Here is a 144179-nt window from a genome sequence, read left to right as displayed (position 1 = left end):
AAGACGTAGGCAGGTATTTTAGCATTTTAATTTTCATCCGTTTCATGATTGTATGAAAGAATATGGTGGTAAAATACACTACTTGAGACAATATCACTAATAATAATAATTGGCCGGCGCTGTGCCCAAGCGTGAAGCGTGGCAAGCCGTCGGCTTTTGATCTCGCTGCCGAAATTCCCGGGTTCGAGTCCCGGCCTGGATATGATTGTTTATGAGTATCCCTTCATGAATTTTATCATACACTAATCCTTATCGTTGCGATTAGCCAAAAGTATCATAACTGCGAAGTAAAATAAAGAAAGATAATAATAATAATATGAATCTAGCCCCCATTGTTCCTTTATGACTGTCCATTTATCAATTTCATCGAGTCAACATTCATCCTCATTGTTGCGATTAGCTAATAAATGGTAGCAGTAGCGTACGCAGGATTTCATCAAGGGGGGTGTTATTTCGAAAACTTTCTACAAATTCACATTACCATTGTTTTATTATACTTTCATTAATTAGTTATAATCATAATTAGTTGATTAATAATGCTTATAATTAATTAATTAGTTTAATTACTACTAATAATTACTACTAATGCAGCTGCTATTTATGAATGCAATAGAACAAAATTACATTTTTTTTGTTTCTTTGTTACGAAATAATTGTCTAGTCAACGGTTATTTGTATATGATAAGTGAGACATTTTAAGTGTGAAGAAAATCCATAAAAACAATCAAATATATTAAATTTATTGAAGTAATCAAAATATGAAACTCATTCACGGAGCCGCGGTGGTGTAGTCTGACAACTTCGTGGGAGATCCGGGCGAATCGATTCCCGGAATTGGTTGGAATTTATCCAGCTTTGTCTCCGCACCCAGCTTCATATCAACGGGTACCTGAGAGCAAGCGGGGGGGATAAAGGCTGCCGGAGCATGGTGCTGATCAAATCACCTGCAAAATTGCCGAGATCGAGAATGTGTGGGGCACACCACTACGTGTGCCTTCATGGCACGGTGCTATATGCACGGGGAAATTTAAATTACCCATGGAACTCACCCAGGATGATGATGAAGCGCGAGAATACAAGTTGCTAAATTCCACTGATTCTATGTTTTCGTTGAAAAGTAAGTTTATAGACATTCCAACACATTTATCATTTCTAGGTACGAGTAGTTCACAATTGGATGTGAAATCAGTACCGGGAAGAACGTTTGCAATAAGGTCGGCACACTGCGAAGAAAGCAAGGAATTTTCACAATTCTCGCAAGAGTCACTGGGCGACTTTTTGCAAAAAAATTGCAAACTTGAACTTTGCGGCCGCTTAGATTGTGTTTGGAATGTTGTGTTTTTCTTCATGCTGCATGGGAATAATAATTCAAATTATTATTATTATTATTATTATTATTATTATTACTGTCGCAGTAATACTCTTTGACTGTGATAAATTAGCCATTTTTATTCTTTTTCTACAGCATTTTCCATAATATTTCAAAATCTCAAGGGGGGTTTAAACCCGGTAACACCCCCCCCCTTGCGTACGCCACTGAATGGTAGAGAAGCTGCGAAAGATAAGATGTAAAATAATAACAGAATTTTCTTCGCAGAAGGAAAAATAAATGCTCCAGAAAACGTGCAATACAGGAAAAGAGTGTCCCGTAATGTGAGTCTGTAAAGAAAATATAACTCACGAATGAAGAAGTTTACGTGAAGGTTTCGTCTTCTTGTAATCAAATAGATCCCGGTGGAGGCACAAAGTGGTTCGGATCCCACTTTAAACTGTGGGTCCAGTCCCGATTAGTCATACTGTGCATTGTGGACTTAAAACACCAAATCAACAACCAACCAACCAATACAGGGTTGGAAACACTGCTACTCTCGGGAACTACTGTACCAGGCGAAACTAGATGATATAAAATTCCGGGTTGCATAAGCGTAAGGCAGGACGATCTTTAGATTTCCTGTGTACCTTTTGACAGGCGTCTCTTGTTATAGATGACATATATTTTGATGTATTTGTTTTTAACATTTATGAACATTTTGTGTGTGTGTAATTTCTATGCAATTTGATTTTTTCTACTAAATATATTCAGAAAATTTCAACACTGTCATTTAGTGAATTTATATTCCTTTACAAACATCAGTGCAGTTAAAGAACCAAGTGATCGTGTTGCAGAAATATGGTATTAAAAAGGTACAAGACCTCATTTTTTTCTTTGTGCACATCCAAATATAAAGTTCTAGCTACGCCTATGACTATAACTCAAACTTATACTTACTACAATTCATAAACATGACGCCACAGAGACTACACAATATTCCAATTCAGAACCTATTCTCGATTTTGACACTTTTAGATTTCTTCCACTAGATGGCAGAAGCACAGACCAGTGTTATCCAGGGCAAGAGTAAACATGGCATTTCAGTAGATTTGGCAACACCGCAAAATAAATTAAAAGCGTAAACCGGGAAGTCAACATGGCTACCGAGTGTTAACAGCTGCAGAACGTTCGGCCTGAACTGTGATGCCGAGGAAAGTGGCATAGTGTTGAAAACTCCCACCCGAGCGAAGTTTTTGCAGGTATGTGTTACATTTGATAGTGTAGTATATACGACAAGTGGAAGATTGTAAATGTTCGTGCGAAAGGCATCATTCCTAAGTATTATTTGAACATGGTGTAGAAAGAAAACACGTGCCCAGCCAAGAGCTGGCATCCACGATTGTAAAGGACGACAATTCCGGGGCAAGAGTGAATGGGGTAAGAAGCAACGTTCACTCTTGCCCCTCCTCGAGAGATGTAATCTTGACATGCTTACATAGTAAATACTTGAAACAGCGTATAGAACAGCGATATTTTTATTGTCGTAGAAAATTTCCTATCGTGAATCGAAATTCTATAATGTCAATGACTTTTCAGCAGTTGAACCACTTTCACAATGTTCTGGTTACGCCGATGCATAAAACAATACTGATTCTCATTTCTTTCACATTCTTTCAGGAATTGTCAAATATGGTGCGAAACTAGAAGAGAAAGACAACCAAAGGTGCCTACGGAGAAGACAATATGGAGGCAGCGATTGCAGCAGTGAAATCGAAGGAGATGACTTACAGGAAAGCAGCAGATAAGTATCATGTACCGATATCAACAATAGCGAAAAGGATTCGACTGAATCAAGATAGTGTGCAAAGTTTAGGTCGGTTCAGACCTGCGTTTACACAAGACCAGGAGATAGAGCTGGTTGAGCATGCCAGTGAGTGATTTTTTGCAGAGTTTGGAAATATTCCCTGTGGCACATTTGTAGTTTGCCTAAGTTCATAAATGTGACATTCCTATGATACTAGAAACTTTTACTTTTCATGTGATACCATTGCCGTATCTTTACTATATGTGTTTCACTTCAAATATGTCTTCCGAAAAAAAAAAGTTCGCTCTTGCCCTGGTTACCCATATAAGCAAGACTTATTTAGAATTGTTGTTAATTACAAAGAGGGAAAAGTCAAATTTTAAGCCAAAAGTATAGTAAATGCAAAGTCCAAAGGATGAAGGATTTTCCATAGACAAGAGTTATACGCATCAAAGAAATTTCATTAATTGCTTGTTACCAAAAGGAACAGAAAAATACACCTATCAAAGCATGTACTGATAAAAAATAAGAAATTTTAGTGCAATACGGCTAACGTAAATATCGTATCAGAAATTTAAACAAAGAAAAATATATCATGTATTGTAAAATTAGAATTATAAAAAATACATGTGACACAAAATTTAGTTTTCAAAAAATTATTCAGAACCATATCGTCCAGCCAAACACAATATAGGGTATCTTCGCCACTTTCAGCTGACTGCAATACGTCCAAAGGAGATATCGGGCCTCATGGACACTTCCTGTTGGTTGCAATACGTCCAAAGGAGATATCGAGCCTCCTGACCACTTCCGGTCGGTTGCAATACGTCCAAGGGAGATATCGGGCCTCCTGGCCGCTTTCGTTTGATTATTGCAATACGTCCAAAGGAAATATCGAGCCTCGTGACCACTTCCGGTCGGTTGCAATACGTCCAAGGGAGATATCGGGCCTCCTGGCCGCTTTCGTTCAATTATTGCAATACGTCCAAAGGAAATATCGAGCCTCGTAACCACTTCCGGTCGGTTGCAATACGTCCAAGGGAGATATCGGGCCTCCTGGCCGCTTTCGTTCAATTATTGCAATACGTCCAAAGGAAATATCGAGCCTCGTGACCACTTCCGGTCGGTTGCAATACGTCCAAGGGACATATCGGGCCTCCTGGCCGCTTTCGTTCGATTATTGCAATACGTCCAAAGGAAATATCGAGCCTCATGGCCACTTCCGGTCGGTCGCAATATGTCCAAAGAAGATATCGGACCTCCTGGCCGCTTTTATTCGATTGTGATACGTTCAAACTACATATTGACGTGTTCCAGACTCATTTTATCAACTTACATTGTTTAATGAGTGTTGCTATAGTGCTTCTCATTGTTTAGGGTTTTTTCATTGTTTATAACATTATTTTGGAACAGGTTTCCTATATATGAGAAGCTTGACAGGCTTCTATTATCCGCGTCAAAAATATTGAGCCCTCGATTTAAGTGCTTGTAAAATTGTACTCCATGGGTGGAAAGAAGTCAAATATACGCACCTCATTGTAAAGCTATAAGTATTTTCTTTGAGACTGTTTAAAGAAAGATAAAATTATTCTAACGCTGTCTGTTCTATATACAAACAAAACTGTTCGTGAATGTGTATTTTTCTTGTGTTTTTTTATATAAGTCGAATTCAATTGCGTGTAACTTGTAAGCCTGTCGTAAAAATATGATTTTTTTTATGACTCAAGCTTATTTATGTGAAAACATTTCAGCCACATACACTGATATACAATGTTGCTATCATTTGTAGAACAGTCACAATTAGGGTTACCAGATCGCTATAAGGGAAATGTAGGACATGCTGTCCCAAAATGTAGGACATTAAGTCAAAATGTAGGACACAAAACATTCTTAATAAATAATACATATTTCTATAGAGCACGTTAGAAAGTAGTTGAAAAATTACACTTTTCAGTTTTAAAAAAATAATTCTTAATGAATTTTTAAATGCAAAATTTCAAGACTTGCAATCATACTAATCAATGCACCTCTTACTACATGATTTAAGTGGTACTTCTCTGAGGAGAATTTTTATCAAAATTTCACGTTTAGTCAAACTATATTTATGTTAGAGTGGACAGTCAAACTCTTTGAAATTATAGGGACCAGTAACAGACATTTTACAGACTTTATGAAAAAATAATTTCTCTCGTTAGTCTCTTGGACTGATGGTAATAAAAGTACTCTCCGAACATTTGAATTATGACCTGTAATGTTAAGCCCCTATCACACGGAACTGGAATTCTAGTAGGAATGCCCTAGTTGGAGCTGAACTAACTTTCTAGGTAGCAATCATGGCCGCCTGGCTGACTGCTTGACTTGTTTGGAGGAATAGGACATGTTCTAATTGCTACTTGCTCTCCTCGACTGGATTCTGTGGAACAGCCAATCAGAGCAAAGTTTCGCCATGTGAAGATAATCTGTGAGTGTGCAAAGGAGCGCTTTTGTCTGTGGTTTCCGAGTGTTACTCCAGCAATGTATAACGTATACAGCATGAAAGGCGCGTTGAGTCACATCATACATGCTGAGTGCACGGTGTTTACATTTGAAAGAACTAAAATATTCTTCCATACGTGTACTGTAAACGTTGAAGTATGTATTTAAGTAGCGCCATTGTTTTGTACCTAATAACGTTTTATACGAAACGTTATTCCTCTCGGTTGAATAGTTATCGGCTTTTAAAAATGTGAAGTGATACATTGTTTACATCTCACGCGGCCGCCATTACAACTTCCCTCGTATGGGAACAAAAGTCTATCTACAAGTACGCTGATAAGTATCGTGTAAGGCGAAAACTAGCAAATTGGTAGCCAGTCCAGCGCCAACTAGGGCATACCTACTGGAAATCCAGTTCCGTGTGATGCGGGCTTAAAACAAATATTCAGCAATTACCGTAATTTAAAATTCGAGAAGTTTCATCTTGGGTAGTCTTTAGTTCAATAACAGGGTGTCTACCAAAATAACACATCCAGAATTCTTGACTTTTTCTGGACTTTTCTAGACCTTTTTCCCCGTCTTTCTTAACGTTTATTTATCCGACCTCTACTTAGGTAAAATTGGAAACTAGTGATTAAGAAAATAAATATTTATTTACTGAAAACCCCTACCAAAGGGCCAGTTAAGATGAAAACTGAAGCTGAATTTAAGAAGAGAATTAGATCTGCTTTCTCGTATTAATGCATCCTGCACTGTGTTTGGCAGACGAGCAAGGCTTTGGCATCTGGACTCACAGCCAGTATAATCTTATGTGGAGCTTGTGTCGGTTGTCCCTTCATCCATCTTACCTTACCGCCATTCATTATCATTTTCGGGATTAACCAAAGGGACAGAAAAAAGTTAAGTAAAATAAACTAAATCAACCAATCAGTCATTATGATAGCAAAAAATCTTGACCACAAGAATAATTCATTGGCTTTGTATTGATTTCATGACCTATTTCTTGATTTCTTTACTTTTTCTTGACTACCATGACTTTCTTGACTGGTAGACATCCTGAATAACTTTGTTCTCTATACCCCTGCTTTACAATCAAATTATATTGAATAAGAATGTCAACACCTTGTTCCATCAGTATAATCGCTAAGGCAAGAGATTCTGCTCAGGCATTGAACAGTGACCTTATCAGAAAGTGGTCCCAAAACTTTGTTCATTAAGTGCTTCCGTTTTTCCGTATTTTTAATAGCAGGACAAACTTTTCTTTTTGGGAATGACTGAATCAAAATAAATTTTACCATTGAGTTTGGAAGCGCAGTCCATAGACTTACTTGTAACTTGCATGATTTTTTTCTGTTACCTACTTTCCTAATTAATATTATGTGACGCTCAAAATGTAGGACATTTATGATATTTTTCAAATTCCTCCCGGACGCCGGACATAAGGCTAAAATGTAGGACATGTCCGGGAAAATCCGGACGTCTGATAACCCTAGCCACAATCAATGCTTGATTGCAATGTTGCAATCTCTGTAATGGTCAGCCCAATGATCATGGAATGCAAATCAAAATGATGGCCGTGGGATAACAATAAAATGTATATATCTCACTCAGCCTTGTACACTGTGCGAATAGAAAACCACAGAATTGTTTCTCCTGGCAACTGGTTCCCTCGTTATTTCCTGCCGAGTGTCGCCACTTGTTCTTTAAAGTCTGCATCCAAGCAGCTTTGACACGGGAAGTGAGCCGAAAGTTTTCGTTACTAAGCAAAGTGTTGTGCCCAGAAATTTTGTGAGGGGAGGGGCCAGATCCGAACATATGGAACAAAGAGAAGATCCGTAATGCTGTAGGACTGATTTAATTAGGTTATTTTACATAGATTTTCTTCCCGTTTTGGTTAATCGCAATGATGAGAATGAGTGACATGATGGAATTGATGAAGGGAAACTTACAAAAAACACCCATGTCGATGCTGGGATTCAAACCAGGACCCCCATAGAGTCGTAGTGTGCTGTGCTAACCACTCCGTAACGGTGGTCGCCAAAATACTATTGGTGTATTAGATGTGACCACCAATGCTATGGTAGTATTGCAGGTAAGGCTAATACTTCCATTCTCAGAAGTATTTGAAGACACTTGCGTACGCAGGATTTTTTCTGGAGGGGCTGGAATTATAACTTTCCATTCAGCCTGGGTATGGACCTGGTAACCAGGAAAGTATTCTAGAGTTACCGTCATTTTCTTTTGTCACTCACGTGTTAACGTTCCTGCTATGAATTATTGCCTGAACTCCCACACATCCATAACAACCTTTACCTGAGTTTTATCCAGGCAGTTGGTCTCTCACAAATTCACGTGTTTGTTTGTATGCACAGTATTGAGTGATAGCGGTTCCGTGAAGTGATTATTTTGCTGCATGAAAATGGCACCATAGTGGTGCGAAATAAATGAAAGTTAGTGCCAAGAGATTCCTCGATCAGAAAAAATGAATGGGCGTATCTCATGACACTGTGTTTGGAAGTGCCGTCAACACAGTGAAAACGGTATGTAAAGAAAAAAGGGAACAGAAAGAAGATGCATCACCAAGAAAGAAAGGAAAAGAACAACCCAATATTTTATTGAACGAGTTTTTGCAAGATGTGGTGAGAAGAAAGATACACAAATTTTATTTTGAATATCCAGTTCAACAGTTCATTATGAACAGCATTTTATATTTTTACCTTTCACTCAGCATATTTATTGAAAATTTATTAATGTTTTTTGTCCTCCCCCCTCTCTCTTGATGTGATCAGCATCATGCTCTGGCTGCCTTTACCCCTCAGGGTTGTCCCGAGGTACCCATTGATTTGAGACTGGCTGAGCTTCAGAGCCGCTTTATGTGAAGAAAAATTCCAACCTTAGGTAGCTCACCCTCGGGTCCGTCAAGTATCTGAGCGACGCTCCTTGAACAGACAGATCATTTACTTGACACTGTTTGCTCATTGATCAAAATATCAGTGCCTTTGAATAATGTGTGATCAATGTGGCTGCGTCGAGTGGACAAGATTTCGGTGTTTGTGCTCAATTTCACCACACGCCTCAGGATGAACACCTTGCGACAACACGCGTAACTGACAGGCAGATCGCTAGTCGCATACACTGATGCGTTGTTTGTACGTATGTGTATAGATCGACCACAAGGAAAAAACCTTGGGACGAAAAGTCTTCCCTCCACCTCGGGCCATAAGGAAGCATGGCCCACTCTCCCCCTCCCCTACAGTGCACAGAAGTCGCGGGTCTGCGCAGGTTGTTTTGCTCGTGGTTCCACTATACCAGCGATAGCGGGCCGTGACAGGTAGCATCCCACTGAGCACCTCTAGCGGAGCTTTATGTACTACGACATCTTCCGTCGTAGTATTTGGAGCCGATATCAGTACGTGCTGATCGTTCTCTCACATGTACGTACGTATTTAATTTCTACGTACAGCCTTGGATACTACTTGTGTATGTGTGTGTCATCATAGTACACCTCTTGCACATGTTGTCTGTGTCCCCTCTTCTCTGGGGAATCCCCTTCTGCAGCCTGCTTTTCGGACACTTCCTGGTGAAATGTTCTTCATGTGCTGTGTCCTCCGTCATTTCCCTTTGTACCCCCATTCGATACCTGCGTTCCATGTCGGACATACATATTCCCGGGAATCCCTCACTTCTTGTGGGGAATCCCTGCCACATTCATTTTCGACATGCGATTTGTGCATCATTCGCTAGACCAGGTGTGTTTTCTTTGGGGATATCGTGCCGCATCTTCTTTATGAGTACTATTTGTCAGCATATGGAGGTGTGAAGTCCATTTTCACACGATTTCGGCATCCTCTATACCGCGTTTGGTAGAACCTGTCCCTCTTCCCGCGCTTCCTGGTCGCTCCCTTTTCTAGCAGAAACCACGCGGTGTTGCCGCTGGAGACCGCGTGAACTCCGTGCTGGGGAAAAACGAAGCCAGGCAGCGAGTAATATACACGGAAATGTACAAATGTACACGGTTGTGAATAAAATACGCGAAAATACACAAATATACACGGCTGCGAATTAAATACGCGGAAATGCACGGCTGCGAATAACATACGAGGAAATGCACAAATATACACAACATGCAAATAAGAATAATTAGAACGAAGAATGGAAAAAGAAACAAAATTAATGAATTTTCTTACCTTAATTTAGCAGAGAGGTTGCACTCCGAGATCTTCGTTCTCACTATGGGATCTTCGTTCTTCATCATCTTCATCGTTGCTATCGTCATCGTCTTCGTCCGTGTTTAGATCGATAACAAATCTATCAATAATATCATCCATTAGTTGGTCTCTATTGAAATAAAATTCTTCTGTTTCCTGAACATGTGTGCAAGCTTTGCTCCAATTCTCCTTTGATATTTTATTTACTGATGTTTCTAACAACGATTCGATGGCCGAAAGTTTAAATTGGGTGTTATGTTTGGCAATGTATCCTTTGACTTGTGACCATATAAGTTCTATTGCATTAAAATCACAATGGTATGGCGGCAATCGCACTATTGTATGGCCATTCACTTGTGCCAACGTGTCGATTTCGTATTGCTTGAAATTGGGTTTGTTTTCACACACGAGTTTATAAAGTTGTGGTTTCGTCATATCAGAGTCATAAAAAATGTTGTGTTCCTGTAGCCATAACTGAAGTTCGCCCTTTCTCGATTTTGATGTGGGTGCTTTATTAATTTCTCTTGAATGATATGGGGCATTATCAATTACTATTACGGAGTTTGGAGGAATGTTGGGAAGTAGCTGATCCGTGAACCACTTTTTATACCTGTCGCTGTCCATTTCCTCGTGGTAATCTTTGGTGGATCTGGACCTAAACACGAGTAAGGCATTTGTGACGAAGCCTAACGAAGACCCTGCGTGAACGACGATGACCCTTTGACCCTTCCCTAAAGGCATGTTTACAGGGAGTGGTTTGTCGCCCTCGAGCCATATCTTTGATTTGGTATGGCCGGAATTCACCCACGTTTCGTCCGTGTAAACAATGTGTCGACCGGCTGCTCGCAAACGTCTCATTGTCCGTAGAAAATGATTTCTTCGAACCACAATGTCGTTACTTTCCATTAAGAAAGTTCTGCCGCCTTCATTTTTTTATATACAAAACCCATATTTCGAAGAACATTTCTAAATGACCACAAAGCACCTTCAAAATTTATTTCCCTCCTCACTTGTTTGTAAATATCACTTACACTGGGAATACAATCAGTTTTGTACATATTGTATATTGTGCGTCGTATGTAATCACAATCAAAATCATCCACATCACATTTCCTTTTCTTTGAATATTTTCTCTTCTTTCCAGGCGTCTTGAGTGGAGAATTTCTACCATCAGCCGCTTCCTTCTCTCTCAGAATTCGTCGGATAGTTTTTTTGTTAAGACCCGTTGCTTTGGCTGCCCTATCCACAACAAGACTTACCGACAGAAAGCTCTTATTGTTTCGGCACGCCTCGAATTCCTCCTTCATGAAAGCATAAACACGTGCAACCAACTCTCTAGCGTCCGACTGCAGCGGTTTCCCCTTCCTGATTGTTCCAGCTAAAATGACACCAAAGACACGTGGGAGTTAGACCGCAAGGTGGCAACATCGTTTGCGTAAGCGCCTCCCTTCTGCATTCCATTCGCTCCTCGCTGCCCAGCAGACGAATTTTTCCTCGTTTCTCATTGGCACCGAAACTGTCGAGCGCTCCCTAGCGCGGGAAAGGGGACAGGTTCTACCAAACGCGGTATAGCTCTGACACGGTGTGTCATTCGACAAAATTCCATTTACATTTTAGTCTTCATTTCACTTGGCGACATGGGCGTCTGGAAGGGGGGGCCGTGCCCCCCTCCTGGAAAATGAAAGTCAACCAAAAATTATGTATTTTACACATATAATTTCATTTTAGCCACAATAATATATGTCTTAATTATTGCATGAACATCATAAATTCAAATTTAAGCAATGTTTTATTAGGGAACAACAATATTTTTGGAGAAAATGTGCTTTGTTTGCCCCCCTGGAAAAAAATACCTTCCTTGCCCCTCCCTGGAAAAAATCCTGCGGACGTCCAAGCTTGGCGATTCACCTCATCCGCTTTGTAAACTGAATTTTGCACCACCCTGTATATGTAGTTATCAGAAAAATACATTTTATAAGTAGCTTCGGTACAACTACAGCTACTTTTGCCAAAGACAGGAGTCACTAGTTACTCCTGTACAATACTCGTTACGTTTGCATTAAAAAATCAGACAACCATCTGGACATTCTAAAGAAAGCTTTAGCAATTTAATCTACTAGAAAATAGGTCCCATTATTTATCATCATGATACCCATCCTATATTTTGATAGCAGCATTACCATCTGACACTTGTTTTCAGTGTTTTTTGGAGAATATTAAGTAACCTATCAATTCCAATTTGATATCTGAGTATTGCAATTAGGATGCTACCCAAATAACTTTCTGAATATTCAGTTGTGATAACTGATATCCAAATTATGCTTTGACAATTCGAATGGTGGACATCTACAGGGTAGGTATTTAGATACCTTGGTATATATTTGTATTGAAGTATCCGACATTTGGATTTTCCACATACTCTCGCTTGGGATATATTTGGATATCCATCCTCTGCATATTTAGTTATGTGCCAAACAGTTTATCCAGATATCTGTTATACCTGGTGGAGGCAGATAGTGGTTTGGATCCCACTTTAAACTGTATGCTTAGTCCCAATAACCTATCTGTGCATAAGGTAAACTGTATGCTTAGTCCCAATAACCTATCTGTGCATAAGGTGAACTTAAAACAACAATTCAATCAATCAGATATCTGTTAACCTGATTATATGGATATATGTCAGTTTATTATCTGGATATCAGAATATCTATCATCTGGATTATCCACGTTGGCCTTATCTTGTAATAGCCTCGATCCTGTACCGTTATTGTTGACATTGTTGCCACAAAATTTAACTTAAAATGCCAAGAAGAACTATGGCACTGCTACACCTACAATAGGGCTGCTATAAATAGCATGCTACTTCGGACTACTGATTTTGACAACAATGACTGATGAAAATTTAAAGCTGAAGTTTTAACACATTTTAGAAACCTTACAGAATTGTTCAGATACTACAACTGAATATAATCAGTACATACATTGCAAGATGTAAATAAAAACTCTATTTTCTCTACCTTGCCAGGGATATTTTTATTTTTGGTGGGAGTCTTCCTTTTCCGTTGATATTTTCATATCTGTCCACACTAGTATTCAGAGATTGAGATTAAGAAACAACACCAAGGGCCAGTTTTTCAATGTACAGCTAAGGTTCGTTAGCACGTAACTGGAAGTTTGTGAAAATTTCGGTGGCGATTATCTTTACTGCTACTTCTTCCTGCAGTTACCAGCCTAACTGGAAGTTACGAAGCAACATGGCTGCCTCATGCAGCTTTCGAAATTCCTCACTCGCAACTTTACTATCAGATTACACGAGATATGATTCATAAAACTGTTAAATTGGTACAGAAGACGACTTGTTTTGTTTGTCAGAGCTTACCAATGTCAACGCAAATATGGAAATTAAGCAACGTAGTTGCTAGAATTCACTTGGCGAGGTTGTGTTGGAGAATTTGTGACCAGGATATCCAGTCTATCAGGTGGACAATCTCCAAACGGTAATTTGGTGCAGTGGTAAGGGGCACCACCTTGTGGAGCGTGTTGCATTTTGTGATACAATTCCTAGTCCTGGTCACTGATCTTTTAGTTTTTCTTGTCAATTATTTATTACATGTGTTGCCTTCAATTCATGTTACATTGTTGAATGATCTTCTCGGAGAAATATTACAGTAAATTTTAAAATTATTTTTACTCGTACCTTCATATTTTTAGAACTTGACCTAACATGTTCTCTTTCGCTCAACAAACATTCATCGAGAGATATAAAGCATGCAGTCAAATGTACAATATCTACATATTAATAGTGTTTATATCAACAAACAGGTATTATTAATGTTTCGACTTTCGAGTTCTTCTACAAGAAAGTATCTGAGCTTGTGCCAAATAACAGCATTTCCCCAACATGGAATTGAATTGACTTTCATTAGAAGAAAGCCAAATCTGTAGTGCTTGCTTTCGTTAAGCATACAGAATGGATACGCAGCCATTGTTCCAATCGTTTCGTATGCGATAACGTGCTTTTGAGCGGGGCATGCTTGTAGTTCTATATTTAAATGCCAGGCTGTGTGCCAATTGACGTGGTTTGAAACTATACTAATAGATGGCATGCAGATCGATTCCCTATTTTTCCAAGCTTCAGCATTACCAACATTCCATTTTGGAGTACAAAGCTACGATTTGTTAACTGCTAGTTACTTTCACATTGAAAAACCCGGTGCTGGTTAAGAGTGGCGATAATCTGCAACTGGCAGATAGTTAACAGAAAGAATAACTGGACATTGAAAAACTGGCCCTAAGTAACTTTCAGGTCATCTGCTTTGGTTACAGGTTGGCAAGAAAGACTTTTGAGATGTAGTGTGTAGTTGGAGATAGCCAGAGTATCATTTGGAGCAAGTCAACAATGTTTTGACTACAGCAACAATCTAGATATTTTGATCAGTAATTTTTACAACAGCTAGATACTTGGCATAGCATCAGGGACATCAGAACTGGGGAAGATTTGCCCTCCCACTCACCATAGAGGGGGAAAGTGTCTTTTAGCAACCCCCCCTTTTTTTTCGGGTATTAATGCTGGAAACTTGAAGTGAATTTCTTCATTCTAACATATAGAAATGATTGTCACTCAGTTTCTTCACATCAGGTAACACTGCAGGACTTGTGGGTGGTGGTAGAAGAACCACCTTCTCTCATGGCAAGATTTATTGTTTTATTTGGAGGAGTAATTGTTTAGTTTTAGGTGTCAAGGTATGATCACTATTTTAGACCTCTTGGGGGAGGGGGACAATCGCTCCTTCACTTTATCATAGATTTATCTCTCAAATCTGAAGAGACATGAATTTAGACTGATTTCATACAATGCAATACCAGGTAACTAGCTGCTAAAGATCAAAATATCCGATTTTAAAGCAATTGGTGTGGTGTGACATATTAGACACTTGGGTACTCTCCAACCACATATTATATTTGGAAGTCTTCATTGCAAAACTTTAGCCTAGCAAATGCTCTAAAATAAAATAAAAGAACATACCCTGCTTACCTGTTTCCCCCCCTCCCCCTTGACCCTTCAATTTCCTTAGTGGAAAGACTGTTTTATAAAAAGTACAGTCAGTTATGTAGTCACGGACAATTCTGGGTTGTAACAGCAGCATTGCATTTTCATTAAATCATTACAAGCCAGAAGTGTCCATGACTGTACACACTAGAGTACTGCATTGGACCACTTTCGCTCGCTCAAACTTGATCGAATCTCCCACTCTCGAGAATTATTCGCTTGAATATATAGAATATCATTTCAATGTGACAATAACACAGGCCTGCATGGGTTTGGATGACTCACAGATGACTGTTGTCCCTGAATAATTTCAGTATGCTGATTCCAAAACTGAAATCCATTTTTACCCATCACCTGTAGTTTTTCTTTTTTTCAGAAAATAGCAATATATTAAGTGCCTTTATTTCACAATAAAATTTGTAGTTCCATGACTTCTTCAATAGATGGCTCTGTTTAGATGATAAAATATTGGTTTCCTCCAATTTTGAACTATAAATGCAGATAGAGTAGTAAGCATTTAATCCACCTTCTATCTTCTCAAGACACATTGACTTGAAAATTGTAAACTTTAATTACGTAAATTCAATTTTCGAAATCCCTCATAAAAAGTCCAAAACTCCATGTTATAATGTAGTGGGTTGATTGAACTTAACGACGTGGTGAAAAATCCTGACGTGATGGGAAGAAATTTATGTCATATCCCTCATCAGCATTCAAAATACTTCTAGAATCGCCTATTGGTTTGTAAACATCCGAAATCTCCTTTGTTTATTAATTTGGAAAAAAACAATTTACCTTGCATAAATTCTTTTGATGCATTAGGTAATGGATGTAATGGCAAATATGAGAATTTTGAAAGTGAAATTGTGAAAAATCCTGACGTGATGGGAAGAAATGGATGTCATTTCTGTGATCAGCATTCAAAATATTCCAGAAACAGAAATCAGATTTTTTCTTCAAAAATGCAGGGTGGTGTAATCGTACAAATATATGTGTAAAATTCACGTTGGTAGTTTCAGCCCATAATAGTCTATTCATTTTCATATGGTGTCATGTATTGGTAAGATAGACTAAATCACATTTTTACATGGAGATGATTACTATGTTCACTTGAGTTTCAATTTCCCTGCATCTTTCACTTCACGGAGCATATTTGAAGGCCCACTGCCACAGACAATTTACAATTGTCCGTGAACTACTGGGCTTCCGAGTGTAGAAACAGATTCCGTAAGCCATCTAACGTCATCAGTGGGAACTATTAGACGATCGAGCAAAAAAGCCTTGATGCAGCACACTAGTACACACAAACAAGACAAGTAATTATATAATGAAAGCAGGGGGAGGGGAGGTTTGCTGTTAAGTATCAGAATAATTTTATTCACAAATAAAAACTTTCTTCATTAAATTATTTCTTTATTGTGAGCAATTTCAAAATCAAACAATGTTTCCTGTGTACCAACTTTACATATTTTTCTCTTAATATTAAACATTTACACTACAACACACACATAATGATAATTGACATTGTAAGAAGAAATTAAACATTACTTGAAATACCTAGCTTAATAACAGAATTATCTTGATAAGTACAAATCCATAGTTTGTTAATTTCCACAATTTTAGTAAGAAATTTTAGCTGTGGTTAGTAAAACTTCTCCAGTTTACTACAATGGACAGCAACATGTTGACGTACGCACTGATTGCACTTCAGCTGAAAAATCTTCCACATGCTTTGTGGATCTCAATTCACAAAACACCTGAAATGTAAACAAAACGTAACATATACCAACCGTGATCATCACAACTTCAAAAATAATACTCATTACATGGCTACAAAACTGCACAACCAGAATAAGCACTTTCCGTGAAAGCGACAGTGCAACTTTAGTGCGAAGGTTTGGTGACTAGAGTGCGCGTCAAATCTCCTGCATATGACCTTGAACGACTGAACAGCACCAGCGAATCACGGACGTGCAGCGTTGCCTAGTTCAGAAGCTGTTTCACCTCGCTACTAAATCGTGTACCTGGCGCTCGGATATAAATAGATTATTTCAAGTGTCAGTAGTTCAACAGATGGAAAGATAATGAATTTGCGAGTATGTACGAAAAACAAGCGTGATTGTAGCTTATACCGTTCCCTCTGTAGAAGCAATGTTATTATAAACGTATTTGCATTGTATCCTTTTTGCTCTCCCTTCGTTCCTGTTGCATTCTGAAACTTTCCGATTAGCTAAGGGAACAGGGCACGTTCGTTCCCAGTGATGGCAGAAGAAGTTGACGAAGAGGATACCGTCATTGTTCGTTTTTTTTTTTTTCATGTGTTTAGTGGGTGTGTGCAGCATGTCGTTGAGTAAACCAAGTGGTAGTGATGGCGAGAGAAGAGGGAAAAATACAGTGTTGTACGAAGCCAGGCACGACAGGTGATTTTTCAGGTGTACATTTTTTTAAAAAAAAAAAAGTGTTCGAGTGACGAACAAAGAAGTAAAATTGACTTTAAGAAGTGCCAGGATCTAACAGCTCAAGCGTGTGGTGTGAATAAAGCTACCGTTTCTCGGATATGTTCGGGGGCAAAACAATGTGGATCGGGGCCTGCTCCAATGTTTCAATAACCTAGACTAGAAAGCACATTAACATACCGAAAAGAACGACAAATTTAGATGACTTTGAAAAAAGATGTAGTTCGTAGAACAGTCTTTGAAATTTACGATCGTGGCGAATTTTCTACTACCAAAAAGATAACGTACTCTTTACGGGACAAAATATCTTACAAAGGCTCTACAACTTCCACCTTGAGAATATTGAAAGAATTATGCAGTCCCTAATCAGGTATGTTCTTTTCTCCCATTATGTTTATTATATGTTATATTATCTAATGTCCCGTGCTCTCCGTGACAAGGCGTTTCGCTCGACCACGCTGTCTCTTTCCGTGTGAGATTTCGACATGGCACCGCTGCAGTGCGCTGCTATTGGCTATCGCCATATGCAGGAGATTTGACGCGCACTATAGTGTCACTTTTGGCTTGTCACTATGCGATTTCTGCCATGGAATTAAGAAATGTCTGTTATTTAGAAATACCCATTAAGAGAAGTGTTACAACAGTGTTCAAAAAATTGTTCAAAATGGGATATTTACAAAAGGGAATGGGCTTTCCAGGAAATTTAGCAGAAAGCAAAAAAAAATTTTGACAGTAAAGTTGACGTGTTTTATATTAAACAAGAGAAAAAAGGATACAAGTAGCAAGCACTGTTACAAAATAAACCAAGATGACTGAGGTGTATGTGTCAGCAGTCCCAAAGGCATCGCAATTGCACTGGTTCCTGGTCTTCAGGAACCAACGGACCTCGCCGAGCACGTATACACCTCACAACACGACGTGGCATGCTATGCACCAAGGTATCCTGATGAATACCATTCCTGTATGGTGGCTTCTTGTGAGCTATCGGAGGGTCTGTGATGGGTTGGGACGATTGACGATAGCTCTCTTCAGGCGTGTCCATGCATTTTTGATGCAGTTGAAGTTGAGAAAGAAGCTCACCATGGCTGAGATGGATTCTGTATTTCTGCAGGAATGGGTGATAAGGACACGGTGGTGCCACACAATGTTTTCACAATATGCAACAATTTTTTTGAGTAAAGTAACATGTTGTTTGAGTAAATAAAATAGCGATACTTCCATAAGCACCCATAAAAAATTGTTTCTGTGCAACACAATGCCCAGTACCCGGCCTTAGCATTGGTTATACTGGATTGTGGGCAATTCTCATGGAGTCTGTAACTTGAGCCTGAGGTGGCTACCACTTGGAAAAATGGCCTCTGATCTGGGTTTTGACCGCAATACTAGGAAATGCTTTCGTTACAGTGTCAGTGATGGATCAAATGGTCTAACCGTGTCATGTTGCTTCTCGCCTCCAAATTTGGAGGTTGACGGACTGGCCATTCTAGAGTCAGAGCTGCAAGGGCGAAACAACTTGCATCCCAAGACAGCTAACACCTGGAAAGATGCTCCTTTTCAGGTTACATATTAATAAACGTGTAGTTTAAAAAAAATGTAAAGATATTTATGAGTACAATTGTTGAGATCCGGGCATCGACTATTAAAAAACAAATTTACCAGACCGTAAGATCACAAAGATTATGACCAGTGCTCTAGACATCTTTGCTGTCATGAGTAAACTGAGAGTTGCGAGCATTCAAATGGGGCATGATCATTGAAGTCCACAAATTTGAGCATTCCATGAGATATATTTCTCAGTAATTAAATTTAAATGTCCCTAGGTACAGTGGTGGAAATAAGTTCTTCCCCATAAGACTTTAATGGCAGGAAATAATGCAGAAGAGTAGGCAACACACATTGCACTTTTAGGTGATGGGTGATTCTGTCTGTCTCAAGAGCAACTCGTCTTTCACGCAAAAGTCAACAGGCACAGGAAATGTGGGAAAAGTCACATGGCTTGTCAGGTGGAATGTTGTTCGTCAGAAAATCGCCTGTTCTCAAGCCAAGTCGCAGAACCGACAAGAGCTACACTTTATATGTCCGAAAATGATTTGCCTAAAAATGTTGAACGAAACGCTAAAATAATTCTTGCCTTAATTACAAAGGCTACTACACTCTGTAAAGAAAAAATAGCGACACTTGCTCGGATATGGTTTTCACAAGATTCATTAACCTTTGTACATGAATTCCTGATAACATTACAAGGCATATTCACAATGAGCAGTCCAACCTTAACTACATATGGCACAGTTTCAGTTTATTGACATGACTATAATGAATTTATATGCATATAGAACTAGCTCTGTGTGTGTTTCTATAAAAAAGCCTTTGTAGAGAGTAATACATAAAAGTCAAAGAAACAATAATAATAATAGCACAAAACATAAAAAATAGAATACCTTAATGGTAAGATATATTGTGTACGAACATCGAGAGTACAACACAGCAAACTCATATTTTGTATGACCACCATGGCCCTTCTGCAGTGCAGCCAATCATCGAGGCATGCTGGTTACAAGGTTATGGCACAGTGTAACCTCGATTTCATGGAACTAAACCCAGATCATCTGTTCCATGAGTTCCCTCCTATTCAAGAATGCCTTTGTTATGCAGTCTTCTGCTCATAATGGCCCACAAATCTTCAATGGGATTCATGTCAGGCAAGTTTGGAGGCCACCAGTCTCGAAATACTCATGTCTTTGAACAACGTATTGACGATTTTCGATCGGTGACATGAAGCATTATTGTCCTGGAAAACAAAGTACTCGCTAGCTGTTGTAAGAACTTTACGTTCCAGAATTTGAAGATATTTTCGTGCATCAACTGACCCTTCACATATCTCCATCCTTCCGACGCCAACACAATAGTTGTATGACTAACTGCAATTTCAAGGTCATTTCTAATTACAGAAGCGAGTTGGCAGGAACTCATTCCTAGACTAGATTCTGCACTGCTGTTGTTTTCCTTTTTCTACCACACTGTTGCCAAGTGACGATTTGTTATTCTGGTTTTGCTTGTGAATTACTCTTCCTGCTGTTGAATGGTGGATTTTGAGTATACCACCGATCTCCTTGAGAGATCAAGAGAATTTTGCCTTGCTTACGTGGCAACAAGTCATATTTCTTACCCATTTTACTTGTTTAGAGTCCACACAGCAACAATATCACAAAAAAACAACACTACACAACAACAATACTGCCACTTGACACTGTACAAACAATGAGAAAGTACAGAACAGTCACTAAGTGCTGTTTACCTTGGCCTACACATCACAACTGCAATGCAGAATTCTCACGACTATAACTGACGAGGCACTTTCAGCACCATCTGGCAGGAATATTTCTGATACACAAACATTTGACTAGCGCCATTCGTGACCACAGGTCTCGCAGATAATGCAACGAAACTATCCTACTCTTAGTTTCCTTTTATTTCTTTTCTAGCGGGCCGAAACTATGGTTTTCTGTGTAAGTTACTGTGACAATTGAGGTGTCGCTATTTTTTCTTTACAGAGTGTATACTATATGTGCCACGGTAGCTCAGTCATTAGGGTGTTTGATTACCATGCACGAGATCCAGGTACGATCCCGACGGGGGAGAATCTGGATATTCTCCACCTGTTCAAGCCACGGAGCTGCATCCACTCAGCGTCGTACAAAGTGGTTACCTGAAGGAAACTCAGGGAGGGAAAGGTGACCAGTGGCATGGTGCTGATCACATCATCCCCTATTCACCTTCATGGCTTGGTGCAAAGCACAAGGCAGCACTTTGCTTTTTAATTTACTATACGATTTTGTCGGAACAGAACTTTCTAATCTCTACGTAGACTTTCTTCCAAGTTCCATAGGGATGTGAATAGGCTCCCATGTTTCTTCACACAATTCATGCATGTTATATTTCGTTATAACAACCACGGCCGATATCCTGTGTGTGTGTATGGGGGGTGGGGGGGGAGGTGTAATTCAAGCATGCTGAAATAAATTTGCAGTTTTTTAATAAACAAATCGGAGCCTTATATTTATTATATATATTTATATTATGTGTGTTACCCCCACACCCCCCATACACTTTCATGGCATGGTGCTATGCACAGGGGAGCACTTATTTTTTTTCTTTTTATATTTATTTCATTGCTTACAATGCCTCAGAAATGAGCGAAAAACTTTCCATTCTATAAATATGAAAAGTTTTCGCGGCATATAAAATTAATCACAGTGGGAAGAACAGATATAATTCAGAGCTTCATTGTTTCACAATTAGGCGATGGTTAACAGAGGCAGCTGCAGTGAAGGACAAGTCTATCTCTCTCATATCTGATAAATACGACTTCTGTGATGGTTGTGTTTCGAAGAGAGTGGACGTGTTTTCTTGAGGTCCTAACTGCAGGGTGCGCTACCTGACATTTGCAGAAATGGGTGTGCCATTGGCTGTGTACTGAGCACGGATCGGACTCTTCTGTGTATCGAGGGCTTTCCTCAAGACTCTACAAGCATCCTCCGTCGAAATGTTATCAAGCTTATGGCTTGGCTATACTGACGATATTAATCGTTGGCGGAGTCTAGGTAAACCATGGTCCCCCAAAAGTAGACAGAAGCGAGTTAAGTGAAATCGGTGATATACTCAAGTCTCTCCAAAGTTTGAACGAGGCTATTAGGAATGAAATCAGGGGAATGAAAGATACGATCACCAAACTGGTGGACAGTCTCTCAGGCATGGAACAGGATATGGATAAGTTGGCGGACGAAGTGAATGACCTACAGGAATACTGTAAGTTTTTAGAGTGGCATCTCGAGGACCAAGAGAATAGGTCGAGAAAGCAAAATCTTGTGTTCCATGGCATCAAGGAAGAATGCGAAACGTATGCCATGACCAAGGCAAAAATCCGGGAACTGATCAAAGGAAAGCTCAAAGTGTCCCTCAACAAGCTCGAGCTCGACCGTGTGCATCGTCTTAGGAAGAAATAAGGAAACAAGAACAGACCTGTGATATGCAAATTTCTGTCGGACAAAAAGAAAGAAGAAGTGTTACACAACGGCAAAGAACTGAAAGGAAAACACGTGTATTTGGAGTTGGAGCAGGACTACTCTGCAAAGGTCGAGATGAGAGGAAGAAGCTGCAGTACCACATGATCGAGGCCAGGAAACAAGAAAGTTACGTGTACATGCAGTTCCGGTATCTATTCATCGACAGGAAGCGTTACACACTCTGCGACCTGGAGATTATGCAACCGGACGAAGGACCAGTCTCTCTGGAAAGTAGCAATGGAATTCCACATACCGCTTCCGTGCCCCCGTCCGAGGTCGCGACTGCAGCCGGAACAGGAGGAGGGCAGGCACACAGGCAGCATACACCATCCACCTCCAACCTCCCCTCTCGTTGGGACCAGAGGGTAAGGAACAACATTAGGGAGAGAGGGCATTCCAGCCAACGATCGACAGGCAGGCAACGGTCATCACCAGAAAAAGAAAAGAGACTGAGTACAGCAGCTTAATGCTCCTTATAAAGAGAATTCTGTGTTATTTTCAACGCAGCTTTTTTTTTCCTTCTTCGATAAAAATAAAAGCTAAACTGTGAGAAACTTTCTTCAGGGCATTTCTAAATATGTATAAATTCAATGGAATTTGGATTAATAAACGTTGCAATTTTCACATCTACGGATACAAAATCACTTAGAATTCACGCATAATTCCTGGAATTAAAGGAATTCCCGGTGAGTGGCCACCCTAGATTATGCAGTGAAATACGGTATTTGATTCCATTTTAAACAAAAAAAAATTAATTTTGGCACAAACAGAGAAACCTATTCAGAATTGCCACATTAAGTTATTATTCTCATACCTTAAGGTTCAGTGCTGTACTGGAGCATTTACTCTCTTCTCCCTTGTAGTTGTGTGAAATCACCAGTAGCAACCCATTATAACAGCTCTCTGCCAGATATGCTGAAAGTGATGCAGACATTAATATTACATCAAAAAAAAATAAAACATGATAAAAATGAAATCCTAAGCAGGTTTCTTACATGGGCACTCACAGGCAAGGCCAAAAGGAGTTCCTTACCCCTTCACATTCTGTCTGGAATTTTGGAGCAATTACTTGTGTATTCTTTTCTTTAATTGTATTTCTTTCTCCTTCACTGTTTAATGTCTCTATTCTTGTCTTCATGCATAACTAGCTAGATTTTATTCTTGCTTACTCAGTCTCTTATTACTTATAATCACTAGACACATGCATATTTAGTTTTTGATGAACACACGGAAAGTGAAATAAGACACAGTTATGTTTATTTTTCATGTTTTTGAAAGATGCGAGGTGCTTTGTCCTATCATGTTTTGCACAAAATGGTGTGAAATGCACTGCAAAATGTGAAATAAAACACAAAATGTAGTGTTTATTTACAGACACAACACTTTTTGAGGTCTAAATTATCCTGAGTTATGCAAATCACGGAAAATTGATTAATTCTGCTGTAAATATTTTAAGAAGCAAAAAATGGACTCCTTTACACAGGAATAAACTAAATATTCTGGTAACTGTGCTATTAGAAGGAAAATGTTTATTTTGTATAATAAGTATAGTTTATAAATCAAAATGTAGGGTTTTATTCCCTATTTTATCACCAAATTCCCTTCTTTTTTTTTAACCACTTTGGATCCCCACATATACCCAGTTATTGTATCAATATCTTGATCTTTTATTTTGAACTGAAACCAATACCAGCACAGGTTCTCCTAGATTTCCACTGATACCAATCCCAATACCTGAAGAATGTAACAATTTAAAGCAATTCAGAGTACTTTTAATGCTTAATATGAAATTTTTCAATTGGAACTACACCCCATCACTCTAACAAGGGTTTTCTTTTAAATGAATTTCACATGAGATTTTCATTTATAATCACAAAATACATTTTTCCCCACAATGTTGCAAAAAAAAATAATAATAATAATAATAATAAAAAAAAATAGAGAAAGTGTCGTGAGGTATTTTTAGGGAATCCACAAGACACCTGGACTCTTGAAATAGCTGGTATCAGTGATTAACTCCAACCAATGTATTGGTGTTTAGTATCAGGTCAGCCTTACTCTCTTGGACTTCTTTTCATTGTCTCCCCCTTTTCCTTTCCTCTTTACTCTCTTATTTGTTTTCCTTTCTTTCTCTGCTTTATCTCACCCTATCTCTTGAAGCATTTATGTCAATATCGCACTTCAGAACATACTTTTTTTGATTTTAGCCCCTTCTCCCTTTTTAGAAAATCAAGGTAAAGTCATCTAAAAAATGCATCTGATTGACACACAAAAATCGCATTAAAAGTTTCTTTGAATTAGAAATGTGGCAGATATGAAATTATAACTGATGTTCATGAAGGGACATTCCAGTGTTATGTGTGTCATATTATATGCAAAATTTAAGGTTCTAGACATGAGATTGGATCAAAATATTCATAGTGAACTGATTTCATGGAATTATGAAGAACTTAATTGTGTCTGCTAACAAATTAAAAAAAACCTTGAGTATGTCGTCAGAGGCTGAATGCATGAAAAGCATTAACAAATTTTGACTTCATTTGTCTGTGAAGCATATAGGCTGCAGATGTTAGTACAGTAACTTTTATTGGTGAAATGTGCTACTTACAATGCATTCACAAACATCTAAACCTTAATGCAATTAAAAACCATAACAATTTCCATATTAATTCATTTTGTTATGTACATTCAGTAGGACCACTATTTATGGAATGCCCTTGAAGTAGTTACACAAAATTTACAGACACAAATTACCAATATTCTAGGAGATAAATATTTACTGCATAATGCTCAGTGATTAATACAATCTTAATTTATGTATTGTTACAAACAGTATTTTTTTTCTGTGCATATTTCTATGTATGTTGGTAATGTCAATTTGTGTTTGAATGAGAGTGTAAATGATTGATCTGGTCAGGTCTTTTAATTAAACTAAACTGTGTGGCACAACAGTTCATGGCCAAGGCCACTGGTTCCCAAAGTGTGTGCTGCGACTGGCTTACAGGGGCACCATGAAATGTTCCAATATTTTTACTGAAATAGCACTTACTTGTTAGTCCCACATGGTATTAGTATCTTTTACTCATAAAATGTTCCTGAATTTGAAATATTTATTTTTAACTTGAGACAAGCAACCTAATCACACTAATTGTGTTAGCTAGGACTACATTTTGACATCAGTGCAGTGAAACACTAAGGGTGTAGTGAAACAAAAAAATTTGGGAACCACTGCCTTAGACACTTTTATATTGTAATGAGACGCATGACATGTATGTTACTGCTGTTACCTGCAGAATTTAAGAAATTGTTTTAAAAAAATAACCTTATAATTAATTACAGTAACTATTAGTATTGTCATGAGGACTGATATTTTTTAGCAGCTGTCAGCAGTGAAGATGGAAGCGGCTTAAAGAAAAATAATTCAGGCAAAATGGATTTTTGGCCACCTTCCTCCAATAACAACATGATCATGTTATGTATTTACAGATTTAATGATGAAAAATAATAGTCTAATTTTTTAAAGTACTTTAAGTGTTACTGTTATAGAACAAGTTTATCGTAGGGTTTATTAAATACCTATGTAATGACATCAAAATAACAGTAATCTCTTATTTAAATTGCTACATGATATTGCAATATACTTTTGTTATACAGCAGTAACTTCAATTAATTTTTGTCTATACAAATCCAGCTCTCTCTAAAACAAATTACTACAGTTATGCAATCATATACGTATACAATCATACATGTTCTATAACAGTAACTTGGGGGAGAGGGGATAGGATATCCCAGTTTGGCACACCCTTGAGGGGATGCATGTTCACTCATCCTCACCTGCGTGATAGCCAATAGTGGCAGAAAAGCAAAGTAAAAAAAACCAAATCAATCAACCTTCACGAAACTGCTGGCACAAGCATCACACCATGTGGTACATCACATCTCAATCAAACTTTCATGAGACAGTTATGGATTTCAATACCACACTTGGCAATGTGCCCATTTTTGGTGGACAACAACCTACATACTTGAACTTTGTATTTTTAGTTATTTTACAACCCTTTCCTGCCATTTTTAGCTATCGTAACAATGAGAATAAATTATGATTAGATTAAATTGATGAAGGGTTACTCACAAATACTGATAGCCAAGTGAGGACATGTAACTGAAACCTTTTGTAGTGAGATTGTTGAGTCAACTGCTGAACATGTCGTGCAACAGAGGTAGCTTAGAATGTAATGACCAGGGAAGGGATTTGTATGTACAGTTTGTAACATTCTTATTCATACACACAGATTTTCAAAGAAAATGCTTTAATATCTGAAAGGAAATATACTCTTTTGAAATTGTTTCTTCCCTCGGCCCCCACTGCAATGGTTGAAAGCCCGTACTTTCAGGTTCCCCCTGACTATCAGCTATAGGACAGATGGGGGATTGGTTTCCTTTCGATTCCTTTGTAAATACTCTAAAGAATTCAGGGTAAAATTTTCGGCAGTACTTATGTTTTCTGTATTTGCACAACCTTTTACACGTTGTACAATATGTTGTATAATATGGGATGTAGTTTTATTACTTATGAAATGGGAACTTGTTATGTGCAGACAATAAAGTTATGCTTTCTTCTTTCTTTTTTCAAATATGGAATATATAATGATTAAATTACAAATATGTTCTCAGCCTCTCTCAAAATCTCGTTTTAGTAGTGTTATATTTAAATATACTAATCTCTTGGCCTCTAACAGTAAAAAATATGGATGTATTTATTTGGGCAAGAGAACGCACATTCATATTGTTGTTGGTTTATTTTACTTCGCTTTTCTGCCACATTTAGTTATCACGAAAATGAGGATGAGTTATGATATGATGAAATTGATGAAGGGACCTCATATGAACAATCCATGCCAGGATTTGAACCCTTGATGAGTGCACATTCTTGTCCTATGTCTTGTACTCTGCGGCGAATAATGAAATAATTTGGAATAAAAAATGTAACTCAGAACTCAAAAAGCCAAATGAATATTATTGAAGGAAGTGTGTTTTGTTTCTGTGCATAAAGTGTACTTAAAACACCAAATCAACCAAAAGTGGGGGAGTGGTTATCACAGCACGTTACGACACCAGGAGTTCCGGGTTCGAATCCAGACCTGGGCATGGGTGTTCTTTGTGTTTGTCCCTTCATTAATTTTATCCTATCATCTTCGCAATTAACCAAATGTGACAAAAAAGCTACGCTAAGTAACAAAAATGAAATCAAATCATTGATTGATTGCTTGATTTGGTTTATTTTGCTTCGCTTTTTGGCTAATCGCGAAGATACGATAAAATTAATGAAGGGACACATACAAAGAATACCCATGGCCAAGCAGAGATTCAAACCCAGGATCTCCGACTTAGTAGTCAAATCAAATCTTTTTTTATTTTTGAATGGGGGTGGGGGTTACGTGTACTTTTTTAAGGAATACTGGGCTCTAAAGGGGGGAGGGGTATGGCCCACACCAATCCCCCCTTGAACATGCCACTGATTGCTACCCCAAGTTTTGACGTCACCGTACACACATGGGATTCGCTTCTCATCTGGTTTCTCTTCAGTAATAGTTACAATGCTGAGACTGTATTTTATGTAGATTGTGTAGTGTGTCATGTTATTAAATAGGTAAATTTTTACAATTTTACATCCACATCTTTACTACATATAGATCTGTTCCCTGGTAATAACTAATAAATTATGAACTATTGATATTGCATCTATTCACAACTTACTTGCTGGCTTTCTATGCAGGTGCACAGTTCATAAGATTTGTGTGACTGAGCTTTGCAGATCTTCAATTAGGAAATTCCTCCCTCTCAATGAAGATATTTCCCAAAATCACCAAGTAAAGCCTATAAAAGTAAGGATTAAATCAGTAACATGTGGCTGTATCTAAATATTACACAACAGTACAACACAACAAATTCCTACATTTAAATTTTACACTACCAGTTCTTTATCATGGAAACAATCAAGGTTTTTCTTGTACTCAAAATTTTATATTTCTTGTTACATTCAGTATCATCCATTGATATTTCTTAACTTGAAATAACTCCGATCGCCATTTATTCTGTACAGAATTTTTGTTAAATTGTTTCTAACACCTGTTGACAAATATTTTCTGTGGTAAATTTTTAGGAATATTGTTTTGGTTCTGCCCACCTTTTATTTTATTCACTTTGATCTTTTTTACAACCTTTGTTCGAATTTAAACACACAAAAGGAAATACTTACTTGTAATTTCCTTATAGGCGACTACAATTTAGAAAATGTATTTCATATTAAAATCAACTTTTTCAACCAAGCTCATTATATAGAACGCTTTTATCAAATTTCAACCTGAACACTCAATTTATAATCATATATTTTGCTTGCCACCTCATTCCCTGTTATTCCACACTTCTTTTGTGAAAAATTAATATATTCCTAGCTAACGGCATGCATTGCTGGTGCCTCTACACGATCAACATCTAACAGGCACTCACCTTACATCAAAAGATTATAAAACCAATACCGTTAGTGCTGAGAGGATTAATGTTGTATCCATTATGTTTTCTTGGTTTGGAACGTAACTTCAAGATCTTTTTACACATTGAACTCTTGCTGTGGTCTATCAGTCGACTTATTTAAAAGGTGGTAGTAGTAATAATAGTTTTGCTATTAGATTTGGTGTGGTACAATATCATCATCTTGCTGTTTGTCTGCAAAATAGAACTCAGAATCCAACATATTTGTTAAGCGGAAACATTCTACAGCTAAATTAAGTTAGTTCTTTTTGTTCTTGACCCTTATTCCCCATTTTTTAAATTTACACTACTACTACAGATAGCTGTACTATAAATAAAATCTTGTTACATGTACAGCTTTTTCAAAATTTGAAATGTTTTTTTTTTTTTTTTTTTTTATGCAACCTTTAACTTGTTTTATATTTTAAACCCAACACTGCTTTCTTTTTGGTATTAAAACAGAGAAAAGTAGTTTTGTAAGAAATAGCTAGTTAGAGAGATTTGGAAGCACACCGAATGAAAACAATCATTTGGACTTACCTACATTGTATTTTTGTCATCCCATACCTTGTAACGTAATATTCTTCTGCCTGAAGGATCTGTGTTTAGGGGACCATCTTTTTTTTTTTATTCTAAACTTCAGGACTGATGCTTTTTATCAAGACTGATGCTTATTATGTATGTTGTTTTTCTGCATACACATACTTTTTCTTCTTTTCATTTCCAGTACTCATCATCATTTAAGTTACACCTTCTTTGATGAAAGAACTACTAAAATACACACTTGTAAGTTTTTGACCACTTTTCTTGATAATGGAAGATGGAGTTTCAGTTCCAACAATACCACCTTTATTCTCCCACACCCAAGTGTGCTGTTCCATTCATACACTTTGGTTGCAACAATTATATAAATGCATCTTGGCACTCTGTTTGAAACTTATAGAAACAATTATTAAAAAATAAAGCACTTCTTCAATATCTTGGATGTTTCTTGCTTTTGAATAGCGAAAGAGTGTCAAGACCTAAACTTTTGCATAGTAAATACACATTAACTTTCCCCACATTTGCTAGCGTTCCCTTTGTCAAGATTATTTCAATTTATACCTCATATATTTACTGTAATTGTAATATAGCTTTTGGGGATCTACATTATCATTATTGCCAGTTCGTCTCCCTCCCTTCCCCACGTGAAGTCATTATGGATACTTCACTGTCCAGTTGTCAGTCTTCAATGACAGCCAGAGTAATGATAGATGGTGAGGTACCTACAAACATGGCTACAAACTTTCATTGCATTCCTGTCTCCCTGTTTTCTTTCGCTTTTTGAATGCTTGTATATTTTCAAGGGAAAACATTTCCTGCAACTGATTATTTACTTTCAATAACCACTATTTCAGCGCAGAATTTTGCTTTTCTGTGTTAATATTAAAAGGTCAGGGTTATAATAAATACCCATGGTAGTAATTATGCTGACGACACATTGCAATATGATTTTCTCGTACCCACATAAAATTCAAATATAACTTTGATAAAGAGTAAACAGGTATATCTTGTCACTAACTTCTTTTAATACTTATTATTGACATTTCAATACAGATAAAACTTGTAGTTAATACATTGCTATACAACTCTCAAAGGGGGAAAACACAAATATAAATCAAAAAGGAACTCCACAAAACAAACTTTCTTTTTTAAATTTACTACATGATTTTCGCCCTACTTATTTTGCGGGGGTTAAAAAAAAATAGTTTTACTTCCTTTGGAATGTTCCATCACTACAATTTTTTTCTTTTTTCTGAATCTTGATAATTATATTATCAATCGTTTATCCCAAATATGTATAGTTTTTGTACTTCTTTCTTTTTCATTTGTTTCCTCATTTTAGTTTTTGTTCTTCGAATTATGTGCACCGTCTTAAAAGATTTGCATTCCTCAGAAACAACTTGATTAATTTTCACATTTATTACCACACCAGTATTTTAAGCACTTCTAACATCAATAGGATTCTGAGTTCACGTAACAGTTAAGACCTAATTACGAAACACAAAAGGATGCTAAAAAATCTTATAGATGAATGATGACACACACTTGATGAAGATTGTTGGGGCATCGTGATTAGTACCGACCTGCACCGTAGTCACGTGATACATTGTAGCCGGAAGTTCCACCTGTAACAAGGGTATAAAGGAAGACAGAACTTATGTTCAATCCCAGATATATATATATATATATGTAATATTATATATATTTAATGATAATGATTTCTACATATCACCTTGTCCTTTTGCCATGAATTGTAATAGTGTGCAAAATGTCCCCTTCTATAAATACCTTAACCTTGTAAAATAATCACTCAGATAATATTTCTATTATTTTCCTTCTTCGTCTAATAGAAAAATTCAGTATGAAATTTCCAACACACGTCACCTAATCATGTAAACATGTGTGTTTCGTACAAAGCCTCATCTATTTGATGAAATCTTGAATGGGTATAAAGAGTTGTGCAAGCTATACACTCAATATATTTCTGGTGATTTACTTTTGTGTCTGAAGTTTAATCAAATGTTGCACACCCTAATCTAAAAGTGTAATACATTGAAATTTAAAAATTAATGTTTCCCCAATTCTAAGTGGCCAGGCAAATATTAAAACTGCTATAATCTGCCTTTTCTTACACTTGTTACAGGTTTTCTAATTTTATATTATAAAAACTAGTGATGATCACGGATAAAATTATGTAAAACACCAAAAAATCACTTGTAATTTGTTATTCACAAGATTTTCCAGAAAGCAATTGCACTCATTTACCCATCTTGAAACTCATAGCACAGACTACGCCATGCTGTTTAGGCAACTTTTAATATTTGCCATTTTGGGGGAACATTAGATTAACTATTGCTAAAGCATTATACACATTATTTTTTTGTTATATTGAATTCCGGAAAAAAATATAGCTTGCGGTATATATTTTCTTTACCAATTATCATTAACATGAAATTTGCTTCGTACGTTACTACGTAAATACCCTACTTGCAAAATATCAATTTATTCACTTTCTGTTCAGATATATTCTTTCCTCTCAGCACTTTTGCATCAGATTGCAAGATATTATGATATATGTAAATTTGTTCACATCCAAAAAATCACAAACGTGTAAGAAAAACAGTACACAATTTGGATATGCCCTGCATATTTGTTTAGAGGATCACGATGGGTTTACATGGGAATAACTCTGTTTTAAAACAGAAACCTTCTCACATATATATACAAAATTTTAAATGTAAACATTGTTTTTTCCCTCGAAGCATGATCAATCAATAAAATATTATATTCTTCTATGGAAATAAAAACATCCTTGTCCAAAAACCACTTTGATGACGTGCACTTGAAAGTTAGGTAATACTGCAGAGGTATTACTCTGTGTGATACGGTTCATCCAAAATGTGTGATAATATTAAGATGCAAGCTATCAAAAATCTTCGTGTATTGAGTATTTATCAAATGCAATTCACTGTGGTGCCCAGTATCCTGATCCTGCAATGTAGGCAAGCTTCATTATTTATTTAAACGCTTCTTGAAAATTTCAAAAGATCTATGTGCATACCCTAATCCTTGTGTGAGAAATGAAGTGAAGAGCAGAAAATTTAACATATACACCAGTTTTGCCAAACTTTTTTTCACATGATATTCAAACCAACTTTTAAGAGTATCTTTACACTCGTTGTTCCAATTTATTTTGATAAGTCCCAATTAATTTCAAAACTCAAACCTTTCAATTCAGGCCTTGGCCTTATATCGGCAATGAACATATAAAATTCCACTCCATTCAAAGGACCAAATTGATATTCTAAATTCTAAAAAGGCAGATCTTAGAATTCCTTCTAGAGCATTCATGAAAATGTGTACGTATTTGTAATAGAAAGTAGCCGTACAGAATCTCAAAAGTACAAGGATATTCAAAAAGTATGTATCAACAGGCTGTAACAAAATATATATTTGTTAGAAATTTATTATATTCAGAATCTTTACACCATAACCTACTTATATCATGTTTGGGGAATAAAAGATGTGGTTGTATAATAAATACATGTAAGCGAATTTCTTTATCTGCAAGACTTACTTTTGATGGGGTTACTAAAATTAATAGAACCACCAAGAGTTAAGTCTCGTGGATAGAGTACACTTAACATGTATTTATAACCTACTTCTCGATATAGTCACCAGCATTGTTGCAGTGCATGCCAGACTCTGAAACAGACCCTTGGCTTACAAATTGGCTGCCTGGCCCTTTGTCATGAATGCGAGTATCTATTAATGCTGCACAACACCATCTCAACCTAGTTTAAAGTGGGAACTGAACCATGGTGCACCACGCTCCACCAGGTATTGAGCCTGGGACCTCTTGCTTACAATGTGACAGCATTAGTATTACACACTTCAGTATCCTATACACCTTGGTGTATCAGCACATTGCCTATATATACATTAAAAGATTTCTACAAAATAAGTCTACTAAAGACTGTGTCTCAATCTGTCATCCCTTAATAATAATGGTGCTGAATATGTATATCAAAGTAGTTTATACTGTAAGTTTCTGATCATAATACATTTGCGATGAATACATGTAAATAAGTGTTCTTTTTACCATCCTACCCAAAACGTGCTTTTTGAACATTCCTTGTCTTACCACTGTCCAGACAACAGCAAATGCAATCCACAATAAGAGTTTCAAAAGTGTTTTTGGAAGAATTCAAAATACATCACTTTGTGTAGAATTTTGAACTGAATATTGATATTAAATATTAGAGAAATTTTTGAAACATTCATTGCTGAGATAAGCCCAAGTGGAACTAAACTTCAAATCAGCACATTTTACAATTTCTTAATTATTTACTTGCATCCTTCAAGCAAATGAATAGCAAAAACAGTTTCCACAATTTAAAAAATACACACACGCACAGCTGTAAACTTCTGAAAAAAATAATTGAAAATTACGTCTTACCGTAAATCATACTGTTCTAGTGTGACTGGAAACCAAATTCTTTTTTAGAACTTGACACCCAGGAAAGGGAGGGGGGGATAATTTACAATTCTGGGCAAATAGCAGTTTGAAAACATGTGCAATTCTTGTACACCCCGTGCCTTATTAGTTTCCTTCTGATTGTATAAAATACAGTGCGTCCATTTCTTACGAGGTCGAGAGATCGGGAGAAGTGTGGCAGGTGCTGCTAATGGAGATGCCAATATTTTTGACCAGTAATGGCCCGCTTATTTATATGGACATATCTTTAGCATGCAGATATTTATCAGGGAATTTCTGTGCAAATTGCCTACACACGTCTCAAAAAGGGTCTGTTTTGATGTGTCATACATAAAAATTCTTTGTTCTAACATGAACTTTGTGGCTGGCATTTCAATCGCCTCACTTACACACACAACACACACACTGCAATTACACAAAGTAGCAGCACAGCAAGTAACCAAAAACCACACTCTTTCACACAGTACGAAATTAACATGCTCATTCAAGGTCTGTTCCTCACTCCATTCACAGCTCTGTCCAGGGCACCTGTCGCAAAGGAAAGAATAACTCAAGCTCTGAGCTTTCAGATTGCAAACAATGCTCACGAAAACCATTGACTCTTAACAGTTTAGTCTGCAACGTAATCTTGATACAGTGTTGCACATTCAAAACCTCCAAACGATTCCGAAAGAAGCAAAATGCTTTCGAGGGTAAACTTAAGCCGGACATCTCCACTAGCACTGCCTGCCACACTTCTCCCAACCTCTCGGCCTCGCAAGGAAATGTACGCACGGTATATTCCTTATAACCATCCATTTTCCCCTTCTTTACTCCAGGAAAAAAATATGAAAGAACAGATCATATAGTATTGATATATATCAGCACAACTGTGACAAGGAAAATGTGCCCATTAAATAATATTGAATTAAGTCGCAATTTATTGTTATGTCCCAGAATGGCTACTTGTATGTATTAATTTGGTTTCTTTATAGACAATAATTTGTAGTTTCCTGCAGCTGTGATTCTTTTTTTGTGAAGAGTGTAAATAATAAAAATATTCATTAGTTCAGAGTTGATACCACTTTTTAAGCCACAACAATACCAGTAGATATTTTATATTGATCAGAATTATGGTAAGTATTACAACAAAAGAATTTCTCTGGAACTATGCATTTTATACACATAAAGACTAGAAAAGTACTGGGCATCAGCCCAGCGACAATGCTGATGACTTATATGATTCATGAAAGGACGCTCATGAACACCCATAAGCAGGACTACAACACAACATTCAGTTGCAAGATTATTTGTATTTTTGTTATTTCACGTGGATTTTCTGTCATTTTTTGGGTAGTTGTGACAATAAGGATCATAAACAAATGTTCATTTACAGACTTGAAGCCAGAACCTTTGGAGACAAAATAGTGGATTTGTGACTTGATGCACTTGGCCACTGAGGTAGATCAATCATTTGTGCCAAAATAAAATGGATTTTATGAAGGTTTTCGGGAACCCTTGCCCACTCCTCTACACAAAGAGACACACAAGCACTCACACACGATCCATGAACATCCTAAAGACAGTCAGTACAGTACCCTAACAAATGGAGACAGGGAAAGCATAGTGGTCAAAATGAGTCACAAATCCCCTGCTGCACAAGAAAAACACATACACTACATTATCCAAACATTGTGCAAACAAAATTGAGAGCAAAAGGAATTCCCAACACCACAATTATAAGCAACACAGAACCATATGAAAAGGTAATTTTCATCAAGAAAACTCAAATCGAGGATTTTATTCACAAAATAAAAGCTTTCTTCTTTTTAGCACATTGAATAGAACCTGCAAGTCAAAAGAGAATCAAAAGCTCTGAAGCAAGAATGGGATTCAAACCAGGTAATCTCATTCAGAGAAATATCAATTAAAAATGCAGGCTTAACCAGGTCTCGAACCAGGGTCTCTGGCATACTGTGTCATTGCTCTACTAACTGAGCTACCTTGGGTTTACACAGTTTCTAGGCTCAGTAGCTCAGTTGGGTAGAGCAATGGTATAGTATGCCAGAGACCCACGTTCAAGTCTTTGGCAGGCAACCTCCGCCGAGGGTGGGTGTAGAGGGATTTTGGTAATAAGCAGTAGTCAATGGTTCATTAAAAACCAGAAATGCATGGGACTGTACATCTGTTGACATTTCATACAAAGTAGTGAAATAATGTTAACACACCCTTTACTTGACACTTTTGGCTAATCACAACGATGAGCACGAGTGATAAAATTGATGAAGACACACTTACAAAGAACACCCATGCACAGGCCAGGATTTGAACTGACCCCTTCCAAAGGATATTAAAGTGATCACTAACAGACACATGTTTATGCTTAACACCCCACACTTGCTTACTGCAGTAGCAATAACTGGTTGAAACCAGTTCAGTCTCCTGCCATCTGGGGTTCCAATACACAACCCAGAAGCAATACAGAACAAATTTATGGTATATAACAAAATATTGACAGTTTACTTTTAGACTCAACACCCTGTAACCGGTGTACAAATTACACCTTTATATTCATAAAAGAACTAAAAAAAAAGGGCAGAATTTTGCACTAACTTACAATATACTTTTAGAAATATTGTATTGGTAAAGTTATTGTCAATTTTACTGATGAGCAAATACAACAATTTGCTTACATTTATCCACTAGCAGTCATTAATTTCTCCCATCCATAGCTGCTACCATAGATAAAAAGGAATTTAATAAAATATGTGTCAATAAATTGAGATCTTGCTATTTCAGACCAGATGCACATATGACAACTAGATCCTGGATATTGCACATGTAAAGTCTCATGTTTCCACGTTGCAAATTGGATGGTATTTCCAAATAATTTTGAAGAACAACAGCCTTCATTAACTGAGAATATGGGATGTGGGACGTAATCTACTGCCTAAAAACCAGCCTTGAAGCCAAGAAATTTGAGACTTCCTTTGTCAAAGCTGATAGCTGCAAGCTAGCCAGCATAGACATAGTCTACATATACTCCTCAATACCAATCAGACTTGCAAAAAAAAACAAAAAAAAAAACCTTTACATATGAAATATTAAAACCTCATTCTGGATGTTTAAATGGCATTAATGTACTAGGTACGAAATATGTGCATAAATATGTAATTTGCCTCAAAAATACACTTCATATTTGAGACATTTAAGTTTTGAAAATTGGGTTCCTGAATTATACTGTTATATTCTTTAATAAAAAGTGACAATATTCCAATAAATTACAAGTTATTTATAGAAATGTGGGATTGTTAAATTAGTGGTAATATTACCAATGCAGTGGTATGCCTATATCAATTGGGGCTGAAAGAAGTACCAAATAATCTGTACTATAAGACACCTATTCCTTCTTCCTACTTCCTATAATAGTACAAAGCAAACAACGAACATGCAAATATTTCTAATTTTTATGCACGTCAAGCAAATCAGGGATCTGGAAAGTCTTGTATTCAATTAAATACTCCCATTATCACCTTCAATAAGCAGCAGACAGCCTGTGGCAAGACAAATGTTCACGTGGCTCACATTTTTCTTACCGAGCTTTATCAGCAAACCAAAAAAAGACCATTGGAAACTTTACTGAATGGAACATCACAATGATATGCACTTTAATGCTGGAACAGCATTCAAGTGTTTTGTTGCCATTCACCCCAGAAGCACTATGGGCAACAACAGAGAGAAAAGTTGTGAAAAAGAAATGTTTGCCTTTTGTTTGTGGTATGACCACAACAACAAGTTAAAAGTAACAACACACCTTACATGACAATCCAAAAATGTTGATATTCACCAAGAGAGGATTTTCCTGTTTTAACATAACCACAACATTGTTGGCATGTCATATTTTAGAAAAGGAATCACAGTCAAGTGCTGAAGCAAACTACAAACTGGAGAATCTGGTCAGCCTAACCAAATAACAAGTGAAGCATACTCGAAAGGAGGATAGGAACTACAATGAAACAAGATTCAGCAACCCTTGCTCTTCTGACCTTTCAGATTTCCCAGTGTATAAGCATCCAGCAAACGCCCGAACAACAAAGGCAACACAGTTACGCTACAAAACATGAAATTTCACCACCAATGAACACCACAAACTTCTGAAACATGAGGAAAACACATACACCACATGAAATAACCTCAACAAATTTCAGTGACCCCACTTGGCATGCAAACAGTTGTGTATTTTCCCTCGCTTCCTGTCTAGCAAGTACACACATACTAGAAAATCAACTCACCGTAATCTGCCTTTCCGTACCCTCCATAACCTTGTGAATCTGAAATGCAAAGATCATTATTGTAATTAATCTGTTTGCAAGGATTGGAATCACAAATTAACTTTTCAAATACATTTACTTAACCGTTACTCGTATTATGGTTGATATTTCGACCATTGAAAATAAGGTGTTACTCGTATTTTGGTTGATTTTTCGACCATGCAGCTGATTACAAAATTCCTGTTGTTTTTTTTATTATCTTGATACTTTTTTGTTATGTCAGAAACACTTACAGTGGGTTAAACGAAGCTTTGGCACGTCATGTGGATGCACCCTTCCCCCCAGACTACAAATTTACGTATGGAAAATGGCGCGAATTTTAAATTCGTCCACTTATTTGACAAAAAATGTTATAACTCTTAAGACTATTTGACCAATGTACTTCGGGTAACTTTTGCTTTGCAGCTAAAACATCAGGACATGCAACTGTGCAGAAATCAAAATGCCAAAGCCAATAAGAGGGGTTGGCAATGAAAAAAATCATGAAAGTGGGGAGTTTGTTTGATAATATAATGCACCCAGGAACATGAAATGACTTTCATTCGGTTGAGAAAGGACCGTTCTTTGAAAATAAGGCTAAAGTTTGCGTCCTCTTCTCAAAATAGTGGGCGAAGAAGGGGCAAACTCCCCATTTTTATGATTTTTTTCATTGAAAGTTTTGGGCCACGACCCACCCAACCCCTCTTATTGGCTTTGGCATTTTGATTTCTGCACGGTTGCATGCCCTGATGTTTTAGCTCAAAACAAAAGTTACCCAAAGTAGATTGGTCAAATAGTCTAAAGTTATAACATTTTTTTTTTATCAAATAAGTGTATGAGTTTAAAATTCGCACCAAAGGCCTAGGCGAAACTGGGGTTACTTTCTGACGACCCCCTCGGCACAGTAAAGGTTATTAAACACTGGAAAATTTCTTAGTGTTAAGATAAACATGCAACAATTCAAGGAAATATTTTGCACTTTAAAAAAATCTAACCCAGTTTCTAACCAATATATTTACAATTGTCTCATACCTCTAATGTAACTAATGTAAGTAGGGTGTATCAAAAAATGCCCCAACATTTTCAATGGTCTCCCACCTTGGCAGGTGGGAGTGAGGTTGGCAGTCTGTAGGTAGACAATGGTCCTCACGGACTGTTGCTCCGTGGGGTTATTTATTATTGTTTGTCAAAACATTATTGCCGATTCTCCCATTGTGAATCTAGATAACGGGCCAGCCATGGTTTATACATACAAATATACGTGGGCATACCCAAAAGAAACCGAACTACTTTTGTTTTGGGCAGAGCTTTTGTAGTACCACGTTTTGCCGCTAGGAGCGCATAGAGCGAACCTTCCCGAGTCTGTAAGCCGAGTGCCGTTGCTGAAGCAGGTCAGGACACGTTTCGGTGGAGTTTAGAGTGACAGCTGTTTTGTGTGATCATAGTTTTTGCAATGGATGATTTTCGGGAACAGCATACGGCGGTGAAATTCTGCTTCTTGCTCCGAAAGAGTGGAACAGAAATTCTTGAAATGTTAAAAACGGCGTACAAGGATGATGCTATGGGGAAAACTCAAGTGTTTGAGTGGTTTTCCAGTTTCAAAAATGGTGAAATGTCAATTGATGACAAACCTCGTTCTGGTCGTCCTTCCACGGCCCGACACATGACAATGTTGAAAAAATTTGTGAAATCATCAACGAAGATCAACGATGGACCAATGAACAAATTGTGGAACTGTCGGGAGTGACTTGGGAGTTCAGTGCAGCAAATTTTGACAGACGATTTGGGAATGAAAAGGGTGGCTGCCAAATTCGTGCCCTGACTGCTGAACAAAAACAAGGTCACGTGGAAGCATGCCGGGCTTTGAAAGAAGAGTCCTAACATGATCCAAACTTTTTTTAAAAAATTATCACAGGTGACGAAACGTGGTGCTATTATTACGATCCCAAATCGAAGCAACAATCAAGCCAGTGGAAGACTTCAAGTTCGCCGTGCCCCAAGAAAGCTAGTCACGTGAAATCAAACATTAAAACAATGCTGCTTTGTTTTTTCGAAGTGAGAGGAGTCGTCCATTCAGGCAACTCTTCTGTTCCGCATGGTCAGACAGTTAACCAGGCTTTCTACTTGGAAGTTTTGAAACGAATGCGCAACAGTGTGCGGCGGAAGTGGCCCGATTTGTGGCAGTCAGGTGACTGGTTTTTCCATCATGACAATGCCCCGGCTCACACAGCCCTGTCTGTACGACAATTCTTGACCAAAAATGGTATGACCGCCATACTCACCCGACCTTGCCCCATGTGACTTTTTTGTTTCCTAGAATGAAAGGAGACATGAAAGGAAAGCATTTTGCTGATGTTGCTGAGGTGAAGACAAAAACGACGGAGGCGCTGTCACGCATCACAAAAGATGACTTTAAAAAATGTTTTGAAAAATGGAATCAAAGATTGGACAAGTGTCTTAATGCAAGTGGAGAGTACTTTGAAGAGGATTGAAGGTTTGTACTTAAATTGTGAATATATAAGTTCACAAAAAAAATAGTTCGGTTTCTTTTGGGTACGCCCACGTATGTGGAGTTTGTTTTTAAATTCATTTTATGCACAGGAAGGATAGCTAGACTGGATCTACAGATTTTAAAGAAATCCGAACCACTATGGTGCCTCCACGGGACATAGACCCCGGGAACCCCTTCATTACAAGGTGACGACATTACCATAATGACATTAGGAAGACTCACATGTTCATGATTACACACATATGGCCAAGAATTATACTTGAAGTAGGCCTACTGCATGGTAATAAAATATTGTAGTATAGTGCACTGAGTGAGCGAATCAGCTAATTTTGTGACCAAACTAACGTAGTTATAAGTATAGAGTTTTTTTTTCTAAAAGATAAATATTTCAGAGGGCTACTCTGGTATGCATGTATTGCATTTGGGCAAAATCGATCAAGGTGTTTAAATTAATTAAGCATTTTGCAAACAAGCATTTAAAGTGATCAATTTTTTGAAATTTTAATTTACTAGAAATGCAGGTGGGTTTACAAATGAATAGAAGAACCTGTACTGCTGACTGAAGAGACCAGGCTGCTTGTATTTATTTATGGTCTTCAGCGTGCATCTACAATGAGTGAACATGTTAAAAGGGGAAGCAAGATTTGTCGAGACATATTCTTTCCTTATGCTCAATAAAGTGTGGCTTGTAGTAATGGTTGCTGGGTTATTTGCTTTTCAACATCAATTCAGCAACTGACAACTTTTACCAAATGCTCCATTTATTGTTTAAGTAACATCTTGCTTAAGATTCAAAGATTTTCCTTCATTACCTTTCATACTCTGAACCTTGAGGTTCTTCTGCACAAAGAATTGCTTGCTTTTGCATGACCATATTTTCACCACTATTGAACAGAAATATAAGATACTACCACCATCTGGAAGATGTGCACCCAACCACATTTTCACCACTATTGAACAGCAATACAAAATACTACCACCATCTGGAAGATGTGCACCCAACCATATTTTCACCCCTATTGAACAGAAATACAAAATACTACCACCATCTGGAAGATGTGCACCCAACGTGTGGCAGGACAGATGTCCAGGTGGTACTCTGATTCTCACCAAACGTTTTCAAGCATGTTTCGGGTGACATTTTAAAAGCAGTTTACCTGGTCACAAAACGTCACAGTGTTAGATTTTCTTCCTGTGGCATTTAATCAAAGACAATGTCTACATTCCTGCACTTCCACATACACTGCCAGAATTTTGAAGGTGCATCAAGGCAGCCATCAGTTATTCACGGAATTTTTGAACAAGATGTTGGAAACAAGGACTAATTTTGTCCAAGGCTTTGAAGAACTTCTTCATTATCCCTAACTTAATGTACAAAGATGTAACAAAATGTTCTGTCGGTCAATTAATGGGAACTTGGCTACATTTATTGTACACAGTACTAAGTCCTTCCTTTTGGACTAATTGGAAATGGCCAAGTATTTGTCTTTGGTTCTACTGTTCCATTCACACAAAAAGCATGGGAACTTAGTGTACGCTCCTTGCTGTCCCTATAATATCCCACACATCTTCAGATCTCAGCACAGGTACCACTTATGTTCATTGTATTTATTTATTTCTAAATTAAATAAGCCTGCTGGAACAACCTTTTATTGGTACACGGATCATGAATAAGAAACTTATGAAACTGTATCTATTGTTTCTTTAAGTGATGTTGAATGAGCAATTAGCACTGATGCCACTTCATTGCCATTGTGAAGAACACCCTTTAGGTTTCTTTTGCTAGAATCAATAAATAGGTGCATAAAATGCTCCAAGTCAATCAAGCCAGGGATATCTCAACAATACACAAGTTCCCCTTCCTTAACAAAAAATTGTCTTAATTCTTCAAGATTCCTGTACCAATACAAGTTGTTCCGGCAGCTAAAGATTTCTTTCTTTCAGTCTTCATCCCAAAATTTCACTCTTTAGTTAGGCCTAAATCACGTACCAAATCATTCAATTCTGACAAAGAAATGTTGTGAATTACCATTTTCTGAATCTGGTGAAAAACTTTTATCTTACTCTTCAGTACTTTAGGTGGAGGACGTTTCTCTCTGGTAATCTTGTTGAAGGTGTTGGGATTGGAACATCTGGTCCATGTGGGACAAGTAGTATTGCTGATGGTAGATTTGGGTATTCAATGTTATTCTTCTTTTTCGTATTGAACCCAGATACATTACAAACAAAAATACCAGTCATTATAATGGTTTTGTTGCTCATGCCAAACCATTGATACTAAAATGCATGGATGAACTAGTGTAGTCGCCTTGGGTTAATGGGTTCTGACTTTGATACCTGGTGGAGGCACACAGTGGCTGGATCCCACTTTTAAACTGTAGGCCAGTCCCGATTAGCCTTACTGTGCATAAAGTGAACTTAAGAACACAAACTCAATCAATCAATCGAGCATGGACCACAGATTTTGTACACATTTTGTCTTGATCTCATGCAAAGCATGTGAGCAAATGACATCGTTATAGGGTGAACCAAACCTCATTGTCCCAATAATGCACATTTGTAGTCGGATAAACTAATCGTGACCTGACCTTCAAAGTGGAATCTTCCACCAGGGAATGAACCCAGAACTATTTGATAATAAGGTGACAACATTAGTAGACTTTTGTAGTTAATTGTATTAACAATGATTACAGAAATGGATAAGCTTGAGAATTCATTTCAGCAGGTGAAAGTGCCACTAACATGGAAATATTGATCTCTTGATTTGTGTCCAAACTCAGCCATTGCTAGAAGCTTCACTGGCAGAACATTGGAACATATGTCAGAGTCCAATGTTGAAAGCCTGGTTTAGTTACAATTTATCCAAAACTTTTCAGAAAATTAGAATTAAGGGCTTAATTTTTATGTAATTAAATACCATATTTTGCAAGTGTATAATGAGCACCCTGGTTTTGATGGGGAAAAGTAATAAAATATTATATCTTGTATATAAAGTGCAGTGCCATTTAGGTTCAAGAAAAGTCTTTCTTAGTTGTAGGTCATAAAGCTGTTGCTACATTGATCAATAGCAAATCACAAAGAAAGCAAGATTAATATTTTGGCTATAAGTCCAAATCAAAAATAAGTGGACTGGAAGTTGTATAAACAGTAAGGTAAAACTTGGAAGTGCTTTGCTACATTCTGGCACATTACAGCGATGCATATACATAATACATATTTAATTAGGGATACTACACATTAATCGGTACTCTCTCATTATCAGCTGAAATAGCATAACTGGTGATACAGTTTATTGGTAAAATTATCAATAATTTTATAGACTATATATCTATACCATATAAATGTATAAATATGCAAATTTTACACTGCAGTCGCCTGGCAACATACATTTACTGACGTCAATGAACCATTCTGGTTCTTCAAGGACTATGTGGAATTTTATACTGTATTGGTAAATATCAGCTATTAGTATGGGAAAGTTTTATAGTGGTTCTTTATCAAATTGGCCAAAATTTTATATCAGTCCATCTATCTATATACCTAGTCATATCATAAATTCTGTTACAAAGTTTAGACAGGGATGGCAACACTGGTTGGCAAGGTAACCCCGTAATGTTGGATCAAACAACAACCAGTATCATTGTGTGTTTGGCTGTGGTAGCGGAAAGGTGAATTTCACTGCGAGTCGAATGGAGTGGGGTGTATACGAGAACCGTGTGGAAGTAATCGCATTGCACAAAGTTGGCAAAACACCATCGGACATTTTCAACACCCTGAAAAAGCTGAATATCAGCAGGATGTTCGTGCATAAGACCATCACCAGATACTGTGACACAGGGACAATTAAGGACAGCCCCAGGAAAGGTAGACCTCGCAGCGTGAGGAGCCAGAAGCTCGTGAAAGCAGTGGCGGTGTGGATTCGACAAAATCCTGTCAGGAAACAAGCAGTGATGGATCGAGAGATGAACATTTCGAAAATGTCGATGTCGCATGTGCTCCGAAGTGACCTAGTCAAGTTACATGGACAAGTTTCTCCCACGGACAACTTTAATAGAAGATTGGGATAAATAAATACTGGTGCAACGCCGGGCAATCAGCTAGGGTCATGGTACAACAGACCGTGAGGGCCATGGCCTACCTACCGAGGTGGAAGATGATCATCAAACCAGTTAAGGGGTGATGTGTGGTCATTGTAGGTTTCCGTGACTGGGTTATGCTGCTCATTTGTAGCTCCCCATTTTCCTCACGATGGTGAGCAGCCACCAAAATCTCAGGAGAAAAGTTGTTGCGCTTTCCCCCCCAAGGAGACTCAAACCCATCCTGTAGCCAGAGCTCAAAACAAGATACCTTAGACCAGTGGTTCCCGAAGTGTGAGCCACAGTGCTGCTTATACAGGGGTGCCGCAAAATGTTCAAATATTCTCACTTAAATATGATTGTTCCAAGTATGTGCTTATTTAATCCTTAAACGACGAGCAGTGACACGGGTGTTACAGCAGGTGACACAGGTATTTCCCTTAAGCAGTGGCGGCAATTGGGTACCAAAACCGTGGTGGTGGTGGGGGGGGGGGGGCAACTGCCCCCCTTGCTCCCCCCTAATTGCCACCACAGCCCTTAAGGACTGCTTGTGACCCTGGTGCCTCAAGCAGCTCTTTCTTGTAATATGTTACTTTTTAAACATACTGTAACTTGGCTAATGATCAGAGATACACGTATTGAGTTCTGCATGAGTCTAGAGGTACGTAATTAACAATTAGTAAAAAGTTTAATTTCATTGTTACTATTTTTGGGGGGGGAATCATGTCCGAAAAATTGTTTTTTTGCTATTTATTTTCATTCTGTTTCATTGGTTTCGGAAACATCGCTTCTTTCTCAATTTTGTTGTTTTAAAACACACTTTTGGCAATAGAAGTACGACATTCTGACATGCCTAGTGCCAGAAGCATGGGTGGGGGTGGCAGGAGGGGAAGGCAGCAGGGAAAGAAAGTCCAGTGCCTGGTAGGAGGTACGTGGCAGCTAGGTGGGGTCAAGCTAGATAAATAATTTTTTGTAGCTTCGATTTTTTTTGCTCTATATTGCAAAATATTATTTTTCTCCGAAAGTATTACAAATAAGTGTGTAAATTTTTCCCCCTTAAGTGGCAAACATTACACGCATTATGTGGGCACCTTTTGGACATTCATGTCCTGGCGTTGCCTGTGTGGGAGTCCAATGAATTTCCAATTTTGTGTAAAAAATAGTTACTTTCCCTTTTTTTCTCTTCTTCCTCTAATTGATTATGGATTTTTACCCATTAGGATTATAGCCCAAAGTATACTAACCAAAACGAGATATCATTTGTACCTCTAACGATCTTAGTTCCGGAAATATAAAATTTCATTTAGAAGCATACAGAATTTCAAATTTCCTGCTGAAAACACGCTCGGCGTTAGTGCATTAAAAAACTTAGTGCATTAAAAAAACTTATTTTCTCCGAAAGTATTAGGAACAAGTGTGTAAATTTTTCCACATCAATGGCAAACATACTAGGTATTATGTGGGTACCTTTTGGAGATTCACGTCCTGGCGTAGCCTGCGTGGGGGTCCGATGAATTTCAAATATAAAAAGGTAAAAAAAAAAAAAAAGGTAAAGTGCTCCCCTGTGCATAGCACCACGCCATGAAGGCGTATAGAGGGTGTGGGGGTAACGCCACACACTTTCTTGATCCGGTCGTGAGTGGGGATGATGTGATCAGCATCACGCCCCTGACCACCTTTACCCCCCAGGGTTGCCCCCAGGTGCCCATGTTATTCGACGCTGGGTGGGCGCCGGGGCCGCTTCCATCGTTAGAAAAGTTCCCGGATTTGAACCGGCCAGGGATCGAACCCGGGACCTTGAGCATGATAATCAGACGCGTTACCGACTGAGCCACCGCGGCCACTATGTAAAAAAATTGTTGCTTTCCCTTTCTTCTTCTTTAACTGATTATGGATTTCTTTTTCCATCAGATTTATAGCCCAAAGTATATTGAACAAAAAAGATGTATCATTTGTGAATCTAACTATTTTAGTTCCGGAAATATAAAATTTCATTTAGAAGCATGCAGAATTTCAAATTTCCTACTGAAAACACACTCAGTGTTAGTGAAAATAGCTGGAATATCAGCCTCGGCATCTAAGGGTTAATAGCTTTTACACAAAATGTTTCTGAATTTGAAATATGTATTTATTTTTTAACTTAATGAAAGGAACCTAACAACACCAACTGAACATTGCAAATGTTAGATAGGTCTACATTCTGAATTCGGCGCTGTGGAAAAATCTTGAAAGGGTGCCATGAAAGAAAAATATTTACAAACCCCTGCCCAGCCACGGCCCAGGACATCCCCAATATTTATACATTTTAAAAATTGTAGGTCGTTTTTTTTGATAAACCCTGTATAATGGATATTTCATTAGTAATCACACATGCTGCAATATGTACTTATCAGAAAAGTACTCAGTATCAAAGATTCTGGTTTTCACACAAGGCAGGCACCATTATCACTTCCCCAAGGCCAATATTTGCATTCATACCATTCATTAGGATTGCTTACTTGTAACTCTATCAAGAAAATAATAAAAACCTGGATGCTTCAAAGTATAAAATTACTGCATTATAGAGGAAGTACATGCAAATACACAATGAAATTAAAAACAAAGTACCACCACCGAGAATCATCTGGAAACCCACAGAGAGAACAAAACACACTCTCCTTCTCTACACTTGCACTACGGTGCATTCAACTGGCATGCAAAAATTTGTCAATTTTACCCTAACCCTTTCTGGGAAATCCAAAAAAGAATCAACTCACCATAATCTGGCTTTCCGTAACCTCCGTAGTCTTGAGAATCTACAATAAAAATGTACTTATTACAACTAATAATCGCAGTTTCCAACTCTTGAGCTGACACCAGGATGGGTGCAGCAAGTTGCATATGGTGGGTTGCTGCTAATAAGTAAGCCCTGGGCAATTCAGTGCAATCTAAGGAGGGTGCAGCTTCCCACGAGTTTTGGGAGACCTTCTTGAATTTAAAAGGTTGCATATTCAGTGAAAAGATATGATGTGGCAAATTCCTACTGCCACAAAGCAAGCAAGAGGCATGCTGCCTAGTGTCACAGGTGGCAGCCTCCACATTTAGGAATGAATGAATTAAAATTTTCGACCATTTTGCACTCTTCAAAGTGTACAAGGAAAAATTATTTTCTCTAAAACCCTTGCCTGAAGTTAAAAAAAGGGGTGTAAAGACCCCTTTGAGAAATGTTAAAAGTACAAGATTGTAAAGAGACCTGCACAGGACCAACAACACATTAAAAACACTTCTACATGCTTCCATTGTAGAATTATTTATCTTGTAGTTTATGGTTCTTACACACTACTTGCAAAAAACCCGGCATTTTTGAAAGAAAAAAAAACTGGAAATTTTGGCTTTTCACCAATTACAGCTAACCTATTTCACTTGAAGTTACTGTTATGAGTTTACAGGTTTGTAGTGACATATTTTACAACTAGCTAAAATAAATTTACATGATGTAGCAGCCAAGAGAAAAGAGACAGATATTGTCCAATCCCAGTGGATACATACTGCATAATGGTTCAGGTACAATTTTAACCCTAGCTTACCAGTGGGTGGGGAGGGGGCTTACAGGCCCACCACATCTATTTTTTTAGATTTTTTTGAAAATAAAATTACATTGTTTCCTAGGGTGTTACCAATATTTCTTTATTACTTTTGTTTATAAAAACTAATGTAATTAGGAGGCAAAATGCACTTTGTGCGCATATCAGGCGACATCTTTGAATGATTCTCATTTGAGACACTCATGCCAGTGATAGTGTACAATTGGTTGGTAATGATAAGTAATTATTATACTTAATAAACAACCACACTCCTGCAAACTAAAAAGCATTAATAAAAAATTTTTATGTCTTTTGTGAGTTTTAGTGAATGATAAAATATATGTGAGACACTCATGCAATAATTGGTTACTATTTTTTATTTATGATAGTAATTTTTGTAATTATTATAATTAATAAATAACTGCACATATATAATCAGCAAAGGAAGCAGTGATTCAATAATAAAATGTTTTCTTGAATGTTAGTGGAAGTGTGGGCATGTGAGCCAGCCCCTGATATGTTCCTCGTGCGGCATGGGTAAGCTAGGGTTAAAACTAAACATGTAGTCCTGATGAGCACATACCACCATGAAATTGTCTTAAAACATGTTTACATGTCTCTCAATTTAAATGTTCATGTCATAAAATATGAAACAAATGTTCATATCAAAATATTCGATGTTTCCGTTCACTTAAAAATATTTACAGTTCACAACACATATGCAGAAGCATACGTATTACGTGAATTTGTGTATATATCCTGTTTAACAGAGCTTTGAGATGGAAGTGACACGTGGCTCTTGGAAACCAACCCTTAGAAGTAAATGCAACCTTTCGAACTGAAGCAACACATGCTGCTAGTGTCGCTCGTCATTTGGCCTTTACAGTTTTCTCAGGGAACTTTGAGACTGAAGCAACAAGTGGCATGTGTCACTTGGAAGCAGATCCTAAGTAATCCATTCAACCTTTTGAACTGAAGCACGACAATGAGCTAAACATGTCACTTGCATGTTGCTCGTTCTATACTGTTTTCTCAATGGCGTGCATCGTGGCACTTCGGTCTGTTGTTCCTGCATGCACGGTGAACATTTTGCTTCATACTGAAGAAGTCTGTGTCACTTGTCATCTGCGACTTCAGTCTGAAAACTCAATAATTGGCGTGCACCATGTAGCCTCGGTCTCATTTGTGCATGCTTGGTGGATGCTTGCTTACAGACTGAAGAGGCTCATGTCGCTTGAAACTTCAATGTGAGACCGACCCCCCAATGTCATGTGTTGCTTCAGTCTGAATGTTCTTTATACTTAACAAGATTGTTAGCTACTTCCATCAGACATTAAGATTTAATTTAGCCTGTAGAGAACAAATTGCAAGTACTGTTGATGGAAAAAGGCCGGCTTTTTGATAGAAGGTTCCTTTTATAATCATGAATGACCCTCTGAAGTGGAATAAAGTAATGCTGTTGCCTTGTAATAAGAAGAGGCCTGAGGATCAATTCTCAGTGGTGGCAAGAGTGCTTCTGATCTCATTTCAAACTGTAGGTCTAGTCTAGATTTCTATAATAGATATTTTTATGACATTTGTACCCAGTCTTATTTGATTCTACTTCAGTTTTAGTGCCTGTGTTTTGCAACCTCCGGGCTGCAAAATGTCCGTTCCACCCAGGGGTTGACGACTAACTTTTTAAATCTAATTTTATATTTGACAGCAAGTCTATATATAACTGAACTATGATTATGCCATAGTTTTGATATATTAATATTAATTAAGGTTGCATATTAATTTCCATATAAACTTTAAAGATCAGAAATGTATTTATGAGTGAAATTGATGGGATCAGGCCATAGACTTGTAAGAAATGAATTTACTGGGCTGTGGTCTCACAAAGGTTGAGAACCACTGCAACAAGCAGCCAAAATGCATCACGAGTTGCTCAGTGACCAGGTTTAGTGGTAATTTAACCAGATTATACATGATGTACTGGAAAGACAGAATACAAATATATAAAATTTAATTTAAAGAGATTTGATACTAGATTTTCAAAACATAGAGAAGAATTTTCTTTTTGCTTCATGTATGTGTTCGTATAACAAATTCAAACATTGTAAATCATATCATACTATTACGTTCTATTTAAAACACATACAAAACTACTCTAGTTATGTGAATATGTTTATACTACATAGATATATTTAATAAGCCTACCGAAACATGAAGATAACACTCGGAAAAAACCGCACATTCAGAAAAGCCAGCTTTCTTGAAAATACTGTTTATGTCTAGCTACGAATTTCATATTGTAAATTGTATTTTACAGTAGGGAGATAAATGAAAACCATGGAACAGGAAAAATACTGCCAACTCCTGTATTTTCATTCATTTGAGACACTTTTGTGACAAAAACTGAAAAAAAGCCCAACCAAAAAAGACAGTTTTTTCCCCCCAAAAAAGTAGTTTCTTTCCCGACCACTTCCAACTCTATTACACACAAGTCAACCCAATAAATGTCTGTTCAAAAACTGTGTGAATGATAAACAGTTGGGTAGATTAATACTTAGTCTGAGGGAAGTACAATTGGCATATTTGATAAGAATATGCCAAACATTTCAAATAACTTCACATACATGTGGGGTGACCAACTCTGAACTCTCCTGTATTTCCCAGGATCTTCCACATTAGAGCATTTTTTTTTTATCCTCTCAGCTCCCGTACTGACATTCCATTTCTCCCATAGTTTTCATTAACAACCAAGATATAGTGAAGTTTCAACCCATTCTGAGTTCGTTGAGCCATACAAAACTTCAAGTCGACTGCAAGATTTCACACGTTTAACCTTTGGTAGGTGGAAGTTATATCATATCTTGCACTAGTTGGCACTTAGTTCTGCAGCAGCAGTGGATAACACATATGGGTTAGGACTACACAACATGCAAATTTGTTAACTTTTATTCTCTATTGTGATCTGTAAATTACGTAAAATGTAAATTAATTCTTTTGTTTAATACTATCCATTCCATAAACAATTGCTGGAGTGAAGCAGTGCCGCTAAAAATGCGCAAAATTTATCGTGACTCAATCTGTTGGAATGTTGGAAGTCTCCCTTAAATTCATGGCTGAAAGTTGGTCACACTACATACATGACACATTGAACAGTCCAGCCTTTGCAGCAAATAGCATTGGGAAGTGGTAAATAACCTGCACCAACGAGAACTAATTATTACTGAAAAGACAAGAAAGAAGAGCTGGATGGATATAATATTTGGTTTGAAGACATGGATGCAACATGGGATATGGAATGTTATGTTCGGCGAGTGAAATTATAGGTGATTATCAATGTGGATTTAAACGTAACAGATCAACTACAGATCAAATTTTTCACATCAGACAGACACTTGAAAAAAAGTGGGAATATAATCAAAATGTCCATCAGCTATTAATTGATTTCAAAAAAGCATATGATTCTGTCAAAAGAGATAAATTATATAATATATTAGTAGAGTTTGGAATACCTAAGAAGCTTGTTAGTATGATAAAAATATGCACCAGTGAAACACAAAGTAAAATTCGTGTGGGTATTAATATGTCTGACAAATTTACAATTCATGATGGGTTAAAACAAGGAGATGCATTACCTCCATTGCTCTTTAATTTTGCCTTAGAATATGCTGTTAGGAAGGTAAAAGAAACTAAAGAAGGACTAAAATTAAATGGTGTGACTCAGTTGTTAGCATATGCAGATGATGTAGACTTACTGGGGGACGATGTGAATACAATTTAGAATAATGCTAAAATATTTTTCAAAACTGCTAAAGAGATAGGTTTGGAAGTTAACAAAGATAAAACTAAATATATGCTTACAGGCCGAAACCAAGTGTTAGGTAATAATCAAAATCTAATTATTGATAACAACTCGTTTGAACCAGTTTCCAAATTCAAATATTTAGGAGTAATATTAACAAATGAAAATTATATTAAAGAGGAAATAAAAAGTAGGCTTAATTCAGGAAATGCATGTTACTTCTCTCTTCATAAACTTTTGTCTTCTCGTTTAATATCTAAGAAACTAAAAGTTAAAATATACAAAACAGTAATTTTGCCTGTAGCATTATATGGATGTAAAAAATTGGTCCCTTACGTTGAAAGAGAAATATAAACTGAGAGTATTTGAAAATAAGATCCTTAGGAAAATATTTGGACCTAAAAGGGATGAGGAGACAGGTGAGTGGAGAAGGTTACATAATTTAGAACTACATAATTTGTATTCATGTCCAGATATTATTAGAATAATTAAATCAAGAAGACTTAGGTGGGCAGGCCATGTGGCACGAATGGGAGAGGAAAGAGGAGTTTACAGGATTCTTGTTGGGAAACCTGATGGTAAGAGACCTGAAGGAAGGCCAAGACGAAGATGGAGGGACAACGTTGAGATGGACCTAAGGGAAATCGGTAGGGATGGAAAAGAGTATATAGATCTTGCTCAAGATAGGGAAAGATTGAAGGCCTGTGTTGCTGCAGCCATGAACCTTCAGGTTTAAGAAGGCTAGAGAGTTAGTTAGTTAATTTTTGCCTAGAAAAATTATTGAAAATTTTAAATTAGAAATTTAAGTGTGTTTACAGTTTATATATTACATTTCGTTGCATGAGCTTCGCCCCATCATTACAAATGTATTTGTTTCCTTCTTAGAATCTTATAAACACTATTCAATAATTATGAGATTAATGTACTTTCACCAATAGTGATTCTGATATTTACAAATTCCTTATGTACATTATTCTATAAATTATTTCTTTAAAGTGATTGAAATCTGTGATTATATTTAAATCACTTATATATAAAACAAAAATCACCTTTGTGTGAAATGAAAAAAAATGTTTATAAAGTGCTTTTTTTTATCACCTGCCCCACTGCCATCAACATAATTCTGAGAATTCTAAATTTTTGAGAAACTTGTTTGTATTGAGACTGACCAGTGAGAGGTTTGTGAAATGCCATGATGTTTACTAGAACTTGTTGCAGAAGTATAGACTGGCCATGACCCAAAACTATATAATAACTTTTGTCCAATTTTCTTCATTCAAAATCCAGACATGTGGCTTATTTGAGAGCACCGGGTATGTGAGTAAACACAGTTTACAATTTACTCTGGACAAAAGGATGAGTTGGCAACACAGACAGGGAGTGGCACTCATTGTGACAGAGAAGGTATGGTGAGGAAATGAATAATGGTCTGGGGATCAGGCCTGAGCTAATATCACTAACTGATAACACTCATTATTTATTATTATTATTATTATTATTATTTTTTTTTTTTGCACTCCAACTTCAAGTAGTGGTTTGACAACTGATCAAAATTTAGCTATTAGGGAATTATTCCTGACATTAGATGCTTATTCCTCTTCATTGACTGGACAATTACCTTTGAAATAAGGGCCAAAAACCTCAAAACTTCAAGTGGTTTGCGGCACACCTTCCCATTGGATTGAATTGAAATTTCACACGATTTATTTGCTTGACAAATGGCACCACTTAGGATAAAAAAACCAAAATTTGTAAAAAAAAAAAAAATAATAAATAAATATAATAATTCTTAAGACAATTTTCAAAAACTCGTAATTCATGTTCCTCTACTAGTGTAAGGAATCATGTTTCATATCCATATAAATGCTACAGGCAAAATTTAGATTTTTTTACTTGTCATCAAGTGTTTACTTTTATAACTGTGTATATTAGTAATAATTTATGTTTCAACGTGTCTACACTAGGTCCTTCTGTCCTTAGTTAACAGTAAAAATAGTACACAAGATTTTACAGACACAATTTAATCTTTTCTGGAAGAAAGTATTGAAGTACAGAATTACTGGTGCATGCAAATATTGTGAAAATAACAAATTAAACTGAACACAAAACCATGCTGTCCACCACCAAGAATCATTTTGCATTAAACAAAATCATCAAACAAAGCACAACTGGCATGCAACAGTTGTGAATTTTGGCCCAGTCCCTTCTGGGAAATGCAAAATTGGATCAACTCACCATAATCTGTCTTTCCGTAGCCTCCATATCCTTGTGAATCTATAATAAAAATGTATTGTCACAAACTAATGATCTCAATTTACAGCCCACGGATTCACAAAAACTATGAACAACAAAACTTCCAAAATATTAATACCATCAATATCTGAAATGGATCAAGCAGAAGTCTTAATTTTTTTGTTTTCCTGTCTTCAACAGCCATACAAAAGTAAGTAACATTAAAAAAGTTTACTTAATCTGTCGATCTTGCATGCACAGTTAATACTTTTCTGCAGACTTTGAGATCATGCCACTTGTCATTTGGGTTGCAAAACAACCCTCAGAAAAAAAAGAGCTATATAATTTTGTTTTCATTCATTCATTCATTGTTTTCTGCCTAATTGGCAGGTTTTTCACTGCAATCTTCAGCTTTCCCTGTTCTCTGCCTTACGCTTCGTAATAGCATACGACCCAGTTAATTTAATATCATCCATAAGCTGATATCTCTTTCTTCCACGGACTTTTCTTCCTTCAACCATTCCCTCCAAGGCATCTCTTAGCAGGCAGTTCCTTCTTAGACAGTGTCCTAACCAGTTTCTTTTCCTCTTCTTGATGGTCTCCAGTATTGATCTTTTTTCACCAACTCTTTTCAGTACGGCTTCGTTTCTTACCTTGTCCGTCCATTTTACATGCTCCATTTTTCGCCATGTCCACATTTCAAAAGCTTCGAGTCGTTTCTCTTCATTTCTTCTCAATGTCCAGGTTTCTGCACCATATAGTGCTACACTCCACACAAAACATTTCACTAATCTCTTCCTTAGACCTATGTCCATGGGTCCACAAAAAACATTTTTTCTTCTATTGAAAGCTTCTTTTGCTATTGCGATTCTCATTTTCACTTCTTGGTTGCAGCTCATGTCACTGCTTATAGTGCATCTGAGGTACTTGAAGCTATCCACTTGCTGGATTCTTTCACTGTTTGCTCTCACATTTTGTTATGGGGTACGATTGTCGTGTCTGAATGGCTAGTGTGCTTTCAGAACTGCAGCACTGATGGAATTTGTGAGATTTGCAGTTGCGTAAATGGGAGATTGAGCAAAATATATCCAGCAGTAAGCCATTCCCCAGTCGTAGAATCACGGCGGATACGGTGCAGTTCAACAAGAGAGCAACAAATGACAATTGATCACAATGCTGGCACCAGGAATAGCATCACAACACTCCATTTGTCAAACTTTAGCACGGATGAACTATTCCAGCCAATGTCCTACCAGAGTAACAGCCTACCACACTAAATGTCACATAAAATCTGCAATCAACTAGGGCTCAGTTGAAAAGAATAGTATGGCCCAAAGAATCCAGGTTTACATTCCTCCCTTCTGACAAGAGGATCCAAATGCGGTGAAAACAACGAGTTCATGCCAGGTGTCGAAGACACAGTGTGATGCTCATAGTGCAGGATAATGGCATGGGTGTTTCTCTGCTGAGATGAAAGGATCTTGATAAAGGTTCACGGACATCTGGAGTACGGACTGGAAGTAGATTTCAATATGTGGCCAATATTTAGCAATTAAAGCACAACATTAGGTACGAAATGTAGCATCTTACTAGTCAAATGCAAAGCAATTGCAAAAAGTATTGTTTAAATTAGTGTACATGAGATTTCCTACCAATGTAAGGGAGCTATCACACCGTACCTGGCATCTGAACAACATGTCACTTGTTGCTTAGATGTTACTCTGTGCTGTTTTCCCTGTAGTGTGCATGGTGTCGCCTCAGTCTGTTGATTGTACATGCACAGCGAACTCATTTTTTATATAGACTGGAGAGAAAAATGCCCATTCCAGCATGCATTTGTATTTCTATTTTTGTTATTGCATTTCTGCCACTTTTGGTGCAGAATAAGCGATGAGTACATGAAATTGACGCGGATCTCACAAAGAACACCAGGTGGTGTCACTTCCCACTTTGGTGTAAAAACCCCATGTCGCATGTCACTTGTCAATTTTCCTGTGGGAGCTCCCTATGACCCCTCAAAAAATAATAAAATTATGCAACCTGAATTATTTAAAATATTCCTTTGATTTTGCATTGAAACACTTACAGCAATAGCAAACCTTTTTATCAGCATGGGGCTTCACAAACATGTTGATATGATACAACAACCAAAGGACACAAATAGTTTGGTAATTGGATGCAAATTTTAAATTCTTTGTGGCTGTTCTCTATTGAATTCCATCAAGTTTCCATTTGAACTTAGAGTCTCAATGAAGGTAGTATACAATAATTGATTGACCAAATAAATGTTAAGAGATATTACCTATTATCCAAAAAGAAGTAAATCTAATCCATGCTCCTGCATTTAAATAATACAAAATAGCATGCAGATTTCTCATCATGGATTTAAATTAGGTTCAGTTAGGTGTCAAACAAAGAATAGGTTCGATCGACACTGCCATTATCACCAAGTTAGGTTAATTAAATACTTATAATCAGCGAGTGTCTTGTGTGCTAAACAAATTGAGATCGGAAATGTTATGAATTGGATGCGAAATTTTACAAAGAAGCTTACATGGAAATTATTGGATTCTTATAGTGAATAGTGTACGATTCATACTGTAGGATACACAGGATATACAGCCTTCTACTGTTGATGGAAAAGTATAAAGATGTAGATGCTCCTGAGGCAGATCTAGCAGAAAGACATATACCTTGTGGATACCACATACAGGTTACTTTCCAATGAAATTCTGAAAACAATATTGAAAGGTACAGCTGCCATTTAGGGCCACATGATACATGCTACCACACAGGGCCTTGCACTTCTGATCTGGGTTCCATCATGACTGCTTCTCTGCTAGCATGATCCTGTTTAAGAATGTACTAATATGATGCTAATATATGACGGGAAAAATAAATGCCTGGAGCAACAATGAAGACAAACATAATAAAAGAGCACTCATAACCTCAACAAGCAAAAAAAGTTGTTAGCCTTGTTCTCTACAATGGCAAATTTTGTGGGTGGTTCATGACAGAGCCCTGTGTGTTTTACACACACACAATATGTAATAATTATGCAATACTAATAACTAGAGCCCGGAAGTTCAGGCATTTACCGTATTTACGCGTGTATAATGCGCGTGCGTGTATAATACGCACCCTCGTTTTTGATGGGAAAAAGCAACAAAAAAATATATCTCGTATATAATGCGCAGTACAATTCAGGTTCCAGAAATGGCTTCCTTAGCGTCTGACTAACATTTACGTATTTCATTTAAAATTAATCAGTAGATCATAAAAACGATCTTTTCCTTGCTTTCGTAGCTGATGCATTCACCACGCGACCTTGAACTTCCAGATGTTGGGCTTTTCATAGGAGAGGAGGGAGCAAAGTTATCAACCACCCGTTCAAGGTCGCAGTGCGTGATGCTTACAATAGATGGCTGACATCAAGGCAGCATGAACTCGCATCAAGCGGGAGGGTGAAACGTGCGTCGCTACCGATTGTTTGTGAATGGGTTCCTGAGGCATGGAACTCCATCTCCCTTGAAATGATGATCAAAAGTTTTAAGGTAACGGGAATATCGAACAAGATGGATGGAAGTGAGGACATTTCAGACTGCTTGTATTAGTAACTGGGAGTGAATGACGAAATTAAGTGTAAACGTTATTTATTTATTTACGTGAGTCAAGCCGCAATAGCGCAGTAAATATACAGTAATTATTTCTATTTGGTAAGTGTTGACGTAATTATTTTACCTTCATATTTGTTACAGTCAACTCTCGATACAACGACCTTTCATAGTTCCCAGGTAAAAGGTAGTTATTTCGAAGGGGTTGTTATTGGAATTTGCACCAAAAACGATTATTAGGAGATAATCGGGCAGAATGAATGTTGGATTTAATACGGGTCTACTAGAGCATTGTCTGTTACAAGATGAACTGGTAAGATACGATCTCTCGGAAGATCTCACCTTTCTAGGCACAAAAAAAAGGGGCTGTAAATTTCGTTTTGGTTCGGCTGTGTAAAATACGTTGTAAAAATGTCACGTTTTCCTTCCTTCGACCAACTTCTAATTCACCCCCTCCCCCATTCCAGGGAGCAGTCCTTCCTCTTCCTCGACTTGCATTGTAAGCCAGCCTTAAAAACGGAAACGGGCAACTTGCGATCTATTTGCACCCAATGCGTATTCTAAGGCACATTGAACAGTGTCGCACTCGATAATCATTTCGGTTTGGAATTAGATTTCACTAAAGTGAAACTGTATATTTAGTCCCGATTAGCCCAAAAGCATAAAATGAACTCAAAACAAGCTTTATGAAACCTGCGCATTTTCAGATATCAAAATGGGAGATCTTTATTTACTCTCACGTTAATCGGTGTCAGCTTATACATTGAGCATTTTTTTAAAAATCGTTCGCAGCTTACACATTGAGGTTCTGAAGATAAAGGTGCAGAACATGAAGTTGTTTTAACTCTTCTTTTTCTTTCTGAAGTTCGAATTTCGTTATCGTCAAATCAAAACAGCTTTGCGAGATACCAAACAATGACTTGCCTTCGCGCTGGATGAGTCATTGCTGTTATCCACAAGCGACAACTTCGCAGACGCTAGACAAAACACTGGCGCCAGTTGCAGCGTAAAAACAAGGCGACCGGCTGGAAGTTCGAGCAACAGGTGGTCAGGGAAAATCCTCCGTATTTCAAAGATAACGCAACTGTCGAAGGCTGAACTTTTATCAGCTGTGTGAAGAAGAAAGAATAAACCCTTTCTTTACGTTTTACCTTGCAACAGACAATAATACGGGCAATATTTCAATACAATAGCATTAAAAAAAGAAAAAAATAGGACCTGAATTCTGCAATTATTACATTGCGGTACAGACCAGTGGCGGAGAAAGCTGGGTAGGGGGGGATTTTTTTTATATTTTTTTTTATACTTGTCCTATGGTTTTTGTTCGTTTTCAAGAATGCATCCAGAACTGGTTGACCATTTTAGAAGTCAAAGGAAAGAAAGAGCGGTCCACTTCCACCCTTGCCTGTAATCAGCCTGTGTGCACACACGAGCAAGAAGACAATCGGCATTGCCCCCTCCCGTCCGCCCTAAACGTTTGCTGAGAAGAAAAGAGGGAGAAGTCACTCTGCCAACGGAACACTTTTGGCAAATATTAGGATATGGGCACAGTCATGAAAATGTAGAAAGTGGTAAACGGGAGTTATGATGCAAGTAAGATCGAAGTGAACTTTTGCGGAAACCTGGATGAAAATGCATTAAGAGTGTTGACGATCTTTAGTTGGCATATGTGGCTTTGATTATCTATAACAGTTTCACTTCTTTATGAAGTGTTACAGGGAACAAAGAATACGTTTTGAATGAAAGCGATTACCGAAATTTGTACGCTACAAAGTAGATTTAAAATAACATCCAAGCATATTCGATCTCTTCTCATGTATCCAAGAGCAAACGAAATTACAATGGCAAAACAAGCCTGGCATGTTGTGTAGCAGCCCGTCGGCTGCGGGTAACATTGGTACGCTTGGGGGAGGGGAGGGCAGAGGTCAAGTGCTATTGGATATAACTGAAGCGTGGTCTGGTGTTTATTTTTAGATCAGACCCACTTGCGAGCGGTAGAGTGCTTCTGAAGGGAATGAGTGCAAAAAACGTATTTTTCGCCTGATCTCTGTTCATGACCATGTCTAAGGCGAAAACAATTTTTGTGGGAGTTCTTTCTCCCGCGAAAAATACCGCTTGATACGTCTCCCGTGTGTCGGGAGGCACGTGCTTGAATGCCGCCAGAACGGGTGCTGCTTTTCTCGATGTCGCAAAACTTTCCATTACTAAGTGACAACTCATGGAAAACGGCCATTTCGCATTAAAAAGTTATTTTTTAAACTTATTATTGCTAAAGAAAGGCAATCTGTAGATATATACATGTTATACGCAGTGACATAGTGAAAAAAAAATGCGTGATTTCATTTTGGCTGTCCGAATTATTCCGTGCATAATACGCACCATAGTTTTGAAGGGCAAAAATATTGGAAAAAAGTGCGCATTATACACGCGTAAATACGGTATTTTCGTTAAAATAGTCAGGCAAAAAGGCATTTATAATGTGGAAAATAGGCACTAAAAATGAAAAAAAGGCAAAATAAACAAAAAAAAAGGGCACATTTGGAAGTCGCTTACTTTTATCTATAATTTCTGGCAAAATGTTAAAATCTACATTGGGAAGAGCATTTCAATTTTCACCAAATTCACGCACGTAACCATGTAACTTACCACTTAATGGCACACTAAATTTCGGCATGATGACAAATACACGATCGTTTCCCTCCAAGGTGCAGAACTAAACTAAAGATAGAGAATTTGATTTTGGAATGCATGCAAAGGCCCTTGGGCATTAGTGCTGTTTCTTGTCAATAACGTCCTGACACGGACGCTGGACATGATGACGTAATTGTGCAGATGTTCTGCAACAGGTTTTCAGCAGTCAATCATGCACAAGGAAATGTTAACCGAAAGCCAATATCCTAACTCAGCATGAAATACTTTTCTCTCACACTTTTCTCCTTCAGCAATGTTGAAACATGCGTGAGTTTAATATTACTTAAATAAAGCGAAAATTATTCACATAATAAACAGAAGAAAAATAAATGCCAACAACGTTTTTTGGGAGAAAAATAATTTATATACACACTTTGTTTTTAAAAAAAGGGTCCAATTTCATTGAAAAAGGCAAAAAAAAGGCATTATAATTAAAAATAGGCAGTGGGGTCCCAAATAGGCAAAATGAAAAGGCTTCTAAAACATTCGAAACAACATAAAAAACGTATATCCGGAAAAATTTTATCAATATATCCAGTAGATAAAAAGAGGCATTTTGCCAAACTTCCGGGCTCTACTAATAACCATGTTGTTTAAATGTAGATTTTTTTTCTCCAACAAACTGAAGTTCATAATTAGGAGAAGAGAGACGCGGTAGTAGATAAATAGGGAGAAACTAGTATTCACTTTATCAGTGAAACTGTTTTTTCTTCTTTGTTCTATTAATTTCAGTGGCCACTGCCACCATCCTCATTACAAATAAATGTTCTACTAACTACTTTCTATTTGGTAAATGGTTTGAATCAATTATATTAGCACTAGCTATCACTGCATGCATTTTAGTTGAATTGATGTGCGATTGTGTTGTCTGCATCGTTCATGTCCACCATGATAGTGGATGAGTTTCCTAGAGCGAGTATATTTTACTGATCATGCCACTCAAGTAAGTAAATCACCAAGTCAATGAAGCAAATCTGGATGTTGCACGCACTGCATTACAGTTAAGTAAAGCACACCATGTGCTTTGCACCACACCATGAAGGTGTATAGGGGGTGTGGAGTTAGGGCCCCACCTTTATGCTCCCCCCACCCAGTTTCTTCCAGGTACCCACTTTATACGACGTTGGGTGGGCAACATGTATTTTTCTAATTTTACGTCACTTTTCTCACAGTTCTGCCTAATCGGGATGATGGGGAAGAATGATGATTTGATGAAACTGGTGGGGGGGATACTCGCAAAGAAGACCAATATCCAGGCCAGGACTCAAATCCAGAATCATTATTTGGCATGAAAATTAGTCAATCTGTTGACCATGCTGGATTTTACAACTTGGGACACTTAATTTTGAACATCTTAAGTAACAATAACTAACCTAAAACATGATCACTTACCATAAGAATTGGGTGCAGTTGAATAGCCTCTGTCATCATAGCCAGAGCCTGTGTTGTAGCCGCCAGCACTGGAATACCCTCCATAAGCATCTTGACCTAAAACACAAAAAAAGAGCTCTCACCATCATATACTAAATTCTGGGGGCTATATTAGTGACAGAAAAAATTCCAGGTTTTTAGACTCATTCTCAAGGTTATTAGGGCTGAGCCGATACAGATGTATCGGAATTCATCTACCAATTCCAGTCGATACTTTTCTGTGACATTGGTCTTTCACGGGGTACGTAAAAATTCAACCACACTTATTTTGCAGCTATTTGGCACAAACAAATTATTAGTGTAAATCTGTACGAGTATCAGCATCGGTATTGGCTCAACCCTTATAATATATTACTCATTCATTCTCTGTAGTTTGCAAAACAAATTCCCCTGATTTATATTCCTAGCAAATAACAGTTACACACACACACAGATATACATAGCAAAGATGTACTTTATTTGTCTACTGACTAGGCTTGAAGCAAACAGGCTTTTATGAATGGGCCTCTCAAATTGACACGTAAATAAATTATATTTTTGGTAATAATACTGAATCATATTTATGTAAGAAATTAAATTTCCCTGATTTGTATTTTTTTTAAATCTCCTGGTTTTTGCTGAAATTCCAGATCAGCAGCATGTCTAATATTGCATGTCAAGATTGAGACAAATAGTAGGAATGGATTGATATGAAGTTTCCATTGCTGATACTGATAAAGTTATTTGATATAAAAATTTTGATACCAATAACAAATATTCTACAGATTACATTTAAAAATGTTCATTCAATAGTCTTAATTAGTAAGTGACAAAAGTTTTGGTTTCATTCTAGAAAAGGAGTGAAACTGTTATATATATAAAATATGACCTGCAAAAGTTGATTGTGGCAGAATTTTTTATAAGCAGTCGCACTGTTTTCATATTTTACACTACTTGAAGGAATAATACGTGTGCTACAGTTTTTAGAATGTTTGCATAACCAGTAAGAAAATTTCCTCATTTTGTCAATTAGAAAATACATTTATGAATGGTTTCTTTTCTGAAATTTCTGTCATTTCCAGTATTCTGTTTTTCCTTCATGATTAAAATATACAGGGTGTCAAAAATAAATAGCCCTGTACTTATATGTAACTTATAGACATGTTGTTCTTTAGTTTCATTTTCAGCTTCAAACACAGCACCAAGGGAATTTGAAGTGTGAAGGTCACTCTTTCAGCACGATACAAAACACTAAAAGTTTGTCCAAGGTTTCGACTCCACCTCGGAGTCATCCCAGTCTCAATGACAATTTATGTGGGAATCCCTATATATATATCATGGTATAGCACAGTGAAAAACCCATCCTACTCAGCCATCGATTGTAACAACCAGGAACTTACCAACACTGCAAGAGCACAACACCATCTCCAAGCAGACACAGCAAGTAGCTGTCGGAACCTCGACCGTGTCTTCTTTGCTGTCTCTCGACCAGCCCTGATCTGATGATGACTCACAGATGGAGTCGAAAGCTTGGACAAACTTTTAAAGTGACTCATATCGTGCTGTTTGTGTGGTTTTTAACAAGTTAGTTTGACAACTCACTCCTAGATGTGATAAGAGCCAAGTGTCACTCATTTGGAAGGTCACTAGCCTTAGGTGTGTGTAAAGCCATGAGAACTACAACTCTTAAGTAAAAGTACTGGTAGCTTTTCTAGGTCAATTTTGTACTTATTTGTTGATTTTCTCATACTTTTATGTGACACCATTTATGTAAATGCCACACCAAACAAGGGCAAAATGTACAAAGTTTAAAAGGTTAAAATTAGAAAGGTTGGAATTAGCAGCCCCTGAAGATTTTAAACTTTTTACCTATTCCATATGTGTTAACCCATTTCGTGTGTGTAATTTTTGTTTTAATCTCCTGGGAATAGGACCGAAACATCAGAGAAATTTCAGAATAGAAAACACTTGTGAATTCCCTTATTTGATTTTCTTGCTACAAATATGCTCCTTTCAGAACAAAGTGATACAACGTATCCTAAAAAGTATTACCTAGCAAACTTATTTACTAAAAGTACACCCTCACCTGGCTGTTTGTAAGGTGGATAGCTTTCCTGTGGGTAGCCTGGATTTGAGGAGTACCCTCTCGAATCGGACCCTGCAGTGGAGTATCCTTGTGAATAATCCCCATAGTTACTTGTCTGATATCCACCATAAGACTGTCCTCCACTGTAAGAGAGAGTATGGAAATCACCTGTATAGTCAAATATAGTCCCATGGTAATTAGGATTAAAAAAAAGCTTCCAACTATCAAATGCAGCCTTTGTCAAGTCTATAACAAACACACACTTTGTCTGAAGTAGGAAAAAACTTCAATTTTCCTTTATAGTTACTACTAGAGCTGGAATTTATAGGTGTCAAAAACTGTCGAAGCATTTTAATTTCGAAGACACAATCATAGGTAATAAAAGAAAAAGACAGTATAATAGGAATGAACTTTGAATATTGTAAATACTGAAATACTTCCATAACATTATTATTTCTATAATATTTCTATAATTCCCTTATGGAGAGGGAAAAAAGCACTTTTAGTGTACAATAAACAATCGTTCCAAACCACTTGCCATTATAAGACCTTTTATTTATTTTTTTTTTTTTGCAAAAAAAAGTTTTCTTATTCATAAAAAAATCCTAACTTTGCAAGAGGCTATTGAGGTATATTTAAAAGCAGAAATTTCTGAGTAGTTCTAAGGTTTACAAACACAGTGGACAAGTGGGTAGGTGGCAGCTTAAAAAAAGTCCAATTGGGGTTTAAAAAACCTCTTTCTATGAGCTCTTTCATAGCAGTTATATAATGTCCCAAGGGAAAATACTGATTACATCACTGCATCAGAGGAATTATGCAAAATGCACATTCTTCATTAATTCAACATTGAAATTGTGTATATGAGAAAGTAGTGAAAATAAATCTGTACAGACAGTTTCACATAATGCTGCCACTGATATCAGGCAATGTTAATATGAAAATAGCCTAGACGTGAGAAGCATGTTCCCGAGCATCAAAAGGGGACACGTAGTGGATATAGTGAGGAAGAAAGTGGGGAAAAACATTATAGGAGAATGGGATAGTGAGAGAGCGGTACAAGCACTAGAAACCATTTGGGACAATGGCTACAGCAGAGTGGGGAGTAAAATCATCAAGATTAGTGAAGGTCTGAATATAGGCTCTTGCTTGAGCCCTGTGCTGGCAGAATTAGTTATGAATGAATGGGAGAAGGAAGTGATAGTGAAAGGAGGAGATAAGTTAAGTCTGTTTTGTAGATATGTGGATGATTGTTTTGGGATATGGAAGGGAACAAAAAGGCAGCTGAGTAAGCTTGTTAAAGATATAGAAGATGAGAGAGCAGGGATATTCCTTGAGCTCGAAACGGAACAGGAAGGAACATTAAATTTCTTGGATATTGAGAAGAAAAACAAGAGAGGAATGGGGATTGTGACTACATGGTATCAAAAGAAGTGTTCGGCAGGAGTGTTCTGCCATAAAAGAAGTGATGTGGGTGATGGAACTAAACATAATTTTATAAGGAACATGGAAGACCAAATAAAGAAGATATGCACAGAGAAAAGGGAAGAAGAAACCAAGATTAATAGCCTGTGGGAACAACTAGAAGAGAATGGCTATGAAAAGAAAGATAGACACAACATCAACAGAAGAAGGAAAGAGATAAAAGAGAGGACTGGAAGAGAAGGAAGAAAAAGAGAGATGGTTTGGTATGAGAAGTATGGTAGAGGCCACAGGGAAGATATGCAAAGTGCTGAAGAATGTGGGTATTAGAACTTACAGGAAGGGAGGATGCACTGTTTTAAGTATAGCCAGCAAGAAGAAGGAAGAAAAGAGATTTGAAGAAGAGGAAGGGATTATCTACAAGGTGAAGTGCAGAGGATGTGAAAGTGTGTATATATAGGGGAAACGAAGAAGAGACTTAAAGTCAGGTTAAAGCAACACATGGATGATGTGAGATTGAAGAGAGACAAGAATGCCATATTCAAACACACTAGAGAAACAGGACATGAAGTTGAATGGGATTCAGCTAGGCAAATAGGAAAAGAGAAGAGAGAACTAGTGAGAAAATGGAAGGAGGCCAAAGAAATAGAAAAGAAAGGAGAAGACATCATGAATTGGAATGGAGGACTCAAGATAAACAGGGAATGGAAGAGTGTGTTAGAGAAAGTTGAAAGGATGAAGAAAAGGAATGAGGGAAAAAGAAGAATGAACATGGAAGAAAGAAGAGAAAAGAAGGAAACCAGAGGAGGAGGTATTCATCCATATCCAAAAAGGCAGGAGGGGTGGGTGAGTGGTAAACAGGTGGTTCTAGACTCTTGCTAATCTTGACCTGTCAATCACCTGTCAGTGTTGTAGACCCATTAGTCAACTGTTAAGAGGTGATATGTTTAATTCCTTTGCAGAAATCTTCCTAGATAAGGACTGTCAACTTGATTTGTTGTTGTGTGGCTAGTCACCCTGCTATGTGTATGTAATCTTTCTGTGTGTAGTATATTTCATCATTTTAGTTTAGTTCTTCGTCTGAGGAAGACCCTGTAACAGGGTTGAAACGTTACCTGTTAAGTGTTAATTTAGCCCACCCTCCTCCAAAGATCCACCCCCCCTGCCCACCAACCACCCCTTGGAAAGATACATCACTGCCATCATTTCCACCACCTCTGACAGCTCATTCTTAAATAACTTTCACAACCAACCTAACCTCAATCCCCCCCAACAGAAAGCTCTCAGAGACCTCCCCAACAACCACAACATCAAAATCCTCCCAGCTGACAAGGGGTCCACCACGGTGGTCTTGAACTCTCAAGACTACCTGGCGGAAGCCAACCGCCAGCTGGCTGACCCCTCCACCTACAAACCCACCACAGTTGACCTATCCGCCGAACACCTCAACAAAATCCAGGACTTCATCCACACCCGCGGCCCACCTGAAGGCCTAACAGCTCGTACCACCGCCATGTTAATACCCGACAATCCCCGCACCCCCACCTTCTATCTATTGCCCAAAATCCACAAACCTGGCAACCCTGGCAGACCCATTGTGTCCAGCTATAACTCACCTACAGAACGAATCTCAGCCTTTGTTGACTCCCATCTCCAGCCTCTTGTGAAAGCTCTGCCCTCCTACCTCCGTGACACCAACCACTTCCTCCAGAAAATCAGCACCCTCCCGCCATTGCCCCCAAATACCATCCTTGCCACCATTGATGCCACTTCCCTCTACACCAACATACCTCACTCCCATGGCCTCCGCTCCATAGAATTCTATCTCAATAGCAGACCCAAACCTCACAACCCCAGCACCAACTTCCTGACCCACCTAGCCCACCTTGTCCTCACTTGTAACAACTTCACCTTTGAAAACCAAAATTTCCTACAGATCCGAGGTACAGCCATGGGTACCAGAATGGCCCCATCCTATGCAAACCTCTTCATGGGCCAACTTGAGCAAGAGTTTTTGGCTACCCAACCCCTCCAACCCCTCCTCTGGCTCCGCTTCATCGACGACATCTTCATGCTCTGGACACATGGAGAACCATCCTTGTCAGCCTTCCTGGACCAACTTAACCACTTCCGTTCCCTAAAATTCACCTGGACACACTCCCCCAACCAGATCACCTTCCTGGATGTGGACGTGCACATCGAGGGAGGACACCTGACTACCTCCATCCACATAAAACCCACCAACCACATGCAATACCTACACTTCTCCAGCTCCCACCCGTTCCACACCAAAAAAGCAATTCCATTCTCTCTGGCCCTCAGGGGACAGCGCCTGAACACTTCACCCACCTCCCGCCAGAATTATAACCTCCGCCTACACCAGGCCCTGGTTAACCGTGGATATCCCTCCATCCTGGTCACCAAGCAAATATCACGAGCTGCCTCACATACCACTACCACCAAGAAACCTGCTGCCACCAACCCACCTGCACTCATCACCCAATATCATCCCCACCTCAACAAAATCAGGCACACACTGCACTCTCTTCTCCCAATCCTCCACAGTGATCCCGAAACCAAAAACATATTTCCCGACAAACCCAGGGTGGTTTTCAAACGCCCCCCTAACCTCCAAAACATCCTGGTCCACAACACTCCTTCACCACACATCCAACACCCCCCTGCCCATAAATGCAACCGACCCAGGTGCAAGACCTGCCCCATCCTCATCACTTCTCACACCCTCCAGGTGCACATGGCCACTGGCAAATTTACCCTCCATCCCAAAGGGACCTGCCATGCCTCAAACCTTATCTACATCCTCACCTGCAACATCTGTGGTGATTTTTACCTGGGGGAAACATCAACGGCCCTCAACCTCCGCATCAATAACCACCGCTCCTCCACCCACAACCTGGACTTCACTGTCGCCGTCCACACCAACCACCACAACATCAGTTTCAACGACTGCTTCCGGGTAGCGATCATCCACCTCCTACCCCAACCAGCCAACACCTCTGTTCGCAAAAGATGGGAGAGGGCCTATATATCGGCCATGAGTGCAACCACTCCACCTGGCCTGAACAAGGCCACCCAGTAATGCGCAACCCTCACCCACCCTCCCAGCTCATCCTACACACTCACAGTTTACGACGAGCCTGGTGACGAAACAGTGTTTTTTTCGTTCTACGCACCGCTTCTTCTTCAATGGGGACCTGGCAACTCTGCAGGACCCCAACTTCCGGTTCCGTCTTCTGTTTCTTCTCACACCGATGATGCTATAAATTAGCGAAAATTTTGAATTTTCCTACTGTCCGGTGAGTGTTTCCTTTTACCTTATTTGATTTTTACACACACACACACACACACACACACACACACACACACACACACACACACTCACACTAATGATGAAGGAGACAGTAAACACTTACCACACGAAGAGGAATTATTCTATATTTCGCGATCTGTCGCATTTTCAAGTTGAAGAAAAAAGATCGGCGTTACTAAGCGAAGAGGCAAGTATACTGACCGCAGCGTCTCTACGATCAGTGTTGCCAGAAACAGTTGATAGATGACGAGAAGTACTTTCACCAGTGTTTACTGTAAGGTGGGTGGGTAATTTTGGGGAGGAGAGGAAAGGGTTACTGGTTGGCTAGGTTGAGACCGGGGGGTATAGTGGCGTGCGTGCCTGTTATGTAGGCCCTTTCCCAGCGCCTGAGGAAAGATGTGTCAGAGCGGGGGGGGGGGGGGGGTGAAAGATGGATGATGTCAACACGGAAGCAGTTATTGAAGGTGGTATTATGGCTGTTGGTGTGGATGGCAACAGTGAAATCGGAGTTTTGGGTGGAGGAACGGTGATTATTAATCCTTAGGTTCAAGGGGGTGGAGGTTTCGCCTATGTAGAAGTTGCCGCAGATTTGGCAGATGAGGGTGTAAATTAGGTTGGATGAGTGGCAGGTGCCCTTAGGGTGAAGGGTGAACAGAGTATATAGTATATATACGGAGGTATGACATACTCGAATATATATATATATATATATATCAACTGCCTTGGTCAGCAACTTAGTGTTCTGAAAATACAGGCTGATATCAGAGTCAGCCACAATTACAATAAGGACTAAATGTCATCTAAGGGAAAATATTGGATTGATGCATAAGTTCATAGCATTTTTTTTACAGTGGCAAAAGTATTTTTATTTTATACTAATTTGTGATGAACAAAAGACAAATTAATCAGTAATATATTTTCCTTCATTGTTAGTTAAGTTGGTGTTTTAAGTGCACTTTATGCACAGTAAGGCTAATTGAGACTGGACCTACAGTTTAAAGTGGGATCCGAACCACTATGTGCCTCCATTTTCCTTCATTGTCTATGACTGTCTACCAACGCTGAGGCAGTTTTTCAATTCAACGCCTGAAGAAATCAGTTAATTCGGGGTTAAAAGCATCGTCAAGCTGATGGATTGAGAGCTGAAAAGGTAGCAATCTGAGCACGCAAAATCAGAGGGAGTGAGGAGGATGTGAAATAACTACCCAACCAAGCTCATGGATAGCAGCTTTTGTCATGTTAGTGGAGTGTGGGTGTGCATTATCGTGTTGCAGCATTTGATGCTGTCTTCCTGGTCTACTTGCTCATTTGGTTGTTTTAATTTAAAGCATGCGGTATCCTGAACCTTACCCATGGAATGCAAATGTTACACGATGGTTGAAAGTTCACAGTTCATCCCATTTACTAATTCTCGAGTCAACTGATGTGGAACCTCATGGATTAAAGCGTTTAAACCAGATGGTCTTCTCAAACGTGGAGAAGAGCTTAAGTGAAAAATGCCCTTTGAAATGACAAAACCATTCTCTTTCCCTGCTTTCCCCATTGTCATTCTCCCCGCACAAGGAACAACCTCTGCTGCCTTTGCCCCTTTGTTAAACTCGGACAGAAGAATGTCAGAATTTTTTCCCCACATTAGACACTTATTGTTCATTAGCCCATAAATAACACAGTTTCTTCAAATCTGTAAAATTCAATGTGTATTTACAAGCACAACAATGCCACTCCAATTGATGAACATTAACCTTTAGCCACCTGACTGTCGAATGTGAATCCCTTAATGCCGGATGGTCGATATTTCAACCAGCAGCACGCGGCAGCAATTAACGTTCAATTTCATAAAAAAATTACACACAATATTTAAGTTCTGTCTTTCTGATCTTTAGTATATATACGGAGGTATGACATACTCGAATTACAAAACAATACATCCATTGTTACTACTATTAATAAGCGAAGTTGGAAAAACTCTTTTGTTTTCCTTAGTTACAGCAATATAGGTAATTATTCATATTGATGCATGTGTGACTTACTCACATAGTATAAATTATCAGTACAATATAAAAAGAAAAAATCTTTTATAAAATACCTAAAAGTACTTACGTTGGTGAGTAAATGATTTCCGTGAAACTACGTTTCGGGATGTAACTACTCCCTTCATCAGGTATATAGGCTATGCCAATTTAATTATACCATTGACTGCGTCAAACAAGACATGGATCGAGAGGTATGGTAAAAATGGATAAAAAGGTTAAAATGTGATTTAAGGCAGCTGAACATGTGTAGGTGCCTTATTCCTACCATTACGTTAGAATCCTGATGGAAAAATCCATAAAAACAGTCTAAAAATGGATAAACACTGATTATTTATAGGTAATTATGGGATAGATTTCTAAAAGTGGCTCAAAATTGTAAACTACTGCATCTTTTTGAAAAAATAAATTCTACAAGCAAGAATGAGTAAAAAGCAACATTTAAGCAATGTCCGACAATTAAGGATTCAGGGTGGATGCGGGGGTAAAGGCCCGATTGTCAAAATTTGTCCCAACCAACTGTTAGAACATGGCAGCTGTTAACGTGTCGTTTCTTGAAAACTATACACTGTATTTCAGTTCTCTCTTTTTGATCATTAGTTTACGTATAAATATATTATATACTGTAATTACAAAACAATACATCCATTGTTACTATTATTATCAAGTGATATTTGAAAAAGCCCTTTGTTTCTATGAGATAAATTTAAGATAAAAGGCCATAACTGTTGAACTACTGCATCCTTTTGAACAATTTCAATTCTCAATGTAAGAATGAGTAAAAAGCAAGATTTTAAGTAACATCCGAAAATTAAGGGTCCAGGTGGGGAAGCAGGGGCAAAGGCCCAAAATTCAGAATTATGCAAAATTTCCGAACCCTTTCAGTTCTTTTTTCTAAGTTGCGGCACATGCATTACATATCCTCATAGAGTGGTGTTTTGTCGTTTTTCCCTACAAATTTGGTCCATCCAGCATCCATAGGGCTGATTCTATAAGCAAAATCCCGGACATTGTCCAGAAGCTGGCAACACTGCTGCTTTATATAAGTTTTTTTTTTTTACTCAAGAAGTATCAGTCTGATTTCAAACGAAAGTTTGCACAGTTGTAGGAATGTACCACTGCTACATACTACATTTTTCATTCAGTTCGGTCTATTGAGGAGGCTACGGGGGGGTGGATGCCATTTGCCAACTTTTTAAAAAAATCAACTTTCTTCTTCTTCTTCGTTTAACACTAATTATTGGGAGGCACATTGTATAAATGTTATCTCCGCTAAAAGTCCTGCTTTAATAAAGAAACCAAAACAAATTTCATCTGTCTTCGACAATTAGTTCTTGAGTTAAGATTTTTTTTGTACTTCATGGCAAGTTTGGAAAGAGCATGCTTGAAAATGCACCGGCATGAACGAGAATACAGGCACGCAAGAGGTCCGGCAGCTAAAGGTTATACCGTAACGATCTGTAGAATCTTTGAAAATGTAGTACAAAGAACTCCAAATTCCAGACATTTAGCCATCACCTTTCCAGACAGGAAATATCTAGAAACATCTAAGGAATGTCTTGTTCGACATTGCAGAGCTTCCTTGATCGCCATCATTGTAAACAGATGTAAACAATCAAGGAAGACACTATAGGTACTGAGTCGGAATTACTGAGTAAATTGGATTGGTCTAGGACGACGGGGTTGTGTGGTCAGTCAACCGAGCAGTAAATTACGAGGATTAGCAGAGGGAGAGAGGAGCACGAGTTGGGTGAGACATGTTGAGGTGAGTGCAAGTCAGACTCTTTTGTACCGTCATGACCAAAACCTCTCATCGCAGATCTTCAGCTGCTGAGCAGAGACAGGTATACCTTTCCAATAGCCATGTTGATCCAGTCTTCGGGGGATTGAAACTCAGGTGTTGTGTTTTGCCATTCATATGCATGCAGTTAGTATCTCTCGCATCTCACCATCAAGCTTACCATGAATAGGGGGTTGCACTGAATTGAGCATTAATGATCAGTGAGCTACATCAAACCAGTTCGATCCCATACACCGAAGGGTATGTTACGATACGATAAACAAACTCCTAACACTGCAGTGTTGCCATACCAAACACAAATGCTACGAACTTATGCATCAACCCAATAAATTTAAAAATTGGAGGAATACTCACCCGTATGCACTCTCTGCAGCTTCAGGATACATGTGACTGTCATAACCTCCAGAATATTGACTAAATTAAGAGAGAAAAGACGAGAATCAGGAAAAGAATCATCATCCTATATTTAACGAACAAAAAGAGTCTGTGTTTACACATTTACGTAAGTTAAAATTCATATAATGAATTTTAGCATGCCTCTAAGGACAATCCTAGATTCAATTATATCATAACATTTATTACTTGAATATTACAAAATTTAATGAAATTCAATATTCAGGTGAATATACATAACTTGTTCAAGTTTCATAGTATTCACGTAGTAAATTTTAAGATAAAGTGACAAATTATCTCGGTTGGTCACAAGAGGATGCCAATTGTGAAATATTGGTCTCATTTCAGAATTCGAGACTCTTCAAGGTGTGAATTGAAACATAATGAAGATTTATCCAAGCAGCTCATTTTGTTTGAGACTTCAGCAAATTATGATCGGTATAAAGGAATCAAGCTTTAATCGACCGATAAAGGAATAAAATTAAAACAAAAATTAGAGAAAAAATATATACATTATACAAAAGTCTCCTACATACAAGAAATACGGGATTATTCCAGAATGCATTTGGCCATATTTATATACTAAATGTCCAAAATTAAAGCAACAAACTGAAATTCTTTCCCGTGCGTCCATTTGACAACATAATACGATCAGGTGATAGTAATATTTATAATGTCATAGACAACTGGTTTAAGATAGAAAATAAACTAACCTTAATGTGCCAGGATTCAGTGTACATATTTAATTGAAACTACTGGTGTCTTACACAAGACAGAGACTTAAAGCATATAAATCTTCGAATACCTACAATTATGTTTCAGATCAGAACAGGAAACCTCCATGTTTAAAATCTGGATGTTTGGGACAGAAAAACATGGTCATTTCCTTTAATAAAATGGGAAATTCTTGGTGAGGGAAAAAATTAAAATTTCCTGACACACTAAGAATCTCGAATTTTTGCCCTTCTGGAATAAAAAAAAATCTAATTTCAAGAAATTTCAAACACTTGTAGCACAGAAAACATTGAGAATAATGATTTAAAAACACTCATGTTGCAGAAAACACTTAGAACAATCATTTTAATACACTTTCATTTGGAACTTTTCAACTACACAAGTTCCCGAAATGGGAAATGATTTGCTGAAGTCAGGACCAGGATGACATTTTTTTCCTGGTACCAGTACACTTTTCAAGATTCCACACACCTGTAGTGATTAAGTACTGAGGAGTTTACTGCCTATCATTAGCTTCCAATTTTCATGCCTGGCAGCTTGAAACCAATAATTTGAGCACCCCAGATCTTGAGGAAATTAATGAAGGGATATCTGTGAAAGATTCTTTACTTCTGTTCGAATTTTACATCCTACTGCCAGACACCATTTCGTTTCTTCCCTATATGACCAGGGTGGATAAAAATCATTATTTTTATTTAAAAAATCATTTTTGATGATTTTGTTTATGTAAATTGGATATCAGCGGTTCAAGGCCGCTCGCACCAGTGTCACGGACGAGGTGTGGTTCGGACGACCTGTGAATTTGTCAACGCCTATCAGGATCCAAGTTGTCGATGACGCAATCAGGAAGAACCTCTGATTATCACCTCTTCCGCCCTATGAAGAAGGCATTGTCTGGCCAGCACTTCCCGTCTGACCGTGAAGTGCAACATGCTGCGCGGCAGTGGTTGCAGCAGAAGCTGACGACTTTCTATGCCACTGGCATATCCAAATTGGTGTCACGGTTACATCAATCCATCTTGTAATGACAGAATGTTAACTCCCTCTAACTACATGTCATGGGCACTGGTGTAAGCAGAGTGGATGGGAGGAGGCTGATGGGGCTACAATTCGTCCAGAAATTTTGAGAATCAAAATTTTCAAATGAAAATCCGTTACGACCTCGAAAAAATTAAAGGTGTAAATACAACCTGCACTTAGAATAACACCTCATTAACATTTTTGCCTTGAGTATACCGTATTTACGAGTGTATAATGCACGTGTGTGTATAATGCAGCCCCTAGTTTTTGATGGAGAAAAGTGACAAAAAATTATATCTCGTATATAATGCACAGTATATAATCCAGATTCAAGAAATGGCTTTCTTAGTTGTAGGATTTGCAGTGCTCAGGAAGATATTTTCTATTATTTCTCGCTCAACAAATACCGCTGATATGCATCCCATGTGACAGGAGGTGCATGCTCGAATTCCACCAGAACGGCACTGCTTTCCAGTGCAGAACATTACATTACAAAATGAAAAATTGTGGGAAATGACCTTTAAACTTTTGTACATGGTTTCGCTCATTTCCTCTGTACTTTTCCCTAAAAAAAAAAAAAGTTCAAAATATATACTTTTTCCATGACTAACGTAACATTTATAAGAGGCACATTCAGGACCCTCAAACTAGCAGTTAGCAGCATAAGATTTATTCCATTAAGGTATTTACACACTCCATATATATTTAATATTATTTGGTCAGGTATACATTTTAATTATTTTCTACTTCCTTATCTTTTCGTTCATCCAAAGTACCATAAAAATCAGAATGTTCCTTCATTTTGTGATGAGCTAATTTCAACCGCATTGTACATTAGTGTCGCTATATTGAATGGAATACTGTTGCCATATTCAGAAACTGCAGAATTTAAGCGTTACAATGATATATAACATGATAGGGTTCCGTAAACATGAAAAATCAATTCAAGTGTCACAAAATCATGGTTTCATGTTGGCTGTCCAAATTATTCAGTGCATAATATGCACCACAGTTTTTGGGGGCAAAATTTTGGAAAATATACGAAATATTTTATTGGGTATCCCGTCACCCTTGAACGATGCTATGTACTATCCACATTTTCAATTACAGCCTATTGTGAAAAAAATCCTGTGTATGACTGTGGCTGTGGGCCTACGAACCGGGCGTTCGTCATACTAAAACAAAGGGGTCTGCACAAAGACACTTCCTTCCAGTGGATAGCCCCAATACCCAACCTGTAATGGTACCTGGGGAGTAAAAATGGCTGGAATGTGGCATTGATCACATTACCTTAAAAAAGGAGGGGGGGGGGGAGAGGTCATGAATATGGCCCGAATCTTTAGGATTTTAAAGACATCATTTTAGGCTTTAGCCCTTTTTAGGATTTTTTACCTACCCATATTTTTATTGAAATCAATCACAAATCTTTGCAGTTACATGAGCATCAATACTGCAAACACATTTACCTTCACATATTACATGTTTACTAAACTTAAAGCATACAAAAAACACAGTTTTTAGAAAATAGAAAATAATAAAAAATTAAAACGTGTCATTATTAAGCTATTTCTTTTGTAATGCCAACTTTGCTTCCCTTTTTTTTATAATGCCTTTCCCATCTCTCACTTCCATTCCCCCTTCTGTGTGTGTGTGTGAGAGAGAGAGAGAGAGAGAATACATTTTCATATTGCTGTACAGTTAACAGCTAACTCTGATTAAACAAAACAAGGTTTCAGCATTTTTTTATTTTTTTTACATTTATTAAGCTGAAAAGTTGAATTTAGCCTTTTTTAGGATCCTATAGGATTCATGTACTTCATTACGAAATGGCTAAAACGAAAATATATGATAGAATAGTTAGAATAGTGACATTACCAAGTAAAGAACAAAATAGGTTAAAACCTGAGAATCCGGGCCCTAGTCATGAATATGTAGGAACCTTCCTCCATATCTTCCTATTTGCGTTCATAGGACAGTGCATGCGAAATTTTACAATTTGCTTTATTCGGTGCAAATGCCACAACTACAGTTAATATTCCAAACTTTCTCAGCATATTGCTAATTTGTTTTAAATTACCAATTTTTTAAAGTCTATTTCCCTTATGTTTACAAGAGCTTGAAGATTTACAGGTCAGTTCAAATGCTGTGATAGAAGTTTGTACAGAAACTGTAACACATCAGTACCTCTGATGCTAGAAGCTGCCAATAGCAGTTCAATATGATTTCTACTACTCACCTTTGAGACCCATATCCATTGGGCTGTGCCTGAGAGTCAAATCTGCCTCTCTTTGGTGGTGGGCCTCCTTGGGAGCCCATGCCTCCTCGCTTTGGTGGGCCTCCATACCTATCACCTCCATGGCCTCTGTCACCTCCTCTACCACGTGGACCACCTCGTCCTAAACCTCTTCCACCTTTAAAAAAAAATATCACAAATGTTGTCAAAAAAGCTTTTTCTACAGTGATCCATTGAAATATGGGCCACTGCATCAGTGCTTGCGCTATCAGCAAGCAACACACTTGTGGCCGTTTGTCAGCATTGTAGAGTGTTGATGAACCAAGCGCAGAACAATTTCCAAAATTATTTTAAAAAGTGATTTACTTACCAGATTTATAAAAGGTGGTGTTCCCAACTAGTCACCTTCAATGCACACACATTTTTTTTTATACATCTTCATTCAAACACCCACTAACGTAAGCTGGCGAGGGGAGCTAGAAACCAGTTTTACTGACGTTCTGAAAGTAGACACGAGACTCTGAAGTGATAAGGGTCCTTGTTTTGTATTGTGTGGCCTGTTCTGGAGACTGTCAAGTGATAGGGTGCTTGTTACGTATTGTATTTTTTCCTAGTGTATTCAACCCCAAAGTGTTATGACTCAGCAAATGTTTTCTACTGCACAACATGTATTTATTTATGATACATATGTGTTAACTCAATTGGCATATGAAGTTAAAAGGAGATTTGAAACAAGATTCCCGGGTGTAAAAGTTCCATGTTGTAAATAAATCACTCTTTGAACCAGTTACGGAAACTTGCATGCTTGATTCACGGACAGTCTGCAGTGCTGATAGTGCGAACACTGATGCGGTGGTCTAGACTTCAATGGATCGCTCAGTAATTTATAAATGTTAAATCTTCAACTTTGCACGTTAATCGAATAGATGAAGTTCATCCTTCCGATTTCACTGACTTTTCTAGGATGTAAATACCACAAAATTCCCCAACTTTTCACTGCTAAGTTGCTTTCCCTGATTTTCTCATGGTTTCTATTTCTAGGTGATTGAGGACCCTGACACAAAAAAAAAAAAAAAAAAAAAAAAAAAAAAAAAAAAAAAAAAAAAAAACAGGTCCTAGATTCAATTCAGTCACTATGAAATTCAATCAGTAACAAGTTTGCTACTCAATCTGCCAAAACCAATTATTCCCATACTTTTCCAGTTATTTTAAAATATAATATAAGTGTTTTCCTTCAAAATATTCAAGAATTACATCAGAATATTAAAATACCTCTTACATAATCACAAAGTTTTTCTACACAATATTAGTACAGAATAAAGTATCCCTTCATATTGATGAGTAAAATCCAACCTATATTTCCCGATACTAATATATCAGCATTACTATTGAATTAGCCCTAGTATTTATTTCTCTAGTAGCAAAATAGTATTTACAAATAATATGTGGAATATTATGGCTGAGCTTTTGCAGTCTTAGTATCTTGGAAATCATGCAAAATATGATGAGAAATGAATTTTGGGTTTAAATGATTACTACTATCGGATTAAAAATTATAGGTACTTGAGTTTGGACTCCAATTAAAAATTAACCAATAGACCTGTTCAAATCCGGGAACTTTTCAAACGTTGGAAGCGGCCCCGGGCGCCCACCCAGCGTCGAATGACATGGGTACCTGGGGGAAACCCTGGGGGGTAAAGGCAGTCAGGGGCATGATGCTGATCACATCACCCCTACTCACGACCGGATCAAGAAAGTGTGGGGCTTTACCCCCACACCCCTTATACGGCTTCATGGCGTGGTGCTAAACATAGGGGAGCACTTTACCTTTTTTTTACCTATATAAAAACGAGTTACATCAAAATTTAACATTCAATTCTGCGTTAATTTATGCAGCCAGTTTTTTTTTCGAGTATGCCTTCTATTTTTTATCACCGTGAGAACAAAAAAGGGCCAGTTTTTTTTAGTTTTGCAAACGATCACTATCTTTCAAATTCTGTAAATAAAAAATGGGTTAACGGATCGTTATGAAATTTTAGTAGGGTGCAGGCAGTAACACAATCATTAATTTTCAGGTTTTCAAAATTTCTAAAAAAACGTTATTTTCAATTTTTCCAAACAATGTTTTCTTAAAAATGGGTAGTCCTACTACTCGAAGTGCTCGCCGGCAGTTTCCGCAGTTCAACAGAATCACTGTGTGCCACGGTCTGCGATCAAAGATAGCGATCGTTTGCAAAACTAACGTATTTTTAGAAGGCACACTCTAAAATAAAATTGACTAGCATAGATTAACGCAGAATTGAATAAGCTAAATTTTGATCTAACTTGTTCTTTTGTAGGTCTACTGGTTAAATTTTAAGTGCAGTCCAAATTCGAGCATCTATAATTTTTAATCCGATAGTAATTTTGCTCATGCAAAGTTTTAACGATAAGCACAATTGGTTCAAAATTCCAACTTAGGATATCATTCACCAGTAAGATGACACTAAGAACATACTATCAAACGCCAAACCAGAAAATCCCATACAAGGTAGTAAAAACTTGATACGCAGCATACCATGTGAATGCAGGCGAGCTTACATACGAAAATCAGGGCACCTTCTAGTGATAGAAGGTGAAACAGATAGGTAAAAAATTGCCGAACATTCATGGAATGAATTTCTCAGAATTCAGTGGAGTAACGTAGGACAAATAACCAAATTGGAAACTAAGGAAAAATCAAAGAAGCAGTCTCCATAGCAATGGCCCACAACTCTTACGTCATCCCAGTGTAGAATTCAAGCAAAATATGGTCCCTCTATACAAAAATTAGAAGTTAGTAGCATACGTGGAGCAAAAATTAGTACAGGGGACACTGTAGAATAGTTAGTTGCTAAAATCACAGGTCTGTTACAGGTTTCATCCAAACATTGGTAAAAAAAAATTGTTTGCCTGAAGACAAGAGACAGATGCTCTCTTTAAACGAAGCATCAGAATAAGAATAATTAAAAGCACTACACAATTGTTCAAGTCCAACTATTACATTTGATTACCTCATATGTGTTTCACAATTTCATACAAATGCAAAAATCACACAATTTGAACTTAAATCTTTATTTCCTGTCTCTATCCTTCCAGCTATCTCTCTTATTCCTTTTCACAGGGAACTGAAATGTTTCAAAGTTCGAACTTCCACTTCTAATACTTTAGCATTGAGACACCTCCAAAGGGGGCCCCGGGTTCGATACCCGGTGGAGGCACATAGTGGTTTCGATTCCACTTTTAACTGTAGGTGCAGTCCTGATTAGCCTTACTGTGCATAAAGTGACCTTAAAACACCATATCAACCAACACAGCAAATAAATTTGAGTTCACTAAAAGTGTATTATTCTTGTTCTTGTTATTAACTGCCAAACACATTCAGTTTTCTGCAATTTTTTTGTCTGCCCATTTTTCTGAACATTCCCATACAAAAACAAACTTCTCTGCACTTTTTGTTTGATTCAAGTTTTTTTATCTTTCATAGAATGTAAAATCTACATGAATTGTTTTGTAAGTTAAGTACAAAATATTTAGGAATAAATTATCTGCAAAACGACTACAGGAAATTGATTTACATTTTCAGTGCAACTATATTATGAAAGAAAAAGTTACCGAAACTGTGAATTTCATCACGTATATACAATAATTACTATTTGCAATTTTCCTACCTCGGCCAAATGAACCTCTAGCATCACCACGGGGAGCAAATCCTCTTGGACCTCCTCGACTAGGACCACCCCTATAACTAAAGAAGGAGCACACGTTAAAAATTACACATCAATGAGAAAAACATACATATTTTATGTAGTTATAAACATTAAGAAAATATTTCATGTTAATAAATGACCCTGAAGAACAATTTAACCAGTCTGCTTACTGACTGAATGGACCTGGACACCCCTTTGAACATAAATCTCACCGATAGCTTCTAAAATTTGGGGATGTATTGATATGAAATTTTTTGTAATACCAATACATCATCGATGTAAAACTTTATCAATAACCAATATTCTACTGATCAGATTTAAAATCGTTGATGTCTTGATGGATTGGTTTATTGGTGGTCTTCTGCCACTTTTGGCTAATTGTGAACCTAAGGATGAGTGATGAAATTGATGAAGGGACACGCACAAACAACACTCATGGCTAGGCCTGGATTTGAACCTGGGACCCCTGGCATTGTAACATGCTATGCTAACTACTCTGGAAGTCAGTTAAAAAGGTGAATGTTTGAATGCTTTATTAACATCCTTAATTAATGTTTGTAACCAGGTGACTGTAATGCTTTGAAAGAAACTGCACGTCTGGACATTCACTTAGAAAACCAGAGCATTTGAATTATGTACGTGTTTGTATTTATAACAAAATGGCAGAATTCAGAGATAAATTACAGGCTATTTGTAGTCACTAATACTTCTGCATTGTGGTGATTCCACTGAAATTTAATGTGAGTGTTACAACAGTATCGGTGACTACACATGTGGCAAAGCACCAATATATCTGTATATTGGCACACACTGACAAGAGTAAAATTGTCCCATACCTATCATAATTAAACAAGCAAAATTATTGTATATGCAAGTTTTTTAGAGTAGAAAGTTATTCCACTGAACTTACGTAAAGATAGGATCCAATTGGGATAAATCAATTTTTGTATTGATAAGTGTCTGAGAGAATTAATGTGTACTCAGGGAACCTAGGCTTTTCATTAGCAGGAACTAAGAGCCTGTTTGATATTGTACAGGGTTTTCGTAAATGATTGTCGGGGTTACAAACAAGCACTGTATTTTACGTAATAAAGATAGATACATGCAATTTTTTGCAAAATGTTAGAAAACTCACCAAGTTTTTATGACAAAGTCATAAACGTTCCATGTGCTCGCCTCGCGATATCCTGCAGATATCCAAGCGATAGTCCATTTCCTGCCACACTCTGGATAGCATATCACGTGTAACACTGTTGAAAGAATTCGTTATGCGTGTTTTCAGTTCCTCAATGGTAGTGGGTAATGGCCAACGGTATCTTTTACGTATCCCCAGATAAAAAAATATTGCAAGGAGAAAGGTCAGGTGAACGAGGAGGCCATGATCAAAGGTTTTCATCCTCATAACTCCGCCCAATCCAACGTTGTGGTAATTTTCTGTTAAGCAATGATCCCGAACCTGATGAGGATGAGGATTTTCCGTTCCCCATATGTGCACATTGTGTGTGTTTACTTTTCCACTTAGGTGTAATGTCGCCTCGTCAGTGGAAACTAAATTCTCGATGAAATTGTTATCGTCAGCCATGAGATTTTGCATATCGCTGGAGAACGTTTCCCGTACACGACGGTCCTTACGTGTTGGCTTTTGATGCAGACTTAGGCGGTATGGTTCCATGTTTAGCCGTTTTCGTAGAACACTACATAATGTTGTCTTCGGAATGTTTAGTTCCTTGGATTTAGCAGGAATCGATTTCTTCGGGCACCGTAGATAGGTTTCACGAACTCGCTCCACATCATGTTCCGACACTGATGGTCGACCACTGTTCTTGCCTTTTCAAATGCAACCTTTTTATTTGAACTGTGCATACCACCTTCTAATCGAATTGTCTGACGGTGCATCTTTCCGATATTGCGCACAAAAATGTCGTTGCACAACTGTAACGGACCTCGTTGCGTGATATTCAAGGACACAGAATGCCTTCTCGCTAGTAATATCCGCCATTTTGGAAAACTGCCGCCTGGCGGCAGAATCAGGAGACAGAGGTCTATGAAACAAATAAGGAACAAAACTTGTTGAGTTTCTCAACAATATCGTGCATTTGTGTTCACCGTGTCATTCACCCACATCGATTACAACAATGAGGAAACCCCGACAATCATTTACGAAAACCCGGTATAACAAGACTCAATCTATTTTATGTTGAAAACAATTTCCTCATAGAAATTGTTGTTTTCATACAAAATCTTGTGGGTTTTTAATTAAAAACAAACTGAATATGTGAATCTAGAGACACATTGGAGTGAAAAATGCAGGCTCAACCAGAATTCAAACCTAAGATAATGAGTGTGAGTAATACCTTTCTGACCAAAAACACTATTGTTAAAGAACATCTGAAATAATGGATGTGTTTCAAATCACATGTATGGCTAGACACCTCGATTTTGTGCAAATAAGATAACAAAAAAAATTACTTATGTATGTGCTGTAAGTTCTACACACATTTTTATGTACTAAAAATTTCAAAACTTCAATTTCCAAAAAAAATTCAAATTTTCGTGCTATATATTCCTGAATTTTCCATCATTTCTGTGCTTAAAAATGAAAAATACAGTTAAAATCCAACATTCACAGTTGCAAATCTGACTATGTTTTGTTAACATCTTGATAAAAATGAAGTGAACATTTTAACAAGATATCTCTCAAGCAGGTTTTCAATGACACAGGTAGAAGGTCGGCTTCATTTCCTTCTGAATGCTCCTACAAGATGCCTTTATTACAATGATCTGCAAAATATCGCATGTAAATATTAAAATTGGCGAGTTCAATGGGAACAAAGATTCTGTAAACAGACAGACTTCTAGTAATAAGCATAAGAACAAAGTAAAATAAATGATAATGGCACTATTTTAGTTCAAGCATTCACAACCAGCTTGCTTTCAGCAATGAAACGACGAAAGACAGAAGGAAGTTCTTTGGCACAAACTACTAAATTTATTTTTGTGATTCAGCAGCCAAATAACAATTTAGAAATAAATGTAAAAATTAAGAATAAGAAGCTGCATTAAATTTTTTTCATAGCATTTTTTTAAAAAAGAAAATCATCTCCTGGTATTGGTTGATTTTCTTTTACCGATACCAAAGATTTTCAGTGGCTAGAAAAAGCAGGCAAAGGCATCAGCTCATCTCAACATTTGTCCTTTTTAAAAGTTCGTTCACCCTTCCTTGTGACAGATTGGGAGATCAGCCCAGGAAGTTCCATAGATTTTACTAGAAACACTGCATAAAACCCCTGGGAAGCAGAACCCAAACATGACTATGAAGGCATGTAACTGCTTAGTTAACGCTGTAGGAAAAAAAACATTCATTGCCAATTCTTGCTTGAAGATCGTGGTCGTAAGATAGGTGGATGTTTTTAAACCCCCGCTGCACTAATGCCGGGTCAGGTAGTTGTGGAGTTCTTGGAAAAGAGGGATGAAGGTCACTGCGAAATTAGCTTGGTCATATCTACCTTCAAGCGGGAAGGGGAATCAGCAATTTATACTTATCCACTTCACTTCTGTCTTTTGCGTGACTGCCGGTATCGGCCAATGAGGGTTATGTATTTCTGCCAAAAGCTGGCCCCCGTGGCAGGGTGGTTAACCCATCATGCTACGATGCCGGGGTTCGAAACCCGACCTAATTATGGATGTTTGCAAGTGTACATCCATCAATTTCATTACATAATCACTCATCCCCATCTTTGCAAATTAGCCACAAGTGACACAAAAAGCGAAGTAAAATAAAGCAAATCAATTATTTCCGCCGAGATTAGATTGGGAACATACGGCTTTCAATGACAGTACTAAGGAAAATAAGCTGATCGGGACTGGACCTAAAGTTTAAAGTGGGACACAAACCACAGTTTTATGACACAAACTCGCCTCCACCGAGTATCGAACCTGGGATCTATTGATTAAAAGGCGACGGCATTACCACTACACCATCGGGAAGGTTCCTCTAAAGATTTATGTACATAATGTATATAAAATATTTAACAGGAACTTTACCTTTCAACAAATGGACATACCATCATTGTTCTTGGTATTCAATAAATATTCAATTTTTTACTTCTTTAGACATTAATTTTCCTTGACAGGATAGTTATTTTTACACAAATTTTAGCGGTCTTAACTACAAGTAAGCTAGATGATGAATATTACTATTTATGTAATAAAAATATTTATTAGTCAAGATAGAAAGAAAAAATTGGAATTAACGTAGTCATTCCTCCGTTTTTTAGTCTGTGGTTACGTACAACTATACTCCATACACATCGGAGAAATTATGTACTAATTAATTAATTTACATATTATTACGTATCAACCAATAATAATATTAATGTATTAAATAGAAACACTTTTATTATTATATTTCTGAGACACTTTACTCGGACTGGCTCCCCAAATTATATATTTCTAAATACGTGTCTAGTGAGGTGACGAGTTAGCATGACTCGTTAACTAGCCTTTGTTATTTTATACAAGTATTAGCAAATGGTGGTATTGGCTCAGCTCTATAAGATATATAAGAACTATAGTTTTTCTTGTATCTACGCATTGCTTGAATTGTAGAATTATTTTCTTGTAGTTAATGGTTATTACAAGCATAAGAAAACAGCTTTTCGTTGTGACATTTCAGGAGAACACATGCTCCCTTCATCAGACATTTATTTATATGTTGACTAAAGATAGTTATAACAATGGTTAGCAATTTTTTAAACAAAAAGAATCCTTTATATAATGGATGTAGTCACTGTTACATTGTTGTAATATAGCAACCTAACTGTGAAAAGAAGCAGTCTGTTTATTTTTTATTTCAGATAAAAAAATATTTTGATCACATTATTTCTTATTTAAAATTATGAATCCCAAATATCATCAGGTAATTCAAAGTCATCATTGTTTTCACAAAGTTTCTTGATGTTTTCTGTTACATTAAATTTTAAAGATGGTGGCTTACTCCATTTGTGAAAAAGAAAACTCCATACTAGATCTATGTTAAAAAAAAAGTAAAGTATTCCCCTGTGCTTAGCACCACACCATGAAGGCGTATAGGGGGTGTGGGGGTAATGCCCCACACTTTCTTGATCCGGTCGTAAGTGGGGGTGATGTGATCAGCACCACACCCCTGACCACCTTTACCCCCCAGGTTTCCCCAGGTACCCATGTTATTTGATGCTGGGTGGGTGCCGGGGCCGCTTCCATCGTTAGAAAAGTTCCCGGATTTGAACCGGCCGGGGATCGAACCCAGGACCTTTAGCATGGTAGTCAGACACGTTACCGACTGAGCCACCGTGGCCCATTTTCATTATTTAATTTATTCCAGTGTTCTTCTGCAATGAACGAAGTTTTCCAGACATTCAACTCTATGTTTCCCGTCAATCTTTTTAAAACCTTTCTCTTAATCAAATGTTTATCTTCGATGATGTGAGCTGACAAACCTGTTCTTGGGTTTAGATTTATAATGTCCAAATCATGTTCATTCAAAAAACAAGTTGCAAGAAAACTAAAGGAAAAGAGATATACAGACAACCATGAAAAATCTGTTGAAAAGAACTTTGTGTGCATTCCATTCCACAAGGGATTCTCACATAAAATTGTAAAAATTTTTAGAAGATTTAATTTCAAAATTGTTTTTAGTTCACCAAGAAGTTTAGAATGTACATTTAATTAATTCAAAATGAGAAACTCTCTACCAGATGTGGAAACCACAGGAATATATAATATAAGTTGTTCATGTCCAAATTATTATGTAGGAGAAACAGCAAGGAAAATGGCACGAACATGATTTGGACATTATAAATCTAAACCCAAGAACAGGTTTGTCAGCTCACTTCATCGAAGATAAACATTTGATTAAGAGAAAGGTTTTAAAAAGATTGACGGGAAACAGAGTTGAATGTCTGGGAAGCTTCGTTCATTGCAGAACAACACTGGAATAAATTAAATAATGAAAATAAGCCACCATCTTTAAAATTTAATGTAACAGAAAACATCAAGACTTTGTGAAAACAATGATGACTGACTTACCTGATGATATTTGGGATTCATAATTTTAAATAAGAAATAATGTGATCAAAATTTTTTTTCTGAAATAAAAATAAAACAGACTGCTTCTTTTCACAGTTAGGTTGCTATATTACAACAATGTAACACTGACAACATCCATTATATAACAGATTATTTTTGTTTAAAAAATTGCTAACCATTGTTATAACTGTATCTTTAGTCAAAATATAAATAAATGTCTGATGAAGGGAGCGTGTGTTCTCCTGAAACGTCATAACGAAAAACTGTTTCCTTATGCTTGTAATAATGGTAAACTACAAGAAAATAATACATAGAACTGCTTGCAAAATAATAAAGCAAGATTTTCGCAATGCATATAGGAGAATAAGAAAATTGTGTGGAACTTTCAAAATGTTGTTAATTATTGTTTAAAGTTTGTAGAACCTTAATCTATGGTTTTCAAGCCACAAGGCAGCAATTATGCAGTAATCTATTAGCGAAAAGTATGTTGCAAAGTGTATGAGATCGTATATTTCAACAGCTAGAAATGCATTTTAGGCTAATAATAAATACGTACCTGATAATTTCAATTATTTAACCTAGGCTACTAACAAAAGCATTTTTGAAGTGAAATGATTTTTTTTGGCTTAATTGCAATCCATTATCAATCGGAAAATTTAAACATTGTTAACCCTTTAAGTACCACACTTTTTCTTTTGATTTTATTGGCTGAAATTCTGATTGGATATGTTAAGGAGGTTGTTTTAAAGTGATCCATGCAGCAATAAAAAATTTATCTGTTACCAGTTTCATATAAATAGCTGTCCTAAAAATAGGACGCTGGTACAATAGGGTATCATACTCAACATATGCACCGTTCTGACAGAACCTAAGATGATATAAGAAGTTTTATAGCTTGGTTAAAAGTTGTATTGCTACTTCTCTCTTTATTGATTATTACATTTGATACATACGATACACATACATTTTCAAATCATAAGAAAAGGAAACAATACATATATGGAACTCTGGTTGCTTATTGTGTGTGGTAAGGTGTGAAACAATCTTTGCACAATGTTGCCTGACATTTCTCACAAAATGTTAAGGGTTTAGATTTGCAGTTCAGTCCTTGGCACCTTCTTTGTTTATCTCCTCGCACAACATAATGTCCAATGCCATCATACCTCACATCTTGAAATGTGGATTGTGATGATGTTTTCGTGGGTTTTCCAAATGCAGATGGACGTCCTTGTCCTGCCTTCAAATATGTCACTGCAATTGATCTTCTGTATTCCAGCCAGTCCATTCCTGATTGTGATACCTTTCTGTACACAATCCACGCATTTACAACTGCCATGTCAAGCATTCTTGTAAACAGACATCAATACTATTTTTTACCTCGAACAGAAACATTGTATTTGCTTACAAGTCAGTCGTGGTGGTCAACGCCACCCATGTATTTATTATATGTCTTTACAATATGTGGCTGAGGGATGGAAATTTTCGCTCTAGCTGTTCTGTTCCATCGTGATGTTTGACACAATTGCTCAATAGTATCAAAGTTGGTACCGATAGCAACACATTTATTAGCATTCCACTTGACAAATAGTATCTCTCCTTCCACATCAAAATAGTAGTCAAAGGTGCCCCTTGCATCTTTACTCAATTCTTTTGAATCCTTCAAGGGACACTTACTAAGGCGATTCTGTCTCAACGTACCTGTAGCTCTAATGCCTTTGTCTCGCAAGTGCACAAGTAAGTCTCTGCTGGTAAATAAATTATCAAAAATTACCCAGTAGCTGTTTCGCTCTTGAATTGGTTCCAACATATTGAGCACAACACGGGAACCCAAAACTAAGTCTTCTCTTTCATTGTGTGCTATGTCTTTGTCACAATATAGGTCAAAATTAAAGCAGTATCCACTTTCACCACACAAAGCCCACATCTTATATTCAAATCGAATTGCTTTTCCCCGAATGAATTTCTTCAGTCCACGGCGGCCATAATATTTCACTATCATTTCATCCACTGACAAATATTTCTCGAATAGTGGACGGATTTTGAAACATCGATCATCTTTGAATTCGTTCACTTTTCTGTTATCATTGAAGTGTATAAACTCTTAATTTTGAGATACTTATTTCTTGGCATGCCCTTTCTCACAATATCTACACATAAATCATCATCTTCACTCCAAAAGTGCTTCTCACTGGGCACCTCGTGATAGCCTGATAGTAACAGAATCCCTAAGAATCGCAACTCATGAACTGATAGAGACAACTGCAATTCGTTTTTTTTTATTTCTGTTGCATACTTCACAGACTGTGTAGTAATCAAATTCAAAACATCGCAATCGAAAAACATTTCTAAAACTTGAAGCGGAGATTTGCCTGCCAATGTAGTTTCCATATCGGCTACCTGTGATTCTGCACAAAGACCTTCAACTTGCAATTTGATGTACAGTGGGTCACATTTCCTCCAATTTACATCACATGTTGATAGCTGCCTCTTCTTCACTCCCCCTCGTAACTTTCTTCTTTTGCTGCAACCAGGTGTAGGGATTTCTTCACGTTCTTCCACATTCAAAGAAGAAGACTCTGTGTTTTCTTCATTTGGTACAATTTGCAGAAGTAGCCCACCAGGAACATCTGCAACCTCCACATCATTTATTTGATCATCTTCAAAAATATCTTCATCGATGATGATGTCATTATCGGGAGGCAGAACCACCACACTTAGTTCTGCAGAGTTGTCAGCTATGGCTGGATCAAGGAGAATATCCTTTATTTCACTTGCTGTAAGCCCCTTCCTAAACATGTCAACAAAGGTAAATGATAGATAACAGACACTGCAACATGCAAGTTGTTACCTCCTGACACGCAAAAATCACAATGGCTATGCATACGCAGCTACTCGTTTGTCTTCTGTTGCAACGAAGCTAGAGACATCTGTGAGGAAAAAGATGAAATTGATACCTTTAAGTTCCAGCGTCCTATAAATAGGACAGCAAACTTCATTACCATTCCACAAAGGCAAAAACCTCGTGGCTTTGAGATATTCTTCATATAAATCGTATGGAAACCCTTTCAAAGTTATATATAGCATTTTTACACGCCCACTGCATATTGTTTGCAAACTAGATTCATGAAACTGATAGCATGACATAGTACTAAATATTGCTTTAATTAACTGTACTTTTACTTATGCTGTTCTCAACCCAAATTGTTATCTTTATTTATGAACATAGTTATTAATATGCTTTATTGAATACTAAAACAATTGCTTGTTCATAAACTTAGTTTTACATTTAATAAAAATTAAGAAATTAACTGTCCTATTTATAGGACGCTGGTACATAATGGGTTAAAGCAAGTGCTAATTCAGTGGTTTAAAACACATGACTTATACATATTAGAATACTAGTTTTAAAACACAATGAAGGTATCATTTTAGGTATTCCTGACAGAAAAGTGTGCTAAAATACGAGGGGCGATCATGTTGCTTGGACCCTACCATAGAAGGAATGACGTTATGATTGATTTTTTATTTTGTTATTGTTGTTGTTGCTTTCATTCTGAATTGCACGTCTGATTAACGTAGTTTCCTTTTTACAGGGGTTTAACTGAGTGAAGTTGTGTCAATGTGCCAGAATGGAGAAAATTGAGGTGAGAGCGGTGATCAAATAGTTTGTGACGTAGTGGATGGTATCCAAAATTCATGAGGACTTGGTGGATACACTAGGGGATACTGCTCCTTCATACAGTATGGTGAAGAGATAGTGTTGTGAGTTTAATTGCGGGCGAGAGTCGTGTGAGGATGGACATGCAGGTGGAGCACCAAAAACTGTCATGACGACTGAAAACATTAACGAAGTGAACAATATCGTGCTGAAGGATCGTAGAGTCACTATCCGTCATGTTGCTGAGATATGTGGCCTGTCATATGGCACTGTACAAAACATAATTACCCAGGAATTTCAAATTAAAAAAATTGCTGCAAGATGGGTCCCTCGAAACCTCACCCCAGATCAGAACCGCACCCGAGTGCTCATCAGTAAAGAACTTCTTGATAAGTTTCGTGCTGATATAGATGATTTCCTTGCCCGATTTATAACTAAGAATGAAACATGGGTCCATCACTTTGACCCAGAAACAAAATCACAAACAATGGAGTGGAAACACCCACATTCTCCACTAATGAAGAAGGTCAATGTGCAAACGTCAGCCAAGAAGGTGATGGCCTCAATTTTCTGGGACTGCAAGGGTGTCCTTCTTGTGGACTATCTACAAAGAGGCCAAACCGTCACTGGCACATACTACAGTGACCTAATCAAGAAATTACATGATTCCATCAAGAAAAAAAGGCGTGGGATGTTGACCCGTGGTGTGCTCCTTCACCAGGACAATGCACCTGTCCACACCTCACGCACTGCGAGGGCAGTTGCATTGTTCGAATTGCTGTCCCACCCACCCTATTCCCCAGATTTGGCCCCAAGTTATTTCCATTTGTTTAAACATTTGAAGAATGATATTCGTGGGCAAAAATTTTCTGATGATTCTAAGGTGATACGGGCTGTGGACTCATGGTTGGAGGACCAGTCGGAAGTTGTTGTTTTTCTTTCGTTGCAAGGTATCCAGGTGTTGGAGCACCGATGGGAGAAGTGCACTGGAGTTGCAGGGGAGTATGTTGAAAAATAAAAAAAAATTGAAACCCTATTGACGCTCTTTCTATGTTGGGGTCAGAGCAACCTGATCGCCCCTCGTAAGTATGCAAATTTTCAGAAAAGAATAAAAACCACCAATTTTGAAAGAAAAACCCACCAAATTTGAAAAAAATATACACCAAACAATCAAGGTTCCTAGTTGAGACATTTCTGAAGTTGATTTTTGTGTGATTCATAAAAATTATCCTTGCACAAAACATACGGACTAGGAAGTAGGTTTATTACACACACAGAGTTGTTTCAAACTGCACTAGTTAAAAAAATACAAGGTCAACAGAAAGTAATGCAGGAGCTGGAAAAAATAATATGAACACCCGATTAGATGAGCCCCATTTCCAGAGTTTAGTGCTGACTGCACTGGCATTCACGGAACGAGTCTTTTGTTTTCTCTGTGTACTATGATCCCTCTGCTAGAGGCATGAGTCACCAGTAAGCCTGTGAACTGCTTCGTGTTTTATTGCGCTACCATTATGTCGGACCTTACAGACTTCCAACAAGAGCAAATTGTTGGTGCTCCGTAACAACGGTCGCAAAGTTAGTAGGGGTATCACAAGCTACTGTATCATGACGACATACAAAGTGCAGGGGAAAACTACATCTGGGAAACAGAATTGTGGCAGAAAGACGAAACTGACAGAGAGACAGGAGGGCATTAAGGAGAATTGTTAGATCTCAGAGGAAGACCACCCCAACCGAAGTGACTGCCGAGCTGAATATGAACGTTGAGAATTCAGTGTCAACGAAAACAGTGCACCGAGAACTGCATAAACAAAATATCCATGGCAGAGCCGCTATTGCCAAACCTCTTGTAACGCAGGACAATGCCAAACTGAGACCTCAATGGTGTCAGGAGCACAAAAAACACCAGCCGAAGCATACAATCCAGAGTTTCTGGTACCAACAGTGAAGCATGGTGGCGGTAGTGTAATGGTGTGGGCGGTCATTTCATGGCATTCATTGGGTCCTATGGTCACACTGGAAGGAAAGGTAACTGCCAAGGTGTATGAAGGCATTTTAGATGACCATGGCACCATCCAATGGTGACCATGGTATTGTTCCCAGCAGGGGATACCATCTTCCAGAACGATAATACTGCTGGCACTGTCCAAGGTTGGTTTGATGAGCACGGTGACTCACTTACACATCTTCCCTGGCCTGCACAATCTCCTGATTTGAATATAATATCGAGCCATTGTGGTCAGTATTGGAAACCAGAGTACAGGCCAGTTTCCCTCTGCAAGTTAATCTCAAGGAATAGGAGCAGTTTCTTGTTGAGGAATGGTATAGCATCCCACTGACTACTAATCCAGGATTTGTATGCATCCATTCCCAGGAGGATTGAGGCTGTTCTCAAAGCCAAAGGTGGTTCCACACCATATAAGGTGCATGTTCATATTATTTTGTCCAACTCCTGTAGAAAGCAACATGCACAAGACAAGTGTCTGTAATTATTCTTAAAATGAGCAATAATGTCTGTAACACATGGATGCCATGTGCTAACTTTCCATAAACAAAACATTGTGACTGATGTTTCTGCATAGCATGTTCCTAGTCACACAATGACTGGATTCACAAGGTTCACAAGGCCAGATAGTTTCAATTAAACCATGCTCTTCACTATGATTTAAGAACCACACTAAATATTTATTTGACCTCAAACAAAAGAACTATTTATGTTATTTTCTAGATTTCTAAGCTATAATTCAGAAGATATTAAACAACCTATATCTCTGTGACAGTTCCTGAGATATAAAAAAAAGAAAATGTATCAAATGTTGGCTTCTGACTTCCATAGAAAATATATATGACTTTTGGTAGATCCCATATCAAATACTTAGAATTTATAGAGGATTTCTGCTATGAAAAACAAGTTTTTTTAAAAAAGATTTCACAATTAGGCAAGGCTGTTCACTTTTTCAAATCAAGTAACAACGACTGTCTGGTTCCTTACTAAGTGCTCATTTTGCACCCTACCTGCTTGGTGGTCCCCCTAGGCCATCCCTCGGTCCACCACGTAGACCTCGACCTCTCGGGCCTCCTCTCATCATACCTCGGATTCCTCTGAAAATAACAATTCAGAGCTTGTTACATATCGTGCAATATGTAATTTTTTCGATCGCCTACACTGCATGTCAAACTTGTTCAGTTTTGAACTCTGCATGCCTACTTACTTTTTAAAATGTGAACATCAACTGCCAGTATTTCAGTTTTATCACAGAATGAAACAGTGACCTACTCCAGACACACAACTGTCAAGATTCTTTTCTTTTCAGTAATGTCTACCACACATATACATAATCAATGATTCAAATATTTATGTACACTTGGCTACAAACAATACTTTTGTCTCATGTTGTATTGAAAATTGTCTCAATATAATCAAACTGTATAAAATACAGCTAGCTATACATATTCTGAAAAAAAAAGTAATAAAATATAAGCCTCAAGTGACATACAAAATTAAAATATGTTACTATCAAGTACTTTTTGGTAGGATGTAACTACAGACCAGATTCTTTCTTCAAAGACAAGTTATAAGATAATTTCAAACAGCTGCTTATCCTATGGAATAAGTACCTATATTTTATCCATATCTCAGGAACTATCACAGAAAGGTGAAATTGGAACCAGAGCATATTTTGTTTTGATGGAAGCATGTATTGTGAGATTACGCAGAATGCTCATTTTAGGAATTTCAAAACATGAGATGGCCTTCTTTCTACCACACTTTCTTTTGCAATAATTAGGATTTGTGCTGAGATTTTGATCTTTTGTTTACCACAAATATTTCTTAAAATATAAAATGGTCCATTTTATCTCGAGTCAGGCAAAGGGTACTATCATGATTTCCTTAAATGTTTTTTTTTTTATTTTATTAAATTGTATGATGTGGTATGTAATAACAGGTTACCTCATCCAAGCCTCTAAAGAAGTGAGAAGTGGTTATTTTGAAAATAATAGGAGAACAACATGGTTCAAGACTTTGCATTATTTTTAAATTTGAGAGAGACAATACTGCATCATGTGAATAACAAAAATCAAATTTGGGGGTGATGTTAGAAACTGGGAAAAAAAAAATTGGGGGGGGGCAAGTGAAATTTTGTAATTTGGAGCGAATTTACAATATAGAGAATGTCTTCAATTTCGTTAATATTTGGTATACTAACTAATTTTGGCCTTCTAATCACGAATATGTTGTTAAAATGCAGGGTCACATGTGCAAATCGGGAAAAAAGCCGATGTAAGTGGAATTTCTTTCCTTTTTTAGATCTGTATCACATTGTTTTGAGACCAAAATTTTAACTAAGCTTGCCTAACCTAACCTAACTGGAAATGGATCGTGAGGCTAGCCATGTACAATTTGCACACGTCACCCCCTAATTTTAACAACAGATTTGTGATTAGAAGGCCAAAATTAGTTAGTATACTAACTATTAACGAAATTGGACACATTCTCTATATTGTAAATTCTTACCTGTAATTTTTCCAATTTTCAAAAAGCAACGAAAGAAGGTGCAAGGAAACTGCATTCAACTACATACATGTATGCAAGAAAAGCGGTGTTAACATTCAGAAGATTAAACAAATGCCTTCCTGAGGTTTTCAACATTAATTTGATTGGTTAGCATGCACCACATGACCATACACCACACTGTAACCTGCTCCAGAATATAGTTAGTACAAATGGTGTAGACTCCAAATCAACGAAGTAGACACGTGAGTGCAAAGAGAACAAAAAGTGCAGCAAACTATATGGGACTAACATAGAAATATGGTGCATCAACAATATGAAAGTGAAGTTGTGGAAAATACATAGAGAATGTTTGTTCCAGAAGAAGAAATGACTGATGTCCAAGGATTTTTTCAGTAATTTCTTGTAAATTTATACTTTGTATTTAAAAAGTCTTCAAACTTACTTTCACAACAATTTCCAATATTTTAAATATCTTTTATTTTATCCTCCTGTACAACTTATAAAAATCATTCCACATTGAGAATTCTGACCATTTCCATCAAAACTATGGGCAAGTTGCTAAATATTCCAGGATCAAAAGAACAGAGAAAACTACATACCTTCCTCCCCTGTCACCTCCAAACCCTCTGCCTCTGGGGGGACCTCCACGACCAGGCCCTCTTGGGCCACGTCCAAATCCACGTCCTCCCCTATCGTCAGCCATTGATTATCCTGGAATACAATGAATAACAATATTAGCAAAGCAGAAGAATATTAGTAACATCATTGAATGATATCTTCATCGTGAACAAACACAAAAATATAAATTATAATTTAAAAGAACCTGTACTCAAGTTATGTACAGTCATGGGAAGAAGTTGCTGTTACAATAGGTCATTCTATGTCAAATCAACCAATTTTAAAATATTTGGTTGCATGACCATTTTAGAAAAAAAATCCTTTTTAGTACATAGGTTTGCACATGTTTCTAGATATCAAAACCAATGTTAAAAAAAAGTATTGTCTTTAGTTCTCCTGGGGCAGCCATTTTTCCAAACATGTACAAACCTATGTACTAAAAATGGTCACGCAACCACTATTGGATGGTTTGGAATGGAATGACCCAACAGAAACATTAAAATGAACTCTAAAATTTCTATATATTTGATAGAAAAGGCAGAGTGGTAAAAATGTGAAAGGCATTAAATGATGGGCTTGGGGGTAAAACATTGTGACATTTTGGTAATTATTGAGTCACAAAGTAAAAAGAACCAGTGTCCACTAGATGTCATGCAATTTTCATTGGGAGCGAAGTAAAATAAAGCAAATGAAATTTGCATCGGACTCATTGAACCCTTCTGAAATTAGTAAACACATCACAAAAACAGGTAAGAATTAAGAATACAGAGAATGTCTCCAATTTCATTAATTTTTGGCATACTAACTAAATTTGGGCTTCTAATCACGAATCTGTTGTTGAAATGCGGGGGTAAAAGGTAAAAAAAGGTAAAGTGCTCCCCTGTGCATAGTACCACACCATGAAGGCGTATAGGGGGTGTGGCACGTGAAAAAATTATACTTACGTCTATATACGTTGCAAAACCATGCACGGGTAGCCCCACAAACCGTTGACGGATAGCCCCATGAACCATTTCCGATAAAATTAGGTTAGGCAAGCTTAGTTAAAATTTTGATCATAAAACAATGCGATACACCTTTTTTTTTAAAAAAATTATATCGGCTTTTTCCCTTATTTCCAGACGGGACCCCCTGCATTTCAACAACAGATTCGTGATTAGAAGGCCAAATTAAGTTACTATGCCAAAAATTAATGAAATTGGAGACATTCTCTGTATTCTTAATTCTTACCTGTTTTTGTGACGTGTTTACTAATTTCAGAAGGGTTCAATGAGTCCGATGCAAATTTGATTTGCTTTATTTTACTTCGCTTACTACATACCTTCCTCCCCTGTCACCTCCAAACCCTCTGCCTCTGGGGGTGATTAGAAGGCCAAATTAAGTTAGTATACCAAAAATTAATGAAATTGGAGACAATCTCTATATTCTTGATTCGCTCCCAAAAACATATTTTCAGCATAGCTTCTAATAACCTTACGGTAAAATTTTGATATCCGCAAAATATATTTCTTCAATTTTACAGGAGAAAGTACTTACCGAACTGACTTTCTGTACACTTTTGAATGGTCGTGGAAGTGTTTTTTCCCATCGCTTAATTTATTATGCCGGTAAGTCATATATTTTTGAAGATTATGTAACCCCCGGTCAGTGTTTCCAACCACGCCATTGTTTTGCAAGAACATGACAATTTTAACTATGTTTGCCTAACCTACCTTGCTGTGCATGGTTCTATTTATGAATGGTTTGTGGCGCTACGTGCATGGTTCGTGGGGTTTTCGAACTGGAAAAAAATTCAAAATCAGCAACACGAAAGTAGGTATTTTTTGGTGAAGGTTGGAAACACTGCACATCCACTGATCATAGACAACGCTAGCAAAGATTTACCCGCCATATTGTGTGTAACTCCACCGAAAAACCAACAAACAATAATTAATGTGGAAAATTGAAATTATTGTCGTGAAAAAACGAAATCCCACCTTCAAGAATCCTTAGCAATGCAGAATATGTAAATACCAATGTGAAAGAGAAGAAAATAAAGGAATTTCAGACTTTTGGTGGATACTGAAATTTTAATAACTTACTGCTTAATAAACTCTATAATAACCAAAATGTCCCTTACCATGTTTTACCCCTGAGCCCTTCAAATGTTAAAATTGTGTGTGTGATTTGATCTGGTTTATTTTACTTCGCTCTTCTGTCACTTTTGGCTAATTCCGAAGATGAGGACGAGTGAAGATGTCCATGCCCAAGCCTGGATTTGAACCCAGGACCACTGGCATCGTAAACCATTCCTCCACGAAGGTCAGGTAAAATTGTGTCTCAGTATAACATGCAAGTTCAAAGAATTTTCATGTAAATCTCCAACAGCAGCAATTTTCTGTTGACAGTACATATGTGACATACTCAAATTTAGACTGGAATCATTGTTGCAACATGTGTGAAAGCAATTCAAAACACACAAATAGTACACAGTTCACTTATGTGATAGAAAAAAAAAACTTCATGTTGCAACAGCTTTTAACAAACTTGACATGCGAGTGAAAAGAGTCAAATGTGCAAGTAAACTGTTACGAGTCCCAGTCCACCACTTTCAGTATCCCCAATTGTCCTCACATTGCAGGGACAAGACCAAAATTTTGGGGGCTCCCACCGGCAAATGCATCTGGGACCACTCACGCCAAATGCACATAGGACCAGCTCATTTATCAGATAGATCAACTGGTGGGGGGAAAACCCCCAGAGTTTCGCACCCTGGAGATAGCAGAATTTTACTTAAGCGGGCCATACTTTGGGATCAAATAAGCTTTCCTCGCGATGGAACAAATCTTATATTAACTAAAACATCGAAGTATGTCTACTAAAGATAATAAATTTAATTCTCGAGCGGGTAGTGGACCAACAACCATTATATACCTGAAGAAACATTGGTAAAATTTTCGTATCCCCAAAACGTATTTCTTCAATTTTACAGGAGAAAGTACTTACCGAAATGGGTTTATTTATACTTTAGGAAGGTCTTGGAAGTTTGTTTTCACCTCGTTGAAATTTTTTTGCCGGTAAATCATGTAATTTTCGACATTAATGTCACTCCAATGCACGAAAGCTGTTCCCTTGATGTCCGTCTACTACGTGAACCAAATATTTGCGAGCGTTTCATGACGTAACAACCGGTCAGTGTTTCCAAATACGCGGTTTTGTAACTGTGTAACAGTTCTAGAACGTAAATAAACGTGAGTTACTGTTCATCATTTCTGATTACGAACTTGCGACAACATGACGTGCACAGGATCAGTGGCGTGCTCAATGTGAGGTTGATGGGGGCTATAACCCCCCCTTTCGCCCAGTATCTCTAAGGCTATTTATGAATGGTTCGTGGGGCTATCCGTGAATGGTTCTTGGGGCTATCCGTGAATGGTTCTTGGGGCTATCCGTGAATGGTTCTTGGGGCTATCTGTGAATGGTTCATGGGGCTATCCGTGAATGGTTCGTGGGGCTATCCATGAATGGTTCGTGGGGCTATCCGTGAATGGTTTGTGGGGCTATCCGTGAATGGTTCGTGGGGCTATCCGTGAATCGTTCGTGGGGCTAGCGCCAATGGTTCGTGGGGCTATCCGAGAATGGTGTGTGGGGCTACGAATATGTTTTTCGAAACCAATTTTTAACTATTGAAACCTTTGCGTGGCCCTACTAACCTATCCACGTGCCAATGGTTCGTGGGGCTAGCGCCAATGGTTTGTGGGGCTAGCGCCAATGGTTCGTGGGGCTATCTTTTTCACTATTGAAACCTTTGCGTTGCCCTACTAACCTATCCACGCTCCAATGGTTCGTGGGGCTATCTTTTTCACTATTGAAACCTTTGCGTGGCCCTACTAACCTATCCACGCGCCAATGGTTCGTGGGGCTAGCGCCAATGGTTCGTGGGGCTATCTTTTTCACTATTGAAACCTTTGCGTGGCCCTACTAACCTATCCACGCGCCAATGGTTCGTGGGGCTAGCGCCAATGGTTTGTGGGGCTAGCGCCAATGGTTCGTGGGGCTATCTTTTTCACTATTGAAACCTTTGCGTGGCCCTACTAACCTATCCACGCGCCAATGGTTCGTGGGGCTAGCGCCAATGGTTCGTGGGGCTATCTTTTTCACTATTGAAACCTTTGCGTGGCCCTACTAACCTATCCACGCGCCAATGGTTCGTGGGGCTAGCGCCAATGATTCGCAATTATTTCCAATTTCACACTTTGCACATTCCTTTCCTCTCTTCACCACCCCGTGTGCAACCAAAAACTCCACCGGATCCTCAACACCCGGCACCAATTTCACAACACACCCACCACACGACACCTATAACTTCCGAGTTTCGTCAATTTTTGACATTCGTACTTACGTATTCTCCATACTAGTACCTAGATATTTTGCTATGAAGAAGGTCGCAACACTGCATAACCACTGATCATGGACTACGCTAGTCAAGATTTCTCCGCCATATCGCGTGTAACGGAAGCAAAAGCGAAGAAAATAAAAATACTCCGTATTTCGAAAATTGAGATTATTTGCCTGCAAAAAACGAAACGCGAAATAGAAGAATCCTTACGAATGCAGAATATGTAAGTATCAATGTGAAAAATACGAAAATAAGGGAATTAGAGACGTTTGGTGGTTACCGAAATTTTAATGAAACATTAAAACCTGTTATACTTTCAGAAGTTTCGCTGTAAACACGATATTTTCATCAAAACAATCGTCGCGCGTTACTGTCACCTAACTGGAGTAAATTGCTTTACTTTCTTCCAAATTTGATTTACGTTACGCACACCGATTGAAGAATTACAAACACTACAAAACAACTTTAGGTCTTCAGAACAGGAATATAGGAAATTAAATCTAGTCTTATAATAAAATTTTCTGTGATTTCACTTCAAATCGTCAAGGAAGGACCCGCCATTGATAACTGTTGACATCTCCATTCTATACACTAATGATGTAAAATATGCATTGAAAAAATAAGATTTACATTAAAGAAAATGTAACATAAGAGTCTATTACTCGCATAAGTATATTACCCATACTTACAATAAAGATATGTTTCAACTACTTTAAAGATGCACGAATGAATCAAAATGGTGTATTACGGCTTACTTGCGAAGGATGGAATTAGCGGCGTGGTCAAATGACGCTCGAGCTCAAGGAGGTCTCACTTATCCGACACCTTATTGAACACCGTCGTCTACTGACGTCACGATATATACATTTGCTATTAGGCTATGAATGATAGACAAGCTCTCAGCATAAATAGTGCCTCTTTTCTCAAGTCCCGAAAAACTGAAGTGTATTTATGTTAAAAGAACTTAACCTAATAGACCTAACCTAACAACTAAGATTTGCATACTGACGACGTCAGTAGCATAGACAAACTACTAGGAGGTCAGTAGACATTGGTGTTCAATATCTTGTGCGATAAGCAATACCTGCTTAAGGGAATTTTCTTTGACAAGTAATGCAAATTGTCTATTAGCAAAGAATACTGACAATCATGATCGAAATATACTTCGATTATGAAATTTAGGTAAATTACGACTTGATCATGTTCTACAGTTATATCCATGATACTCAGGGGAGAAAGGATCTCCTACAAAGCATATCTGTTTGACTTGCATTTTGCACGTTGCTGATGGACAATTCTGGAAGGCCATTCTAAATCTAGGGGTGTGCGGGGCAGAATTTTTTGGGTCGGGACGGGAATTGTTTTAAATCCCGATATTCGGGACGGGGAAAATTCGCAACTTCCCGACTAATGGCCGGTTGCACCATCTCTGCTTAACGTCTTATTGGTCTTATCCCCCACTTAACACCATTTTGCGGTTGTTCAATGTCCGCCTAACGTTACCTAGCACTTAAAGTCCCGTGTAACGTAAGTGGCGGTCGGGCCTCCGCCTAACGCGTTAAGTGCCGGATAAACATGGAAAAGTAGTACACTGTGCAGCCAACAGATACGTGCAGTACCTAGTATAATCTGTGTTTGCGCTTTTATAGTTGATAAAATGGCAAATGCCCGGTTCGCTCAACGCGCGTTAAATTTTGAAGAAGCGTTAAATCAAGTTAACGCTACATTAGCACATTGAGGCATTTCTCCAACCTTCGTTAAGGCTAACAGACCTCTAATGTCGTCGTTAATCTGAAGGCACTCTTTTGCTTCATTAAAGTGCTTAAGAGTGGGCTGGAGGTTGGCATGAAAGTAGTTTCCTGGCCCGATGCGATACAGAGACACCTAGCGACATATCAGAGGACTAGGAATTCTTTTCGGCTGTCCTAAGCCTGAGGCCAGAGAACCTTCCTTCCTTCACCACCCCCTCCCCTCCGCGTGACTCCCGCAGCGAGGTTTCCAGGAAAAGGACACCCACCTGTTTCTTTTAATTCTGGTTTCGGAGGCTAAAATTTCTCCACTGGCAAAGCAATTCCCATTTCTCTGCTTGCTGGCTGACTCTTGCATGGAGCGAGACGAGTGGCAGGCTCCAGAGACAGAACATTCATGACTAAAGTTTTGATTGAATAAATTTGGTTGATTACAGTGGCTACTATAATTATGTTGAATTTTCTTGTTGAGGTTGGAATTTTATCAATTGAGAGTAAAGAAGGCGGTAGAGAATATCAGTTGAAAGAAAGTATTTTCCTTTGAAGGGGGTGTTTTTTTATACAAAATCAATATAATAATAATAATAAGGCAAGAATTAGTAACAATTATTATTTCAACTATTAACGAATCGAGTCCCTATTAGAGATGGGCAGGAGCGAAACTACCTGGAATTTAAAAAGGGGAAACGTGGACATGCGTAATGACATATGGAAAAACTGAAAAGGAGAAAGACGGACAAAACAATGTAACAAAATGTACAGTAGTAACAAAGATGTCAGGAAACAATAGTATAATATTGAACATACACTTTGATGAAGTAGTTTTCTTTGTTATGATCTGAATTAAGTCCCTTTGCACAGTTCTCATCGTTGGAGTTCACAGCAGCTTTAATCGGCCAAGATTGATTGATTTTGTTTATTTTACTTCGCCTTTCTGCCACTCTTGGCTAATGATGATATGATGTAATCGATGAAGAGACGCTCACGAAGGACACGTATGCCCAGACCGGATTCGAACCCGGGACCACTGGCGTCGTAGCGAAATGAGATAAATACTCCGCCACGGGGCCGGCTAATCGGCCAAGGGTGGGGACAAACTCTCAGTGATGATGGGAATCCCCTGTGGAAACATGACCAGTTCCTGCATCACATTAGTTGCTCTCTCCTATTGTGATTTTTCCCAATGTTAATTGATTGCTTGCCAAGTGAAATTTCAGTCCAACTAATTATAGTATGATCTTCAAGATCAGCACTATACGTGTTACAAAGTACTCTTAAAAAAATCCCAGTGAATTGGCCAAAATAAAGTGACAGAATTTCGAGGAGAGGCCGAGCCTCTGTGGACCCACACTTGGTTACGCCAATATACGTAAGTAAACCCGTGGTGCTACAGCCCCTGAGGGCCAGAGCCCACCTACCGACTGTAGGCCTCACTTCCAGTCCAACCAGTTATGTGCGGTCAGCACGACGAACCCCTAATCTTTGTTGTAGGTTTCCGTGACTCATTCATAGCTTCCCAATCTCCTCACGATGGTGGGTGGCAACCGGCCCTATACACAGGCCGAAATCTCAGGAGAAAAGTTGATACGTTTCCCCTAAGAGACTCGAACCTGCGCGCGTCCCGTAGACGGAGCTCAAACCATGATGCATCGGACCATACAGTCACGATGCAGAACAGCAGGGCCGTAGCCAGAATTTTATTTCGGGGGGAAGGCTCATCCCTTATCAGCAGCTGCCATCTAAGGGCGAAAAAGTGGGGAATAGAACCCCTGAAAATGAATTTCTCAGTATATTACAAGTTATTGTACAGGATGTCGGTCACGTGCCTGCGGGAGAAAATATACATAAGTGCTGATCCCTTATTCTGATTGGCGTTTTAAGAATAGAATATCCTTCAGAGCTTCTCTAAGACATGGTCTTTTAAAAATCAGTTCTAGAGAAGAAACCTTGTCCAATTTACGTTTTCAACTTGTTTCCTTGTGTAGTTTTTAAAGAAGAGAAAAGTTATCACAATTGGTAATCTGCTGGACAAGATCAACGTCGAATATGTAATTGAAACAAAAATTTTAATGTTCGTACCACGATGGTTTTACTGACTGAAAAGTTTATGTTTCATAATTTTGATTGAGCAGAGGGGGCTCTCTAACTGCACCAATCGCCGCCAACCCTATGATAATCGTTTGAGTATCTTGAGTTTCTGTTTTAAGTCTACTTTATATACAGATAGACTAATCGGGACTGGATCTATATTTATAGTGGGATTGAACTAACTATTAGGCGTCCACCGGATACCAAACTCAGGATATTTTAAATTACAAGGGTCACCTTTACCATTATGCTATAGGGGATGCAAAATATATCTGAAACTAAGAAGAAATTTTGAATGCAATGTAGAACGAAGGAGGCACCATTCACATTGAAGGGGAAGACGCCAGGAAATCCTCCCTCCACTTTCCTAACCTGTACATCTCTAATTTGATTCTCAGCGAAGGCAAGAATTTTATCCAATATTTTATATCACTTTTGTTATTTTTAATGAAGAATTCGAAGTAATAATTTGTCTTTAAATCTCAAGTTAGAAAGTCAGCAAAAATTATGTTTTTATACTAAATTTTACATTAATTGAAGATTTGCAAAGAAACGGTAAACCGTTTTGTTGGTTGATTGATTTAGTGTTTTAAGCCCACTTTATGCACAGTAAGGCTAAGCGGGACTGAACCTACAGTTTAAAGTTGAATCCGAACCACTATGTGCCTCCACCGGGTATCGAACCTGGAACCCCTTGATAACAAGGCTACGACGCTACCACTGCACCATCGGGGAGGCCAGTGTAAACTTTTCGTCATTGTTCCACTCCAAAACAGATGTTTCTGTAAGAGCCACATCAAGTTTGTTTGGAAGTAGTGATGTTCTATGACACACACACACACACGCATATATCTCCTCAACAGGTACTATAGACCAGCAATGTCAAACTCAATTCGTGAGTAGGGCCGCATAACGATAATGTCAAAACTATCCGGGCCACATATCTAGAACCCCAACACCTTAAAATCCAGAACTAAGTGGTTCGACCCAATGGGGTTGGGGAGGGGGGATTCCAGTGATTATTATTGCAGCATCGATATGTAAATTATATAGACCTCCCCCCATATTTTTTCATGGTTATAGTATTTTATATGTTACTTTCGAGTATAAATTGGTTACAATTGTAACTGTTTGTGTGCAATTAAAGTTTCGTTTCGCACAGATTTCACTGTTTTTTTTTTTTAACAAGCTTCTCATAAGTCTGCAATAAGTTTTTTGTTAGCATGAAACTCTTAATGCAGACAACAAATGTTTTGTCAGTCATTCTTGATCATTCGGCTGTTTCATTAATCTTCATTATGGAAAACAACTTTTCACCAAGGCAAGTGCAACCAAAATTAATAAAATTTCTACAGCAAAATAGCTTATTCGAGGGTACTGCTATTGGAGATATAAGAAAAATCAAGGATAGCCCACCTCGCAATATTTATTTTTCAATACGAGTTGCACTGCAATTAAATAAGTTCCATTCGAAGTCAGGACTTTCACACGCACCATCTTAAAGAAAAGGGAGCAGAGCAGAACAAGATTATTGCCCTTCGCACCCTATGAAGTCTTGAAACCTGTTTCCAACTTCATCACGTAGTATTTTTACTTTGGACAAATTATAACTTTATTAAAAAGTTTTAATATAACGGAAGACTGTAACTTTGCAAAATGGCCTCCACTTCCTTCAAAATATCAGCTCTTGTGTCACGGGGAGGAATCATTCAAGTAGTTTTACTGTCATATCGAGATAAGAATCGCATCCACGAGTGAAGGGAGCAAACCGAGCTAGCTCACAGACGTCCGTAATATCGCATATTGTGAGCGAAAAGGCAACAACACGAACAATTTTCGCTTTCAATTGTTCGTTGACTAAGTAATAAATCCTCTCCTCTGATTTTTTTATTAGCGTTCCTTTTCTGCAACGTTTGGCTAATGGCGACGATGAGGATGAGTAATGATATGATGAAATTGATGAAGGGACACATACAAAGAAAACCCATGCTCAGGCCAGGATTCGAACCCGCAACCTCTGGTGTCGCGACGGGTTGTGCTAACCACTCCGCCACAGATTATGGCAAATTTATTTGGTGATAAAGAAATATTTCTGAATGAATTTACTTTATCAGGGTACAAAATTTCTACGCTTTTCAGTATTCACTTCACAACAAAAGTAAGCATTTCACTTGAAAAATCTGCATTCCTCTTCTATAGTCCTTTTCTTACTCCCACGAAGTTTGGGCAGCGATATGGTTCTCTGAAACTTTTACAGAAACTGGCTTTTCTTCCAGGTAAATCCTTAAAAATCAAGAAACAGACTCATAGGCGACAGAAAGTATGCACGCTGCCCTCCCCCAGCTGGCAAGATATTTTCGTACTTCAGAAGTAACCTGTCAATCAGCTTGCTTAGTTGACACAACACCTACTCTATAAGGGAATGTATACCTGTGTAGGGAAAATTGGTCAATGTGTTGAAGTTTGGATGAGTCTGGTCTTGTATCACAAGAAAAGAGAAAACGGGATAACTACAAATGTATAGATAATTTCAAGCATGAAGTGTTAAGTGGGCCCAAGGCGGGCCGCATTAACGAATGCTGGGGCTCACATGCGGCCCGCGAGTTTGACTGGCCGAAATATCAGGAGAAAAGTTGTCACGCTCATCCACGAGACTCGAACCTGCGCGCGTCCCACCGTTGACTCACAAAGTACTACATGTGAGGTAAAACTATCGAAATGTAAAAAGAAGAAGCGTCACCACCCTCCCCGCCTTTTCTACATTTTATTCAAATCGAACACGAGGCACGTATCTAGATATATATATTTCGGAGCGGCGTCCTAACGTAATGTCTCAAAATAATAATATTAATAATGTTAAATTAAAATAAGTATAATTATATTAAATTAATTAATATATTTTTATAAGATGAATAGGTAAGAAGGCGGTATAACAACAGTGATACAGTATAACATCACGTATTCATTATCTAGCTTACGTGTAGTTAAGGTCGGCAAAATTTAAAAAAAATAGAAACTGCCCTGGCAAGGAAATTAATGTCAAATAGATAAAGAATATAATATTTATTGAGTATGAAAAAAATGATGTTAGAATCAGTTGACGAAAGTAAAATTCCTGGTAATATTTTGCATGTTATTATAAGTAGTAATAATTCTTGCATAAATCTTCTTTGGTACTGTCATTCAAAGTCGTATTACTTTCCAATATTTTTGCGGAAATAAACAATTTGCGATTAAACAACCACCTTATTTTCATTACTTAATTGAAGTTTTATGATCTCATTATTTAATTTTTTTGTACTTGGTAAGTCTTTCGGGGGGACGTTGGGACACCTGGACCCCCCTAAATACGTCCTTCGCGGTAAGATCGAGATAAAGTTACTGTGTCACTGGTTCCAATTCATGGTAAATATGCTCTGCTTCTCTACAATCAAACATACACAAACTCATGGCCTTCCTGCTTTCTTGGTTTCTTGCCTGGGAAGAGGCAATAAATCAAGCTGTGACAGCTACGGGACCTTCTGACGAGGGGACGGAACCCAGCTGTGCAGAGGATTCAAACACCCGCGCGTACTAGCCCTCACCGTCAGCCTGGGGCAATTTTGCAACAGAGGCATCTAGTGGCCAAGTGTCGAACTATGATGAATGAAATTCGGCTGAAGCGGCCGTATCTTTCGCCGTCGATAATACATGACATTTTTAAACAATCATTTTGGGCTGTGCAAGTGATTTTTAAAAGAAAAGCCCTCCCTAGCTTAGTCATAAAAGGATTGAGCATTAGGTTAGTATGCATCATAATGGCCATTTTCGTTGGTGCTACCCACAAATCCTATAACCATTCTGTGCTTATTTACGTATTTCCTTATGGGAAATTGAAAAACAATAATGGAATTTGTGCACATTTATCGGACTGAAATTGCATAAATGTGTCATGTACTCAAAGTTTCATAAAGTAAGTTCACATCTACTGCGTGTTTTCCGGCAAATTTTTGTCCTAAAACGTTATATTCAACAAAATGCAAAAAAGCCCATGTTAAATTTAAGCACTTTCCACGGCGACCTTCGCCAAACTCCACCTCCCTCTTAACAGCGCGTTGTGTTGTGTCGGAAATGAAATGACGAAATTGCGTATGCCAGCTGTTGTGTTGAAAGGTTATCCCAAACCGATTTGAACACATTATTTGCATACCATCGCAAAACATACACTAGTTCGATTTCTTTCTACAGCAAAAATAATTCTCCCCATTTCGTATTTCATATTATAAATTCGTACTGCAAATCAGAAATCACATGTAAGTTAAATGAGAAATATTGTATCAATGTACTTTTTAAAGTTTTGTCAATAATGGCATCGTGATCATCACACATTATTCAAATTTTATTAATTTTGCCTGTCGAGCCAAAAATATATGCTTATAGTTAATTATACGCACTTGATGTTTTTAAAATGCATATTGGGCTTCCACCCTCAATGCACTGTAACCATAAACACAAAATATCGCATGACTTTTTAAAATAATGTATCCACCTTTTACATATTTCAATTTGTATAAGGTGAAGTTATTCACCAAAATATTCGGTGTCGTCGTCCACGCCGTTTTCCAGTGGATCACATAGAAACTGGAGAAAGTCGTGGTTTCTTGTGTTTATGCTTATGTCTGCTTATAACTACCATTCCAATTTTATGTTGCTTTTTATACTGAAAAATGTCAGAAAACGTAAGAGATAAAATTAAAATGAAGCAACTGTCCTAGAAATAGGCAATACACCTCCTATACTCTCATTTAATGTAAAATAAATTTGTGACATTACACAATGTAGCCTGCAATATTTCAAAGTAGTAGGGAATTTTTCTTTCGAACTTTTCAAATTATTATCCACCTACTCCAATTAACATAATGGAAAAAAATGATTTTGCAGTAACGAGAATGCTCGACACAAATGTTCATCATTCTATATTCTGAATCACAAGCGCCTAGGGACAGCTGTAGCAAACTGGAGATGCTAAAAGCACGAAACCTGACCTGCCTAACCTAACCAAGTACAGAAATAAAGAAAACCTGCCTAACCTATTTACTTATTCAGCTCGTAGCTGTACGTAAGTACTGTAGAATAAAACATGTTGTTTAATATAACGTGAGTCTTAATATAATCACAAAATCAAAACAATTATTATGCAGTATATTGAAAATGGGCTGACATATAACGGTGCAAATGGAAATTAAATCGTATTCATAACAAACTGAAAGAGCACTTAAAAATTGAAAGAAATAATCATCCGTTACATGTACAAGGTACATTTACGAACGACTACCATCTCATCACGTAATATAGATTACATATGTTGTTTCATTAAGGAAAAAAGCTTGAGGTCCTAAGCAGTTTCAGGTATATAGTTTCGTGCATGGACATTGTAACATTTTGACATTGTGCAGTGACATAAAACACACTACCATGCATTCGGAAATTATTCCTTGTACATACGTACAAGTGGTAATGATATTGTCTGAGTGCACTTGTTTTTGTTTTTTTTACCAGTTACGATAAATTTAATGTAAAATAGCACTGTAGTACTGTAGAATAAAACATGTTGTTTAATATAACGTGAGTCTTAATATAATCACAAAATCAAAACAATTATTATGCAGTATATTGAAAATGGGCTGACATATAACGGTGCAAATGGAAATTAAATCGTATTCATAACAAACTGAAAGAGCACTTAAAAATTGAAAGAAATAATCAACCGTTCCATGTACAAGGTACATTTTCTGAATGACTACAATTTCATCACATAATGAATAACCAAACATAATGTAAAGTATCGTACTACACATGTATGTTTCATTAAGAAAAAGGCTTAATCCTAAGCTGTTTCTGGTAATGTAGTTTCGTGCATGGACATTGTAAAAGTATGTATATTTGTTTGTAAAATACACTTCCACGCATTCGGAAATTATTCTTTGCACGGTACGGTCGTACTAGTGGTGAGGGTACTGTCTAACAGCGTACTTGTCCTTTTTACCATTTATGATAAATCAAATATAAAATATCGTATTGTATTATATATATATTTTTTCTTTGAAAAATATTTGTACGAAACAAAAACACAACCATTCAGAAACGTCCCTTGTACATATGCATGAACGGTAACATATTGGTAAACATTTTACGTGCCTTCTTTTTTTGTCAGTGATTATTTGGAAACAAGTAGATTTCTTGTTTGCAATGCCACATTCACATCAATGCCAATAGAATTGATTGATTGATTGATTTAGTTTATTTTACTTCGCGTTTTGTGCCTCTTGGCTAATTTGCGAAGATGGGGATGAGTGATGAAATGATGAAATTGATGAATGGACATTCACAAACAACCAAGCCCGACCGGGATTCGAACCCGGGACCCTTGGTGTCGCAGCGCCAATGCCAATAGAAGTGACTTGCAATATTTACATATTTAATTGCCATGGCACAGTAAGTTAAGTTATGCATGGTGTACATTTCGTGAAATGTTCTCTTTTGTTGAGGAAAATTATTATAGCAAACACACGTTCATTTCCACCTTTAGGCCTCTTTTGCAATGCCATTTTAATATAATTAAATTTATCAAACTTCAAACAGATTACCCTAACCTAGAACAGTAGTTTTTATTATATATTTTATTGGCAGTCGGTAGGCACTCATTTAAATCTACCTTACGAAATTACAGTGTAACTGTTAATCCTAATACATAACATTTTCGGTGTGCGGACGTAAATACTTAACTAACATTCATTTCTTAAACATATATTTATGTGTTACACATTACTTTATTTATTTTGTTATTTTGTTCCTGGGATTTCATACAAAAAAAAATCCGCTTACGCACAGTCTACTCTCCACGGTGCAACCAATGAAAACGTTGCATTTCTCGTATCAAAGTATGAGAACAGCAAGGCATCAAAGCAAAACGTCTCTAACATGTCGTTAGTTAACGGGCCTATAAAATCGCTTGAGCGAACATTAAATGTTTAACAGGCTGCTAAGATTTTAGTGATGCGTTAACTATCAACTCGTTAAGAACGTTTTAAAGATGGTTGAGCGAACCGGGCAAAAGTCTCGATCAGCTGTTGTAAATTGCGAAAATTTGCTACTGTTTTGCATTACCAAATAACAGCAAAAAAGGCAGATTTGTTAATCATCCCAGGAAAGGCAATAAATAAAGCAACGTTTATAAATATATGTGTAAAAATGAATATTAGGTGGTCATTTTCGCGTGTGTTCCGAAAATGATGCATATTCATTTCGGTAACCGTTCCAGGTTAAAGTAATGCGTTTGATGCTTACAAAATTGTATTAAAATGGCGTTCAAAATATATGAATGTGTGTTTGATGTAACAAATTTATTCAACCAAACAACACAATACACGAAATGTACACCATGCATCAGTTGCTTTTTCGCAATCCTAGTAATTTATAATCTTTAAAATAACACATGTAATATTTTTCAAGTCACTTCCGTCGCCATTGATGTGAATGTAACATTGCAAATAAACAAGTAACGTGTTGTTTTCGAAAAATTACTGGCAAAGAATGCACGTATAATACCGTGCACTTCATACATATGTACAAGGAACAATTTCCGAATGGTGGTGTGCTTTGTACAAACACACACATTTACAATAATAACCTTGCAAGAACCTACATACCTAATAGTACATAGGACGTAATACCAATCTTTAAAGAAACGTAGAATATTGCATTTGTGTGATTTTGTATGTTAACTTCCAAAACTGGCAAAACAAAATTACTGTTAACAAGCATCCTTACGATGTTGACACGCATGTACAAGGAACAATTTCCTACTTGTTTTGTACCTAACCTAACCTACCCTAATACACACGGGAGTGCATAAGACGTAAATGCCAAAGTTTTTTTTGTATTTACTATTTACAGGAAACATTTTATGCGAAGTAACATATTTTAATTAGATTGTGCGATATTTTGTACTTTAACTTTAAAACTGGGAAGATAAAAATAATAGAGACACAAGTACAGCAGTATATTTACGACGTTGATACGTATAGATCTATACAAGTAACAATTTCCGAATGGTGTTACGTTTCGTACATAGAAAGAAAATGCACCATTTAATAACCTTGCACGAATCTGCATGCTTGAAGATGCATAAAAACGTGAACTCAAGTTGTTTTTTTTAACATTCATATGCAATACACATGATCTTTGATTTTTCAAAATAACGGGCCTAAAAAGCTATACAGCATTGCACCTTGAGAAATACATGCTAACAACACCAAACCTGGCCTGCCTAACCTTACCATGTAGTCATATAACAGCATAAATAAGCATGTAAATAGGTTTGGCAAGTTATAATTTGTCTCTTCTTTTTAGGCCAGTTATTTTCAAAAATAAAAAAAAAACTGTTAAAAAAACAGAAAAAAATGAGTTCACGTTTTATGCATCTTCTGGCATATAGATTCGTGCAAGGTTTATTACAATGGTGCATTAGCATGTATTTCTCAATGTGCTAATGCTGTCCCTAGCCGCTCGTCTAAAAACGACCACAGCTTGTACGTAGATATGTTTTCCGGGTTGATATTAGCATTTTTTGTAAACAAATGTATTCGTTCTTGCACTGCACTAGCATATAACGTTGCACAAAACTACCCATCTCAAAGTATGTACAGCCGGGAGTTTCTTATTTTTTCTTAATAAGAATAAAACATGCGTACATAGTACTACGGTACATTACTATTTGATTATTCCTTTTGTGCTAAGATGATAGTAATTCCAAAAATGTACCTTGTACATAGAACCGTTGATTAATGATTTTTTTGTGTTGTTTTGAATACAAAAAAATAATTTTCATATGCATCGTTATTGCTCAACCAACTTTCAATATTAATCTTGCACAAAAGCTGCATTATAATAAAGAGGAAACCTATAAGATGGTAATCGATGATAATACTGATACTCGCTATTCTCTAAAGAAGGGGTTACAGATTGATAAATTATTAACAGAAACGAATGATAAATTAGTAAGAGCAGATATGTCACCCTTGCACTAAAAATTTAAAAAATGTAACTTGAATTTCTTATGACTTCGTAAAATTTTAGTCACTGTTGAGTAGTGTTTAATATGTATTAAAAAAGTGACCGTATGTCTTACTGAAAGATAAGTCTAGGAATATTCTTTCTTTGCATTATGTTAATTGGAGTAGGTAAAAAATAATTTGGAGAGTTTGTAATAAGAATAACTCCCCATTACTTCGAAAGATTACGAGTTTTATTGTATCATATATAATACATTTGATATTAAATGAGAGTACGACACATGCATTACCTACTTCGATCAACTGTATCATTTTATTGCAAGAAATATTTCGTTTTTTAAAATATATTTCGCTTGAAAAAGCATGCATTTCGAATTGTCAAGCAGACATTAGCACGTAATAAAAAAACAAAACACAATCGAAAACACAACTTTCTCCAGTTTCTGTTGCCAGGTCGTACGGTAAGCAGGAGAAAGTTCCACCTTACAAGGCGGAGGATAAACATGCTTGGTGCAACCCAAGGTAACTTAATATATAAGGTAGCGCCATCCGAAAATTACCGATCATGCACGAGCGTGTGACGTCATGTGGGAGGATCGGTTATGTTCGTTCAGGGCTTGGCCGAAGCAAACGGTCGTTATCATTTCTATGCGAGTTTCAGAGAGGGAAAGTGTTTCATTACTTTGAGGGGTAAATATTAATTATCATACTTCGGCATGGTATTGAGGTATTCCTTTAATGATTAGTAACATAATTAAAACATGCTACTTTTAAAAGAGGGAAAATTGCACATGCAAAAGTATTGTAAAAATTCATGTTTCTGAAACCTGATCGATATATTACAAAGAAGGTTGTCCGTATTCTCATTAGAATTTCAGATTTCATCATTTCATAAATCGTATTATGATTTTAATAAGAAACGTTGCATGCTAAAGAAGAATTGCATAGTGAAAGAGTTACAAAGAAAGAATTGATTGACAGATTTGGTTTATTTTTGCTTTTCTGTCTTTTTTAAATATGAAAGGAAAACCCATAAGAGGTAGTCAGTCCCCCCCCTTTCGATCTCTTTCTTTGTTTCCACAAGCCGGCCTCCTTGGCGTAGTGGTTAGCACACCGCACTTCAACGCCAGAGGTCTGGGTTCGAATTCTGGCCTGGGCATGGATGTTTGTGAGTGTTCATTCATCATTTCATCACTCATCCATATCTTCGCAAATTAGCCAAAAGTGGCACAAGAAGCGAAGTAAAATGAAGCAAGTCAATCAATCAATATTTGTTTTCACATATACTACTATCACATTTACTAAATTCTCAATTTTCTCATTAAGGACAAATCAATGTCTTACCCGATTGGATTCGAATCCGGGACCCCTGGCGTCGAAGTGCGATGTGCTAACCACTACGCCAAGGAGATCGACAGAGGCCTCCAAGGTACTACGGGCCTCACAGAACGTTACAGGAGTGCTATCGGATCATAAATTATGGATATTAGAGTTTGGATAATAAATAAATAAATTATATAATATATAATCTATAAATAAAAATCACCCGTTCTTTATTTAGAGAATTTCAAAGAGAGCGATAGTTTGCCAAACTAAAAGATAATCCTATTTTGTTCTCACGATGATAAAAATAGAAGGCATAATCAAAAATAAATTGGTAACTATAGATTGACACAGAATTGAATAAGCTGAATTTTGATGTAACTTGTTTTTATGTGGTTCTACTGATTAACTTTTAATTCGAGTCCAAACTTGAATATCCGTAATATTTAATCCGATAGTAGTCCGGTATAATCTATTTACAACATTTAACACAACGCAGTACAAAAGCCTAATATTTAGTTTTCTGACTGAATAGCTCCTTCTTATTCGTTCAGAACGTTGCTATCATTTCCAAGAACATTTCAAATTTTACATAACATCAGAAAGTATTAAAATTATACTGATATACTTAAAATCCATCTTTACCATTCTCCATAATGTAACTTTATTTTTGAAATTATCAAGTGAAAGAAGCAATATACAATCTAGATAAAATTTTTCTCTGCATTTGAAACTTACTCTAAATTCGAAAGAATTCCCAACCTTCTTCATATATTTATTTACTGTACAATAATTTACGGATCAAAGTTCCACATGCAAACATTTTTGGAAAGTTTTATGTGGAGGAAGAATGATGAAATAGTTTGTAAGATAGTAGTTTCAGACTTTGAAAACGCAATTCCAGTTTGTAATTTGCAGATATTTTTAATTTCTCTGGTTCAAATTTGGCTGCAAGTTATCGTTGTCATAGTTCTAAAAAATATTTTTTTCATATTAAGAACTTTACATACAAACGCGTGCAGAAGACGAGCCAAAGTTTACAAGTACTAATTTAACTGTTAACCTACTCGAAATACTTGACGAGTGCTAGGAACATCAAACTTAAATGTCTTAACCTACTAATTCAAGCCTATAGAAATAGACTTATGATCACACGGTAAATGAAACGCTTTGAGAATATCGATGAAAATATCTTAGTTTAATTAAACAATAAAGGAGAAAAGTTACATGAGCTTACAATGATTGACCGTGCAACTGTACGAATCATTATTCGTTAAAGGACTTTGTCCGCAGATTTTCCATTTCCATTTCCATGTGTGTCTGAGTTATATAACCGGAAAATATACTCCAAGGCTGATATGCCACACACATTTCTACATTAACGAAGTAACTTGCTCTTTTTGACAGAAATGTACTACAAAGAAATATTGTAACATCCATTGGTTTATATTGAGTACAAGGGTACAAAATTATTCACAATGTATTTGTGAAATATCAAAATTGAACAAAGTTGCAAAAATTTCAATGATGGGTGTAATATTCATTCATGCAATATTTACCATCGTGCATACAACGCTATGTAACTCGAATTGAAGATGTACTAAGTGAATTTCATTTCCAATAGCGTGAAAGTTAGTAGGCGATCTTCGAAATGCCTATTTCCGACAACGTTTTTCACAATAATGTGAACATACAAATCACAATCAACATCGGTCTGTGTTAAATGAATGGGTCGGGTCCCATTTCCTCGATTATTTGGTACTAAAGTAATTGGGTGTACTTGTAGCGATGGCACTGCAGTTGGCTTCAGCACGTTCTTTGGTGGAAAATACAGAGATTCTGCTTTCATATCTCGCACATAGTCTTCTTCACAATAATTGGCACTGCACACTTGCATTTTTTACATTTCGTCTACAAGCATGAATCCACTGTTTACTTACGCAATTATCGACTGGAAATCTATGATATTTTATGTCAGTTCCTTTAGTTTTCTGGTTATAGTTTTCATAGCTTGCTACAGCACAATTAGACATGATTGCAGTCTACAAGTACAAAAATACAATAAAAATAAATCGAACACTACAAAATCAACAACCTGCTTGTTCCGATTTTTACGACGTGTTATTAGCTATATGTGCCCCTCACCAAACCCAGATGACGTAATGCATCCACGGACGACTGCACATAGCAACGAGCAACTCCAAAAACCCGATCCTCCCAGATGACGTAATGCATACGTACTGCACATAGCAACGAGCACCCCCTAAATCTCCCGCCTGTCGTTATCTAGCACTTTGTAAAGTGGTGGATTGAGTGGCGATGGTGCAACCGGCCCTAAGTCGGGAAACTTTCGGGACGGGAAATGTTCGAAATTTCCCGAGGCTCTGAAAATCTCGAATTCTACACATCACTTTCACTTTAAGTGATTGTTTTTGCATTTCTGGTACAAAAACTAAGAATTTTGTTAAGTTCCCGACATTTACAATGCAGAAAACGTCGAGAATTAACGACTTTTTAAAATGACCATTGTGTATTTCTCGACAGCTCGGGATCCCGAAAAGTCGGGAATTCATTTCCCAAAGTCGGGATCAGGACGGGAATTTTTTTTCCCGATCCCGGTCCCGACTTTTCGGGATGTCGCACACCCCTACTGAAAACCATAACATTGGGAGCGTTCCGAAAGTCATAACGAAACGAACGAACGAAAGTAACTGGGCTCGTGAACCTGGTGAAACCAGTTATTTTACAGACTTATGGAACGCTCTAGACGAAAGCGCAGGCGCAGCGTTTTGTTTATAAAAATTTTCCGCGGAAGGCATTTACTTCTGACAGAAATAAACTCTACTGCGGATACTGTTACTCATTTTAATCACATTGTAAGAACAGTTGAGGCATACTCATCTTGTGCATGTTGCTTCATATCGCTCTCTGTTAAAATTATAATACAATTCCCAAACTAGTGCAGTTTGAAGCCATCATGCACCCGCGGTGTCTGCAGGCAGCAGACTATTCTCACTGAACAAACCAGCCTCCTGGCCCGCGCGTTTGGTGAATCTCGTTCTTGCACGAGACGCACGGAATGCGACTTTTGGGACAGCATGATGAACCACACGAAACGCACGGATGCACTTATGGAACGGCCAGTTGCCATAACTCGTTTAACGCGTTAAACTCGTGCGACTTTCGGAACATGCCCTTAGAATTGGATTTTTTGTCTCCCTTATCGCACAACACTTGGACAACCTTACGTTCTGATTAAGGACGTATTTAGGGCGGAGCCAAAGGGGTCCGGACCCCCCCGAAAGACTTATCAAGTACAAAACATTAAATAATGAAAAATATATATACGTTTAGTCTTTGTTGTAGAGTCCAACACAGATATTTCTGCCGTGCGATGCCCGACAGAACTCAAGAAGCAGTGTTGCTAATGGAGCAGATAGAAAAATCGCTGCAGTGCGCCGATGCACAGCTGTTACGTACAACAAGAAAATTAGAGAATTCAGGTCTATCTAACGTTGAGTTTTAAACGTCATGCATTATATCAGGACTAGGATTAATATGTACTAACAAGTGGCTTTGGACTAAAAATTCGCAAAATATGAACTAACACATACGTAAAATTACCAAAAATGCTGCAAAGAAGACTTCTTCGTACGATTCCTTATTTGAGTGATTTCAAACAAAATAAAAAAATATATATTATTTTTCATTGCATTAATGCACTGGTGGCGTTCTAACTGTTCACTCCCAAAACCAGTATACACTGGTACGGAACTGCAACGGCAGATAATAACATGCCAACGTGTTAAACCGCGACAATTGGACCACGACACTCCTCCTCAAGCAGTATTATTATTTCCTCTCTGTGATCGGCGACAGTCGGTTGCCTTTGTTGTACATTTACAAACGATGCCGGTTTCCACAACAATAACAAGTACATATACTGCCACTAGACGATAAGCTGCGCGGCTTTTTCTTTTGCTATGAACTAGGGCCGGCGCTAGTCATTTTGCCTCCCTGGGCGGTGGCGGCTGATGCCGCCCCATTTCGACCCCCCTCCCGTCATTACACAGCAACAGGAAATTGAAAATCAATATAAATAATGAGACTTCTTATGCTATTTCAATACTATTAAGCGCAAAAGAATATCTCGCTCGACCACAGTTTTCAATAGGCTTATTTTTTTCTTCTCTTCAAATTTTGCCGCCCTGAAAATTTGCCGCTCTGAGCGGTGGCACGGTTCGCCCTCCTCGCTATGAACTTGTCACCCATCAAAGCATGACAATTTTAACAAAGAAAACAATATGCATCGCATTAAGCAGCAAAAATGACAGCCTCCTCTAAGCCATTTCTACAAGAACACGTGCCAGAGCCAAGAGTTGAAATGATGTTGGAGCCACATAATTTATTTATTTTGAACAAAATTCTGAAATATGAAATATGAACAATTTCTGAATTAAACCTGTTGAAATATGTAAAATTAAGTATATTTTCCTTAAATATGTAAAAGTAAGTATTTATTAAAGTTAGAAATATGGAAAAATATTGACAATAAAATGTACCTTAAATCACTACAAACATTACTACTCGCAAAGATATCACAAAATTTCAGCGATATTTCGTCAAACTAAAAGTATGTATTTACCTATAAATCCTAGCCCTGATTATAACCAGTAAGTAACATTGAAACACAGCTGTGGGTTCGGTAAATTGTCTACAGTTCAGAAGCACTAGCACACAACGTCAAACCGCAAAGGAGGTATATGTTTCCCCATAATAGTGATGCCCCTCAAAAAACACTGCTTCGGTCTGAAATTATCATGTTCCTTCAACACCCTTATAATAATTAACATAAATTCTGTGACTGAAATGGAATTATGTGTGAAATATGTACTTTTCGATGAACATTCATTTTCGATGGGTGGGCGTGGCCCCCCTTGTCTTCCCTTCTGGACGTCTATGCTAACAGGGGCGCGTCAAGTATCAGAGCTCAGCGAGCAACGTGATCGCTCGGCTACTTGACGGCCAAATAGGCGTTGCACCGCGAGCGCTGGTCACTTGATCGCTGAGCGAACTTGAACCTTGGGGCGCGTCCGAATCGGCAGCAGATGTCACCTAGAGCACCGTTCCATCCGGGGACTCAGCCAACCTCCGTTGTCCGAATTAGCGGCAGACGTGAAGTCGGAGGGAAGAGCAGAGAGGCGCGACTGATGCACGCTTGAACTCGCTGTGACGCTGCGCTTGGCAGCCATATTCTAACTTTCACTTTGTACAGACAACATTTACTGATTAGAGGATGTAAAACTCAGTTATACTTTAACATTTTATCAATAATACTGAATGTAGAAAAATTGTAAATGATGAAATAGCGTGTTACATTTTTAATATGAGTAGTAAATAGGTGGAAATCATTGTCATGTTTGTTTGGCGTCTGCCTTCTGCTTCCGTGCGATGCGCCTGCGCCCCAGAGCGCGGTGGGTGAAGTTCGGGCTGACACCTGGCGGGAAAAGTGACAACCGTACTACAAGGGGACATGTAGATTCGGATGACTTGGACGTGACTTCGACGGCACGCGAGAGCAACGGGGGAGAACGGGACGGAGCGCTTGCCAATCCGGACACGGCCTTGCTCGCCACAGGCTGGCCACATGTTTGAGCCACAGAATATAGCGTTTCTGTGTTTCGATCTCGTGAGGCAAAGGGAAGAAGAGGAAAACTGTATGAGGATTGTGGGTGGCGACGGCAAGCCGCAAATTGCATGGCGACCATTCCATTCCATTTCATTTCTTAAGACTTAAGTTGACACTTTCATGGCCGCGTGCACCAACGCCGATTATTTCAAAGTTCAGATGAACGAGATCAATTTTAATCCATTCTAAATGAACTTGGTTTAAAGATTTGCAATGCACCAACGAAAAACAACGTTCAGGAGATTCCGTTCAACTGATCCGAAATTAATTTGTAAGGCTATACCTGATTGGTTGGCTAAAACAAATGACAATCAAGAACCCCATAGAGTAATGTGACGTGTTAAAGTATCAACATGTAGGAGAAGAAAATAATTCGGGCTGCAAACTTCTCTGAATTTGAGAGATGTACTAATCAACCTTGTCAATATGTACAAGGATGTAGTGGAGTGTAAAAAAATAATAATATTAAAAAAGAACTGACGGCACAACACAAAAGGAGAAGGAGAAAGAATGGAACCTCCTTCTACGGGACTTTAATGCCTATACGAAATGCATTCGATTTTGAGGAAACAGCGTATGCTGAACCTCGCCCGCTAAATAAAGATATATATATATATTATTATTATTTCTATTATTACTGTACTGTGGTAAGTATTTGAATTTTTCATTTCTTAATTCTTATATATTTATATTATCGTGTCGTGTAAATAGCCAGTAACATGTATTTTCGTAAATTTATACAATCATATTTCCAACACCATGTAGCAGTATCGTAAACATTGCTGTGTTCTAATTTACCTTGCACGTAATATATGACATTTATATATGTTTTGTGTTCTGGGATAGAAAGTACAGTATTTATAAAGATTACGACTTTGCACCACAGACCCACACATTATTATTATTATTTTGGCAGTTTTTAGTTTACATAGTTCTCGAATTATCAGCATTGTACATCCAACATCTCTAGCGTTTGCATGCCCTCGATATCACTTTCCGCTTTTATTATATTAAAAAACAACTGCCTGCAGTCGAAGCGTCAGTATCGTGAACTTGGATCAGACACCAAAACGATCGCGAATGGCCGATCAGAAGATAAACTCGTTTTTATGTTCCTAGATGGCGATCAAGTATTGAACCGTCTTCGTGCAATGGAATTTTCCAGTGATCCTTTCCCGATCCGAGTTTAAAATTTGACCTTCGTTCGTCAATGGCCATCGGTCCTGTTCCTTGTACTATGCAAATCTCTTCAAGTTTAATCTAAACACATAAGAATCACTCACTACACACGACCGAATTGTGTGATTAAAAGAATCACAGGAGTTGACTGTAATGCACAAAATTTATCGTTTAGATGATGAGTTGACATTTCTGCGCATATCCATACAACATCCAAATGAGAGGCAAGGATAAATTGGTTAACAGGTAATGAAGTGAAATAGGCAATGGAATCTTACGACGTATAATACCATTATACAATATATTCCGTTGTAATCTGAACTCCGAACATTCTAAAAATATATGTTGGGCGTCCGGATTATCGTGACCACAGGAACAAGTAATCTGTCGGGTGACTCATATTTTTGCTAGATGAGCAGGTGTTATTACATGTCCAGTGCTTAATCTGGTGATAAATACGATCATAGAACTATTCTATGACACGATTATCGAACGAGGAACTGAATATGCCTGAAACCAGGGGTGGATAGACTGGTGATCTACAATCCAACGATATGTATGTCCAACAATTGTCAATTAATCTGTGCACCAAGCTGACCAATCTTCCTGTAGTTTCTTTTTGACACGAGGTAATAAATCTGTATAGGGTAATATTCTGAAATGAATATGTTCCAAATTTCTGGCCTGGTTAGCATGTCGATCAACAATAGTATTTCCTTGATTGATGTGATGTGCCTTTACATATGTGAGATGTACTTGAATATTATTTGATTGTGCCTGTTGGAGAAGTTGTAAAATTAAAATAATGAATATGGATTGTCTGCATAATTGGGGATAGGTTATTGTTAGAAATTGCAATACACTGAGTGCATCAGTAAGAATTAAAATTTTGTTGTGATTATGTAACACAGAATAGCTTAAGGCACGACAAATTGCAAAGCATCAGCAGAGAAAATAGATGTATCAGGAGGTAATCGAATAAGTGCCTGGTATTTTAGTTCAGGTACAAGTATATAAATTACACAACCAACAGAGTCAGATGTTATGGAACCATCAGTATAAATAAAAATTGAATCAGGCCAAATTTCTCTGTATTGGGCATAATGCTCATAATCCAGGAAGTTAATGGAATTTTGAGAAGTAAGAGGAGGATGTCTCGGTACAGGGCAACATTCCCAGGAGCAGAGCTCTATGCTGCCGAGCGCATCCCCAGGTTGCGGATAGTGGAACGGCCTACAGATATGTAGGCTAGCTGCGACAAATAAGCAGTTGCTGACAAGGAGCGTCAGTGTCAACAGGATGTGGAGAGAGTTATTTCTGGCAGGATAACTCTCATTTAAAAACCACAAAAATCCAGCGACGACACCGAGACATGGCGAGTAAGTGCCGCCATTAAATAAGCACTGCCCCTGCTGCCTTGCAGGTAAGAGAGGGATCTCTAAAGGCTAAGGGAAGGAAAACCCTGACAGAAAACCAAGTGGTAGGAAGAGCCCTTAGGCGTGGTGAAGCCAGTCTTCCTACGGGTAGGAACCTCGAATACAAATCCCTGGTCCTCCAGGTTGGGGGTTGGGCGTAAGGTCAGCACCCTTACCCCGTAAAACAACCTCCCGCTACGAACTCTCAGACAAGCAAAGCCGGACGGATCTATAAGAGACGACCCACGCAATGTAAAAGGCTAAGGAATGTGGATATTAATGTGGCAACCTGGAATGTCTGTACCGTGTTCCAACCAGGCAAAATGAATGAAATTGCAGATGAATTAATAAAATATAACATGCAAATAACAGCATTACAAGAGATAAGATGGAATGGGGATGGATGGATTAAAAAGAAAGAATTCTCTCTTATGTATAGTGGGCATCCAACAATTAAAGGAAGAAATGGCACAGGTTTTTTAGTTACTGGAAATGTGAGGAAATGTATACTCGGATTTGAACCAATAAATGACCGAATATGTAAATTAAGAATAAAAGGAAAATTCGACAATATGACCTTTATATGTATATATGCACCAACTGAAGACACAAACAAAGAAGATATTGAACATTTCTATAGTGAACTGTCAGATGTATGTGAGAGAGTACCAAAACATGATACATTAATTCTACTGGGGGATTTTAATGCGAGAATAGGTAATGAATCCAGCAGCAGTGGAGTATCAGGCAGATTTTCCCTAAACAAAGAAACAAGTGACAATGGAGAAAGGCTGATACAACTAGCACAATTACAAAACCTTGATATCAGTAGCACTAGATTTAAGCATAAAAAAAATCCACAAAGGGACTTGGAAAATACCAGGTGAACAACAATGTAATCAAATTGATCATGTATTGATCAATAAGAGGAGAGCTACATTAATAATTGATGTCAAAACATATAGAGGACCTAGTTGTGATACGGATCATTATCTTGTCAGAACTAAAATAAGACAAAGAATTAGCATGGTTAATGAAGGAATATACAAGAAAACTAAGAAATGGAACATAGAAAAATGGAAGAAATCTTCTATACAAAATACATACAGACAAGAAATACAAACAAAACTCGATGAAGCAGGAGAAGAAGATGATGTAGAAGTCGAGTGGGATAATTTAAGAAACATCATAGATAGTACTGCTAATCAGGTTTTAGGAACCAAAGCATATGAAAAAATGAAGATTGGTATGATGAAGAATGTAAAAAGGTGGTTAAAGCAAAAAATGAAGCTAGAAATAGATGTCTTAATAGAACTACAAGATCAAATAGAGAAATATATGAAAATCTGAAAAAGCATGCTAAGAAAATGTGTAGAGAAAAGAAACGCCAAGCAGTAAAAACACAAATAGAAATGTTACTAGAACTAAACACCAAAAAATAATATAGAAAATTCTATCGAACCAAGAAAGTTATAACACAACAGTATAAACCAAGAACTAGAAATTTAAAATCCAAAAACGGTCAAATCCTAATTGAAGAAGCAGAAATAATGAATAGATGGAAAGAACATTTCCAGGGAGTTCAACACAACCAGGATTTAGAAGTGCCCTACTGGAACACGATGAATCAGCAGGATAATGAAAACATATTAGTTGATGCACCAACATACGAAGAAGTGGAGCTTGTGAAAACTTTAAAAAGATGAAAGCACCAGGAATTGACAATATGAACAGTGAACTTATGCAAGCAGCTGGAAAAGAAATGTATCGTAGAATACATAAACTTATAATTAATATATGGAATCGAGAACAAATGCCAAATGATTGGAACATAGCACTAGTGTGCCCTATACTTAAAAAAGGAGATAAAACAGTCTGTGAAAATTATAGAGGCATATCACTATTAAACAAGCTATATAAAATACTTGCAGCAATAATTAAACATCAGACTAACTGATTATGCTGAAGACATTATAAGAGAGTATCAAAGTGGATTTAGGAACAACAGAAGTACTACAGACAACATCCTGATGATGCGTTTGATTTTTGAGAAATGCTATGAATATGATATAGATTTGCATGTTTTGTTTATTGATTTCAAACAAGCCTTCGATTCAATATATAGACCAACAACATTACAAAGGTTACAAGAAATTGGAATACCAAATAAATTAGTAAGATTAATCCGGATGACAATTCAAAACACTAGAGCCTCAGTTAAAATTGAAAATGCAAGATCGGACTTTTTCGATGTCATGACAGGAGTCCGCCAAGGAGATCCTCTTTCAGCAACATTATTTAATTTAGTTTTGGACTCGGTGATTAAAAAATTAGATGTGAGAGGAGACATCAGTACTAGACTAAAACAAGTCACAGCATATGCTGATGATGTAGCTATTGTAGCAAGAACTAAGAAAGCTCTTTCAGAAACGTTTATAAGTCTAGTAGAGGAAGCTGCAAGAGTAGGACTACAAATTAATGAAAAGAAAACTAAATACATGAATATTAATAGAACGAACATGAATAATAATAGATCAATATTAATAAATAATTACTCCTTTGAATGTGTTAGTAATTTTACATACCTTGGATCTACACTTAATGAAAACAATAAAATAGAATCTGAAATAGATGAAAGAATAAAGAAAGGTAATAAGGCCTATTATGCAAATGTATCCCTGTTAAAATCGAAACTTCTGAAACGAAATACAAAGATGAAAATATATCTTACTATGATAAGACCAGTGGTTACATATGCTGCTGAAACCTGGACCCTAACACAGAAAGATAGAAACAAACTAAGTATATTTGAGAGACAAATTTTAAGGAAGATCTTTGGCCCGGTACAGATAGAACATGATATATGGAGAATAAGAAATAACGTGGAATTAGAAAAAATAATCAATGGTGCAGACATTATACGATATATTAAAAGTCAAAGAATTAAATGGTTAGGCCACATACAAAGAATGGATAACATGAGAACTATAAAACGTATACTAGAATGGAGACCTATGGGAAGGCGACCAATTGGAAGACCTAGGATGAGATGGATTGAAGATGTATGCGAAGATTTAAAGATTCTCAAAGTTAGAAATTGGAAAGAAATGGCAAAGAAGAGGAAAGATTGGAACGATTTGTCTGAGAAAGCTAAAACCCCCAAAGGGTTGTGATGCTAATGGAAGAAGAAGAGGAGGATGTAATTGATATAGGGGAGGTGATTGAAAAGTAAAAGACTATTGATATCCGTCAATATCTAAATGATAGCAGTACATAAAATAAAATTTGGGGTTGAGAGGGTCTATGATATTTGCATCTACCCACTGTTTTTGTATTGCGAGGATTAGATTGAGAGGGTGGTGATGATTCTCCCAAGTGTGAATAAGAAATTTATAAGTTAATTGTTGTCTTCGATGGGTTAAATCTACTTCTGCATTTTCCATGTAGACACTGACATTGAGGCTGGATTGCATTAATCCCGAACTAACTCGTAATGCTTTTCGTTGAAGTACGTTAAGTTTATTAAGTAATGTGGGGGAAACCCCTCCATAACTGAAGGAAGCATTATCAAACAGTGATCTAAAACAGTTTCGATAAAATAAGTAACATAGTATTGGGATGTCCTCCCCAGTGAGTGGTAGCCAATCCATGAAGTATATTTAATAATGCTTTACCCTAAGGTAACTTAATATATAAGGTAGCGCCATCCGAAAATTGCCGATCATGCACGAGCGTGTGACGTCATATGGGAGGCTCGGTTATGCTCGGTGCCCCTTCGGTTATGTTCGTTCAGGGCCTGGCCGATGAAAACGGCCGCTATCATTTCTATGCGAGTTTCAGAGAGGGAAAGTGTTTCATTACTTTGAGGGAGAAATATTAATTATCATACTTCGGGATGATATTGAGGTATTCCTTTAATGATTGGTAACATAATTAAAACATGCTACTTTTAAAATAGGGAAAATTGCACATGCAAACATATTGTAAAAAATCATGTTTCTGAAACCTGATCGATATATTACAAAGAAGGTTGTCCGTGTTCTCATTAGCATTTCAGATTTCATCATTTCATAAATCGTATTATGATTTTAATAAAAAAAACGTTGCATGATAAAGAAGAATTGCATAGTGAAAGAGTTACAAAGAAATAATTGATTGACAGATTTGACTTATTTTTGCTTTTCTGTCCTTTTTTTTAAAATATGAAAGGAAAACCCATAAGCGGTAGCCCCCCCCCCCCGTCGTTCTCTTTCTATGTTTCCACAAGCCGGCCTCCTTGGCGTAGTGGTTAGCACATCGCGCTTCAACGCCAGATGTCCGGGTTCGAATCCTGGCCTGGGCATGGATGTTTGTGAGTGTTCATTCATCAATTTCATCACTCATTCCTATCTTCGCAAATTAACCAAAAGTGGCACAAGAAGCGAAGTAAAATAAAGCAAATCAATCTTTGTTTCCACATATACTATCACATTTACTAAATTCTCAATTTTCTCATTAAGGACAAATCAATGTCCTACCCGATTGGATTCGAACCTGGCGTCGTAGTGCGCTGTTCTAACAACTCCCCCACAGAGATCGACAGAGGCTTCCGAGGTACTACGGGCCTCACAGAACGACACAGGAGTATTATCGGATTATAAATTATGGATATTAGAGTTTGAGTAATAAATAAATAAAATATATAATTTATAAATAAGAAACACCCGTTCTTTATTTATAGAATTTCAAAAGAGCGATAGTTTTCCAAACTAAAAAATATCCTATTTTGTTCTCTACCCTTATTGAGTAGATCATTTATATGAGTTGTCCAAGTAGTTTTGCGATCAAAATTAAGTACTACAGAATGAAACCATGCCTTTAGTATTGTGATGAGTTGATTAGTGTCGCGTATTCCTGACGTAGCTACTGGACAACGTTTATAAAAACAAAAATCATCTGCATATTGAATTCATTGAAATCTCGCTAAGGGTTCTTGATGAATGGAACGAGTGTATATATTAAAAAAAGAATAGGACTAAGAGGAGCTCCTTGAGGGAGGTCTAATGTAGTAAATCGAGGTCCTTGGAGACAAGTGGGAAACCATACATAAAGTTGGCGGTCAGCGTAAAGATGCCAAATTAATTTGGAAATCCGCGTGGCGACAATGAGGAAATATTTATGATCAACGGCTTGCGATATCGCGTAATTAGAGAGGAAGTTCAAGTAACAGATATACTTAAAATTAAAATACAAAATTTCAGTTTTTGTAATTGAATTAAAATGATAGTGTTGTTTATTGCAAATAATAAATATTAAATGTAAATATATATCGTAGTTTTGGAAAGTTGTGCAAGTGTGTGAAAATGAAAATTTCGACAGTTTTGTTCACATCAACTATTCTATTTCCATTTCATAATTAATAGCATTTCAAACACCGAAATCTTGTCCACTCGACGCAGCCACATTGACCACAGATTATTTAAAGGCAAGGCACTGATATTTTGATCAATGAGCATACTGCGTCAAGTAAATGATCTGTCTGCTCAACAAGCGAAAATCTTGCTCAGCGAGCGTCGCTCAGATACTTGACGGGCCCCTGATCTAACCTTACAACGTAGGCATTCCTCGTCAGACGTCAGAACAAAAGGTTGCTCAAGTGTTGTGCGATAAGGGACACCCAACCCTTTTCGAGCAGGCCTCATCTCCAGGAAACTATCAACTCGGGGCAAGCCAAGCCCCGGCACCTAACGACCTGTTGGGTGAGATGAGTCAAGGCAAGAGCTTATAAAACCTTTTTATATGAATAACTAGGGACGTGAAGTTTTCGTTTTATTTTTTCCTAAATTTCGATGTTCTTTTTTACTGCAATTCGGTCATAAGCGTGCGCATTGGGGGGCAAGAGGACGTCCACAGATTTTTTTCCAGCGAGGGAGGAAACAATATATTTTTATCAGGCGGGTAAACGAAGCATATTACCCCGTAATAATGTTGCCCTCTCAGAAAGCGCCACTTGAGTTTGAAATTATCACGTTTCGACATCCCTATTATAATAATGGATATAAATTACTGTACTGAAATCAACTCGTACATCTCAAATAATTGGTACTTTTATGTCAACATTCATTTTCCAGAAGGGGGGGTGGGTGGGTGGCGACCATCCTTGAAATATATATATATATATATACACATACATACATACATGCATACATACACACATACATACCATACATACCTGTATAAAATAATTTACCCAAGCTACGAAGTCAGTGTTTCTACCTAGTAAGGCAAGGACGTTTCACTGTGTTTGTGTCACTTCATCCATTTCATCAGTTTTTCATTCATCCATATTGTCGTACTTAACCGTAGACACACAAAAGCGACGTAAAATAACTCAAATAAAAATAGATCTTTAAAAAATAGTAATGTAGTAATAGTAATAAAATAATAATAATGTCCGAGCACAATTAAGTATCGTTTGGCATAATTTCACAGTTCAAACAGCACTTTTCACGGCTGAGTGGAGTTTCACTCTACCTCTCCCCTCCATGTTCAAGTAAGATGAGCAGGAAACGTGTTTTTGAGCAGGCCGTTGGAGGTTCCATAGCAATAATTTATTATGGAATTCTCCCGATAAATCAATAGGTCTGCAACACTGATGTTGGCCGCGCTCAAGGCTCCTTCCTACTGTGCTTTTCCTCACCCGCCAGCGCGATGAGGTTCTGCGCAGGTTTCTTTCCTTGTGGTTCCACTATACAGATATAATATGACTCTTACATAAATGATGAAACTGCGAGCGAAGCGAACAATAAAATTTTTAGAACTATTTCTTTGCAAACTGATAATGCATATTATTAATTAAATATAGCGACAATACTTTCATTTCACAGTTTCACAGTATCCCACGATGTTTACTCTTTACAATCTTGCTTTGCTCGTTCGGCATCCTCTTTACCTCAGCACATGCCCCCTGCCCCCTCCTGTTCTAGCTTCAGTTAGAAAATATGCATATATAATAATATAATTTTAATAGTTCTGTGTTGGGAGTGAGTTCCAAATTCTGCTAGTGTTTTCAAATCTCTGTTTAAACAATGATTCACAAACTGAATGAAGTAATGAAACTCTCTATATATTTAGAGCATGGCCATGAAGACTCAAAATAAACGCATGGCATGTTAGCTGCAAAGAAAAGGCAAGGAATTTTCACTTCTAATTTGAGGAAATGCTTTATTTTCAATTATGTATAAATTGAATATCATTTATTTCACTTTCCAACACAATGAGCACAATGAAACAAGTGAAATTTTTGATCTCCAAGTTCTTGTTTATTTCCTTATACTTCCCTTGCTTCCTCTGAAAAGTTGGAAAAAATTAAATATGTCATTATGTCAGGGAACAGATTAGATAAAAAGAGGAATTTTTTTTTTACTAAATCTATATCTTTGCAAACTGACAATAACTTTAATTTAATAGGGTGCTAGTAATTTCACAGGGCACTACGACGTTAATGCTTTTCTATTTTTATCTGTTTTGCTTGTTCGGCAACCCATTTGTTCTTTGCGCCCAGGCAAACACCCTCCCCCTTTTACAACTCTCTTTCTAATATATAATTTCTTTTACAAAGGTAAGAACTCTTAGAACCACAAAAATGGTTACATACATCAACTATAGACGTGAATGAATCACTTCGGTTCTTCATGAAATTCTTGCCGTTTTATATCGAATACTCGATCAGTAAATTTCATATTGGTAATTATGAATATCCGTTGAAAGAAATTGTATTGTACGTACAGTGTGATCCATGAGTATTACCGTGCAAATTGTCCATCACCAAGTTCGTGTACTTTATTTGACCAAATAAAAGCTTCAAGAATTAAAAGAAAACTCGAAACAAGTTGTTGACAACTTCTGCACCAGCATACACAAAAATCCATCGCTTAAAAACACATAGGATGTGAGAGAAATCTTAATGAAAATAGTCATGGACAATTTGCACGGTAATACTCATGGATCCCACTGTACAATGAGATAGGAACTCGCTTCACTAGGCCAAAACTATGTCTCTTTTTAAGCGACGACCAAATAATACTGCCCGTGAGGAATTTCATGTCGAAATTAATGTTTTTCACTATTTCTGATACCTAGGGGCATGCATATTTCGTTTTTGACGAAAAAACGAAATTTGAAAAAACGCATTGTAGTGTTAATTTTTCATGTTTTTGAAAGGTGTGAGGTGCATTTTGTGACCATATTTTGTCACGAAATAATGCGAAATTAACTGCAAAAAGCGAAATTAACTCTTAAACACGAAATTCAGGGTTTATTCACCGCCGTGACACCTTCCGAGGTCTGAATTATCCTGAGAGTTATGCAATTTCCGGAAAATTGATTAATTCTGCTGTTAATATTGGAGAAGCAAAAATGGACTCCTTTACACAGAAATAAACTTAATACTCTGATGATTACATAAATGTGCTATTAGAAGTGAAATGTTAATTCTGTGGAATAAGTGTAGTTTTTAAATCAAATTTAGGATTATTTTCACAATTTTAAAACCAATATGTCTTTTTATATACCACTTTTCATCCATTTTTTCACCGCTATAACACCGATATTTTATTTTATTTACCGCTTTTGAACCCGAAATTGACTCAGTTTTTGTACCGAAATTTTGCCTTTTTATTTACCAAAAATATGTGCCTCTACTGATACCCTAAACAGTGTTGCTGGTAAGAACCTATTTATAGAAGGATCCGGACCGTGCTACCAAGTCCAACATTAAATAATCAAGACATTTGTTTGTTGTTGTGTAATATGAAGTTTTTTTTATTTCCGCAGAACTTGCAAGGATTAGAGTATGATTATAAATGTTAGCGTTGACAGTGTCTGTGAAGATTTATGAGTACTACTGCTAATAATACCAAGCATGAAAATAATGATCAAGGACTTTACTTTTCAACATCTGCATCTAACAACCTTTTTCGTGTTCAATTAATAAAAAATCATCCATTTGAATATTTTTTTCACATTAATTTCTTTGGTAGGACAACTACTTTTGTACAAATTTTAGTGTTCTTAATTGTACATAAACTAGAAAATGAATAGTGTTGTTATATCTATTTTATTATGTCATCTTTATACATGTCTATGTATTAATTGATTGATTTGGTTTATCTTACTTCGCTTTTCTACAACTTTTGACTAATCGCGAAGATGAGAGGATGAGTGATGATATGATGAAATTGGTGAAGTCACACTCCTAAAGAACACCCTTGCCCAAACCGGAATTAAAGAACGGAACCCTTGGCTTCGTAGCGCGCTGTGCTAACCACTCCGCCACATAGGTCAGCACTTGTCCATGTAGGCTAATAACAATAATAATTTGACTTGCCTATTTTAATATGAATATTATTAATGATAGGTCAGGAGCGTGTATTCCAGGCTAGCTAGGCTATCTGGGAAGCCTCAAGCCTAGAAAGTAAAATACTGAAGAAAAATCGATTAGAAACTGTGAATTAACCTGATTTAAAAAAGAAGATAATGACGATTCTGAAGTTGGCAAACCTGAATTCTTAGGAGTTGGCAGTAATGTTGCCCACGAGACGAGACGAGACGAGACTTTGGTCTGTCCCGTCCCGTCTCGTGAAAATGCTGTCTCGTCTCGTGTCTCGTCTCGAAAATATTCGTTTGTCCCGTCTCGAAGGGTTCTGTCCCGTCTCGAAGGGTTCTGTCCCGTCTCGTCTCGTCTCGTAAAAGTGATCCGGGATATCATGCCAACAAAAGTCAAAAGTAGCAGAAACACGAAATATTTTTCCGGAAAGTGGGATAAAGCTCCAAATATTTTATCCATTGCGTGGTGAGAATAAATAAGGTTCGTTAATCATGAGGACATTAATATTAAAAATGCAGTTTGTTGGTTACTGATTGCTAGGTATCTTATGAAATCCACTTTGTGGTTTTTCTCGCTTCATACAACTGTCTATCCATCGTACATTTATACCAAGTTTGTTAGAACCTGTCCCGTTTCCCGCGCTAGCGATCGCTCGACAGTTTTGGTGCCAATGAGAAACGGGAAAAAAGTCGTCTGCTGGGCAGTGAGGAGCGAATGGAAGCCAGAAGAGAGGAGCTTACGTAGACGTTGTTGCCACGTTGCGTATTTTAATTTGATGCCTGGCTTTGGCTTTCCCCAGCACGGAGTTCAGTCGGTCTTCAGCAGCAACGCCGCATGGTTTATGCTAGAAAAGCCTGCAATCAGCTAGCGCGGGAAGCGGGACAGGTTGTAACAAACACGGTATAAGCGAGTGGTCTTTTTCATTACTGCTATACCCAGTGGCGTCTCGTGGCCTCAAATTTGGCCGGGGCTTATTTTTTAAAGAATTTAAAATATAATGACAATTCACATGAATTACAAAAAATAGGTATTTTTTTCTTCTAGACTACAAAACTGGACTTACTTTTTTGAAAGAATTTAAAATGTAATGACAAATTACATGAATTACAAAAAAACGGGTATTTATCTTCTTCTAAACTACAAAACTGGACTTATTGTTTTAAAGAATTTAAAATATAATGACAATTCACATGATTACAAAAGAAACAGGTATTGTTGTGAAACATACCTTTCTACAAACGTTGACTCCTGTTCTTCTGCTCAGCAAATTTTGTTATTACTTTTTCGTTGAAGCCCTCTATGTTTGAAATGTATTCTATCTCTATTGTAAGCAAGTGCCAAGGCATTTGGTCTGTCTTGTCCCATTGCATTTCTTAAGCAGGTTTTAATACGCTTCAATGTGCTGAAACATCGTTCAGATTCAGCTGTTGCCACTGGAGTTATTAAAACTATGTTTGTCATTTTTACTGTTTTTGAAAAGGTACGATCTAAATAATTTTAAATAAAAAATGAATGCAATCTACTGATAGAGTTTATGTTTTTCAACTCTTCACTACAATAAAGAACACGAAGTTACCTCTTCTATGAAGGGATAATAAATCTGGGAAGATGCCTCTGTTTAAAGATTGTTCTCTTTCATTATGTCCTCGTAGAGCAAGTTCATGTCGACCACAGAATTTTAAGCAATCGATAATTATATTTAATATATGCCTACTTTCCGGACAAATTTGAGGCCACGAGACGCCACTGGGTATAGCAGTAATGAAAAAGACCACTCGCTTATACCGTGTTTGTTACAACCTGTCCCGCTTCCCGCGCTAGCTGATTGCTGGATGCATGGAAATAGAATTTAAAATATAATGACAATTCACATGAATTACAAAAAATAGGTATTTTTTCTTTTAGACTACAAATATGGACTTATTTTTTTGAAAGAATTTAAAATGTAAAGACAAATTACATGAATTACAAAGGCATCCTGTTTGGTTTCGTTGTCTACAAAGAACCCTACCCTGTAGATATTCTAGCTGAGGTTTATGATGAAGATTCATGCACCTTGCACCAAAATGGAGGTAGCACTTTTTGAACCCTTTTTCTATTTCACTACATATTTCGATTCCTGGACCGTATGGAGAGAAAAGGGTTCTTTACGGTTCAGAACCCATTTACGCTTGCTGATTTTCTCTCCCGGACAATTCCTGGACCATTAACAACCCTGCCCTCAACCCCTTGATTACGAGGCAACGTTATGTTTGAAGACGAAGGCAGTCTCCCTGATAGAGTATACTGTTCGCATTTTTAGCTGGCGGCTGGGAAACAACGAATCAGCGATCAGCTGAATTCTCTTCGACTGACATCGGACATTTTCGTGATGAGCTACTTTTCTCTATAATTGTCATCTACAGTCAAGTTTTATCTCAATGTTTTTTTATTATTTCTTTTCTTCAATTTGTATATTCTTCTATCTGGACTTCCTTCTTAATGTACAGATCTGGATCTGGACTTCCTTCTTAATGCACAGGTCTGAACTTCCTTCTGGATTTCCTACGTGAGCTTCCTTCTTAATGGACAGATCTGGATTTGAACTTCCTTCTTAATGGACAGATCTGGATCTGAACTTCCTTCTGGATTTCCATCTATTTCAGCTTTTGACGATTTATGAATTCATATATCATCTTTCCCTTAAGCTTTGGGAAATATACTAATCTCCTCCCTTGCGGCTGCGATTGGAACGCGCCAACACTAACTGGGTACAACAGAGTGTATACTTTTTGCCAAACGACTGACACGCGAATCCAAGTAGATGCTACGGTTGAAACGCGCAACCAAAAGTGCTGTGGGGCGTCGACTGGAACGCGCCGCCACTGATGTAAACAAAATTTCCGCTATGGGTATGGTAAATCAATCAGACAGATGCAATATCTGTTCAAAGACACAAACTTGTATCAGTGCTTTGACTTCTTTAATTTTCGTATTAACTTACATATGATCACTGATTTGATTTATCGAATATATATCGTCGCTTTCAAGGCAGAAGGGCGTATCTAACATTTTATAAATTTTACAGGAGAAGCAAAAGAAGTTTTGCTTGAAAGGTTGAAGTTACTCAACTTTTATACAATTGGAAGTAGCTTGGTAATTATTTGCACTGTTTTCCGGAAAGTTCAATTGTTGTATTTCATGTGTTTTTTTACTTTTCTAATATTTATGAATTGTGAGAAAATTGAAGGCAAATACACATACGCCCTTCTGTCGTGAATGACTTTCAAAATAGGAGGTCTATGTAAACTCGAGGCGTATGTTGTAAGAATTTTAATTCCAACACGGTCTACACTACAATTTTAAACAATGACACTCCTTTGTGTGTTATTGCATCTCAATGTAGTTGTGTGGTACATTATATTAAATCAGAGATTTAAGTACTGCGGTTTAAACGTCAATATCAACAAAGTCATCAGCAGTATCGTCAACTTTAGATTACTGAAATATGCATGATAGTCTCTGGGGATCACTTTTATGCTACATAATGTACAAGTCCTTTTTCTTTTGCCTTGAAATAGGTAGAGATGATGAATACCGTGGTGACAGGTGTACTGAGAGACTTCGAAGTGGGTTTTTACGTACTTGGAGCGCTGAAAATTCACCCTTCATTTTTGTTTTAAACATAGTAGTGTCGTGATTGCCTTGATCAAACTTTAACCATCGAAGTTTTTGCCAAGGAACATCCTTTCCTTCATTATCTTTGGACGTCAGGGGGAGATATATTTTCCTGACTTCCTCGAAATCATAAAAATCAGTTGTTTCCATTGAGTATACAGAATACCCTGTTGGTTTTCTTCTTGCAAGTTTAGCCACAAGTAGCCAATCTGATGGAGAGTAGACATCCACACTACGCTTTGAATGTTCAATTGCACTGTGCATTGAGTCAACTCCCATTTCTGTGTGACCAGGCTCCAAGAATTTGTGGTCAATGGTTTGTATGTGGGTAGTGTTCACGGCATAAAGACACATTCCAGCAAATTTCTTGTTCAAATTTTGCCCTCCGCAACAGTAAGAATACATAGTAACATGTTGCACATTTGATGGTAACTGATGAAAGCATCTGAGAACACACGATGCAATCTCGTCTGGCCCCCTCTTTGCTTTGGTTTCGTCCCAGATGTAGCAGTATCCTTCGTGGGTTGCAAGGTCATAAACAGTAAGATTGTTTGGTTTGGTTTGAGTTGGTGTTTTAAGTCCACTTTATGCACAGTAAGGCTAATCGGGACTGGACCTACGGTTTAAAGTGGGATCCGAACCACTGTGCCATGTGCCTCTACCGGGTATCGAACCCGGGACCCCTTGATTACAAGGCGACGACGCTACCACTGCGGCATCGGGGAGGCCCAGTAAGATTGTATACGTTAAGCTTTCTGACATAATAGCAAACTCCTGTTTTACATGATGGAGTTGATAGGACTTGTTGTAAGTCAAAGCAAATAACTTTCTGACTGCTATCCGTCAGAGCATTGGCCTTGTCCAATCGCTTTTCGTCCCTGGCTTCCTCCTTCTTACGAATATGTTCGTCATAAATTGCCTTTTCTTGCTTTTTTTTTTTTCTCTTGACGTCTGAAATTTTACACACACACTTTGCACTGGATCTTTTTTGGTTTGTGAATTTTAACATTTAATTCCTTCAACAGCTTCCAATAACATGTTCGTCCAATGACACGTCCTTCATCAACTCCCTTTTCCTTACAGTAACTTCTGTAGAGAGAATAAAGTTTTTCAAGAGAAAGTCCTGGATCTATGAAATAAATTCTTGACGTTGACGCTCTACAATAATGAGATTCAACGCCCGGAATAGACTGTATATGAGATTTAGCTACTTCTATTGCTTCTCGTGAGAATGCTTACTCCTCATATCTGAACCTGTATTTCCTGTCTCAATACCTTTTGTCAGAGCAACACGACAAGCCTTTTCACTAATGTCTAAAGTGCGAAGAAAAAACAGCTTACAAACTCGCACTTTATTTCCCGCTACAGTTAAAAAAATATTTTAATGTGTACTGTCTTCTAGATTGTACCTTCCGTGTTCCCCTTTCTTTGTGCGTACGTTCTATGTGACTATACAGAAAATCTCTTTGTCGCTGAAGGTCGCCTATGCTCCAATATGACTTATTAATGCTCACTCTCGTATCTGCATTTATAACAGTAGAACAGTCATAAGTACATTTACAGGACACCGGCTTCACTTTGCGAGCAGGATGCACCTTACCTGTTGTTATTATTTACTCCTCACCTAGGTTACGTTTCTTCTTTGCAGTCTGCAAGGAATATAGAGATTAGGTAAAGCCATCCGAAGATTGCCGATCTTGCACGAACGCGTGACGTCACCGGAGAAGCAGTGAGCTCGGCTGAAGCAGACGGCCCCTAGCATTTATATGGGAGATTCAGAGAGCGGAAGTATATTATTACTTTTAGGAGGGGGAAAATAATAATTGTCATCCTCCAAGATGATATTGAGGCATCCTTTTAATGATTAGTAACATAATTGAAAACGCGCTACTTTTAAAAGGGGGCAAAGTACATGTGAAAAAATGTATTTTGAAAATCCATATTCCTGAAACTTTCTGACCGATGCGCTACAAAGAAAGTTGCGTGTTCTCCTTTAGAATTTCGTCATTTACAAATTGTAATATAATTTTAACAAAAACGTGGCATGCTAAAGAAGAATTAAAGAGTTTAAAAAATAATTGATTAATAGACTTAGTTTATTTTACTTCGCTATCTGTCACATATGGCTAATCGCAAAGATGAGGATGCGTGATGATATGATGAAATTGAAGGAAGGAAAGTAGACCCATGCCTGGGCGGGGATTCGAACCTGGGGGCCCTTGGCATCGTAAAGCGTTGTGCTAACCACTTCGCCACGGAGGTCAGCATTACAAGGAAATAAACAGAAATTGGCATCTATGTTTTAATATGCGAGAAACATTTGCGAGGAGGTTATTGAAGTAACAAATAATTATTACAAGATGTTGTGATGAAAATTATTAATATATATGAAATATCGAGAGTTGACCTTGCAGTCTCTAAATGTACTTTTAGGGTTACGCAAAACCTTTACTCAAAAATGATAGTGTAAATTTATAAGCTATTAAAATTTAAAACTTATTCCTGTTCGAAAAGAGAAACTGCCAAGTCAAATTAATATTTCGTAGAAATACATATATTTGTCTTTCATGAGGCCAAGAGAGTATTTGGAGGGAACGCTGGCTTGGGAAGGCTATAGCCCCGGATCTCGATCTTCAAAGGGGCTTCCAGTGGGAAAACATTCCTATGAAATAGTCCAGAAGAAGGGGCGAAATGATTTTTTTTTAAATTGCTCAAGAATACAAAGATATAAGTGGATATTTGACAAGCTTAGTCTAAAACTTACAACTGATATCGTACGTGTGTGTGTGTGTGTGAGGAGGGGGGGGTGGCTACGTGAGGTAACACAGTGGAATATGATTCACAATACTAAAATTAAAATAAATATGTGGGAACAATAGAAATCAAAATATGTTGTAGCTAGTGACGGCGCAATAGTAAAAATGGAGGGGTAAATCATATTTTCCCGGGGCAATCATGTTTATTATTCCGTTACATACGACACAAAAATGCATATTTTGGCTAAAAGAGCATTCATTCATTTATTTATTTTTGTCGTTTTACTGGGGGCAGATAAGAGAGAGAGAGAAATTGTCGAACGAGAATTGGGAGGCGTTCCTGCCCCCCCCCCCACTAGGGTGGTCACTGCCTATGGCTATGCTGGAGAAGAATGAACCAATTAATACGCTATTAAATAAAACAGATACTTTTAAAACTTTTAATCAAATTATTTGTGAACTATGATTTAAATTTAGAGAGAGCCATACCTGTTTAATTTAATTTGGATGAGTTAACTTCTGAAGCCTGCCATTTCCGAGCCTTCTTCCGGTGTAACTACACTGCCCTTTGAGCCGTAGCTGCTGCGTTCAGGTGGCGGAACGAGCCGAATACTAATTAAAACAAATATGTGACAAATATATATAAAAAAAACAAGTGTTGAAGCTATTGACGGCGCCAAAGAAAAGACAGAAGAAGAAGAACGTGGAGAGTGCAGTGATATTTTACGGGAAGCAACAGGCACGTATCCAGGAATTCCTTTCGGGCCGGCGGCTGAACACCATTTTTTAAAGGGGTATCACAATTGTATGTTTAAGGCCAGTGGTGGCAATTGGATTCCAAAATGTGGGGGGGGGGGGTGGACAAGGAGATAAGCATTAAGAGGCCATAGTGTGATAGTGTGGAGGCAAAAGAATGGGGAGCAACTACCTCCTAAATCTTCGCCACTGTTTAAGGCTGTCATTTTAATCAGAACGTGAAATCGGGACATTTTCTACCACTCAACTCCTCTGTTTCCATGCATTAATATTGTGTGCCGGAACCATCTCAGTATGTATGTTTGTCCATTTCTTCTCATTAGGCATCAAAACATCTATGTACCAGAAGTGTTTTTACGAAGGTGTTACACATGCACGGAATGCACAATCCACTCGACAACGCAAGATTCAAACTGTGTGCAAGGAACTGGAATCAGACAATTCACGAATATTTCTCTCTCATTCGAGCCTGAACACCACTAATGTTGACTTGTAGGTAAAAATTAGATGCTGTACTTTAAACGAAACATTTCGGAGACAGGATGTTCTCGTCGGTTTGGAATGCAGACCTTACAAATTCCATTACTTGCCTCGTCCGTGGAAAGGTACCAGCCTGACAGACGGATATGAATCGACAGGTATTGGAATTTGTATAGCAAAGCAACCGAACCGATCTGAGAAGATCGGAAGGGAATTTCGTGATCAGTAATGGATTTGGTTTTGGTGCGTGTACATCGAGGAAGACAGCGCAGGTATGTACCTGGAGGACGGAGGCGTCTCTCCGAACATAGAATGGTCTGAGCCTTGTTACTAAACCTCTCGCTAGTACCTTTTCTTACTTACACCCCGGTAATAAAATAATGAAATAAGGGAAGGAGGAAACATGGTAAGGTACGGGCCTTTTTTTTGTAACTTTTAGTTGTAGGTGCGAGTTCCTTATAGGAAATATGTGCTTCAAAACGCGGGTTAGGAATGCTAAGGAAAAATGAACACGAATTAGAGTTATCTTTAACGAGGATTCAACAGCTGGCGGAACAAACGTTTCCGATTTCACCGTCTCGTCCAGTCACCAGGCAGACAGTGAACTTCTAAAGCCGCCCTACAATTGGCTGAGTACATGTCGATTGGTGTATGTCCAATATCTACTACATTCCTATCCTTATTTTCTCTTTCTCCTTCATTTCAATGGCTCAGACCACCTCTAACAGGTACCTACAACACCAGAGCATCGTCGAAGATCGACAGAGGAAAACTCGAGGACCAACGCCGCCAAATTGTCTTCCACCTTCTACAGAATACACCTCCAGATTAAATCAAATTTCGGAGCATCCCCCCCCCCCCCTCGATTTTGATGGACGATGGACTTGCCGTATTGGAGAATAGAAAGAAGAACGACAAGTCAAGAAGAATGTTCCCGGAGGCTACACTTTGTTTGGACAGGACAAAGAAGGAACAGCATTCATTGAATGTGTGTCTATTACATTCAAATTTATACTGCTAAGACAGGACAATGCATTCAAGACGAACCTTCGGTCCCAGTTGCGGAAGTTGGAAAAGAAGTGTAAGACGTTTCTCTCCTAGGACAACATGTGATTTTCCCACTGTGATCTGATTCCCAGCTTACAACACCTTAGTATAGCAGGCAAGTATTTCACGAACTTGGAAATCCTTCCCAGCAGGACCAATTAAGTAGCATTATATGTTCCAAACGCCAATTCAACTGAGCATCCCAGCTGCCCAGGATGTCATCAATCATTACAAGTTGCAACAAGATGTGAAAATGAAGACGTTCGAAGAACTGGAAACGCCAAGTTCACCACTTCAATCCCTAGTGAAGTCCCAATAGACTACATGAAGTACAGAAACTAGGTTCGTCCCAATTGTGCTATGCATTTCTATGCATGGACAAACGTGAACAGTCCAGAACACGGGAAATCGAAATGATACTGATCTGCAATCATTGCGTGAATTCTTTTAGAAGAAACTGGTACTTTCAAAATGATAAAACAAAGTGATTAAGTGAAAATAAACACAATGAGACGAAATAATGTCGTATTGAACCCTTAAGGTTTGAACACAATTCCAGGATAGTGTATAGTGCATCATGATTTAAGTTTTCATTGTCGATGCCAAGAACACCAGTGATAACGTAATATTAAAATAATCAATTTAAGGGACAAAAACATCGTAAAACAAACAAGCAAAAAAAACTATTGTGCTGGTAATGGTTATGGTTATGTATTATAATGAACTATACTAATTTCATATTCATATGTTTAGTTAATCAACTTACTGCTTTTTGGTTCTTAATGGGTATTTAGTTGTTTATGCATTATTTATGCATAATAATAAGTATTATGGATTGGTACTGGTAAAAGTTTTCTGCTTACCAGGTTTGATAGTTTCTTCATGTACTACTATATCGTTTCAAAGGAATTTCTAACATGTATGAACCAATAAATGATACACTCAGACAAGCGACCATCGGAGATGACGCTTCTTGACAGGGAGGTATGTTGACTTGTAGGTAAAAATTAGATGCTGTACTTGAAACGAAACATTACGGAGACAGGATGTTCTCGTCGGTTTGGAATGCAGACCTTACAAATTCCATTACTTGCCTCGTCCGTGGAAAGGTACCAGCCTGACAGACGGATATGAATCGACAGGTATTGGAATTTGTATAGCGAAGCAACCGAACCGATCTGAGAAGTTCGGAAGGGAATTTCGTGATCAGTATTGGATTTGGTTTTGGTGCGTGTACATCGAGGAAGACAGCGCAGGTATGTACCTGGAGGACGGAGGCGCCTCTCCGAACATAGAATGGTCTGAGCCTTGTTACTAAACCTCTCGCTAGTACCTTTTCTTACTTACACCCCGGTAATAAAATAATGAAATAAGGGAAGGAGGAAACACTAATGTGTCTTGTCCTCCCATGTTTGCAGCTCTTATAAAAGCCGAAACCCACCAAATTGTTCATATTCATGCCTAAGCACTCGCAAGTGGCCAAAATTGTCTGTTGAGTGTGTGTCGAACCCAGTAGCCTTAAACAAAAGTATTTTTTTATGCCATGAAATTCTCGGACTGCATACACAAAATTTGGTCCTGGCACAACGAAATCATCACTCAAAACTTTGATTTTCAGTTGATCTGTGCAGCTTATTTCTTTTTTAATAAATCGCTCCAATGCCCAGCCCGATACTGCCGAAATATTCACTTTAGAGAGAGAGACCTTCGATCTCTTCGTCTTTCCACCCGAACTACTCGTAGCACTACTCGAAGTTCCGATGTCGTCAATGTTTTTAGCTTTGGGACCGAACTGGAACTAGTGGTAGACTTCGTTACTTTACGGTTTTTAGTCCATTTCATTTTCGAATCACTAGATCTTATAAAGCAACCAATGAACACTGACTGATCACTAATCGACTGTATGAATTGTCACACTTACCTCTGAAGTCTCCACCTATTCTGTTGTACAGATCAACCGGGAAATTGAAGCCGCGTATTAATATCCTCATCATATTCTAGAACGTTTCGCAGATATCACGATTCGTAAATATTGCCAGTAGTTCGACTCCTTCTCTCAAGAACGTTTCCTCTCGCGCTTTCCAGAGATTAAAAAATTACAATGAATCCGAATCGCCCTACCTGCGGCGCTACCTTTGTTGTGCAGCTTCCAAATGCTGACAAGTCTCTTCTACATAGTGTTCAAGTTCGCTACGACAACACCGAAAGCGTAAGAAAAGTTTACGTGCAATATTATCAACAACAGGGTTATAGAACATTCTCCGTCTTGCCTTGATAAGTATTTCTCTCCTAAAATTATCGTCACATTATTCAAGAAGACAAGAACCTAATTTTATCTAGTGTAAAATGAAAACTTTCCTGGTGGGGGGAGTCCACGAGTTACGATCCCCACCTTGGATACGCGCTATAAACAATAACAGGGTTATAGAACATTCTCCGTCTTGTCTCGATAATTATTCCTCTCCTTAAATTATCGTCACATTATTCAAGAATTCAAAAACCTAATTTTATCAGTGTAAACTGAAAAATTTCCCTGGGGAGCGGGGGGGGGGTGGGGCTCAAACCACCTGATCCCTACCTTGGATACGCGCTATAAACAATAACAGGCTTATAGAACATTCTCCGTCTTGCCTAGATAAATATCTCTCTCAAATTATCACCATATTATTCAAGAAGCCAAAAACCTAATTTTATCTAGCGTAAACTGAACATTTTCTGAAGGGGGGATTGAGCCCCCTGATTACCACCTTGGATACGAGCTGTTACCAATAACAGGGTTATAGAATATTCTCCGTCTTGCCTCGATAATTATTTCTCTCCTTAAATTAACGTCACATTATTTTATTTGACACCACAAGAAACAAAAAATCTCATTTTATCTAGTGTAAACCGAAAACTTTCGGCGGGGCTTGAGCCCCCTAAGCCCCCCTCTTGGAAGCAGCCACGTTTATTACACCCTTACATTTACATACAATATTAAAAGTTCTGCTTTTAGATCTCGAACAATGCCTTTTTCACAAAAATGGGCAATCTCGCAATTTTTTATATCAATCAAGCTGTGATATTTTAGTTTTCTTCCGTTAGTTTTCTGATAATAGTTTTCACAGCTTTCCATAGCATTTAGGCATGATTTCAGTTGACAAGAACAAAATAATCTTATTTCAAAACATAGAGCAAAAAGAAATCCAACGCGCTTAAGTTAAAACTCAATTACATTGGAAGCCTGGAGAGAACAAAACAGGGGTTCCTTCGTAACACGATTTCTTGAAAACCATTTTACACATTTGAATCAACTTTGTGATAAATTGATTAGAAAGGATGAATCTTAACAGTAAAAGTTGTAACTTTTCCCTTGCTACTATATTTTAGAAGATATTCGTTGTTAAATTTCTCAATATTTGCATAAGGAACCAGCCTTTTTCGTGCCGAGTGTTTCGATGGTGACGTCATGCATCCACGGACAACTGCGCATACGATCTGCGC

At 37.6% G+C, this 144179-nt stretch overlaps 2 protein-coding genes across 10 annotated transcripts; both read right to left on the bottom strand.

Moving 5' to 3' along the window:
- Positions 1-9784: 9784 nt before the first annotated feature.
- On the bottom strand, positions 9785-10657 carry LOC145994077 (uncharacterized). The gene has a single exon (XM_083130162.1). It carries the CDS (start codon positions 10655-10657, stop codon positions 9785-9787), a length of 873 nt encoding a protein of 290 aa, XP_082986288.1.
- A 19790-nt stretch (positions 10658-30447) lies between these two features.
- LOC145993886 (uncharacterized) lies at positions 30448-100976 on the bottom strand. Of its 9 annotated transcripts, none has more exons than XM_083129763.1 (12): positions 100828-100975; positions 95742-95853; positions 93642-93728; positions 80861-80937; positions 77175-77349; positions 73145-73204; positions 64210-64352; positions 62106-62201; positions 54412-54450; positions 47574-47612; positions 38212-38250; positions 30448-31067 (listed from the first exon to the last, which is right to left on the bottom strand). In XM_083129763.1, exons 2-12 carry the CDS (start codon positions 95843-95845, stop codon positions 31015-31017), a joined length of 912 nt encoding a protein of 303 aa, XP_082985889.1. In that variant the 5' UTR covers positions 95846-95853; positions 100828-100975; the 3' UTR covers positions 30448-31014. The 9 variants fall into 9 exon arrangements, with proteins under 9 accessions (XP_082985889.1, XP_082985893.1, XP_082985892.1 ...); XM_083129765.1 differs by lacking the exon at positions 30448-31067 and adding an exon at positions 31587-32433; XM_083129767.1 differs by lacking the exon at positions 47574-47612 and having other exon boundaries at positions 100828-100976.
- Between the last annotated feature and the right edge of the window lie 43203 nt (positions 100977-144179).

Source organism: Lepisma saccharinum, chromosome 10 (genome assembly GCF_977018435.1).
Source record: "Lepisma saccharinum chromosome 10, izLepSacc3.1, whole genome shotgun sequence".
Taxonomy (NCBI): Eukaryota; Metazoa; Arthropoda; class Insecta; order Zygentoma; family Lepismatidae; genus Lepisma; species Lepisma saccharinum.
Note: the sequence above shows the minus strand (reverse complement) of the source record. Positions and strands in the feature narration are given on the sequence as shown.

What these genes read in the sequence shown, in the direction of transcription:
- LOC145994077 (XM_083130162.1), bottom strand. Translation starts at nt 10,657, where the DNA reads ATGAGACGTTTGCGAGCAGCCGGTCGACACATTGTTTACACGGACGAA.
- LOC145993886 (XM_083129763.1), bottom strand. Translation starts at nt 95,845, where the DNA reads ATGGCTGACGATAGGGGAGGACGTGGATTTGGACGTGGCCCAAGAGGG. An exon ending in TAGAGGTTCATTTGGCCGAG is followed by an intron (nt 77,350 to 80,860) that starts GTAGGAAAATTG and finishes TTTTTTTTAAAG; the next exon opens with GTGGAAGAGGTTTAGGACGA. An exon ending in TCCACCTTACAAACAGCCAG is followed by an intron (nt 62,202 to 64,209) that starts GTGAGGGTGTAC and finishes TTTGTGTTTTAG; the next exon opens with GTCAAGATGCTTATGGAGGG.